The sequence below is a fragment of the Trifolium pratense genome, linkage group LG2 (assembly GCF_020283565.1).
Source record: "Trifolium pratense cultivar HEN17-A07 linkage group LG2, ARS_RC_1.1, whole genome shotgun sequence".
Lineage (NCBI taxonomy): Eukaryota > Viridiplantae > Streptophyta > Magnoliopsida > Fabales > Fabaceae > Trifolium > Trifolium pratense.
In genome coordinates this window covers 36918941-37055158 of record NC_060060.1, presented here as the reverse complement: position 1 = coordinate 37055158, position 136218 = coordinate 36918941, and the positions used below count along the sequence as shown (strand labels likewise).

Genomic DNA, 136218 nt, shown 5'->3' with positions numbered 1-136218 from the left:
CATTTACCTAAAAAAATAAATAATATAAAAGTGAAGTAAAGGCCCAAACCCTTATATGATGCTGGGGCACATTGCATACACCAACTTCGTCCTCCTTTGCCACTTCCTACTCTCTGTCGCCTCCATTCTTTTTTGCCCTGAAAATTCACACACTTCAAGTTCCATTCCAAAACGCTGCGTTTCGTTTCACTAAACAAACCACCAACTATGAGAGGAGGACAAAGCTACGTCTCATGTCCTCCATCATTCTCCAACGACGGCAACCGTCTTCTAGTCGGTTGCGGCACTTCCGTCGCCATTTTCAGCACCGCAACCGCTTTACAGGTTTCGTCTTTAGAAGGTCACACTTCCACCGTCACCTCCGTCGTTGTTGTCCCCGGTTCAAAGATTCTCAACTACTGTTGGACTTCTTCTCTCGATGGAACCATTCGTTATTGGGATTTCTCACTTTTCGAATGTATCAAAAAAATTGACCTTAACCTTCCAATTTTCTCCATGGTACTAACCCTAGCTTTCTCTATTCAACTAGCATATTCGTTATTATAGTTTTAATACTCATTATTGTGTTTTTTTGTTTGAAATATTTTAGGTTATACCTTCATTGTTATCCACACCAGAAGAAAGTAGTGGAAAGAAGAAGAATGTTTATGCTTATGTGTGTATGCAAACTGAAAATGGCAAAGATAATAAGCCTAAACTTTGTACTGCTCAGATCCGGAAGTGTAACTTGACAAATTATAACAAGCTTTCCAAGGTTACCTTGAAAGAGGTATAACTATTTTATAGTGTTTTTCAATTTTTTAGGGTTAATTGTGAATGTGGATGTTGTAAATATATTGATATTTTCTCTAATCAGAAGTAATGTGATTTACTGTTGATCCTATTGATGCCCTATTTGGATATGCAACTTATGACATACACTTTTGTTATGATAAGTGTTTATGCATAAACTAACTATTTCTATATCAAAAGATGAAATAAAGTTAGGTTATAGAGGATCAAAAGATGAAATATAGTGGTTGGTAACATCAGTAGTTGTTGAACTAACTTATAAATATGAAATAACATCAAAATGATATGTATAATTAATATTTAATTTTTTTAAGCTAATTGAATTAGCTTATCAAAATAAGTTGTAAGCTAGTAAAATAAGCTATAAGCTCCTGAGAAAAAAATGTCACCAAGGGTCTTTTTTTGTCATATGAGCTTGTAAGCTATAAATTTGGCCTTGCCAAACAGGGAGCCTTGAATTGTTTTTGTATACGGCAATGCTATATATCGCGAAAAACGATTTCACGAATTATCACGAGCGCCTTTGTATTTCACACTCGGCCATTTTTATGCTGCTAATAACTTCCATTTTATTTCTATGTGATATCACGAAAAACGATTTCACGAATTATCACGAGCGCCTTTGTAATTTGTGACGTGTGTTGTCGTGAGAATAAGCATTTCCCTTTTGTATAAGCTATAAGCTGTTTTCATAAATTATCTTGGAGAGCCTTTGAAAATAAGCTTAAAACAATTTACGAACAATGTCATAAGTTTTCCCAAACAGTCTCACAAAATTTATGCTAAGCTGTCAACATTTATGAGAATATGAATTTTTTTTTTCAATGGCTATGAGAATATGATTTGATTATTATGTATGATTGTTGCATCACTACATGAATGTTTTTTCACTCTATGACAGACTAAACGGCCTCAACGTTTGACCATTAGTCCCTGTGGAAATTTTTTGGGCATAAAGGACAAACGGAAACTTCATATATGGAAAATTCCTAAAGTCGACTCTGATTCTGCTGTTTCAAAGAAGATTACACTGCATCATACAAAGACCTTTTCAGTTCTTACATTCCATCCAACTGAGAGGATTGTAGCTGCAGGTGATGTCACTGGAAGAATTTTAATTTTTAGAGGATTTGGTGCTCAGAACTTTCAGGAAAATGGGGAGTTGTTGAACAGAACATCAATGACTGGTGAAGAATGTAAGCCTGGGGTAAGACAAAACGATGATGCTGAATCATGCTCCACATGGCATTGGCACTCCTCTGGAGTGAATCTTTTATCCTTCTCTTCAGATGGAGTCTATTTGTATTCAGGTAAACCCCATGTCTGGAATTATTTATAAAAAACCATTGAACTGGAGTACTGGACAATGATTATCTGCGAAGCTAGAAGTAGGTTGTTTCAAATATAATTCTTGTGTTCTGTTCAGTTTGAAAACTTCTCCAATTATCTTATGTGGACTTCAACTTGTGTACTGCATGTTAGGCTTGGTGTGTCCTATATTACTTGATGGTGCAGATGCCACAAATTTTTGCTCCAATTAGGATTATTTAATAACTTAGTTAGTAAATGTCTTTGCTCTTTAGGGTTTCAAGTAACCGTTCAAACTGTTTTGAACAATGTATATATCTTAAACACCTAGTGGGAACTGAGTTTTTCAATAAGCAGAAGTTTTGCTAAATGGATTTAAGACGACGTTGTTGATGGTCAAATTATCTTATCCTTTGTTGAGCAGAAAACTATTGACTTTTCGAATTAAATTTTTTATTTGTGTGGCATAATAATTTTATAATAGGTGGGAAGGAAGGGGTTCTTGTGTTTTGGCAGCTAGACACCGGAAAGAAGAAATTTTTACCAAGAATTGGATCTCCGCTTCGGTATTTCATAGATTCTCCGGATCCTTCAGTTTCCTCGGTGAGGCTTAACTTTGTGTAGTCAAACATATGACTGTTAGTCTTATGGGTATCACCCAACAGCAAACTAGCTCTTCATAATGTTTTAACTAATTAAGGGTCTGCAGATATCTTGTGCAGATAATCAAATTCACATTTTTAAGATCTCTTCTATGGAAATAATGAGGTCTATTTCAGGGATCAAGGTTAGTTCCTATATTTGGTCTATTCATATTCTTGTTTCTTGGTTCAGTCGTCACGTCAGTGTGTCGTAGTCCCTAATATATTGAAATGTCTTAAATCTTGATCATCTGACTGTTCACTAATATTTTTTTTTTAAAACTAAACTATTGACCGTCATAATAAATTTTCTGCTAAAGTAGGCACACAAACTTGCATCACATTAGTCACTTAAACGCAATATTTGATTTGACGAGTGACTTTTAATTCACTTCCACAATTAACTGTGCTGAGAATAAATGAAAACTGTTATGCTAAATGAACATTTGCCTTTTGAAAATGATCAGTGAGAAAACTGATTTTTATTTTATCTATACATTACATGTGCATGTTTTGATCACATGCACATAAAATGCATTTGTTGAAGCTTGATACAACCTTTACATTCACTTTTTTTCCAGCCCCCTTTGTCTTCTCAAGATATATGTGAAAGTATTTCTAGCCAAGCTGCCTTTGACTGCACTTCTGGCTTAGTGGCTGTACAAACTGAGAATTATGGCATCCAATTCTACAGCTTGTTTGCTAATCGTGGACTTTATGAGGTAATAGCCTGATGTTTAAGTTTCTTTTTGAAATTATTAAAATGGCCTGATCCCCCGTCCCTAAAATCTACTAAACTAAAAGGGGTTTTTACGTTTTTTTAAAACATTTTGTTTTAGTGAAGTTAACACTAATTTTATACATATACAACTGATTTAAGGTAATATCTAGTATCTGTGTACAAAATACTTCGTGTCTTGTCAATATCTTCACACACACATGGGATGTATCTACTAGAGAGCCTTTCTTATCCTTGAGCGAGAGGGATAAGACTTGGCCAATCAGCCATACATGGATAATTGAGATTAAGCATTATTTAAGGGTCACATGACCACTTAAAAAAGTTACATGACCATATGTTTTAATCTTGACAATTCATTGTTTAATCTAATGAATATGATTCAGGCTGGTTAAGGAGTATTTAGTATGCTCTATCAATGTTTCATTGTACTTGAAACAATCAATAAATGATTGGTTTTTTCAATGTAATAAATGTTTTTCTTTTCATTAATTTGCTTTAATTTCTTTACTCTAAAAACGCTCCTTAGATTTGCCGTTAAACTGTCAAAACAACCTTTAAATTAAACACACGGGTTTTAAAATGTTGAAGTTTATTGCTTTGCAGATTCAAGTATGTGAAAGAAATTATCAACCAGTTGACGATGTCACGGTATGTGAATTCACCCATTGCTTCTTTAATATGATATGTTGACAATCTTGCATATAATTGAGCATTTGATTTTTTGTTACATTTTTTCATCGAATAATGTGGTTGCAGGTGGTAGTGACCATGGTGGAACTGTCTGTTGATGGTTCTATGATGGGTACCGTAGAAGTCAAGCTTCCTGAAGAAGGAATAGGAGGTCTTATTTGTTTGAAATTATGGGATTTGGACTCAGATACCAAACGATTTTCAATGTCCACTCTTATTTATGAACCTCACAGGTATGTCCATGGATTATTTGAACAAGAATTATAAGAATGTTTGTCATTGTTATATTTTAGTTACAGTCTTTCAGATTCCTTACGTAATGTAAGTAGCAGTAAGTTAGTAGAATGGCATGACTCAATCAGGTTCAGTACTGTAATTGATTTTTTCAACTAAGGTGTAACTTGTCAGAATCACAAGCTGTATGTTAGATGTGCTATGTGTGCATTCGGATATATTAGAAAGTGGATTTGACACATTTCTGCTTATTAATAGGGATGCTCATATTTCCGCGATTGCTTTTCATCCGACCCGTCATATGGCTGTCACCTCATCTTATGGTGGAGATTTCAAGGTATTTTCAGATAACTTATTTTAAACTTTTTGTATTGTTTAGAGATTTTTCTGGTGACATTTTTATTCTTTTTTTCAGATATGGGTTTGCAGGGAAGAAACTCAGCAGAAAGGCCAGACCCATCAGAATTTTAGTTGGATGTGCCATGCTGTTGGGTCATACAAGTATAAATCCTACTTTAATTGCTTGACTTGGTATTTTCTTTTGTAGGCTATAGATATTAGATAAATAACAAAAATTTACCAACAAGGTTTGCCTTCAATATTTAAGTTTCACCAACCCCGAGTCATTTCTTTCCTAGTAAAATTGTAGGGTTAGTGTTTGTGTGAATGTTCTCTTTTGAATTTCATGATTCCATGCATTTTATATTCCTCTATCTACGGTCATTTGGCACCTTGGCGTGTCTTCTGTAAAATTACTCCTTTGCATAATTGAATACTAATATTAATCTTCAGCAGGACAAAGCAAAAAGATTATATAGCTTCTGATTGCTTCTGTTTGAAATCATGTTACTTTTATAATATGACTAACTGATGATGCTGTTACTTCACCCCTTCACAGAAATAAAGCAATGAGAGCTGCTGCCTTTTCAGCCGATGGTTCTGTGCTTGCAGTTGCAGCAGACACTGTTATTACATTGTGGGACCCAGACAAGAATGAGCTCATCGCTGTTGTAGGAGAGACTCCATCGGTGAGATTTTTTTGAACTACTGATCATGTCTATTTGTATTTGTGTGTGTTCTCGTGTGTTTCTTCACATGAAGATATTTCAAATGTGGTCCATTTCAACAAATAAGACATGCCAGCTCCTCACTCAGATGCTTGTGAAAGTTTATGCACTATTGCTTGTGTGATTACTGATTAGTGTGTGGAATTTTCATAAAGATTATGGTTACTATTGGAGGCAGCAAAGTCTGCATTTATTGGGTCTTTATCTTGCATCATGCATTAAAGCATCAAATACAGGATTATAAAAATAAATGGAAAGAAAGAAATCACAACACACAGGATAATAATCTCCTGTTATATTTTTAGAATAGATGCCTATAAGTGTTGCTTTGGCTTCAGTATTTTAGGGTTCATTGATTTGTACCTCTTGGTCTAATTTTCTTTCTGTTTCCAGCCAATCGGGAGACTCATCTTTGTTGGAAAGTCGGAGAATCTTCTTTCTGTATCTCATGGTTCTACACCACAACTGTCTGTTTGGAGTATGTCGAAGTTAGCTGCATCTTGGTCATACAGGCTTGAAATAGAAGGTTTGAAGAAATATCCCAATGATTTTTATTTTTCATACTCATCATGCTTTTACTATGTTTCATGTAATTTCAATTCTGGAAGTTGTTATTCAAGTTTTACCCTGTCTATCTTGCAACACTATACTTAGATACTATGTTGATATTTTTCACTTCTGTTTATTATATTGGTAAGCAATTTTCACTTTCGCTATTGGTTATTGATCTGACAGAATTGTTATTCATATTCATGCAGCTGTTTCGTGTGCATTAGATCTATCATATTTTGCTGTTATTGCTCTCCTTCCCAAATCAAATGAACGTATGTTTAAAGGTGATGGAATAATCTTAGTATTCAACGCAACAGATCCTACTCCCATGGCTTCCTGGTCTGTAACAAAGGTATTGTTTGTTTACAAGATTGAGATGGTTTTAATGCACATTTGTTGTTGGTCCTTTTGATAGTTTGTTTTTTTGCAAATCTATTTAACGAAAAAAGAGAAAGGATTTTAACTTTTTTGTTGCATTTTCTTGCATGCCCTTTTATTCAGGCCAAGGGTGGGAGTATCGCTTTTCTTAAAGGAAATCCATCTGAACTAGCAGATGAAAAATCATCAAAAACACTGCTTGCATACTTAAATGGAGATCGCGAATATGTCCTATTTGATCCATATGACAAGGAAGCACGTGAGCTTAATATGACTATGCAGGGTGATCTTGTTGGGCTTGAAGATAATGGTGGGTTGTCTTTGCTTCTTCTACTGTTTTTTAGATCAGGGTTTTGACTGTTTTCTCTACATATCTGGATGAACGGAAGAAGTCACAGCTTCATTCTCTTGCAATATGTTATTTGATTTCATTTTTAATGAATGAAAGAAAGAACTAATTGAAATTAGTCGGTCAAAATGTTACTATTTCCATTTTTTCTCTGGTCTTACAGTACTTGTTTAGAGATTTAGCTTTTCATTTTTCCTACTTCCCATTATTTCAGGACAATTCGGATATACATCAATTTATGGAGAGTTACCGGTATTTGATTTAAAAAGGAACAAGGCTTCATCGGTTTTCTCTGGTGCATCAAATAGGCCTTGGGAAACCATATTTAATGGGTCATCATCACATATGTTGCCACCCCTCACCAAATTGTGTTCTGAATTTTTGGAGTCTCTGCTGGAGAAAAAGACATCGATCATTGAATGACATACTACATGCATGGGCTCTTGTTGTAGGATATTGTTTCTTTGGTACCACTTACACTCAATTCAATAGAGCTGAAGTAGCATAAGGGTTGGGCCTGAAGCTGAGGTACTTGCATGTTCTCTATGAGACAGGTGTAAACACTGCCTACTACTGCAGATGTGCATGCCACTTGATGGGAACTGTTTGTATTGGTTAGCTTATGCAGAAAGAGATTGGACAACTATGTTAGCTCTCAACAACCTAAAGGCTTCAGCTTAAATGGTTGGTTAAAACTGCCCAGTGTACCAGAGAGGTCCCCCACACCCCAAAAATTTTGGTTTGCTAATTATTTTAAGTTATATATATTATTTAGTTATCCCTTATTGGATGAAATTTTTGACGGTAACTATTGTATGGTTGACTTCAGAGCCTTTTTAAAATGTTAAGCTTGCACTGTAACAATCTTGTAGGCTTGTGATACTGTGAATGAGTCATAGATATAGTGTAGTTGGAAATGCTATGGAAGATCCAGCTCATGTAACAGTATTGTGTGAATTGTGATTTATATGCCATTAAGTGTTTTTCTGCATTCTATACAACTGCTATGTTGTCTTACATTGTAATTGGTTCTGTGTGATGCAATTCCAATTCCAAAGCTCTTTGTTTTGAAGGAGTCTGCATCAAGGTAGATGCAATAATGATTAAAATTAAGTGATACCATATTGTTCCTGTAGCGTAACAGCAATGGGTGGATGAGATAAAGATGGAGCTACAGAAAGTTCTAAAGGGAAGAGAGGACCACCTAAATACTATGGTTTTATTTTATGTGACAGCACACAAGTGAAGTGACCCTCTGTTTGATGTTCAAAATATGTAGCCCGTGGCTGTGATCATCTGTTTTTATTTATTATACTTACAAGCTTCAAAATACTATGATTTTTATCCACTGTTAATTGTTTTTAAATTTTTTTTTTACTATTAAACAACCTTCTAGTTAGTAACAGTGAAATGAAAACAGAACTTAGATGCTTTGATATCATTAAGACACTGATATTAATTATCTCACACTTCCAAAACAACTTTTTGAGTAACGTTTCAACTAAATACATAAATGCCTCTTTTATAACTAATCAAATTAATCAACTTTGAAGCAATGCAGTTGCCGACGGAAAATTCTACAACTTCATCAGCTTTTCTCAAATGCTATTTATTTTATTATTTATATATACCAGTTCTTTTGATAAAATTATCCATCTTTTTATAATAAGATAATAACTTTTTATTTCATTTTATATATTTCTCTATATGAAATAAATGATTAAAAACATTCACATTGAAATTCTCTATTTTTAGTGCTCAAGTAGATCATGCACGTACACAACACATTTTAGAGAAATTGAATAAATCCTATCACATTTTTTTAAAAAAAAAACTCAATAAAAAGTATTCAAATTCTTCAATTTAGCATTTTTTTTTTATTTATTAAATGAATCCTATTAATGACCCTGTATCATACATTTCAATAACCTTTATTAATTCAAATACAATTATTAAGTGGAAACCGCATAAAAGTGAAGAGGAAGAATGCTTTCATAGTCATCTTTTTCTATAAGCATAAATTTTGTTCGTTTTACAATGAGGGTGTCTATTTAACTTTACTAAATAGATAAAACACTATTGCAAATACTGTAAGAGTATTGACAAAGCAATGATTGATGTTCTATTAAATTTTGAAAATGACAAAAACATATGATTTTTTTTTCTGCAAATAAAACAATTAAAAAAAGAACTTATAAAGTAGAAGTATTTTGTTATTGAGAAATATTTGTGTGTTTGGAAATGACATTTCACGTTCAAGTTCACACCAAGTTACTACCAAACGTACTATTTATATTATTTTTCCCCAATCACACCAATGTTTCTTCTTTGTGCATAACTTTTTAGTGTATATTTGATATTGCAGTGGATATGCCAGAATCACATTAACTCACATTTTTTAAAAACTATACACTATAATATCAGTAAAATCACGGTGAATCACTGTGATTTTGTTCACCACAATACCAAAAATAGACATAATATGGTGTGCTAAAAATAACACACTCATTACCAAAAATAATATGATCTAGACCAAAATCTATGTTCCTAAGAATGCTTGAACCATCAATGGACCACTTTTTGGACACAAGCATTATAGTAGCCAATCTAGACTAGACCTACCTATTATTGTCACTCAAGTGAGCCCAAAGATATGCAAATTACAATGGTCATGAAGGATCTTGAGGGACAACAAAAAAGAACAAAATTATAATTCTTATTTTGTTGGGTCTATAAAATAGAAAACCAAAACAAGTTAATAAAAAAGTATATAAAATACATACTTAAATATTTTTGTTTTGATTTTTTTTTTGCATGCCCTACAGAAACTGAGAAGCCCTCCATTGTTTGAAATGAATGCTATGACCGTGACTAATAACAAACGTAGTAGCTAGAAAATGAAATAGAGAGAAAAGGGTTCTTTTAATTAGTATATAAAAATTTGTATGTCCACGGATATGGTGCATTGGTGCTTAATTTAGGAGTATGCATTAAAATAGTGCATGTGAACTCTACAATTGATATTTACAGTATTAATTAATGTCATATGCTTATAGAACTATATGACAGCTCTAACGGGCCATGCAATTTCCAAATAAGGAATCATGATTAACATATAGCATATGGCAACTTGCATGACAGCCAACAAATGCATAAAACTTGTTTGATTGCTGCCATTGTTATTTTTATGATCAACTTGAATGCAACAATAGTTGAAGTTAAGGTGACCAAACCATATGGCCTAATAGTTATTTTCCACATTATTATTATAACATGGACGAGTCATTTCAGCTTTGATTTTAGCTAGATTTCCAAAATACTGAAGATATGATTTTTCTTCATCATATGTGATTAACTTAGCGTGTGTTTGGTGGGAGGTTTTTGGAGAGGAGGTGAGAGAATATATTTTTAGCTAAATGTCAAAATCATTCTCTATTTTTTCTCATTTTTTTAGAACAAAGAAGTTGCAAAGTATATAGTAACAAAATGATTTGAAAAAAATAAATATAGAATGTTGCAAACCTAAAAAAAAGGAAAAAAAAAAAAGAGAGGATGATTTTGACATTTAACTAAAAATATTGCCTTCCCCTCCCCCTCGTTGAACCAAATGACCCTTAAGGAAAATGAGAGCTAATTAAATTGATTTATGAAACATAAATTTTTTAATATGTTTAGGTGACATTATTGCAATTAATTTTTTCTGCAAAATTTATTTTAATGTGAAATTAGAATTTATAGTTTTACTTCGTTTTGAGTTGGGCCAATCCGCAAATAGAGTCGATCACTATGGAGTATGCTATGAGCATGTCCTAGAAGTGTTTAATCAAAAGCTGATCAACGAATCACGCTGAGGACAACCTAACAGACTCAATGGATTCTACCTAGAAAACACTAGAGTACATCCTATCCTATAAATAATGACACTTGATCCGGTTTACATATTGTCTAAACCTAAAAAACCACTCACCCTCCGACCTCAGTCACAATTCGACTTGATCTTCAAAGTGTTTGTAAGTACGCCGCCCCCTCCGAGGAGCTACAACCGTCCTCCACGACTACAATCTACAAATATTAACAAAATGAGCTTGAAAAAGGAGACATCATTTGATTATTAAGAACACTATAGAAAACCTCCATGAATTTCATATTAATTTTTGTCAAATGTGCATAAATGTGTGGACCTTTGATCCAATTTCCTCTGCCTTGTTTAGTCACATAAAGAGTTTATTATACCCGTGAGTAATTTGCACACGAAAACAACCAATGCATTGTCATTTTCCTCTTTGTGTTGCCGACATAATCAATTCTGAGTTCAATTAATTATCATCATCATATATAATTATTAAGAAGTCTCACATCGAATGTGATATGGACGGTACTTACAATCCAGTTTTGTATGGTTGAGTTAGACCAAATTCTATATGATATCAAATTCGTTGGGCCACTTGTACTGTTTAAATTCACGCACCAAGTCCAATAATATTAGCACGATGCTAAGAATAATTTCACACCCACACATATTAATACTATACTATACACACAAAAGAACAATAAGAAAACTTTATTATAGAGATTGATTAGATAGGAGGAAAACTGTATCACAACAGAACCCTCAATTTTTATTTTTATGTATATAAAATTAAGACATACATGTATATACATATTTATGTAACTGAAATAAACTACCTACTAAGTACTAATTCTAATTACTTTCAATTGAATCAATTAAAGACATTGAAAAGGAAGTGTCATATTCATATTCTAGATCCTCAAAACCCCAAAATTCTTCCTCTTGTTCTTCTTCTTCCTCTGGCATTTTCCACTTCTCTTTATCTATCTCTCCCTCCTCCATTATTTCCAATATCTGTGATCAGTTATGAAGAAAAACAATTAAGTAATGGTAATGTGATATGATTATTCCTTTGTGTGATTAACACAACAAGAAACATTAGGCCCACAATTTCCTTGCATGAATTAATATTGAAGGTAGCATATATAAATCAGCACCTCAACTCAATGTCACATGAAATCCAATAGAACCTACACATTTAACAATTTAAATTGTCTTGTAGTATATATTAAATTAAATGCAAATTTTGTGTGTGTGTGTGACATGTCATATATATTAGTATCATGTGTCCTACTATAATTGAAAGTCAAAATTAGGTAAGACACAACATCAACTGATTAGTCAATTTGTATGGAGAAAGAATGCCGCCATTAAATGATATTGAGAAAATTCAAATGGGTATGTTAGATATAGTTTGAGGTTCTTAATTATGAATATATTGTTTAAGGTAGCTACAAATTGTGATTAGTTGATTATTTCTTTATCTTATGATTACTATATAAATTTAAGTGATCATACATTTATTATAATGAACTTTATATCATTAATTCTTTGATGCTAAAACTGACCCACAAATTAGAGTAAACAGTCCAGTGAATCGGATATTAGTGGTGAAAACTAAAGAAAAAATCAACATTTCTCAACCAAAAAAAATCTTTGTTGGACTCCATGGCGCTTCTAAAAAAAATCTTTATTCATTGTAAGAAATTTATGAGTAAAGTCATGGATGCAAATCCATCTTAATTTAATAAAATGACATGAAAAATATATGTAGTATTATATTTACAAATTTGATGGTTTGAAGTTTTCTTTTCCAATAAAAATTTGATTGTTTGAGACATTGAAATTGATGTACTATTATAATAGAAATAATTTATGTTGATGTTATATAGATAGAATTGTGTATATTTTATTGGTAACTTGGCAAAGTGTGTGTCTAACTAAAAGGCATGAATTAGACAAGTGAACACGCCACACATGCAAATATAGATAATATGACAAATTGACCAAGTTTACGAAGGTGAACTTCAAATGTGCCACGAACAAAAGAGTTATATATATCACGGATACATAATTTCTGACCCACAAAATCCAATTTATTTTATTTTTACAATGACCCACCATCTATTTAATAAAAATTATCTACAAGAAATCACATAAGCATTGCAAGCTCTAGCACTGAAAGCATTGATCTGTTCCCTTCTGCGTAGATTTATAGGTGTTAATTAATACTAAAACTTTTTATATACAAGCAATGGGATAAATTATAAAATGCCAAGTGGCGAGTCCTACTCTGTTCAATATGTATCAATTGATTGGATACAATTTCTTTACATTGAGAGAGACATCATAATATGTTGGTTAAATTTTATATTCGAGATGATTCTCTACTTATTTATTTATTTGAAAGATAAAATTTTGGTTAGTGGGTTACTTAACTAAAAAAAATATTTTTGGAGGTTTTTTTTGTCTAATAACCTAGTGGCTAGAAATTCCACTTTTAAGATAGATAAGTGGGATGATCGAAGTTCGAACCCCGACCCCCTGCATATATAATGCAATGTTCTACTAATTGAGTTAAACTCACAGGACTTTGGAGGTTTTATTCTAATCTTAAAATTAATATATATATATATATATATGCAGGAATTTAAGTCCTCAAAATGTACCAAAAAAAAGTCCTCAAAATTTTAGACGTCAAAATTTGTATATGCAAGAATTTGGACCGATAAAAATTGGTATAAACAGAAATTTAGGTCCTTCAACACTTTAGAACCCCTCAAAATTTAAAATTTATTGATATAATTAAATTTAGAGTTTCATATTTGATTAAAATTTGAGTACTTAAACATTTCTATTTAATGTTTGTAGATAACTTAGAGCCTCAAGATTTTAAAACCTTGTCCAATAGTCCATCTTACATAGTTGAATTTTATTAATGTGCATTCTTAAAGTTTACTAGTGGCTACTATTCAAGATTTCAATATAGATTTTTAAATGTGCCACCTTTCTAATTTTAAGTTCAAGCAGTTTTTTACCCTTCATGGGGTTTGGAAATTGAAGTATCAATCTTGTTGGAATCTTTCCTTGTTTTTGTGAAAGATTTACATACTTTTTTTGTGGTTTAAAAAAAGTACTAGATTTCTAGTTAATTTGTGAATTTCTTAGAAAAAAAAATACAAAAATTGATAAAGTAATATACAAATTTATTAGGAGAGATCGAGAGAAATACATAGCTTTACTTGTCTTGTGCATTACAGTGGTAGTTGTACCTATCTTTACTATTCGTATGTCCTAAAATGATGACCAAAATGAAGTTGGTGATTTCACTTCCTACTTTAGGAAGAAGGAAATTAATAGATGGGGAAGTAATCGATAGCTATATTTTCATATACAAATTTCTTCTTTTACGTAATAAAAGGTGACTAATGAATCAAATGATTAAGTCTCATAAAAAGGGTTAGATTTTCACAACATAACGAATCAAAATTTAAATTTTAGCTGAGTTATATTTTCAATATATAGAGCGAACCTATATGAGAAATAAATAAAAATATGAATAATGTAAAATTAATTAATTTATATATTTTATTTAATTAACTTATTATTTTGTATTTGGATTAGTTAAAAAGCTGTATTTTAATTTTATTTCTTTTATAATTTTTTAGCATTTCTTCGATTGATTATATTGTACTTTCAATTATTAAGGATAACTTTGATGCCAATAGACTTGACAAACCCTTTTTCAGGGTTGTAAATATTTAGGGAGGTTTTGGCCTAATTCCCTCTTATTTTTTGTTTATCTCCTATTAATACATGTTTTGAGGCGGTGACACTTTGCTACTCTTCTTTTGGGAAATAAATTTAATAATATTTTTTATGAATTATTTGCAATTAATATTAGTATGACATTTATATCTAACTTGTAATTGAGAAAACAAAAACAATATTAGAATAAACCATAGTATTTAAGTTAACTACTTGATTATTGTTCACATTGCTCAAGAAAAAAGCATAGCTCACATGATATAGATATATTTCTGTATAATAATGTGTATAAAAAACTAAATATTTTATTTTATTCAAACCCTACTCAATGTCAAGATGGGCTCCATGAATGACTTGTTGTTTTTTCTATATAGCAAAAGAATAAAACTATGCCAACCACATTAATAAATGGACACATTATTATTCATTTATTTGAAGAAGTAATTAATCTTGATTGCATTTGAAGAAAGCAATAATCTAAGACAAAGAAAACTCTTATACCTCAGTCATGGTAGGTCGCCAAGTGGAAGATGCCCTAATACAAAGTGAGGCAGCAAATGCAAATCTCATTAACTGTGTTACATCATAAGCTCCTTCAAGCCTTGCATCTACCAGCTCTTCTATCTCACCCTTGTTCAAAATTGGTTTAGCCTATTCATTCAAAAGTACTCTATATTAGGGTTGTGTGTAACAATAATCTATGCAGTCAATGATACTGGTCGATATTGACTTACGATTGAACGATTCATATTTTAATGATTTATTTTTTTGTGATCTCTAACTTACTAAACTTAAAATTTTAATCATCTGATCTTTGATCTAAAGATCATCGATATAGCTAATTGTGTTATTGCACGAAATTGTGACCATATTAATCTATCATAGGACAAGAAGAAACCAAAAAAAACAAGACATTTCCAAAGGGAAGAGAACAATTAAAAGTTAAGTGGGGTTAAGTCTCCTCTGCTCCACTTAGGCACTTACCCAGCTATGTAAGCTTTGGTGAGACCCATCAACAGGTTTCCTACCAGAAATGACTTCTAGCAAGAAAACACCAAAGGCAAAAACATCTGTTTTCTCATCCACCACTCCATGCAAGTAGTATTCTGGTGCCAAATGTCTACAAAAGATAAACCATTCCAATTTTCAAACCTTTTTTTCTTTCACAAAGAAATATAAAAAATGAAAATGTTAACACGAATAAAATCATGTCCTCGTGGGCATAGCTTAATTGGTAGGGATATTGCATATAATATACAGGAACCAGAGTTCGAAAACATGAAGGATACTAAGTAAAAGAAAATTACCCAAATGTCCCTTCTATTGGAGCAATTGAATGATGAGTCCATTGAGATGGAAGCCATTTAGCTAGTCCAAAATCAGATATCTACCAAAATAAAAAACACAAACCGTCACTATGACAGAAAAAAAACATAAAAAAAACAACTACATAGTATTTGAAACATTGAAGGTCATAAGAAAAGAATTACCTGTGGTTCAAAATCTTTTGTCAATAAAATGTTTGATGCCTTGATATCTCTATGGATTATTCTCCTCTTACAACCTTTGTGCAAGTAGTGAAGTCCACGCGCTGTCCCAAGAACTATTTTATGTCTTGTTTTCCAATCTAAAGGATCCAACTTTTCATCTACAACAACAAGATTTTCATATACTATTAACAACCCTTTTTCTAAAATCAAGTTAAAATCATTTTTTATGACAAACAAGGTAAAAAAAAAATATAAAGAAAAGGTTTATGTAGTAGTTACCATGAAGAATAGATGAAACAGAACCAGTTGTGGATAGTTCAAAAACAAAGTAAAGTCCATTGTCAATACAACATCCTAGAAGAGACAATACATTGGAATGACGAACATGTCCAATTGTACCAATCTCTGTCAAAAACTCTTTCTCTTTTCTTTCATCTTTTGAAGTTCTTGTTAATCTCTTCACAGCAATTTCTTCACCATTTTTCAACATTCCTTTGTAAACTTCTGCATACCCTCCTTTTCCAACAATATTTTCTATAACAAAAAACAAAAACTTATTCCCAAAAATTTGTATTTAAAAGTTTCATATCGGTTGCAAGATGACTCTGTTTATAAGTGAGTGCAATCTTCACTTTACAAGCCGGTTTTATAGAGTTGAGTTAGGCTCAACTTTCAATTTTAAGATGGAATCTCGCAACTGATGTGGAACTTCTTTAACAATTTGCATAAATATTTGTATGATATAATCTTTTTCAAAAAAACAAGGCTTAATTACCTGAAATAAAGCCATTGGTAGCATCAAACAACTCTTCATATGAGAAACATTTCCAAGTTGGTCTTTCACAAGATTCTTCTTCATATGGAAGAATCTTCAAGCTGTTATCTTTTTCTTCACCTTTAGAATTAAGTTCTTGTTCCCCTAAACCACGTTTTTTGAATGAGAAAAGTCTCTTGAAGCTATTTGTCCGAATATACCTCATCACAAAGAATATAAAACAGAGTACTCTGTTTCATGCAAAACAGAACATAACAGAACAGAGGAGAATGAAGAAGATAACACTGTGTTTGTGTTTGTGTCTAACAAACATAGAGACAAACACACGACTTTGTTGGTTTCAAGGTGTAGTTTGAAGAAGAGCCATGTCTATGTGTATATACTAGGAGTATAGGTGGGAGAGAGAGATTAAATGCTTTGTCTCTTGAAAATGTACAAGATTTTTTAGTTGTTACATATAGCAATGAAACTTAGACATGTGTGAAGAGAAAACAGAAAAATGAATTAAAGTGGCGTGGCTATGGTTAGAATGGGGTGACCCTATAATTAACTCTTTTAAAATGGGTTTGAATTGGCATAGTATGTAGGTAAAAGACTATAATAACATATTTAATATGTTGCCATGCGAGTTCAAACTTCAAACATGTATTATAGACGTATCAAAATATAAGCCGTTTTGATCATATTACATAAATTTCCGTAATTAATGTTGTACAAAAAAGAAAAAATTATGAGTTAATTTACAAAATTGTCCTTCATTAATTGTATAGAAAAAATAAATTGAATAAGGTGAATTCTTCGGTACACATATTATGTGGATGTGTACCGGTACACCGCTGATGTGGTTAACAAGTAATATAGTAATTAATGCAGATTTGCCAACAAAAAAAAATTAATGCAGATTTTATTTCTTTATTAAGTTTTTTATATTAAACACTACTTTTTAATATTGGCAAATATATCCTTTCACAATAAATCAAATCATGCATCATATCTTTCAACATATATATGATTTTCAACAAATTCAAATATTTTAATATTATTCTAATATCTTATAAATAATATTATTTTAATATTTTGTATTTTCTTAAAAATTAAAATATGATTTTAATAACTTTTTTAATTATTCAAACAAAAAAAACTTTTAAAATTATTAATATGATATATCCAACTACGATTTTAATATTTCAATATTATTACCTTTCAATTTTTTTTTAATATTATTAGTTTATAAAGATTAATATACATTTACACCTAACCATTAGTGCATATAATTATTAAAAAATATTTATTGTTAGTAAAAAAAATTTAAATTTTTTAATATGTTTATATATTTATTGTAATATTGTTAATTTTTAGTGATTCATTATATTTTACGGGGTTAAATAAGTTTGTTATCGATACAAAATTACTAAATTTAATTTTTCATCTTCATAAGAAAATGTCATGTTTTGATCCTCACAAAATCTTTATGCATGCAATTTTGGTCATGTTGTAAAGTTGATGTATATTTCTGATGATTTTGCAAATATGTATAGCTCATTATAAAAAGTTTGTCCAAAAGTTAGAAGCACAAAATTTGATTTCCAGGTCAAAATATTCGTTACTTTTATCTTGATATTTTGATTTACAAAATTCATATTTAATTCATCTCATATTAAAAAATACTAAATTTTGTAAATGAACTTTTGATATTGTTCTAGACATGCTTAATTGTCGAAATTTAAATTTATAAGTTATTGTTAGTCCAATTAAGTGATATTGAACGACTTGATTGAGAAAAATTGAATTCCTTAATAAAGTAAGTATAATTAGTTAAGTTTGCATATGAACATGTTTCAAGTTGAAGGGTTTGATCTAAAATTTTTTATTTCTGTTGACACAATTGACATTATTAGTCGAGACTTAATAGTCATTTCATTTGAACTATGTTTTTTTAAGTCATAGTTAATCTACCGGTACATTAGATCAATTAATTAATAATTATTTATTAAATCAAAAAATTAGTTGCCGATTATTGTATTTCAGATATAATAATTTCATAAGAAAAGACACAATTTCAATGTTTTATAAGCAATACACAAACGTTTTTACATTTTTTCATGAAAAAAATCAATATTGACTATTATGAGTGATAAAAATTTTATTTTTTTTATAATTTTGATAAATAGTATTTAGTTATTATAATATTTTAAATGATAAAAAATGATTTATTTTGGAAAAATATTCATTTACCTAATAATTTAATGATCTAATATATCGGAAAAATATTCATTTACCTAATAGAGGTCTGGATATGGTTCAATTTGAAAGCGACTCGTAGGTTTTAACTGAAGCTATTCGAACGAGGAATAGTGATAATTCGGAATTTAGTTTAATTGTTGCTGATATTATCCAAATTATGTTATCGTGTATAAACTTTGAAGTGAAGTTTGTTAGGAGACAAGTGAATATGGTTGCCCATTCTCTTGCTCGGGCGGCCAATTCTTGGGCTAGTTTCCGTAGATTTGAGATTATTCTCTTATGTATTGAACATTTACTCGTTAATGAAAGGCGTTAAGTTTGTTTGATTAAAAAATAAAAAAAATTTGAAGGAATATTTTTAGTAAAGGGTAATTTTGGTAGAAACTCTCAAATATTGTACAAAAAAATATATTTGAGAGTTTCTACAAAATATATATATATATATATATATATATATATATATATATATATATATATATATATATATATATATATATATTTGAGAGTTTTCCAAAAAAAAAAGGTACCGTATATATAATATTTGAGAGAGTTTTTTAAAAAATATATAACATTTGAGATATTTGAGAGTTTCTACCAAAATTACTCTTTATTACAAATATTTCCTCATCTCCCCTTCACTCCATCTACTTCGAAACAAACATACCCTAAAGGAAAATGTTACTCCATCTGATCCTATATATAAGAAAAAATTTATTTTTTAGATTCTTTGTAAAATTGATGTATCTAGATAACATTATAGTCTAGATACATCAACTTTATATTGAATTTAAAAATAAATTTTTTCTTATATATAGGATCAGAGGGGGTATTTAGTAAGAATTTTTTGATGCAAGAAAGAGACGAATGATACCCACAACCTAAAACAAAAAAACCAACCGCCGAAAATTGAAAAACCTTGAAATTGCATATATGAAACAAAAATATGAACTTTACGAGAAATTGAAAGAAATGCTTCAAAACGAGTGGTGCTATAAGTATAAAAAATAATATAAATTGATGAAAAGCAAAAAAACACACATATTAAAACCCTTTTGTCAATTTCACAAAAAAAAAAAAACCCTTTTGTAAAAAAAAAACCATTTTGAAATTTTTGTAAATTAAAAATCTCATCTCATCTAAAACATCTCATCTCTTTTTATTTTATTTTTTTTTACAAAACATCTCTATTTATTTTGACAAAAGGCAATTTAGGAAATTTCTTTAATTTCCATTTTAAAATTTTTGTAAATTAAAAGAGTAATTTAGGAAATTTCTATTTAAAGAAGTCTTGAAATGACATGTTAAATTATTATTACATGTGGACCAATTAAAATTATACACCTTAACAGTGTACCGGTACACGTCCACATAAGATGTGTACCGGAGTACTCACCATTGAATAATTGAAAGAAGAGAGTAATAAATAATTAATTGTATAATAGAAAAAATAACATAAATATTTCATTGATATTGTAAAACGACTTATAATTCGGTATAATTTTTTTTTTTTAAGTGACTTATAATTTGGTACGGAGGGAGTAATTTTATTTTCTATACTTAGGCTCTGTTTGGGAAGGAAAATAAGCTAACTTATAGTTTTTAGCTTATAGCCTATAAACTAAAGTATGAGAGGATTTTACGGATAAGCTCTTTGAAATAAAATAAAAAGGTTTGAATTGAATTTGGTTAATTCATAAATAGAGAATTTTATATTCGGATCTTAATTTTCATATATAATACGATGTTTCTATCAACTGAATTACGAGACGATTAATCGAAAAATTTGACCGGTGACATTATTATAAGTAATTGTAGCAATAGTTGCTAACCATGCCATCTTAATATCTTAGTTACTTGAGAGATGCATGCTCCGTGACTAATTCTTCAATTAGTGATGCAACAAAATATTTTGTTAATAAATTCTTGGGTTTTTATTGTTTCTTTTCATTAATTTCATTTTTCACGTTTTATCATTTTGAAGTCAATGATTAAAAAAACAACAAGCTTATTTTCAGATGACACAAGGAAAAATAGATGGAAGCTTATTATATGTCAGTTTATAAGGGTGATGTCGTTGGTACTTGTAATTTCACTAATTTGTAAATGTTGTAATTAGTGATACCCAAATATGGTAATGGTTCAGGTAAACTGCTTTGTATTTATGATGATACAAAATCAGCTGTAGGTAAAAAGTTGCTTCTATATCTTTCAATACAAAGTAGCTCTACATGGTTAGTCATTGAAGAAGGTTAACTAAAATAAAATACATACTAAGTGAGGTTAGTCCACATGGTTATGTCGGTCACTTTTTTATATTCTTTTTTTTTTAATCTTAATCATGTGGTTTCTAGATGAAGGAAACTTTTATAATTTGAGATATGGCTGAAAATAAGTAAAATTTGATCGAGGATTGATGTAATCAAAATTTAAATTCGAGTTATCTCAAACAATTAATTACTATACATCTAGTAAAATTGCTATTGGATTTCAAGTATAAGTGATTAAGTCTCACATCGAATATGAATGAGAAGAATGTTGAATTTATAAGAGCATTGATCATTAACCCAATATTTTAAAGTTTTGGGTGGAGATGTGGCGTCTTCCTCGCATTTGACCTGATGTTTCTCCCGAGCTCCATGGACTCCCAACAAGTGGTATTACATCCAAGTTGATACATTAACCTAAAGACTTAAAATTTTAAATAGATATATGATATTTTCCTCTCTTGTAGTTCTGAAACATTTGACCTAATATTTTTCCCCGAGCCATCACAACATTATAGAATTGATAAAGAGAACTTTTTTTCAATGAATGTTAAGTGATTTGGAACACTTAATTAGAGCATATGAAGTTGATTAGTCAGGTACATTTTTATCTCTTTTCAATTTTTCCTAATGCAGAATCCGTATCTTTTAGTGGATATTAAACCATATTTATAAAGTAAAGTAGGGAAGTTATTTAAATGGAAAAGACGCTAAAAAGAAACATGCATGAAACAGAAAAATTGTTTACATGAATAGTGGAGGAATAAAGACCTAACCACTTTATATGTGTAGCAGTTAAACCACAAATCTTTTATTTATTACTTTAATCATGTCTTTTTGAGAATAATCAAAATAATTAATGTCACATTACCGAATACATTCCAACACCAGCTAATAACAACACCAAATAGAGTCTGCCAAAAAAAATAAAATCCGATAGAGACCAATTAAACTGTGTGTAAGAATATAATTGTCTAATTGAACTGGTTCAAGCAATAATAAGGGACATTATGTCATAAGGTTAATCATTAACCCAAATAAATAATGGCGGAGGTATGAAAAACAAACAAAAGATGATTTCATTATTTAATCTATCTCTATAATGTATTTTGTTTTATAAACTACTAAGATATTTTGTTTCAGCGCATAATTGCATAGATTGATCTTTCGAAGTAACTGAAATTTACTTATTACAATGTTATGTTATTTTTTCTTCTTGTTAGACTTAACCATGAACCTCCAATTTCTTTAACCCTTAATTCAACTAGTGTAACCAGATACCAATCCCAGCTCATAACCAATTTTTTTTTATCATGGGTCATAGTATTTATTATTTAAAATAAACACACTCACGAGGTTCAACACATCTACTTTTCGTAGCACATCTACCATGGATTAGTGCACGAAGCATAGTAGTATTTTATAGGACCACATTACATATACATGCTGCAGCAGAACCAATGTGGCATATATGTTAATTAGTTATGCATGTCTTCCACCATAATCTGGGAAGTTGGAAGAGACAAAGTCACTTTCTAGTACCTTATGCATGCAAACATGCGAGTGTGGTCACTTTTAGCCATTAAAGTTGCTCTGCTAAGACCACACACAAGAACAGTCTCCAATGAAAATTCTAGCATGATTATATGCAATCCTTTCTTCACGAGCTTCACATAAGGACTTATTGTTATTGTTGTGGTAGGTGTATGCCTTTCATCAGTATTTTAATTAATCACTAAGGAACAAAAAGTTTACACACCCCAAAATCAAAATTTGGAAAATAACTAATCAATCAAACTCCTTAAATAAATACTATAAAATTATCTAGTGGAGTATGTCTTGATGATTCCATCAACGAGGCTATATGTCTAGAGAACAATACAACATATATATATATATATATATATATATATATATATATATATATATATATATATATATATATATATATATATATATATATATATATTAGCGGAGCCATAAAAATTATAGAGTTTGAATTATAAATAGTTCAACAAAAAATGTCAGTTTTGTCATAAATTAATTCCTAAAAATTTCAATTTTAAACAAAAAATCTCAATTTCCTCCTAAACTAACCCTTAAAAATCTCAGTTAATTTTATCCTAAATTAACGCTTAAAAATGGTAAAATTTTGGTCAGAGCCAAGGCAACTGGTCAGACTTGCTGGGCCTATAGCTCTGCCCATATGTATATAAAGTTGCATATTTTTGTATTTCAAATGTATTGTTTGTTGACAGAATATATTTTAAAATTTTATGTTGTTGCTAGATTTCGAGTGTGAGATTGTTGTTAACATTTCTTTTGCGAAGCGAACCAATGCGCAGATGTGTTTGCTAATCATGAATGTTTTTTGGATTGTTATACCTATTTTTATGTGGTGTGTCCATCTCAGTATAGACACATGTTTTCCACTTATGTAATGAGATTATATTTGTCCTTCGTTTAATCTTCGTGTAGTTTTTTACTTTTTTGGGCGTTATTGCGTCCAACGATCTAAAGTTTGACCTCTAATTAGTGAAATATGAAAAATATATATTGTGCGTTAATCCTTTCCGGCTTGAGATCTTTAACTTGAAGTAACTACAATTATTGTTGATGATGGACTAGTGTTAAACGACAACTCCCAAAAGTGGGGGTGTAGCTGCAATTTTGCAAACATTCTGATGATTAGGTAAAAAATAACGTAGTGAATGTGAGGTTTTGGCATTAGACAGTGTGTATCTCTTAGCCTAGATCATGAATGTGAGTTTTCTTTTCTAGGTCCCAAAATTTTAAGAGATAAATAAAAAGCTAAAATAAAAACATAAAAAAAATGGAGAGGATCAAATTTCATCCCCTGCCTGTTCTGTCTTTTTCTTATTCAATTTGTCCATGTAAGTTCGCGAGTTTTTTATTTTCATCCCTCTATTTTTTTTGTTTTAAAATAGTCGTTGAATGTGCAAATTATTTTGATTTTAGTCCATAACGTTAAGTTCCAATTCAAAAATGATGATGTGGCCAATGGAGGCTGACGTGGCAGTATGTGACATGGAAAATGAGGATGATGTGTCAATGATGATGTCTAGTCATCCACTTAGAGAGACCAAATTCAAAAATGAAATTGCAAAGAGGGACTAAAACAAAAAAACAAAATAAACCAAAAATATATTTTTCTTCTTTTTTCTCTAAACCCATAAAGTGACTCATATTTTTCTAAACCCAAAAATCTGTGTTGAACTTGAATGTATTAAAACAATATTTTCTTCTTGTTTTGATATTGAGACAGTTAGTATTCTCTTTTTATCTATAAATCAAAGGTGTTCTTCTCCATCTTCATGATTTCTCTTTCTCACTTTTTGTTTTCTTCTTGAACGGTGCTAGATTCAACATAAGTCATTTTGCTGTTGACAAATTCAGCAATCAGCACAAGCTTATATTGTTTCTTAACTCCCATTCGAATTTCCCAATTTTTTAACATAAGCCGACAACGTTTGGATTTAAATGGAAAAAAGAAGCAATTTGTGTATGAGAGAGAGAGAGAAAGATATATTAAAACGTTGCTATTGCTGTTTATAGGTAAAAAAAGAAAGAAAGAGAAAGATTTTTTTTTATTTTTGGATTCCCAAAAAAATATAATTTCTTTTATTAAATTTTTTTTGATTCTTTTAAAATTTTTCTAATATACAAAAGTTTCCTAATATATAAAGTATTATGAAATCTTGATTGTAAAAATTATTTTGAAAAAAATACCTCAAAGTTCATTCAAATCATGTGTTAAAAATCTTGATTATAAAAAAGTCTTGTAAAAAAGTCTTTAATTGTCTCATAAAATCAATGTAGTCCAACAAAATCTCATAAAATCATCGAAACTTTTTTTTTTGTCAAAATTGTCTCATAAAATCTCAATCCAATACACCATAAAGTGAGAGATAAAGTTTACTCTTACACCTTGCTAGTTACTCCAAAAACCAAAGGGAGCAAAAATGTTTATTATTATTATTATAGGGTTTTGCCAAATTGAACTATGAACTCTAAACCCTATCTTCCACCACCATGAGCGACCGTGACCGCCACCGTGACAGAGAAAGAGACCGTAGACGAGACAAAGACGATCGCGATCGTGACAGAGACCGTGACCGTGACCGCGACCGTGACAGAGATCGTGACCGCGACCGTGACAAGGATCGCGACAGAGCACGCAGCAAGAGATCCCGTACGCGTTCACCTGAGCGTGGACGCTCTCGCCACTCACGCTCCCGATCTCCCGTCGACCGTTCCCACCGTCGACGCCACCACCGAACACCTTCCCCCGACCCTCCCAGAAAGCGTCACCGGCGAGACTCCGTCGATGACGACCACAAAGAAACTAAGAAAGTGGTGTCTGATTTCGTCGACGGAATCGCCAAGGAACAACAAGAGAAGCAGAAAGAGAATGGAGAAGAAGTTGAGATGAATGAAGACGAGATTGAGATGATGAAGATGATGGGGATTCCTACTGGTTTTGACTCCACCAAGGGAAAACCGGTACCTGGTGCTGATGTCAGCGGCATTAGAGCAGTCACTAAACGGCAACCGAGGCAGTATATGAACCGGCGTGGCGGCTTCAATCGTCCATTGCCTGCTGAGAAGAATCGTTAGGTTTTGCATCCTTCATAAGGTCTGTTCAATTTTTCTATTTCTCCCAAATTATGATATATTAGGGTTTATTTCAAATTTCATGATTTTCAATTGTCATTAGGTTAGGGTTTAGCTTAATTAACATATGGTTTAATCATTTAAAGTTGAATTATTTTCCTCTTACAGATTATCAATATGATTAACTGAATGTCTTCAATTGACTCATTTTGTGTTGGAGCTAAAATTTTAGGTATTGCTATTATTTGTTTGTGGAGTGTCTCATTCTTTTTATGTATTATACTATAGTTTAGCATGTATGAATAGCTCGTGATTAGCTCCATCTTGTTACGGTTAATAGTTATCAGTACTCTGGTAATGCTAGACTAGAGTGTTATCAATTTGTTTTATCCTTAATGGCTCAATGGCTATCTTGCGATTGGTTGGGTTAGTGCTTTAATCTTTAAAGGTACTCCGGCTACCGACACTCTTTATTGGTGGTGTTGCAGTTGACTAGAATGCTGAGTATGGGGCTGTCGTTGTTCTTCTTCTAGTTCACCTCGTCTTCTTCTCTAATCACCATGGATTGTGGTTGCTGTTTGGATTTTATTTTATATCCTCTTTTGCCACACCCCTGACAATGGTAAATATTATCCCCAAAATGACGAGTTCTGCAATAAATTACTTGGTCTTCCCTAGGCTAAAACGTAAAACACAACAATCAGTAAATTTTGAACCTTTAGAAATTAAACCTCTGTTACTCTCCAATCAAACTTACCCTTAAAAGTACATTATTCTCAAAAATCAACTCACATACATTTTACTATTATTACACAAGTTCATATTGTCCACTCTATTTTGGAAGCAATTCTTCAAATTTTATACATCTTGGTTGATTTAAATTTCCAACACAGCGGATAGGTCATTGTAATAAGCGAAAAGCATACAATTGGTGAGAGTAGCGATATCTTATATTCTTAGAGTCCTGTCGTAATACGTGTAGTATAATGAATTTCTTTTATAAAAAAACAATTTTGACGTGTTTACAGTATCCCAATGCGAGTAATATCACAGTGGGAGAGGTTTGGATGATTATGAATGAAGTGTTTAGGCCAATTATATATTCCTAGTTTTGTGTTTTATTCAGATTTCGTCTTTTAATTCCCTTTATAAGTTGAGCTGAACTTTAGTTCAGTGTCCATGCCTTCATTCCACATTTGTACAAAGAGAAGATTCAGATGTGAGAGGTGAGGACTGAGGTGTGAAAAATCAAATACCATTCTACTTTGTTCTTGTATTTGTATTTTGTGATAGTTAAGTGCTAGTCGAGTTCGAATGGAAAATCAAATACCATTCTACTTTGTTCTTCTATGTATGATTTATGATTGATAATTGCTACTCAAGTTTGAATGAAAATTTTACCGTGCAACTATTCGATTTACAATGTTGTATGAGACTAAGGTCCTGTTTGGATAAACAACTTTTTTGTAGTTTATAGCATAATAAATGGCAAGTGCTCATGTATAAACTATTTCTATAGCAAAAGTTAAAATAAAGTCAAATTGTTTTTGTATGAGTTATAAGTTGTTTCCATAAGCTATCTTGGAGAACTTATGAATATAAGATGAAAACAACTTATGAACAGTGTCATATACTGTTTTCATAAGTTCTCCCAAACAGTCTCACAAAACTTATGTCAGTAGATAAGTTCAAATAAACCAATCCAAACAGGCCTCAAAATGTTGGCGGTAAGAAGCTAACAACAAGGTAAACTCAATGCTGTAAAGATGAGAATATAAGAATGGATTTGCACAAAGACTGTAATGTCTCAAGTTTGAGTGATTGGGCATGTTTTTAGAAGTCGTGCAAAAGCACTTGTTAGGAAGGTAGACCAAATGGAGAATAGTGCAATAGTTAGAGTAGTTGATGGACTAAACAACCATAGATCAATCATTCGGTGATATTTTCAGAGCTTCTATGTTTCTACTAGAAACAAATACCATAGGATGGGTAAGCAGGTGAAATATTCTTGTCTACCTCATACTTGGACATGCAATGTAGTAGACTATTGATGTGTGTCGGAGGGAATTTGTGTGCTGCGAACATTAGGGTAGGGAATTCAAAGTATTACTGTTTGTTATTTATGACTGTAGAATAAACTTATATTTCCCAGATGCTTTGTTTAAAATTGGAGACTTGAGAGAGATTGCAAACGACGAGAAAAAAAAAAGTAAATTGTGGTAGGGTGTAATGACAATAATAACTATATATCTTGCTGATACGGTTACTCATTCATCGGGCTCACTGCTGGAATGCATTTATTTTATTTCTGGGGTTTTATTTGGGAAAGATGCTATGTTATTTCTGGAGATAACATGACTGACAATAAGGATAGTTGGTATTTATTATATCACTGCTAAGAAATCCTTGTTTAATGTGTGTTTATTACTTTATTATATCCCTTTGAGACGATGTGTTCTGTTATATTCTTCATTTGCATACTCGGTCTTCCTAAATTTTGAAAGATTGTATGCTAATATTCTAGGCTGAATATTTTTACTTGTTTACACCCACGCTAGTCACATGTCTTTTAGGTATAACAAATGAAAAAGTTATACTACAGAATTGTCTGTTTATGCAGCTGCTGGTTTTACTCGAGAGTAGTGCGATTTTGCATGAATTGATTTCTAGGATATTGTTACAAACATTCAAATAACCAACCATGTGATGCTTATGAATGAAATGAGCCTTTTTCCATTTTTATACAAATTGCAGATGCTGTCTTCTTCATTTTACTTGTTTGTGTGTATTTTATAAAATATTTTATGCCCAATAAATCATTTTCTTTGCTTAATCAAGTTTCGGTGCCATTGTTCACTGCATATAGGTAATATATGTTTTGGTGGCGGTTCAATCATAGGGAAGCTTGGAGCCAGAAACAGTTGGTGGGATAAAGAAGAAGGATTGTAAGAGTTTCTCTTGTTTTTTTACACACTAATTGTATTGAATTAATGCCCTATGCTACCTTCAGCTCACTGTCCCGTGTAATTTTTTGGATAGACAAATGTCAGTGTTAGTTTGTAGGGTCTGTAATTTGGATCTTTTGGTTAGTACTTATTTGATGTCTCTTAACTCACCACCTTGAGATCAAATATGTCCAGTGTAAGCAACTCTCAAGGTTCCTTTTTGATTGTCGGTTTTTAACAAAAACATTATTCGTATTTATGCGCCATTTGTCAAACTTACAAGGTTATATTAACTACCTTTTTGTTAATTATACTCTGGCCTTATCAATTGTTCTACACTTACATTAAAAGAGAGTAAATTGGTCAATTAAAGGTTAGAGTATATTTGAAATTTACTTATTAATTAAAGCTATTTCTTGGTTTCTGCAAAATAACCAAGTATTTTGGAACAGAAGGAGTAGTTAAATAGTAGCATTGAAATAATTTGTTAACTCCGATATAAACTAATGGTTTTTATGCAATATACTCGAGCTTATTCACATTTTTATGATACATAGCACAATACTAATTACTCTTGATCTGGATTACCAAAGAATTCGTCACACTAATATTGAAAGCATGTCTTGTACTATGAGAGGTACAGTATGTGAATGAACTGCAATATCATGACCAGTGGATGTGGAGGGTTATCAATTTTGATGTGACGTGCATTACAAATTTGCCATAGTTTGTATTACTATATGAAATAGATTGCGCAACTGTTTCTGGAGAATGAAAGCAAAGTGTTGAACATGATGTAACCTGCTTCCAATTTGCCATATTTGTATTAACTTTTCTCTTGTAAATTTGTAGTGAAAAGACCTGTATCGATTGACCTAGTGACCAGTTTTGGCGACAATAATACAAATAATAAATAAAAGGGATGAAGAAAGGGACATGGTTTTCAAGTGTGTCCTACACAGATATCCAACGTTGACACCTGCACTTGCCATTCTTTTATTTTTTTTAACGACTCAAAGGACCACATTGAAACCTCGGTTCCTAGGAAACCAGGGTCTGGTTTTCTCATAAGACGTAACCAATTAACATAAGTGGTTATTCCAAATAATTGTTTATGATCCTTAATCATGCAGACACACTATTCACATCTCTGCCAAATCAAGGGATGCACGCTAAAATCTAAATCTATGGGCTGCTTTTGTTACACGGAATATTTTTATTAGAGTGGTGCCTTTTTTTTTTTTTTTTAAAGAGATATGAGGTGGATTTGAAAAAACAAAAGAGGTATGAAGTGGTACTTAATTGCTTATTGGACAATTTAAAAAATATTTTAACCATGATCACTAGTATACAAAATAAAAGGACAAGCATAAGATTGATAATGAACCGTTGATTTTTCTCATAGCATTGAGAAGGAACAGTACATTTTATTCATATATTACACAAAACAAGTACTATTTTAGAACAATATGAAGGAAGAGAAACAACAAGATGGGTTGGAAAAGAAAATATTATAACAAGATGGGTTTAAGTACTAGTGGAGGTATTAGGTTTATGAATAATAAAAGCCATGGATTGCATGTGTCTCTTGTTGTCAAATGCTAAGCATCTTATGTATGCATTTGGATATGTTCGTTTGCATTCATGAATCTCATTAAGCACTTGTGAAGAGTCATTACAACCAAACATTGGTAGCTTCCATAGTGTCCAATATCTTCCATCATAGTATCCTGGCATCTGGCTATTTGCTCTATGAATACACCCAAACTTACATTTCCAAACAATACAACTTGCATGTTACTAATAGATAGATATACACAATGCAAATACAATACGTAGAAAACCAAAGCATCAAAAGGTTAAACAAAAATATCCACTGATAGAATAAATTAATGAAGTTATTAAAAAAAGTATTGGATCATGAATTACATGGTTATTGTTTTATAGTATTAAGATCAAGATTTATAATTTTAAGATCTAGATTGATTTATATGAGTTTATCTACTGATATAAGTACTTGTAAGATTATTTGAGAGAATTTATGAAAACAACTTCATATGGGATGTCTATAAGTTGTTTTCAGCTTTTTTTCAGAAGTTCTCTAGTATAACTTATGAAAACATCTAATAGATTATATGAAAACGGTTTGATTTTGTTTTAACTTTTGTTATGAAAATAGCTTTTACATAAGTATTTATATGGTAAATACTTATGCTATAAGTGATTAATTAAATTGCTTATATATCCAGCCTTAATATCATATGAATCAATCAACAAGCTCTAATATGCCTAGATTTATATATGTTAAAACTAACCTCATCAAACTCAAGGCAAGGGGTCCATCCTTTCTTGATCATGTAGTCAATCTCCTTTGCAATGGAGTCATCAGAAAGTGGTGGTAGGTAGGAAAGTGTTTCAAATTTCCTATTATTGATGGGATTCCATGTCTGATTCAAGTTACAAAATTACATCACAAATCAAAGCATATTAGAAAAAGATAAAAAGAAAGACCATGTTATCAAATATGGTTATTGCATAAGATCACTTAACCTTCATGCATTGAATTCTAGAACCATTGGAGACAGTCTTCTTTTTCCATTCAATGGAATAATTATTGGGCCAAAGATTTGACGAGTTGGATTTCAAGCCCACAAAGCCAGGCCCAGCAACTGGTGTTGCAAATGTTCCAGCAGACATTTTATTCAAGTAGGTGTTTGTTGTGACTTAAAAAGTGTAAACAAAGGAAAGGACTATGAAACTTTGAATGGCTCAAATCAATGTTTGATCTTTTAAGGAGGCAGAATAGTTAAGACAAAAGGAAGAAAGGAATGATACTGAGTGATGTGTTAATAGTATAAGAAGGGAGAGTTTAATTAGGAACAATGCATTGATTTAATCAATTGTAAAAAAAAGTACAATAATTACCCTGTTAGATTATTTTAATAATGTGGCCCATGTAACTAATACCATGTACAATACCTCTACCCTCCCTTTTGAATGTGTAATTAAAAACAACCAAAAGAAACTATTAAAAATTGCATAAAGGAGACAAAGAAAGTCATGCATGTAAGGAGGAGAGAATAATTTCATAGAAGAACTAGAAGATCAAAAGGATGTCTTTTTACCCTCTTATAGATATTCACGGTTGAGATATTCCTTCATTCACGTAATCTATACATTGGTGATGTTGGATTCAGATCAAACAACTCACAGAATATGCAGATTTCGATATTTTTAAAATAAAAAATATTGAGCTCAAAAAATATTGAATTCAGATCAAACAACTCACAGAACATGCAGACCGTTCAATCTTAATTCAACGGTAAAAAAACGTATTGACCACACGAGTTTACGGAATAGTGAGATCCATGATATCAAGATACAAAAGTTGCTTTATGCTAACATACCCTTTATATATATTTAACAATTTTTGTAAATCTTTGGAGAGTAGGGTCCCGCCAATTCCTGGTGCTGTGCCACCAAGTCGAAGAAAGCCATAGTTTGAATAAAATATACAAAAGATTCCTCCCAATGTTTTTCTTTTGGTCTTTTTGGTGCACTGAAGACAAGTTTGGTTGGATGTGCCACATACTGTGGGTGTTCTAAGTCCCAATAACCTTTTGCAATTCACTAAAACGCTGTAGCCTGTCCTGAATATCAACAAGCTTTATAATTGTGGACAGGTTGATCCAATTCTAAGAAGCTCCAAACAATATTGTATCTTCCTTCTTCCACTATGTTGGAACTCTAATTCTATCAATGTTAATGGTTTTTAATGTTAAGGATCCTAAATCTAAAACCAAAAAATCTCAACCATGCATTCCAAACACCATGCTTTAATCAGATATTTGTGATTACCTACATGCAGCTAGAACTACATAGAAAAAAGTCATTGCATTTGGTTTGAGTACAACCCTTATCATTCCAACAGAGATTTTAAAGGGCAAACAGATTCTTATCTGGCGCCTAAATCCAAAAGATCGATCGGACCTGAATTGAATTCTCTTTAGATATATCGAGAGAGAAAAATTTATCTCTTTAAATCTAAAAGTCCCTACAACTGTGTGTATAGGATTCAATTTCATATCAGATCAAATTTCCGAAGATCACAGCATTCCATGTATTAGCATATCCGCATTTTGCATAGATTTCAATCAAAGTCGTACCAAAATAGTAAAAAGTTCACGCTACAACTGAAATTCAAGATTTGAAATTGATATTTGACTTATGGAATTATGAATTTATGGACAAATCCATTAACATTAAAAGAACATTATTGTCTATTTTGACCATGTTCAGCATAAAACCCTTCAATGTCATCCACTGATAATTTATCAATTTGAAATAGTAATAATTGTATAATTTAAGTAAATCTAAAATATGAATGACGATGTTGAAATTAATATAATTGATGACAATCTAAATGAAGACTATTATAAACCTAAAGAATTACTTCATCACAACCCAAGAGAGCTTCAAGCTTCAAGGCTAGTAGCCGGACCTACAAAATCTGGTCAATGCCAAAGCTTCATGCAGAACCCTGCAGGAACCGATGATCTCTTGTTTGATACACAATCTGAGAAGGTGTCCACAAGTTGCTCAGCAAGAGAAGCCGGATCTTCATGAAATGTATCTACATATATTTTCACAATCCTTATTTCTTCAGGGGTTGCTCTTAAGCTGTACCAAGTCAGAAATTTCTGTCTGAAGTTCTTTTCTATGTGTCCTTCACACTCTAACCATCTAATCACCTTCACATAATATTCGAAATCCCGATCCGGAAAACCATTTCCCTCACAGCCTTCGCCTTGCCTTTCACCACTTCTCTTCTTGGATGTGCTTCCATCTCGAGGACCACCCCTTTTCCCAGATCCATTTTCTAGATCTTTGCCACTTAATTTAGATCTACCTTTTCTTCCCGGGCCATCTTTAAGTAATTCCAACCTGCCGGGAGTATTAGGCAATCCCCCTTTTGAGGTACCTGCTAACGGAACACATTCCCTTCCTGTTGGAACTGACCCATCATCGGTGCTCATGTCCTCGGTTACTTGTTCCTCTCCCGAATGCTTGTTTTCAAGCTTTAGTGCATCAGAACTAGGTATAGTGCCGGTCATTCCTACAGCAACCTGCTTGTCTGACAAGGAATCTGCATCAGTTGGACGTCCCACTCCGCCCAAATTGGAACAGTTAATAGCATCATTAGATAAATTTTCAGAAGCAAGCTGGTTGCTATCCTTGTGATAAATAGGATAATTATCTGATCGATTGTCGGTCTGGTCGCTATGATTAGTTTCATCTTCCACTGATGATGGATTGGAAAGACTGCTACAGTTGGTTACTGGGCTCTGACTTCTTTCCGTTGCTGAACAATTTGGGACTTCATCCTCACCATGCTCTGTTGAGACTTGAACTTCGCAGATACCTGACTTCCTCAAATCATTGGAAACAACTTTGAAACTGTATTCTGTAGCTGGAAGTAAATCCCTGATGTCGAGTCTTCTATTTGGTAGGAGATTCATGCAAGTTGGGTCCAATGGATAGTTCGCATCATCAGCCTTGCGATGCCACACGGCGTAACCACCATTATTTTCTCCAGAAGGATCTTCCAAACACAAAATAACAGTGAGGGATGTTGCAGTGACATCTTCAAACCTCACCATATTTGGCCCTAGTAAACTTCCATCTGAAACTGTAGACACAGACTGATCAATAATTACCTTATTTGAGAGAGTGAACACAATGGCAAAAAGTCAATCTGCTAACAATTTTTTGCAATATTATAGTTAATAAATTCAAAACAAAATCAAATAGTATAAGTACATATACATAAATATAATCTCAAAGGTCAAAAATTTAAGTTTTCATGTCAATCCCGGATGTCACTGTATGTCCCAAAAGTTAGTTAACACTGTCACATGTGGTTAAAAGTTTTTATTTTTTTACCTCCACCAATTACCAGAAGGTACATGTGAATTACTCAAAATTACTTGTGGGCAAACATTCTTAAATATAAAATCCATTCATACAAAATTAATTTCTCCTTAATACACTAATAAAGCTATACCATTATATCAATTACCATAAATGAAAGTAGTAGAGCAGTTAGTTCCATAGAACACATTTACAATGTCACATGGATCATCGTCTAATTTTAAAAACCAGTGAAAAAGGCATCATATTTTGTAAAAAGAGTGAATGAACACCTTGAATAGTTGGATTGGGCGTCGGAGGCAAGATCCTTTTAGAAAGCATTGAATCAAGTGATTCAAGAGCAACACCACAAAGTTTCTGAACCTCAGGTCCTGAAGAAAGCCTGTTCACAATCCCCCTACCAATCTTCAGTGGTGAGCCAGTCAGTGGACCCACCTCCGGTTCAAGTTTCTTCACTGCTTGATCAACAATTTCATAAAGTTCTCCATACATTTCAGTCCCTTGCAAAAGTTTTTGACTTAAGGAGACACGATAGCATAGTATGTCCACACGTCTAGCATCCTTTGCTACCATCAGTTGTTTTCTCCAGCATCTAATACATTTATGAAACAAGCTTAGATGAGATTGTAGATACCCTACAGATTTTTCAAAAATCATTCTAAAATGATTATAGTGCAACCCACACATAATGAAGTAAATAATTTACAATCTTTTGATTGAATAACAGCAATATCTTCCCCACACTGTGTTGAGTAGAGTTCAGTAATCACTATAGCAAAGCAAAAGAACATTCAACAGTTTATAAGTCTTTCTCTTCCACAATGCCGATCATACGTAATACTAATAATCTTGATATGGAAGTCCTATGAATGTTTAAAGCAAATCATGAATTAAAAAATCATATGATTATATATAAAACCTGAAAGCCCAAGAAAAAGGAGGAAAGGATTACAAACGGAGAGATAGATTTTCAATGGTCCGTTAAGAAACTTTAGCATGAAGAAGGAGAAGACTTTAGCATGAAAAATTTCCAAGACTCTGAACTTATTTCTTTAGTCATTGTTTATTTTGATGCATCTTGCAAACAACAAATTACTAAATATAATCATCTTTAATACTAATAATATCAATGATTTGCATGAACACAAAGCTTCAAGTGTAGAAAAGACTTGAAGACCAAGTCAGAGAAAAATGGGGAAAAAATAAAAGAGAAGCTTATAAATGGATAAACGATTTCATCTAAGAAAATCAATTACATAAGTTTAGAACTTACCCGAGTAAATCATTTACTTTCCCACATGAGACACAGTAGAAGCCTCCATCAAGTTTGGGATGTTCACCGTCTTTGCCAATTCCAGAACCAGCATGTTTTAAAGCACACTCAAGGTGGCATGACAAGCCACAGGAAACACCGGGAAATGGAGCTTCAGAGCTGCATATTAACCACAGACTAGGGTCTTTGTTGTCATCATATTGATGACAAATACAACATGAACATCTTTTGCAAAATGCATCTGCTTGATTTAGGGTAGCCTTGCATGCTGAGTTTTTGCAGTATGTAGTATTATTACTCGCATCGTCACCATTATTGACTAAAACATTGTTTGCCGGAATAGCTAACCGAGATGGATTCTCAGTTTTTCTCTGCCTTTTAGCCGGTTTCTGACTGTTTGCAGGAAAAGAATGTGGTTCAAGGTCGGTGGCAATATCATGTCCACTTGAATTCTTTTCGGAAACAATTTTTAGAAGATTTTCAATAATTTTCACCTTTGTCAGGCCAGTATACTTCCTTTCTTTTCCCATCTCAGCACACAATATTTGCAAAATCTCTTGACGGCTACACGACTGCAGCATCTCAGATGCACCATCACGAGACACTTTAGATATTTCATATACAAGCTCTCTTTTTCTCTCCATACTCATTTTACTAAATTTCGAAGGATCAAGAGCAACACCTAGGATCAAGGAAAAAGAAAACAAATATTAGTACATATATATATATATATATATATATATATATATATATATATATATATATAAGAGGATTCCAACTTAAAAACTTCCAAGTGGTGAAGGAAACAAGACTTTTTCAGCAAAGACTTATTCATGATAGACATGTCAATATCAAGAAATTGAAAAGTTTACACACCTATAAGCATAAATACTGAATTTTATACATGAAACTATAATGCATTTATCTATCTACATGCACATTTGACAAGTTAAGGGCCCAATTTTATTTTATTTTTGTCTAAAATGTTGATTACATAGAATACAACGAAGAAAACAAGAGCAAACAACACAATAAAACGTATAAAATTGTAACTGGTTGACCTTGCATCACAACTCGCATGGACATCCCAACCACTTGAAGCATAATGGAATATAGAAATATTGGAAAGCTGGGTGTAATGGAGACTAATCAAAGTCAACCAATTAGGCAACTGGACTTAACTTCCTTTGACTTTTATAGGCACCTTCATAGACCTCTAATTTAGTTGCTAGCACATCGCATATATAATTATAAGCCTACTTTAATCAAAGACTCTTTTCTTCTTCGAAATGCATCAATAAAATATTAACTGTATAGCTTGGCAATAAAAGGATATATATAGCACAGATTCTAAACCAAAAAAAGATAACACAACAAAAAAAATCAAACCACAGATAAATTTGATAAGTCATAAATCAGAACGCTAAAAAATGATATCGTAGAGATTAATCAACAAGCAGATCATTAAATTAAGTGGTGTGACATTAAATCAGACCAAATTATGTTAGATAAAGATAAGAAATCCAATATTGTGATTCATTTTAATGCAGAAAATTGCAATTAAACACAAGAATTAACGCAATTATGGACGCATAGACATAAAAAAACCTTGACATGCCATGCCATGCCTCAGAAACGAAAGAAAATACATGAATCCACAGAAAAATGAATCAGATACGTTATTCGAAATCACAATGCTAAAACATGATAATATGATAGAGATTAATCAACAGGTGGATCGTTAAATCACGTAAAGCATAACACCGATTAGATTAATCTTTGAGAGAATTGAACATAATCAATCTACTGAAATTAGAAGAAATTGAGATGAACAAAGTAATAAAACAGAAAATACGCAAGTGATGGAGGAGGCGTTACCTTGGGAGGACGAATCGGAAGCCATGACTATGCAACAAGGAGAAGGAATCACTCACTCAGTCATCACATCACATTATCAACAAACATCAGCGGAACCTAAAGAAACGTTAAATCCAATCAACGTCACGATTTGAGTTTTGATTTAAATTTGTAAATAGTTGAATTTGGTTTTATTCCATTTATTAATCTGAATCTCTATTCTCCCATTGTTAATGACGGTGAAACGGAAGAAGAAGAAGATGGAGAAAGATTGAAGTGAGTGACAATTACCGAGAAAAAAGATGCTTTGAATGAATCAATCAATCAATCCAGTAACTGAAAACTGGTGACGCGCGCACACACACTCTCCCTCCTCTCCGTATCTGTCTGTATGTGAAAGTGGGAGATTCGAGGAGGAGAAGGTTGTTGATGACTTGATGGAGTGAGTGAGTACTTTGCTTCTAGAGAGAGAAAGCGTTTTTTTAGTTGGAGCGAGTAAGTAAGAAAAATAAAGCTTTAATAAAGAGTCTAACATGGTTTGTCTCAAGTGGTCGATGAACTTCTCTTAAACATAAGATTATTTAGGAAAACTTGTCGATGTCTTACGTGCATTCCAACCAACAAGTGAATTATTAGTTTGAACACATAGGGTTGGTTTGAGGTGTTCGACACCTCAGCTTGCCTTTGATTCGGAGGATGATAGCATGTGCGTTCTCCTTTGTGCCAAAACACAAACTCAGATGTTGCATATGTCAAGGAATTTAAAATTTGCTCTGAGCGCATCTGCATGTCATCGGAGACGATTTTCGTGCGGGTTGTGTTCTGACACATAATATAGAATGACTCTCGACAATAGATATCTAAGTTTGATTTCTAATTGGAACAATTTTTGTCGGACTTCACTAAGACTCGACTTAAAATAAAGTCAAGTATGGCTAACGTTTGTTAGAATGAAAGTTTTGTATTAAAAAAAAAAACAAAATTTTAACTTTGAAAAAATTGAATACACAACTTGGAAGGAAATAGATTCTCTACGTTTACCAGCATTCACTTACATTATACATGCTAGAAGAGATAATCGAGAGAGATACTTATGACAGATGATAATAATAAATTTGACCTTAAAAATAAACTAAATTTGCTCTTAAAAAATAAACAAATTTTACAATTATATGTGATAAGTACATCAAATGTTTCACGAATCTAAAAAGTAAATTTTTTTATTATAAAAAAGCTTAGAGGAAATAGTTAGATAGAAAAATAGAATAAAATACACTCCATTTATTCTCATAATTTTTTATGTTCAAGTTAGTCCCAACATAAAAATGCATATCAGTATCTTACATTATAACGGAAGAAATAATCTGTTTTTAATGATGATTAATCTTCGCCGAGGAACTTGTGGGTATACAAGGTGAGTTTTTCCTTTTCAATTCAATTTTCTGAATACACATGAATCAAGAATCAAACCACTAATCGTATGTTTAAAGTGACTAAAACTATTATCATTTGAATCAATTCATTGTTGGTAGACCAACATATTTATCTATAAATAAAAAATGAAATAAGAAGTAGGAGCCATATAATAATGGTATTATTGTCAATTTGCTATGGTCACTGACTTTTCAACAACATTTTGTATGGTAGCTTGCATGTATAAATATCAGCTCCTTTTTTGGGTGGAGATTGGAAAAGTATCTTAAATAACTAAAACTAGCTAAAATATCCTTACTTCTTTCATTATCTATAGCCGTCCACATACATCATAATCTATATCATATCATCACGTCCATTCAATAAATCTATAATTTTTTTTTAAGCAACTACTGTAAATCTTTACATAAAAAATAAGTAAATTCCATAAAAAAGAATGCTAATAAATGTGCCAGCGCTTGTATTTTATTTTATTTTTATCAAAAGCTAACGCTAATATATAGATTTTATTATTTTAAACATTGTGCGATTATTATTTACAAATTAAAAAATCTATAATAAAAAAAAAATCTAAATTGGTAGGGTGTGGCAATATCATTGCATGATAAGATTTTCTTTCTTTTTTGATAATTGCATGATAAGATTTTTCATTAAAGTATGTAAAGTCTTTTTCTCATAATTATTAAATGTCCATCTTTTCTATTTTCTTTATAAATTTTGTTTGTTTTATGAGATTTTGTTCATATACATACTTATACAAAGTTTTGCAATAGAATTATGAACTTCTGATGATGTATATATATTTATAAAAATACGAATCTTAGCGCCGCTCGATAACAATGCAAAAACAAGTAATTAAAAGTTCTTAAAAATATTATTTTCATTTTTTTAATTATATATTATATACTATATTATAATGACGGAAGGAGGGTATTAGAATTGAAAGTTGAATTTAACTAAACGCTACAAAATTGACTTGTAAAGTAATGATTAACAATAATACTACTTTATAAACTCATATACATGGTCATTTTAACACACCCCCTCATGTCCAACATTATTGAGTGTGGTGCGCAGGGTCAACTCTGAGCAAGGGCAACACAATCCTTCAGACAGGGCCTCAAAAAATAAGGGTACATGCCTCCAAATTGGTTTGTTAGATACTTCTAAAATATTTTCTAGGTATGTTCCAATATCAATTATTTCGAAGAGACTCTATACCATCTTAAAGCTGACATTTAGACCTAATTCAACCTAATAAAACCGGTTTCTAAAATTAGAATGTAGGATTTCTTAATTCTTAATAGAGGGAGATATATTTGTCCATATATGTATGGCAGCTTACAATTGGATAATAGAGTCTGTTATGGCCCTATGGTAGGAACACATACATGTGAGATCCAAATCAATGGTGGGTACAAACATTATCAATTTAAATAGCTGCCCTACCAATTACTGCAGTATATAAGACACAAAAGAAATTGAGCTTTTTTATTAAAAAAGCAAGAAATTGTGGTTTTCTATTTTTTGACAATAGTAAGAAATTGTGGTTTAATTGATACTTTCCCATCTCATGCCACTCATTTACATATATTTGCATATAATGGTTGGTCTGGCTTAATATTGCACACCCGACATAATATTAATAAGGCTTGATTACTGATGTGAGACTTTAAAATTTTAACGCACCGTACCCCCTCACAGTCAGCACTATTAAACTTGATGCGTAAATATAAATGGTGGCCTAGTAAAAAAACCTGACAGTAGGTGGCTTAACGAATTATGAAAGAGACTCTAATACCATTTTAAAATAGAGAATTAGGTTTAACTTTAACTCTAAGAGCAACTACATTCAAAATTGACAGCAAATAATTCATTTTTATTTAGAGTCTCACATTATTTATGTTCCTGATTATTGGATGTATTAATATTCTTGAACACTTTTGTTATTTAAAATAGTTTTATGCGTGAAATTCAAATCCATTAACATTAACAAATGCATCTGCATAAAAAATAAATAAACCATTTAGTTAGCAATACACATTCTTTTAACTATTGAAATTCATATGGATCAACTAACAATTCCATATGGAACCTACGTGATTCGGTGGAATCCTCAATTAATTGGAATTGGTAAAAGAGTGTTTGTTAAAATGATTGTGTTATAAAATGTATTGCTATCATTATTGTGTTGTTGTTGTGTGTGAACAATGGACTATAATATAATGATCATATGAATATTTTCATCAATACAATAAAAAAAAAATATAAGGCTGGTCTCTAAGGTAACACGTGTTAGATTCCAATTGAATATGAGACTACTATATGACATTAATATTTTATTGGCAAAGAGCTTTGAATGGTCGATAGGAAATGAAAGGAAAAGAAAAGATAAAAAGTGCATTATAGTTGAAATGAAAATGACATTTGCCTAAAATAAAATAAACAATGCTAGAGATAAGGAGAGGTGAAGCAAAAGACGCCGACGAAATGAAAAATATGGATGGAAGAGCTGGAACACTTGTTTGCATGTGGTAGTGGGGCTTTTTCAATTCAATGAGACTTTATAATAAAATCTTAGGCTACGTAACGTTATGTATTTATTTATAGTGATGTTGGTTAACTAATTTTTGTTTCCTGAATTGTGATAGATTCGATATTAATTAGGTGTTTATTAATCACTTTTTATATTAGAGATGAACAAATTACTATTCTGGATTTGTGAACGTGCGGGAAAAATTATGTACTCTTTTTTTTTTTTTGGAAGTAAAAATTATGTACTCTTAATTTTAAAAGGTTTGAATCTCGACTTCTACGTAATAATATAATGTTTTTATCATGATATTATCCAAAGATAACCATATATATATTTATTTATTGTCCTTTTCAATTTATGTGAAATAAGCACATTTTTTTTGTTTATAACCCTCTAGTTCCTAGGGGAAAGGGACCCTAGTAGTCCAGAATTCGGCTGCGAGGTAAGTAACCAAGAAATTGTTCCATCCAAAAATCGAATCCGGGTTCTCCCGAAATCCGTCATTTTTGGTGAACCTCATTAATCACTTGAGCCCAATAACTTTACTAAATAAGCACATATTTTGAAACAGATATCTTTGTTACGTGGTTATCTACTTATCCTTGCATCAATTAATGTACAAGTAGTAAGAAGGATGAACTCGCAAGAAACTAGCTGATAAGAGCATCCACAATGGAGCTACTCATTTTTTAGTACTTAAGTGGGTCCCACATGTACACATCATTCATTTATAATTTTTTTAATAATAGTACATAATAAGTATTCAATCCCTCCAACCCAAAACCTCTTCAAAAGTTCTAAATTGGTCTCACTAGTAACAAATCTATCCAATAACTCAACATCATTTTAAATGGGTCCCACAAAAATTATTTAGGTACTATGTCTTATTGTAGAACTAGTACCTATTAGGTACAATTTTGCTTTTGCTCCAATGAGAGTACCTATTAGGTACTAGTACTTAAAAATATAAGTACCACCATTGGAGATGGTCTAAGCCACCAAAGGTGTCATAAATGATAAATGTGCTCCATGCATGCGCTTACATCCACAAAAAATTTCCCAACATATCATCTCCATGTAATTGTGGAGACTAGTCTCATGATTTAATAATATTCAAGATTTATTTAATTTTTTGGTAGACAAGATTTATTTAATTTAGGCAAAATTACAGTGCAGGTCTTTTATCTTATTTTTTTGTAACACTTTGGTCCTTTATCTTTTTTTGTAACATTTTGGTCTTTTATCTTTTATCTTTTATTTTTTTTTGTAACACTTTGGTCCTTTATCTTTTCTTTTTGTAACATTTTGGTCCTTTATTTTTTTTTCTTGTAACACTTTAGTCCTTTATTTTTTTTAAGACTTGGTATCGGGTCCTAGGACCGACTAATCCAAAGGACTAATCCCACCGTCCACTTTGGTCCTTTATTTTTTATAAATAAATAAGATAAAAGACAAAGTATTAAAAAAAAAAGACTAAAGTGTTACAAATAAAAAAAGATAAAGGATCAAAATGTTATAAAAAAATATAAAAGATCAAGGTGTTACAAAAAAAGATAAAGAACTAAAATATTAAAGAAATAAGATAAACGACATTTAGCGTAATTTTGCCTTGAATTTAATACTAGTTAATTCACGTCTCACAAATAGTTTGTTTTATACACACTCATCACAGCTTGAATTTGAATCACTGATCAAATACATACAAACCTCAAGTATCTATCCAGTTATCAATACTGAATTAAATTTAGATTAAAAACTAATGGATATAACATTATAAAAAATATACTATTTAGTCACCTAGCTAAAAATTACATAGGTTGTGGCTAATAAATTTTACCACCGAAATTTTGAGATGGCGCGTTGTAAAATTTAACCACGACTAAATTTGGTATTTACCACAACAATATAATGCGCTATAACATTTTTATAACCACAGTTATATAACAATTAGACACGAGTTTTTTCTTTACTAAATTATACTTTTAATTTGTATCCCAAAACAAAAACCTTCTTTAACCACCGCCGGCCCTAAAACTCTTTTTGATTTTCTTCTTCTTCTCTCACCCATAGAGGGGTGGTTTTAGGTCAATTTTTGGCCTAAAATCACCCCTTTACATCTTTTTCTTCTTGCTTTTTAATACAAATAAGTGATTTTCACATAGTTTAAGTCTTATAGTTTTGTTTTCATCTTTGCGATTTTATCATTTGTTTTGATTTTCAGTATTGTTGTCCCGTCTTAGTGCGGAGTATTGTTGTCCCGTCTTAGTGCGGAGTATTGTTGTCCCGTCTTTGTGCGGTGTTCATTTGTTTCAGGTTTGAAGATTAAGGTTGATCCAGTGCAGATCCAATCAATGACTTTTGTACCATCAACGCTACAGATCCGGCGACATGAATGTTTCGGAAACTTCAATATAGTCAAATATGTAGGCTTTTGCAATATGCCGTTTGATGCTATTAACACGGATGCTGTGAGTTTGTTCGCAGATTCATCCTTTTTGTTTTTAGCGATTTTGATTTGTATTGCATCGATGTACTCTTATCAATTTGAATGAATGAATATCTTTTATTTAGTCAAAAAAAAAAAAACAATTAGACACGGTTTAGCTGTGGCAAATGGTGGCTAATTAAAGAGAATAAAAAAAATGATTTGGCTACAGTTGTAACCGACTAACCGTGACTATATAATTAAAAATAAAGTGATATAATATATGATGAATAATTTTTAAATTGAAATATAGTAAATGATAAATTCACTAAACCTATAGTTTATACTTATAGTGATATATAAGTTAAGCGAAATGTTAAATAGTACACCGGAACAATGATTAAGGAAATAAAATTAATAATATAATTTTTAAAATAGTATATTTTTGAACCAAACCTAAAATTTTTGTTTTTGCTTCTGTTCTTAACGGAACTCGAAATTATCCAAAGAGGATAATACTCACAGGGGTTGAGTTGTTTTTAATTTGTTTTTAAATAAAGAGTTGGACACTTTTAATACACTTGATCTTGATCAGATGGATGAAGTTGACCCAAAGGCAGAGTGCCTTTCTAAGTTCAAAGTCATCTAATTCTCATCTGTATATCTAGGGCAGAAATCGAATCCAGGTTCATTAATTATATTGACTATTTTTTATATTGTTTTGACCATAACTCAGATTTTTTCGAATAATTCGTTCTAAAGGAAATTTATTAATCACTTGAGTTCAATATCTTAATTAGGATATTTGACTACGTTGTTTATTGTTTATACTATTTGTACATTCGGAAATCATTAGTAGTGATATTGTAATTAATTATCACTATTATTGGGTCTGCTTTTCCATAAAGAATTTTCTATTAGTGGCCATCTTTCACCAACCACTATTATAACTTGGTGGTCCTTGTTTAAGTCGTATATTTGGGTGGTCCTTAACCATTATGAATAATATATCACTGCATTCCTTTGTTTTAAGTTTTCCATCCAAAAAAAAAAAATTCAAGATGTAAGTGTTTGTAAATTATAAAGGAAATTACTTTGTGAAGGTGTTTGTAAATTATAAATAATTATTGTGATTTAATAAGATATGGTATAATACTATATGTATGATGTAGCTAGTTTTTAGACTTCTTAGTTTGAAGATGCCTCTAAGTTTCTAACTATTACTTTAACAATGGAATAGAGTCAAGAATCCCTTGCGAAAAATCTTTGTAAAGGGCAGTTCCTAAATCCTAATATGATTTGATTAATTGAACAAAAGACTAATACAGCTAGTTTATAGATTTTTTGGTACAACAGCTAGTTTATAGATGTTAACATATAATTAAAGATCCCTAATATATATAATATAACTAGCTAAGTATAGTTACAAACCAATATTATTTCCTTAATTTATGTAGGCTCTAGGAGCTAGATTTTCAATATATACTGTGGCAATATTAACTAAGTGTCGTGTACCAACATATTTTTGAGGTTCAAAGAGGAAAAATAAAGAGCCAAAAGCTAACTAATAATGTAATATGAGTAGGCAAAAATTATTTATTCAATGTTTGTTTGTTTAAGGCTATGCCTTTGCAGTTGGCACCTACTATATAAAAAACAATTACTACCACACGAGTAATCTCTTTTGTTGGTGCATTTGTGGTTTAATATTGCAGTTGATTAAATGTGTTGTGATTAGAAAGTCCAATTACAAAAAAAAATTAGGTAAATTCCAGCTACCCTATTTGTCTCCACATGCTTTTTTTCAAATATGTGCCATAGATCGACAAAACTTCATGTGCTGAATAGAGTCATTTGTATGCAATCCGGCCGAATATATTCAATTGTTGAGTGTGAGTGCATCAATGAATGATAATAATTAATGGGTTTGCTTCACCACATATGCTTGTGACTCAATTTATCTTTGCGTGCAATTAAAGACCAACATCAAAGTTTTTGCTCATTAATGTGATTTGTGTAATTTATCTTTGCGTGCAACAAACTCTTTAATAAACACACTCCAACACACTCTCTTTTATTGGTTGAAATTCACATGGGTCCCATAAAAAAAATGTGGACTCATATAACTTTTATGAGACCTATATAAATTTTAACCAATAGAAGAAAGTGTGTTAGAATGTGTTTGTTAAAGAGTGTGTTGCTAGCACTCCTCTTTATTGTTTTGAAAGTTGATAGCTGATACAACAAATGGTTAGTTAGTTTAATGATGATTAACGCTTGATTTGGTAGATAGGATTACGGTTCGATTCTCCAACCTGTGATTGAGAAGGGGTTGAAATCACTTGATGTCAGACTTTCAAACCAAATTAAGCAGTCAAGTGAACCGAATACTAGTGGTAAAAGAAAAAAAAATGACAGCCGATACAATATAACATTACAATAAACAAGGAAAATGCTAAACAATGCCCCCGGGGCACTGTTTAAGGAACCAAATATAGTAATATCATATTGAAGTTTGTGCGGTCAACGCCTCGAAAGTCTAAAAAGTGTTATTTTCAATTTTAAAATTTCCTTTTTTGGTTTCCTTAACCAATGCCCCGAGGGCACCGGTTAGCGTGACCCAATAAACAATAGTGAACAAATTACTTTTACTAACAACTTTTTAATCAACTGCAATATTAAACCACAAATGCACCAACACCATACTTACTTTGGATCAGTCACCAAACGTGATTTTTACGTACAAATTTATTATTCAACATCACTCACTTTTTATATCAATGCAACCAAGCATAAACTGGTTTAAGTTTAATTAACTTTTGACTAAAAGTGAATCTATGTTTAGTTCCACTTTTGTACCTCCCAAAATCATGTTTGTTTTAAGTCGAGTAATGCAACTACTCCTTATTATAACTAGATATGTATTACGTCTCAAAAAACATTACCACTCAAAGAAAGAAAAAAAACTACAATTACAAAATGAGTTTGAAAAACTTGAACTAAGTTTTTTGGTTAGTCAAAATTGTAAATCGGAATACTAAACTAAAGATTTTCAAAAACTTTGAGCCAAAGTTTTGCTACTGAAAATCAGCTCAAGTTTTCTAATTTATTTTCAACTCCTGAAACTTTTACATACCAAATATATTTTTTATAATAATAAAAATGATATAATTGGAAATCTTTTTATTTATAAGGATGAAGATATCAATGTAGAAATTTATGTAGTAAAGTTTTCTCTCGACCATAGCAATTTGAGAAGAAGAAAATGACAGACCTTATATTCTTTTTTGATGTTTTCTCTCCCCACCCCCCATGAATCTTTTATCCCCCTGAATTTCCAATTTTGCCCTTGAAAAAACTTCGGTTCGTAGAAACCGAAGATTTTTTTTGCCTTGAAAACAAATTTCGGTTTCTAAAAACTGAAATTTACTCTGAATTTGTACTAGAAAAAATTCGGTTTATGCGAATCGAATTTTTCTGCAAGGACAAAATTGGAATATTGGGGGGTATAAAAGATTCATGGGAGGGGGAAGAGAAAACATCTTCTTTTTTTCTTAGAATAGCACAGGTTAACAGGCCCACAGTCCAAAGTATACAAGAAGGCTTCGCTTAAATATTTTGGGCTTTAAAGAGACCGGGCCTAAAGCCTAAAAACTGGGCCTTTACATTTTGTTATAACATATTAAGTTTGGTACCTCTTGATTTACTGATATACAACTTTGTAATTTTTTTTAGCCCCTCATTTATTGGAGGTCCACTGTCACAGTACATGTTTGCGCATATAGCTGGGTCGAGCATGCATGCCAACCAGATCATGAGACAAGTGATTAACAACCACAGTCGGGTCATGAGGGGAGAGCACGAAACCATCATAGGTTAAGAGTATTCACAACTGCATTTTTATTCAAAATCTTAAAACATTAAATTTATAGATTATATCTTTAGTTCTCAACGTCCACTTTTCTATTCAATTTAGGATGTTTATCTCACACTTGCTATACCTACATGCACAAATAAGATAGTGTTCTACACCACGCACAATAAAAAAATTCCATCATAATAGAAAATTAAACTTGTGCATAATAGTTTTTTTTTTTTTTTGCATGAACATAATGGAAAATTTTGTTTCATTCGTGTGTACCATAAAATTAGCTTTTATGAGAGGTAGAAGGAAAATGAAGATAATTGGTTAGTTTGACCTAGCTTTTTTTTAGCTTATGCAAATAGCTTATGCAATATAAATTAAGTTTTATGTTATTTTATAAGCTATTTTATCATAAACTACATTGACAAACTTATAATAATATATAAAAATTGCATAAGTTATTTGCATAAGCTCTAAATAAGAGGAAAAAAAGCCAGCCAAACGATACCTTAGCAATTAATTAAAATTAATAAATCAATAAAGTTAAGGTGGGTTTTTTTTTCCTTTTTTCACCACTAGTTTAATCTGGTTCGGAGGTCAGTTCTAACATCAAGTGGTTCCAACCTCCTTCCGATCATAGTTGTCAGGATCAAACCGCGGTTCTTCCTACTAAATTCAGCGTCAATCACCATTGGGACAACTAACGATTGGTAAGGAGGGTGTTTCTATTATATAACTATGGCCGACATAACTTGTTTGTAGGCAAAACATATGGGGAACATAGATTGTGACTTAACTCACCCAAAAAATAAAAGTATTGCAAAGAATGAAATAAAATAAAAAAGAGGTCCCCCTTACACAAAATATTTAACAACCCCAATAAGGAAAAGGGGAAACTTGCTTTTAAGTTCAGCATTTGACCATAATGTAATTTCTTTCCAATTTCACATAGCCTTGTATGTGCCTGTCAACTTGGCTTGAACGCATAACTTTCATTAGATATGTTGACACAGACATACGGTGGTACTAGGAATACTTTCGTGCTAATTGGTATCGAACAATTTGGTATCTATAACATGGCTCTTTTAGATTTTACCACCAGTTTAATCTGGTTTGGGGGGTCAGTTATGACATCAAGTGGTTTCAGCTCCTTCCCGATCGCGGGGATTGAACCGTGGTCCTCCCTACCAAGTTTAGCGTCAATCATTACTGAACCAACTAACGATTGATATATATAACCTGACTCTAATTATATATGATATATGATGTTAAATTTCTTATAATTTGTGGTGTGTTGATTTTTCGTTGACTGAAACCTTCAATAGACAAAGACTGCATTAGGTAAACATGTAATACCTTTACTATTCCCGGCAAAACATGACATTCACAATCCTATAAGTCCTAACCACTATACCTAATTAAGTTCCAATAATTCTGTCTTTGAGAGTATACTTTTTCAATTTTCATAAGGAACACGTAAAACAATGGCAACTCGATGTACTAATATAACACACACAAAGTGAGAGCATGTGCCATTATAATGTATTTTTTTGGTTACAATGTGCCATTATAATGTATAAACCATCACAAATACCAACATTTGCATAATATACCATGGATTTATAATAATGAATAATTTTATTAGAAATTGTTCTGTGATCTTATAATGTGAGAGTATAGAAGGGTAAAAATGAGTAGTCATAGTAGGTCACCTTGTTGCACTCTAGAGGTTATGATTATATGTCAATCTTTGAGGTACAATCTCGTTGTCTAACCATAAAAACCCTAATTAATTTTTTTTTTATTTTAAATTTTTGGCTTTCACCACAAATTTAATTTGGTTCGGGAGTCATTTCTGAGATTCCAGTTTTCTCGCTATCGCAGTTACGGAAATCGAACCGTGGTTCTCCCTACCAATTTTAGCGTGAATCACCAATAAACTAATTAAAGATTGATATTTAACATAAAGAGAATATACAATAGTCAAACAATGGTCAAAGATGAGGGCATCCATGTTGGGAGGGAAGGATAATAAGCACCGAAAGGTACAAAGTACAGTCATCAATCATCATCCTTCATCCTAAGAGGGTTTGATAGACAAGAAAAGACACATATTTTGGCTTGTATCCCTTCTATTCCCACACCTTTTTTTCATTCCATTCCATTTATTCTTTGAAATTTTGAACAAGACTATAGTTAAACTAATTAAAGTCCAGTTGTAACTAGTCTAATAGAAAGGGACCCATCCCAAAAAGTTCAGTACAGTAACAATATTTGGTTTTTTCAGTCCTCAGTGTATCATGATCATTTATATTCTAGTTATACCTTTTCTTTTTCACTTTTGAATTTTGATCATCCAACTTTGGTCAAAATTTACTCCCTCATAATTACTGGCCCCATGACTTACCTTTCTCATGTAAAATAGTACTTGGGGTATATAGGACCAATTATTGCATTCTCGTTCGTGAGTTTGAGTTGCTAGTTAAAGTGATTAGACTCAGGTGTGATTTTTTAATGAAGAATGTTATTTGAACAATTTATTTATAAGATTTTTTAATTTTTGTGTGTATTTTTTAAATGTGTACAAGTTATAGAAGATAATTTTGAATATAGCGTCTTATAGAATATAATTTTGGCTAATGCAAATTATATATATCCCTTAAGTAATTGTGATAGTTATGCAATGGGGCAAAATGAACCAAATCCGTGGTTTTGGATTTTTTTTGTGTTAACCTTCTCATTTTTATAAGGACTATATTATTCCAGAGTAGGGGAGAGAAACTCACACACACAGCTCATACTCTACTGAAATTTTCGCCTGGGGAAAAAAAAACAGAGCAAATTCCAACGGATATTAATGTACTTCTGGTATGCATTCTTATGTTTAAAGGAATATATCTAATAAACATGGGCTTTTATTATTATTATTTTTGTTTTCACCGTGGTATTCGGTTCATTAAACCGCTTAATCTAATTTGAAGGTCAATTATACCATCAAGTGATTCTAAACCTCTCCCAATCATAGATGGTCCTCCCTACACATGAATCGAACCATGATCTTCCCTACTAGCGTCAATCACCACTGGACCAACTATTTGTTGAACTTTTATTATTCCTTATTCGTTACTACAGTATATATTATCGGAAGCAGATTTCATGCTGTAACTGCGTTGACGCAGTTACAGCAGCAGCCGTTGAATGTCAATCAATGGTCAGGATTATTTTAATGTATATGTAATATAAACCGTCCGATGATAAATCAATGACCTAGATCGATTACAGCGTGTAACTGCGTGCATTTATTACTGCAGCATATCCATATTATCCTAGTATGATAAAAAAGCAGTGTAGTAAAAGGCAATGAATGAGTCTGAAAGTACAGAGACGTGTGCGGTTGCATGTGAAACAAAGTCCAGCTATAATCAAATTAAAGTGAAAGAGATTCCTACTTACTCACACACACAATAAACGCCAGATTTCAAATTCTCCCGAGGCTGCTTCCACCATCACCAACACTCAACCAATATAATCTCTACATTTTCTAACTCCAATATTGGACACATTAATGACAGATTAATTTACTGCTCTTTTATTTTATGTTACATAAGGGAAAATGTTAAAAAAAAACTTACTACCAATAAGTGAATACAGAGCATTGAATGGCTTAAATTTCACGTATATGGCAATTTGATACCAACAAAATGAAATAGATTACAAAAGGATTTATTTCCCATTATACTCATAAATCATGTCAGTATATAAACATGAACAAAAAGCAAAAATTCAAAAAAGTAAAAACATAAAAATTCATAACTTAAAAACAAACAAAGGAACTTTGAGTTAGTACAGTGTCAGCAATAGCTAAGACTAGTCTTTCTCCTCTTTTCTACTCCATTGCATGCTTACACAAACACCATCACTACACCATTGTCCTTTCCTTCAACACTTTCATCATCCATCATCATCATTATTATTATTATTATATGCACAGATTCTCATCACCTAATGCTGCATGAGCTCATTCCATTCCAAATATTGGTGTTTGAAATAGACTTGGTTGTTTTGCATGTGTTTGGAATATTGTGTGTCCAATCCAGTTATTTCCATTCTGATCATAACTACTGTTACTGTTACTATTACTATTTAAAGAAAATATTGGTGTAGCATATGGAATTGAATTACTTGTTGAAGAAGATGCAGATGAAGAACTATTATTTCCATTTCCATTTTGTTGATGAACATTTAAGATACCTGATCCACCGAAAAACGTTGCGTCGTGATTATCAGATGCATGAGTAGAAAAATCCATGTTGAAGGGTGTGGTAGTAACAACACTAGAATTATTATTATTACTAGTATTATGGAATCCGAGAATGTTGGACCAGTAATCTGAAGAAGGATCTTGTTTGATAGGAATCGCGAAGCTTAAGGTTGTTGTGGATGAAACTGAAGATGGATGATCTCTTTCATCGGATTGAATTGGTTCGAGGCGTTTGATTTCTGATACTGATGAATCTGTTGAATTTTTGTTGTTCTTGTTAGATAAACCACCTATGGGAAGAGAACTATTTGCAATGCTTTTTACGTCGTAGCGACTCATGTCAAAGTTTGTCACTGCATTTAGTCCTCTGAATTTGATTGCTGCTATATCATATGCTTCTGCAGCTTCTTCTTGTGTGCCTAATTTTTTTAATCAAGTTATGAATGAATAGTCATTATATCAAAATATTACTATAAAACTTCTCGGCTCGTGTATAAAAAAAATATTTCTCTTTCAAATTTATTGAATAATTGATGTATCTGATCCATATTATCAGATACATCAGTTATTCAATGAACCTGAGATCTATAGATTTTATTTGTTTTTTGTATATGAAAATGAGTCAATAAAAGCTGTATAATAAGATTAGATTAAAAGTGATGTGAATAGTATATAATTGAAGAAGATATGGATGAGTACATACTGAAAGTGCCAAGGTAAAGGTCTTTGTTTCCGGCAACTCTGCCTATTCTAGCCTGCCATCTACCATGCTGATGGTGTCTGCAGAAACAAATTAAAGTTTCAATATCCCAAATATTATATATATAACTTATTTTATTCATTGTTGAGAATCAAATCAGAAGATATACACTAGGGGCCAAAAAAGATGAAAATCATGCCACTAAAAGTTAAAACTCTAAGGTAGACATATATACCTTGTTACTCCTCTGTAAATTGATGCTCCTCTTGAAAAACCACTGCTCTTCCTATAACATGCAGGAAAATAAAAATGTCCATAAAATTATTCATATGATTATTTAATTATATCAAAATGTCCATAAGATCTAAATATATTAACCTTCGGAGTGAAGCAACAAACTCTTGTCTAGTCATGTTCTTCATGTCATCAAGTTCCTTCTCATAGTTGGAAATCTGAGAAAAGCAAAAAAATAAAAAAAATTATAATTATATTTATTTATGAATAGTTGCATATACTACAAAAGTAAGAAGAGAAATGTTATTTCAACACAATATTCTAACAAAAATACAACAAAGTTTCACTTTATGTTTTTTTTAATATTTTTTGCACTGTGTCGTATTTTTGTCCGATCTTTTTGTGTTCATATAACACTACTCAAGTAAGAAATAAGGGAAGGGATCTTTGTTACTGGAAAGTTGGTGGTGGTGGTTGGACCCCAGTACTTGAGAGCAGCAAGATCATAAGCTCTAGCTGCTTTCTCTTCCTTGTCATAGCCACCTAAATAAACAAACAAGAAGAAACAAAAATTCAATTTTATGATCAGTAAAATGATTAATTAATTAATTAAACTTGAGTAGAATCTGAATCTAAAGAAACAAGAATTCAAATTCATGATCATTAAAATGTAGTACATGAAGTAAGAATATGCTAAACAAAATGATGATGATCTGGTCAAAGAGACTAATAAAAAGTAGCTAGTAGTAATAGTTAAAGTACTCACCCAAATAAACTGAAGTAAAAGATCCAATCCCACGAGTAAGCAATCATTCGCCAAGTACAAAACAAATTAAAATCATGGTCAGAATCTTCAACAACAACACACCAACACCACATCCATTATATTACTAAGCAATAAACAACACATAATAAAATAGTGAAAAATAAAAATGAAATGCATAGATTGCCTTAGGGTATGTTTGGCAAGACATTTTTGAGCTTATACCTTATAAATTTATATGATTAAAATGATTTTTTTGGCAACTTATATTTTTTCACCAACTTATAACTTATTTTGATAAACTAATTCAATTAGCTTCTAACAAAAACCCAACAAGAGGCCCGAAGAAATCTACGGACCTCGGATTTGTTGCAGTTAAAAAAGTGCATAGCTTAACGAATTAATTAATCTCAGCCACTCATTTCACATCAAACCGTTTAGAATATATGTTTAGTAAAATAATCTCAACCATACATTCAAATCGCACGGTTCATACCGTAACTTTGTCAACATAGTTACAAAGCAAACTTATTTCCAAAATCTACAGCCATGATCCAATGTTGTTGGGGTGCATGGCATTGGATTAATTTGAACCCTTGGCTAATAGTAAGGGTTTGCATTGAGATTTGAACATTTGAATATCTCGACACATTCTTTAACTCCCATTTATTCCGGTCAGTGGTCACATTCACTGGACCCTTTACCATCACACACTAGATCTCGTGGACCCACTTTCCCCTTCTACCATCCCAAGCGCACGTTAGTATCAACCCTTATTCAAATTCTAAAACCCTAATCACTTGAGATAAATTAATGATGTTTCATAACTTAAATAGCATATATTGTACCTTGTCTTCCTTTTCTACTTTGTCCTTCCCTTCTGCAACTATTGTCCCATAGATGTGCTTCATATCTCCCGGTCCATCTATGCCTAAAAATTAATCAAAAAATAAATATAAACAATAATACTAAATATCAACAAATAATTTTATTTTTATTTCCTTTATAAAAAAAATACTCTCTTGTTCTATATATCCGACAAAGTTTAGTCGACAATAGAAAGTTGATATATCTGATTGATTCAATTGTTGACTCGACTTTTTCATCAGATATATCAACTATCTATTGTCGACTAGATAGAAGTGTGTCTATTGATTTATGTTAAACTCGCTGTGAATCCAAACATGCACAAAATATATACCGGGTGACGCCGCGATAGATAGAAGTACGTTGGCCGAAGTTATCAACGGTTTTCTTGGGAGACAGTTTCCGAGGTTCGGAGTTTGGTTCGGCGGGGTAACCACCTTGGAGACAAGCTGATATTGTTTTCTTCAGCTCCGAATCATATAAGTCGGTGGAAAACTGATGAAGCTGTGTTGGTGCACACGTGGTGGCGGTTGTTGTTGTGACGGTGCTTCCTAAGAAATCCTCAAACTTATGTCCGCCGGTGAATATGGAGAGGTTGGTAGTTCCACCGTCTGTTGCATCCGGTGATGTGTTCACTGCGTTGCTTCCTAGAAATGGATAAAAATATATATAATAAACAATAATTTTTTAAGATATTTTTGAGAGAGGAAATAATAATAAGAGTGAAAAAAGAGAAATAAATATACCTGTGAGAGTGAGAGGTTGTGGTGTTGAGGATGGAAAAGTGGTGAAGGAGTGGAAAAAAGAGGAAGAAGAAGAAGAGTGTGAAGGAATAATAGTATTGGAAAGAGAGAAAGCGAGGGAGGTGTTGTTAGTATTTGTGGGGGGTGAAGAAGAGGATGAGTCCATATTAGTGAGTTTTTTGGATGTTTTATATGAACGTGAAAGATCGATGGCGTTTATCAAGTTACCTTAGTTTAGTTGGTTTCGTTGGAAACTGCAATCTTTTATAGAATCTATAATCTATATTTTGTGAGAAGAGAGAGAGATTGGTTTGATTTGATGAAGAAGAAGTTTGTGAGATTATGACACAGATATAGAGGTGGTCAAGTGAGAGAAAATGACTCACCTCACCTCAGCTTCTGCTTGCTTAGGTTGCTAGCTCGAAAAACGAGGTTTTCTTTAGGATTTTTTGGTGTAAATATCCAACACCACAATCGTAAAATATTCTTCCTCTAGTCTTTGTTTCATGAGAAAAAAATTACATTTTAGGTTCAAAAAATAATTTATATATTGTTCTCTTGATTTTGTTGATGAAAACATCACATTATATATGAGTGTATTTTATTTTTTGTTGTTGAGTAAATTAGGTATCTTCTGAGCGCAACTTTAGCGGCTGATTGATAAACTGGAGACGGAAGTTTTGTGTTGTCTCTTCTCTTATTTTCCCCTCTCATGGAGCATAGTGGTAAGTATGCCGATTTATATAAAAAAAATAAATATCGAATCCACAGAAACTTGACACTAGCTGATCCTTTCAGTAGTTTCTTATTATTTTTAAGTTGAGATTATAAAGTTTGTTTAGAGCATTCACAATGGAGCTCCCCAAATTTGAGTACTTAACTGGATCTCACGTATACACATTACTCATTTATTATTTTTTAATAATAGTACCTAATAAGTACTCAATCCCTCCAACTCAACACCTCTTCAAAAATTCTAAACTTGTCCTGCTAATAACTCTATATCTCATCAATAATACTACATCTTTATAAGTAAGTCCCACAAAAACATATTATAATGAGGAGAGAAAGGGTACCTATTTGAGAGACAGTGCCTATTAGGTACTCAATGAGTTTTGCTCCAATGGTAGTACCTAATAAATACCTATATAAGTACTTAATAGGTAGTACCATTGGAGATGGTCTTATATATAATTGAAACAAGGGTCTTGCCAACGAGTGCCCTCGGACACTCTTTAAGTATTATATTTAAAGAAACTTTTTAATTCAAAAGTTAAATACTACGATTTCCGATGTATTGACTTTACAAATTTTTATAAAATTTTTATAAAAATTTATTATTTAAGGCCTTAAAGACTGCCTCGGGAGTACTCGTTAGCATTTGCCTTGAAAACCAATATGTAAGAAGATTAGAAATAACAATGAGGTAAATTGTGTTGGGATTAGATATCATTATTTAATCATTTAACATTACTTTTGTGATCGATTATAAACTCCATGTGCCTCGAGTATGTTTACACCTACCACTCTTCGGACGTCTCCATTTCTAGAAAACGACGCGAGTTCATTTATAATTGTAACTTCATATGTATCGCTTAATTAATCAATTATAAAAGCATTAAGTTCCAATAGTCTATATATGTGATTATGAAACTAGCCCTATGTCTAGCTACATAGATTTCATGAGTGAACTTATTCCATGTCCCTTATATAAGAAATCTATCTCTAACACTTTCTAAATTAAAAGGTCAGTTTTGGAGTTTCAAGTCGAAAAAACACTTAACACCGGAATAAAACATAAAATACCAAAACATACTTCATTTATAACGAGTCAGATCACATGTTTACGTTAAGATCATAAATAACTAACCTGATTCAAACATAAAGAGAAAGTTTAGTTACTCATATTTATGAAAAAGAACTTGCAAAACATGAAGTAAGAACGAGATTCCATCCAAAACTTGGAAACTCACTTCTTTAGCCTATCCCTAATGTATTTAGGCTCTGTTTGGATTAACTTCTTTTTGAGCTTATTCAAACAACTTATGCAATTTTTATGTATTATTATAAGTTTGTTAATGTAGTTTATGATAAAATAGCTTATAAAAATATAATTTTTACTAGTGTGAACTTATAAAATAACAGTTTCTTTTATTTTACAAATGCATTGATCTCTTATTTATATTACAAATGCAGTTTCTTTTTTTTTGTCGGAACATCTGCATCTTATATTTATGATTTTTATACATAATAAAATTGAGTAGTATTATTTTTTATACGATAAAATAAATAGAGAGTATTATTGTACGCACAAAAATTGAGTTCATAAAAAAAGTGTACATTTTTATTATCACACACAAACCAAAAAAAAAAAGAGAGAAGTGTGGTGCACATACCATTATCGTATGGATGGCTGGTATGAGTGGCAGAGCCAGGCTGCCCCGCTATTGTTATGGTATGGCCATAAGTATTCATTCATACATTCATATTTAGTACATTTCAACCATGGACCTAGGACAATAAATTAACCCTTTATAACACAAACAGATAAACGGCTATATATTAAAAATGACATATATATTTATAGAAAAACTAACATATTTAATTGATTCACTACTAACTAATAATGTCACTTGGTTTGGCCTTCGATGCGATGACTATGGCGATGCTTGACTCCTACTTATATATTGATGGGATATTGAGACATAGTTAATTTGTTGCATGCATATAGTTAATTTGTATTCATGTATGAACAATCGAGTTGCATTATGGCAGGGGTGCAGGGCATGGATATATACGATATTAGAATATTTTCTAATATTTTTTTTGTGAGCCGTAATCAATTGTGTATTTTGATTTTAATAAAGATGGGTTGATGTTGTTTTGATCCATTGATGATGCTTAAGTCTAATAATTGTTATCAGTAATAATGGGCTTGAACACTAATTCTGATTTTTATAGAAACAAAGTGTAGGCCCAACTTCTAGTGTACATGATGGGTAGTATGGTCAGGGTGGTTATCTTATAAATAGATAGGCTAAGTCTCATTTGCCATCACGACGTTATCACGCGAGCAATACGCCGTAATAAGCTTGTCTGAGGTTTTGCCCCGTTGAGAACCTCATAAACTGTAGCATGTGATCCGGTAAAGGAAGACTTTGTCTAACATATCGGAGGTTTCGATATCGGCTATTCCGGTAAACGATTGATTATGATTCTTATATTATCAAGTAAGTGTGTTCTAATCTCATATAATATATTGATCTCCAATTGTTAATTCTTACATACGATTCACGTCTAAGTGTTGAATATATGAAATGCCAAATGTTTTATTGAGATCAAGTGTGACTAAAAAAATCTCACATTTTGTTTGGACGGGTTGAGGTTAAACACTTTGTTCCATAAATTTAATGTCTTAAGATCTTGGGTGAAAGTGTGGTGTCAAAGCCACTTATATGAGGTTAAACACTTTATAAGCGAGATGTTCCATAAATTTAATGTTTTAATATCTTGGGTGAAAATGTGGTGTCTTATATGATTGCTCAAGGTTTAATGTTTTGATCCAATCCGGTGAGACTCCTCCCTCACAACCCAACATGCTTGAACACCACATCTCTAATTTTAAATGTGGACATATTCACACAAAGACACTCCGATGTCGTTGAACTCAAATATGCTTTAGTAAATTGCTATATATATTTATTGAGTTGATCACTAGGATCATATCATGGTAAGTGTGACACAATAGTGTAATTGAATTTCGAGAGAGACGGTGACACCTTTTTTATATGTATAAAAAAATTGTTGGACGGATTTTAAATTTTATAGTTCATCCCCAATTATTATTCCCAGCTCCCTGCCTGCAGCTCATAAAAAATGTTAATAAATACTATACTTAACTAAAATGTAATTGCATTGCACGTGTTGAGCCACACTGGTTAAGTGCTTATACCATTATTGGATAAATTGAAGTGTGACTTCTATTATTGGAGATGTGAATTATCATATTCAATGACATCATTGTTAATTAAATCAAAATTATATGAAAATCTTATCTATGTATAGAGATTCCTCTATTGTGTAAACAACAAGAAACACGCAAATGAACTACAACAAATTATTAAGCCATCAAATTAGTGAAGAGAACGCAAAACTCTAATTCTTTTCGACAATATTATTCATGTTGGTGACATGCATAAGTGCGTTATAAAAAACGAGTTCTTATGCAAATTTGCTCACGTAATTACTAATTATGATTGTTGAGTAAATTATCCATAATTTCTTTGAAGAGATAACATAGGTGTTATCTTAAATAAATTAAACATGGATTAATCACATTTATAGCTAGAATGAGTGAAGCAAGATTAGGAAAGAAGTGCGGTGGCTTGATCTAGAACAGCCACTTTGACCAAAGACCATGGGGACACTTGTCACAATATTAACAGAAAAATGAAATCATTTTAGTGACTCAGCCAAAACAGCACCAATCATCAATCCAAATTATAATCCAAGCAAAGCTCACAATCACATTGCACATGTGAGAGTGGGTGAGAGACAAAAGAGATAGATTGCAAAATTTGGTGTAGAGATTAGGTAGGTGCAAAACAACTTATAATTTATTAAACATAGAACCATAGCAGCAGAGAGCAGACAGTCAAATCCTCAAAATCCGGTTTTTATTATAGTTAAAAATGCTTTTACACTAAGCAATCAGAATGCAGAAAGAAAATTCAATAAAAATACAAACGCAAAATGTTGCACATTGACGAAGTTATTTTTATTTTTAATTCATCGTCTAGTTCTTAGGAGAAGGAAGTCCGAATAGCAAGATAAATAAAATTTAGTTAAAAATTGTTTTCACTGAGAATTGAACTCGTATTTTGCGGAAGCTCGTTGACTACTTAAATTTAATGTCCTAGCTAATTTTAATGAAGTTATTAATTTCTAATTCCGCAACTACAATTCAAATGACAAACAATTACAAAAATATTTTATATGTTGAAGTTCGGATATAAATCTTTAATTCTCTACATTGCTACTTTATATTGTGTATATAAATTAAATTTATGGAAAAAGAACTTGAGCAACCAAAAAAGGAAAGAAAAAAAAAAATCGCATTGGCAGAATTAGGCGGGAATGTGTTTGCATTTGAGGGTTGATTCCCTTCAAATCTGCGGTGAAAAGAAAAAGGACTGGTTATAAAATAAATAACAATTGAGATTTTTAGAAAAATTCCACTAACATACAAAATTTGTAACATAAAGTAAACAATGGGGGCAGATTATCACTAAAAGCATTTTTCTTTTATTGAAAGCCATATACTTTTGCCAAAATGGTCAAACTTTGTTTCACAAAGCCATTGCATAGTGTAGTTTGTGGTCAGAGAAACGAATCATTCCCCACGTTCACTGCCCATATCTTAATTTGTTTTTTAATTATTGTTACTACTTCATCATTATCTTTGATAGTACTCATCTCTTTAATTTTTAGTTGTGTTGTTTAAACTTTAAATTATTAATTGTTACATTCTACATGATTTGAGACATGTATAATTAATTGCGGGTCCAACTATGGATTCACAATACGTGCGGTTGATTGATTACGATTCTATTATAAAAGAAGAGTCCTCATAAGTGAATCAAAGGGTTGTTAGATCCCCAATTTTTTTTAAGTTAAACAAATGTTTTCATCTGGCATTTTCCTATAAAACTACAAATTCTAATAGACTAACAATAATGGACTACGTAAACTCGGATTCAGTGTGTTAACTTAAGACATCACAGTATTTCGTATACACTATTATAGATATTTTATGCTATTAATCAATTATAATTGTGTAAAATATTCAATTTTATTTGTAGTAATTTTACAATATAGTGTATTATAAATTAAACTAAGAAAATTGGAACTTTCTTTTTGGAAAAAAAAATGCAAGTTAATAACTGAAGGTAGAGTGTAAACGGTGCAATCGCATAAGAGCTAAACTTTTTAAAATCATATTGTGGCATCTTGGTAGATCTACCGGCTGAAAAATGATGCACCACCATTGCAGTTTCAACTTTCAAGTTTGCATGATTTTATGATGATATATTTTTTAGCTTACTAGTAGTAATTGCAAGTATTCTCAGATTTCTAACATATGCTTCACAGCAGTTGGCCAAAACTAAATTAAAGATTAATCGTCTCATTCGTAAGACTTAGCACAACTGTCAATGTTAATATTGCTAGACTCGGCACTTTCACTCAAATTCAAACTAGAACCTTGCAAATGTGTGTGTGCGTGTGTGAATTATATAGGTGGAGTTTCTCACATGGTATTTACAAACCATTAGACTTAAAACTTAAGAAACAACAAACCATTGTCATATGCCGTTAGTTTGGAATTAAACACAGTGTAGATAAATTCAAACAAGTTCTTCATTAACAATAAGCCCTTAAAAGTGAGTAATCTTTCGCAATGTAAGAAAACTCCCATTACGCAATAGAAGCACTTCATTAACAATCTAGGAAAACGAGTTTTTAATAATCTATCAGATCTACTGCTTTTCCTTATGTCCACATATAGAGAATCACTGGTGTGCATCTGCTGTTGAGATGTCAACCGTTCACAGTTGACTTATAGTGATTAGTTAGACCTTCATAAATCATACCTTCTTGGGTAAGATTATGAATAGCCAGCCTACAAAAACAGATAAGGAGTCAAAAAATTAACTTGGCCAACATGAAAAGTGAAGGAGAGCGACAGAAAGAGAGAGAGAGAGAGAGAATAGAGACATGATTTTATCCGAAGGAAGTCCAAGATGCTGTGCAATAGATTCAAGAGGGCACCCCTCAGTCCTTGTCCTGAAACATCAGTAACAAAATTTCAGGTTGTGAATACTGTACAAAATCTTTTAAGCAGTCCCAATTCTAACAAAGCAATACACAGATAAATAATAGAATGGTTAAGTAATTGAAAGTAAAAGCATACTAAAAGCAATATTCTACACATGCATCTCTAAGAACCTGCATAACTAAACCCTATGTATGTGTGTGTGTGGTTGGCTAAATTACAAGCACTTATTTTTTTAGTGGGTGTAAATCTGGAAGTCCCTGAATTAGTTAACTTCCACACACTTTGTAGTTAAAACTTGCTAATTAACACCACTAAAAAAATGAGTGGGTGTGGGTGCAAATTAGCAAATCTTTGTATAATATATACAACTTTTCAAGTTTGCATTATATCTAAATTTGTTACGAGTGCTATAATAATCATCGACGGAATACGTTGATCGACCCTATATAATAAGTAGGAATTGTGATAAGCCTTAATCACAAAGGTAAAAACATTGCAGAGCTTTGAGTGCCAGCAAGCCTCCTTGCCCAAACGCCCCACTCTCTCAAATGACTAGATAGTCACACTCTCGTTCTTTCATAATATTTATATATAATGTGGCCTACTACCATACTGTCTAGGTCTCAAATCCCAGGTCAGAACTAACATAACACCAAAATTCAGGAAATATCAAAGGCTCCAACAAATAACAGAGTTAGTTTTATGTTATAGGAGCCAGTACAATAAAACAAAACAAAACTACTTTTAAAAAAAACACCTGTTTGCGGGAAGATGCAAAACATCTAACACCATATCTTCAACAGTCTTCTGACCATTATTATGCTGACCAGAGAACTACATTGAAAAAGTATTAAACTAGTGAGGATATAATAAAAATGAAGCAGAAACTAAAAGCAATGATCTACTTACTTGATTTGCTGCTACGGCTTGAGCTTGATAACCTTTTGTGGGGGTGATTTGTGTCAAACTGGGAACATGTTGCTGATTGGGGATGCTAGCTTGGATACGCTGCCACGTGAAATATGAGAAAACAGTCACACATATGGTATAGATTTGTCAAAATTCATTCATAATCTTATATATACATCTTATCATGTCAAACTCTAACATAGAACTTGGCAATTTTATAACTTATACCTGTAACCTCGAATTATATAGATGAACATATATGCAATTAATGAAATGGTTGGCAATCTCATCGAAGTCAGTCACGGGCCTGAAAATGACACAAATTAAGTAAATTTTTTATCTGTTAGCAAAATAACAGGTCTGTCCTGTAATCCACTTATACAACTACAAACAGCATTCCTAACAATGAACTGTTAAAATATGAGTTATTTGAGCCTAGGTGAAATGTGAACTTTGTATCATCATACCTTAAAGAATAAACATTTATGCATTTTTTACCCTGCAAACCTTTAAATTGTCCATATAGTCGCACATACATTCCATTCCTAACAATGAAAATGGAATTTTAGTTCGTATTATATGAATATAAATTGTATGATGAATGAAGAAACTCAGAGGAGGCAAGAACAATTCTGCAGACCACCTCAATGCAAAATAATCAGTTGTGTGTACATTAACAGAAAGATAACCAAAAGAAACCTGACAATATAAATATTTTTCTTTGCCTTTTGTTGTATGAGAAAAAAGTTATATCTCAGCATTTCTAAAGTTATATCTCAGCTTTTATGAAAAAAAAAGTTATATCACAGCATTTAACATGTAATTTTTAGTCAAGAAAAGAAACAAACATGTAATTTAAAACATTTCATTTAACATGTTATTTAAAACGTGTAAGGTAAAAACTTAGTAGTGATAAGATAAAGAAGTTGATAAGAAAGCATCGAAAAGTGATTATAAAATACTCCCTCCGTCCCAAAATATAAGCAAAAAGTGGTCAACTAAAGTGGATGTATTTGGTTAAAAATTAAGTCCAAATACATCCACTTTGGTTGACCACTTTTGCTTATATTTTGGGACGGAGTAGTATGTAACTTTTCTTGTTAGAGTTCAACGTTGTCGGTCTATCAGTAGACTAATAATAGTCCATACTAAGCTTTCAAAGAGGTCAAACTCAGACCTAAAAATAGTTTGACTATGACAGGCTACAAGTCAAGCTTAGGCCTTGGATTGTTTGACCAAACCATGTTTGGGGATTGTAACTCTTAGAATTGGGAGTTGGGTCTAATTTAATCCTACAAAACCGGCTTGTAAGATGAGGATTGCTTCAACTTTATAAACCCGTGTTTAGGCTAACTCACATCCTATATGAGACTTCTTAACATACCCTCTCACGTCCAGCACAATTGGGCTTGGCGCGTGGATATAAATGGTGGGTGGCCCAATAGCGGGTGGCCCAACGGATCTTGGAGAGTCTCTGATACCATATTAGAATTGAGAGTTGGGCCTAATTCAACCCTACCGGCTTGTATGATGAGGATTGCCTCTATTTTATAAACTCATGTTTAGAATAACTGACATCCGATGTTGGACTTCTTAACAGTAACATCTATCCCGATTCATACTATTCCTACTCTTACTTACATACGAAAATATAAAACCTGATTAGACATTAGCTAAGTATAGTCCTAAATGTAATACAATAAGGCAACATACAGTCCAGTAAAAAATAGGTAACATACAAGATACCATCCACTTCATTTGAATCTACAGGATCATCAATCCTGCAAATAAACAAAAAGACAAAAACTCATCATTCACAAAGGAAAAAAAAAATGTAAAACTCAAATCAATTTAAACATTGACAAATTGAAAAAGTTTAACAAAATTCACCATTTAATGCACTCAATCGTTCCTGTACCATCATCAAGTACAAATTTAGAATCAGTAATTTGATCAACTTTGTTGCACACCCTACCTACAAAAGTAACCTGAACAAAAAAATTATGAGAACAAGAAAAGGCACCACATATCATAATTCATACTAATGAGTAATGAATTCACAACAGAAAAATCAAGGAACGCACAGTGTTAACATCGACACCATCAATAGTAAGATTGGAACCATCGCTTGACTGAAAAGCATCATTGGCCTGCTTTATCGTCAAAGGAAGCAATGTCTGACTATCACGAATCTGCAAAAGGAAATAAAAAACCCTAAACCCTATAAATTAACCAGAAAAGAAAATCAAAACCCTAAACATATAAATTACGAGGAAAGAAAATAAAACCCTAAATGCTAGCATCTAATTGGCGTTGCGAGTTATGTGATGTGATTATTAAGAAGAAAATGGAAAGATAAGAACCTTGGAGGGAGTGAAGGGAGAGTTAGCTCCCTGAGTGGTCTGAGAAGGCATGAATCCGCCGCCGGCGAATGCTGCGTTACCGTCGAACTGGCTCGTGTTCATGGTGTGATGATTCTTCGAGATTGAAATGAGGTGCGATTGAAGAGAAATTTCAAATTTCACGATTCGGTTTAGGGTTTATAATATAGGGTTTGTGTTTTGATTATCCCGCCATTTTGCTTTCCCTTTCTAATTTCTAATTGTTTCCTCGTCGTAAGAAATAGAAAATTTAGAGATTGTTTTTACTTGGATGAAAACATTTTAACATTTTCATTTTTTTTATGGATCATATTTAATTATTTAGTAGCTAGAATTTCATCTTTCGTGAATAAGTGAAATTAACCAAAATTCGAATTTCAATCTTATATATTACTCTTACTAGTCCCACACCCGTGCGATGCACAGGTGTTATGTTGTATTTTATATTATAATGTTGAAAAATTATTCGTATAAATTGTAACAATAAGTATTATAAAATGAAAATTATAATAATAATAATAATAATATAAAAGTGATGTACTTATCACTTCCTCCAACCAATATATATATACCTATATGTATAGAGAATGAGTACGGACCATCAAAATTGAATGAAATATGATAATGATAATGGTTATATATTTCAATCCCATAACCCAACTTTTTGCATAACCTTCACTCTTCTCTACAATTATAATGTAATTAAGTCAATAATGTATACACTCTTCGTATTTTTTTGTGTGACTAAATTATAAACTCTTTGTTGTTTTTATGAAAACGGTTGACATTTAAATGAGATAAATGTTGAAAGAGAATCCAACTATGCTCGTCTTCATTGTCACTAAGGAATGTTATAATAATGTAGAAAAGTGTAACATCTTGTGACATCAATTTTTGGATAATTGGAGAGGTATAATTCAATAATAATGTAGAAAACTGTAACATTTTGTGACATCAATTTTTGGATAATTGGAGAAGCATAATTATTTATTATTTATTATGAGATTGATATAATATAAAAACAAAAAAAATAGAGATGAGAATGATATAATATAAGGAAGTGATGTGGAAACAAAAAAAATAGAGATGAGAATGATATAATATAAGGAAGTGATGTGGCATTATTGTGTGATTTAATTGAATGTAAGTGGGTGATGTGGATTAGAGTTAAGATGGATAGTAGGAGAATTATCTAAAGAATTATCTAGACCCTTACCCGTGCGATGCACGGGTGTGATGCAATTATTTTTATTTTACAATTGCATAAAACTGAAACATTACATATTATCAAAATAATAATAATAATAATAAAATAGAGAATCCGAAATTCAAAAGATTTATTTTCTAAGGAGAAGTGGTGTGGCATTGTAAGTGAGTGGTTAAATGAAGAAATATTATTGGTTTAAGGATTATGGTTTACTTTACATGAGTAACAGAATGACTATCTAAAATGTATATATGCAGGAGTAATATGATATATCTTCGCACAACATATAAATCTATTTCAAAACACACGAAGGATTGGATGAAAAGATATGTGACAAAATCTAAGTCACACAATTGGCATATAAATAGTGACAGAATTAGAAAAACTCAAATAAAACAAATAAAATTAAAGGGTACATACCTTTTAAAAATATTCCAAAGGGACATATGTGAAGAGCATCAACCTCACAGTTCAGTTCGTTTGAGTAAGAGATGATGACCCAAAGCCTAAAATCAAAAATTATAAAAATAAGTATATCAATAAAAAAAATGAATAAATAAAAAAGTAAAGGAAAAGAAAGTAAAACAACTATTACATAATTCAATTAAAAATAAAGTATATATTATTTAATTTGTATCATAATAGAATATAAATACACATATACAGTAACAATTAACTAAACCTATAAATGATGTGCAACACAAAAGTTGAATGTATGATCTGCAAGAAACAAAAAATGTCAAATTCTCTTAATTTTATTTGTTATGCAAAAAGTTAATTTTTGCAAAAAATAAAATAACTACAACAAATCATGGTTTTAGAAAATAACATAAGTATTTATACCTGATGAACAAAAGATGAAGAGGCAAGATAATGGAAAGAGAAATTGCACATTATAAGATATGAAAAAATCTATTCTCACATTCAACCGGAAAAACAAATGGTAATCTTATTAAGCACATGATTGAGCACCAGGGGATGAAAATATTTGTTTCTAACATTCGTAATGGTTAGTTAGGAAAATATGAATAGGATACAAATTAAAACAGTTGTAAGCTATATATTAAAATATTGGTAGAAGAGTCCAAGGGATGAAAATTGAATTGTGACTTAAGAGATGAAAAATATATTACCGAGAGTTACAAAGTTAATTAGTGTGTATTTTTGTATTCTTCTTATTATAATATAGTAAGCAAAAATTATTATATTCACCAAAAAAAGTAAAGGCTAAGTAAAAGCTTGAGTGAGTGTATATTAAAAAGGCATAAGTATATAAATGTAGAATATGAAAAGTATAGAGATGACAATAATAATTATAATAATAATAATAATAATAATAATAATAATAATAATAATAATAATAATAATATAGATGATGTGGCTAAATGAAACAATTTGATTGGTCTAAGTGGATTAGGGTTAGGAGAACTATTTAGGAATTATATATATAGATATATTACACGTAATATTTCTACTAACTAAATTATGCTCTTGCGTCAAAAAGAAAAACTAAATTATGGTCACGAGAATCTCAATAAAGAGGCTCAAATTTAATACCAATTTTGTAAAAGATATTGAACACTATATTTTAGAGCCTCTTTATTGAGGTCCTTAGTTGAAGGTAATATTTACACAGGATGGAAGCGACCACGAGAGAGTTGGATTAAACTCAATAGCTATGTTGCCCGGGTGCGGGTACGGTACCGGTATCCGATACCGGTACCGGTACGGGGTACGTCATTTTTATAAAAACTAAGGTACGGGTACGTCCCTATAATTTTTTTAAAAAATATAATTATATATATCAAATAATATAGTTATATTGTTAAAACAAATAATTAAACATAAAAAATATCACAACACACTTTAAATGTAATTTAAATTGTTCGAAACATCAAAATATGAAATTAAAACCAATTAGCTCAAAAAGAGTCAATTATTTCCCTCTTCATCATCACTAAAAAGAGTGACCTCTAGTTAGGTTCACCGCGAGAAAGACTAGCAATTTCAAGAATATCAACTATATATTAAATAAATCTCATTCATCTCTACGAATATCCCACATTTTTGTTGCACTTTCATTATAAGTATTAATATTTCTCTTTCTTGAGAGAAGACGAAAATTGGTATGAATAAAAACTAGATCTTCATCTCTCTTTGAATTTAGTCTATTCCTTTTCAACGAATGAGTGAATAATTCCGGCGGCTACTTTGTTATTGTTTTTTAGCAATAATTGCTACTTTATATTATAAACAAATAAAAAACGTAAATCTTCCTATAAAAAAACTAATAATAAAAGAAAAAGGAGAAAAAAATCATGTTTTTTTGAATTGGTGTACCACGCGAGTACCACAGGTGTACCACGCGTGTGCCCGTTGCAAAAAACAAAAACAAAAACAAAAAAATTAGGTACGGCGTCGGTGCGTACCGGGGGAGTACCATACGCGTACCGGTACCCGGTACGTATCCGGTACCGGTACTCGGTCTAAAATGGAGTACCCATGCAACATAGCTCAATAGTGATGGTGTATGTAAGGACATGAGAGAGATTGTTCGTTGTTTTAATCTTTTTCGTATAATTCATACTTTATATTGATTAAAGGCTACACTAAGGAGATTGGAACTTGTGATGTCTTACATGCTTGGATGCGGGGTTGTATTTGGGCTAGAACATTGCTTGAAGGGACTGTTTTTCTCATCTTATAGTGGAAATTCATTCAAAAATTATGATTTACACAATTTCTGACAATTAAAAATATAATAGGAGTATTTCTATTTTAGTTCATCATATTCGGAAGCTGCTAAAAGTGAGATGACATGTGCAAATAAACTATAATTAGTGCGAAGGAAAAAAATGTGTTGATTGACTTGCAAACTTCAATATTTTTATGGATCATTTGAGAATCACTCTGGTGAACTTTAAAAACTTCAATTAGATGATATTTTCATGGCTTGTATGTTTAGAAATTACTTACGATTAATTTTAGTTGTTTGTTTTCTTTTTTGGGGTTTTCCTCTTTTTACAAGAAAAACTAAAAAAAATAAAATAAAAATCATGGAAATTAATGTAAGAGTTTGCAATACATTTTCATTGTCTATATTTATAAATCATACTGCCTATGGACTAATTTCTTTTATTGGTCCATTTCATACAGACCCTAACAACCATTTTTTTTTTTACCCTAACAACCATCTATAATAAGGGCGGATTCTAGGGTGGGTGAGTGGATTAGGTCTCTCACTGTGGGCAAGCTGTCTGAACCGTTGGATGAAAAATAATACCATGCACCATCGGTACCATATATTTTTTTCTCTCTCTCTCCCCATCATCTACTGGCTTTGTAACTCTATTTTCTTTCATCTCTTCATTCAATTGTTTTTGTTCACAGATTAATTAAACACAAAATTCACAACTACTTCTATAATTTGCTATTTCTTATGAAAACTTCAATCTTCAGCACAGGTAAAGCTAGCACAGGTAAAGCTAACATATACAAGACCAATTTTTATCAAATAAAAAATACAAGACCAAAGTCAAATACAAAGCTTCACAAAACAAATACAGGAAATAAATAAAAATGGCACCCCAAAAGAAACTAAAACACCCAACATCATGAAAAGCACCAAGACAAAGATGATTCCAAAGCTAATAGGAAGGCCAGCACCAGAAAATCAAAAAGCACAAACCAAAAACAAAACACAAAACATTAGTCTTTAAAGCAACACACCACCCATAAACAAGATAGGTTCTTTAGTTGATTTTGTGTTGGAATCAATAGGCCTTAAATTGATTTTGTTCTTCGATTGTTTAACTGGATTTTTCTATATTCACTTATGAGTATTTTATATGGATGTATAGATATAGTGATTGGTTTTATATATATATATAATATATCCTTGGTTTGAAATTTGAATAAAATTAATAAGAGATTAAATTGGGAGGTTTGTGTATTATTATTGATTTATAGAAAATAAAGAGAGTGTGGATGTGAGTAGAAGAAAGGAAGCAATACAAGAACAAGAAATGCAGACGGATGAGAGAAATGATGGGAAGAGAAAGAGAGAAAAGCATAAGGTACAGATGGTGCATGGTATTATTCTTCATCCAACGGTTCAGGCAGCTTGCCCACAGTGGGAGACCTAATCCACTCACCCACCCTAGCATTTGGTTCATATAGGTTAATTGAGTCATACTCATAAATAAGTTTTTTTATTTTATTTTATAACATAAACATAAATAAGCTATATACTAATTAAAACTGCTTGATATATGATTTACGGAGTTAAAAACATACACTATTGTCCAAAGTCCACTCCATTTCATTCATGTAAGCAATTGCATTCATTCGGATTCAATGAACGAAACACTAGTTAATTAATATTTTTTTAAAGTTTTGGATTTTGCTTCCATATCAATTGTGAAATGTTATCAAGCTTACAGTCAAAAGAAAAACATATTAGACGGGTTTTAGGTCACATACATAAAGAAAATGAGACTAAGTTACATCTTAGTGAAAAATAAACATAAAAAATTCTCAAGTACTTAATTCATATAATAACACATCGTTAGTTGGTTCAGTGGCGTCAGACTTGGTAGGGAGGAAAACGGTTTGATTCTCCGCAACTATAATTGGGAGGGAACTGAAATCACTTGATGTCAGAACTGACCTCCGAACCAGATTAGACAGTCCAGTTGGTCGGATACTCGTGGTGAAAACCAAAAATATAATAAAAAAAATAATATGTAGCAATGTACACGTTGTGTGAGAAGCTAGCTAAAATAGAGGCCAATTCTTCCGGGTTTAGTAATTGCACATGTAATAGAGGCCGGCAAGTATTACAATATAAAAGGTTTATCATGCCAAACCTTAGAAATAAAGACACATTTTCACTTTGCGTTAAAATTTGTTTCCTTGTCAATACAAAAAAGACTTCAAGTCACTCAAATTACAAGTAACATATTAATATTATGACCAATCAACCCAACAAGAAACGTAATAGTTTTTAATTTATGACAACTCTAATGGTCAAAGGTTTAATCCTATATAAACACAATCAACTTTAATGCTATATTCCAAAATTCTAAGTAGCTAAGAAAAAGTGAAATGGATTTATTTGAGATTGAAAGCAATAAGATTCTATCAAGGAGATCTTCTGTAGGATGTTCCTCTCGTATATCTTATTATAGGACTGGAGAAGGTGTTCCATTCAAATGGGAAATGCAACCAGGGATAGCAAAAGAATCATCACCAATAGAAGTGCTTCCACCACTCACTCCGCCGCCAAAATTTCTTAGCTTGGGGCTACCCAAACCAAGCATTTTGGAAGCTAAAAAACCAGCTTCTACCATGTCAAAGCTGAGGTTTTGGAAGAAAAGGGCACTCAAAATTAAAAGCAAGAAGCCACAAGAAGATAGTTTTCATGAAGATTTTGATGTACTATCAGGATTGGATTGTAGCTCTGATTCTGAATCTATGGCGTCGCCTCGTGGTTCAAGTTTTTCTTCTTCCTCTTCGTCTCTGTCATTGATGAAGAGTTCTCGTTCTTCATTGAACTCGGCATGGTCATGCTCGGAGAGTACTACCAAACGAGTATATGGAGGTTGTTTCCCAATGCACATTAGCAGAGTTCTTGTTTCAAGTACCAGGCGCTGATTGAAAACAATAATAGTAATATGTAGTAGTATCAATTATTTATGCTTATACAAACACATTAGAAGAAATGACATACATAACTCAAACCCACTTTCATTCTTTTTTTGATAAGAACTCAAACCCACTTTCATTCCTTATTTTTTACAATTTGTGGAAAATTTATCATCTATTATAATCATAACTGGTTTTTAATCAGAACTTCTTTTGCACCTGCATGCACTCCAATACTGCTTCTTCAACCCATGTGAATTTATGTTAATATACTATATGCACTCTAATTAATTGTGTGGTGTTGTTCTCATGTGTAGGAATTCATATCCTACGAGGAACGATTATTTTAATTAACATAAAAAAGTGTGACACTAAATAAGATTGGGAGTTTGATGCTAAATTTAAATGACAGATACAAAAGGAGGGACATTTCGGTTCATCTATGATTGGGTGGTCGAAATTGTAATTTTGGTTCTCGAATTATTCAAACTTTAACAAATATATCACTCACAATTCAGAACAAATATATCGCTCAAATTGAAACACATCAGATAAGACCATCATAAAATTCTTTGTTCTGATTGGATGAGTTGTACAAACTTGTCAGCATTTCAATCATTTTAGTCCTTAAAAATGGTGAATTTAGTAGTTGTGAGCTGTGATATGGGAGCGGGGCACGAAAGATTTAACCTGACCGCCACATTCCAATTTCAATGATAGATTTTCTAATTCTTAAAATCTATAGATCAAAATTCATTACATTTACAATTTTGAGAATCAATTTGGCCATTTATCATTTTAGAACAGAAGAGAGAAATGCAGTCAGGTACGAAGTGAAGATGAAGTATGAGAATTTGCGAAGGGAAACGGCATGCAGATGCTGTGAGTGAGAGATGTAAAACTGTACCGAATCATACTTTATAATTACTAACTCAAAAAAAATCCTCCTAGCTATCAGTCTTAAATGCTATGCAAGTTTGATTGATTCCCAAGACATAATAACTATTTTCTTCTACAAGCAGTTCCAAGAATACAATACCACTAATTACAATATCATACTAATAACAATGACATTCGACCATACGAGGGCCTGTTACATGAACTAGGGGGAAGGGAGGGGAGCAGTGCAGAATGAACAAGCAAGATTAGTTACATGGGCTAAACGCATGCTGTCCATGCATGCTCCACTACCGAGCCAAGACAAGCATTAAACTTGAGTACCCTCGGCTATGTTAGTTACACACTCCCTGTAAATCACACAAGAACAATATCACAACATAGACACCATCAGGCGAGAAGCAATTAACAATAAATCTACTGCTAAATGTGAAATGATAACAATTTTACCACATTTGACATTACAGTTGCCAGTTACAAGCCATGATAATACAATCATGCATGATAAAGATTTTAACTTTATGATCGAATCCCATATATGTTGTTGTTAATGGCGGCCATGGCTTGTTAAAAAAAAATGACGGCCATGGCGTGGAAGATTTTTTTTACAACCGCCATAGGCCATTTGTAAAGGGATTCCCGCCATGGCAGCGCCTTAGGCCGCAATGGCATGTTTATATGGCGGACTTTTGGCCTTCCACCATCGACAATGCTGATCCCATGACCATATTTCAACAAACATTTCAAATGAGGTGAATAAAATGAAAGTATTGTGCAAACAAGAATCGACAACAAAGACCTCACAAAAGGTTGATGCTAAATGCCATCATCATCACCACCACCATTTCTACACCAATATGTGCTCCCAGTCTAGCACTACCCCTATCAACACCACAGAGACACAGACCATGCCAACATTAATATTTGATCCCTTCCACTGCCAGCAGAGGAATAAGTGTGATAAAAACTCATTTCTATTGTTCTTTAAAGCTCTAATTAAATCATATCACTTGTGAGTTATTGACAAATAATCTTTTGAAAGTTGTACTCTTACAAAAAAAACTGGTAATTCTTATAACCTCAATAAACATACCTAATTGGAAATTTATTCAGGAGTAAGACCCACAAAACAATTCCTAACAACCCATTTGCATAAGCATAATTATATTAGATGCTTTATCTGATGTGGAAACAAAATAAACTTCTCACTTAGAAATTTAAGAAACCCAGAGCCAGATAGGATAGCCATGCAAACAATCGAGCCCTAGTCATTACCAAATAAAATATACCTAGCTGAAAGTAAATCTCTAAAGATACTTTCCCAGCAACCACCACAAAATTCAGACTATAAAACCCTTCAGACACTCAGTTGTGTAAAATTAGGTTCATTATAAATCGACATAACAGAATCCCAACCCAAAACATGAAACAGGCAAACATATACATAAAAACGTACCTCAGCCGGTGCCGATTCCCTATAAATTTAAAAAAATAAAAATTAATAATTAAATTAGTTTACTGAAGGTGTGCATATTAGACAGTTCTTAACAAATTGAGAACACCAAGAGTACCTTGGCCTGTCAGACTTTGCAAGATGTTTAGACATTATAGATGCCTGCAATGCAACATATTATAACATTACTATCATAATTTGAAATTCATTGCCAAATTAAAACATCCAGCACAAAGTAAACTACTATCAGGCGATTCAATTGCAAAATAAAAAAGCCCATGGATTTGTTAGATATGGCTCTTTGAAAAATAGAACAATAGATACATGTTTAGGACTGGACCCGCCAAAAGACATGGACTTGCAAGTTGTAAGCATATATCAATCCGACAAGAAACACCAATTATTTCCTTTAACAGTAGTTTTATTTTTCTGTTGTTATCGCAAAGAACAATTTTGTCTTGGCCAAACAGCGTAAAACATCGAAAGAAGAGCATTTATAGAAAAAAGCATTAGCTTTTGTTATTCTGCATAGTAAAAGTAAAACATGCTTCTAAATGCCATCGACCTAACCTGTGATTGCAATTGCATAAAATATTACCTGCTCCTGTATTATGCTCCTTGCTTCAACAAGTTGAGCTTCAAGCTCAAGTTCCCTCTCAGTAGCTTCAGAAGTGACTTCTGCCTCTTTCTGAGCATCTTGCAATTGGCCCATGCGCTCCTTCATATTTCAACTTTCAAACAATTAATATCCAAAAACAAACAATTCATAAATGCAAGTACTTAAGATGGAAACCAAAAAGTGATACTGATAAGTAATAACCTTTATAGAAGTCATCTTGGCTCTAAGACTCTCTTCAATTTGATCTCGGGCCATGTGAAAAGGAAGATCAAATACATCCTGCAAGTAACAAACTCATAATTTCACGGGGCAGTTTGACAGTGCAAACAAAATACGAAAGAATAGTAAGTTTCCACACCGTTCTCCCAACCAGCGGAGATTGTGAAGGATTACTTTCTGCTCTTTCACTGGGAGTGGGAGATTGATTTGGTAGTCCATTAGGAGCATTTAAGAAATCACGCATATCCACCTGTAAACAGTATTCAATACACTCACAAATCTCATAATCTATGTCGGGCAGGAAAAAAAAATATGCTGAAAGCCACCAGACCAAAGTTATTACTACAGAATTAATGTTCTCCCTTTCCCCCGGTTCTAATTAGTTAATACTTCCCTGCATCCATTTGTAGTTTGCATTACTAAAATAATTAGTTCCCTGAACATATAAAGAAATTTATCTTGTTATCTTTTTGTCTAAAAACTAATCAGCAACAATCACCAAAACCTAAACAGTGTCTTAATATCCTTTCATAAATCATGTCTAACAACTGCCATTCAATTTCACATAGTTATAATGGTCTGGTCTGCAGTTATTCTTAATCTCCTACCTCTACTGTTTGACTGCCCTTCATTAGTTACCAACCCTACAGATGCCTCAACAGGTTTCTCCTCATGTGCCCAAACAACCTACAATAAAGCTACCATTGTTTTACACTAGGTGTCACTGCAAGTTTCTCTCTAATGCTTTCATATCTAAAATGAGTCCCAAAGCATAAAACTTTTAAGAATGAAAAAGGTAATGTAATGAAAGTGGCGAACTCATTTGTGTGTCTGTCTGTACCCATTCGGATGCAAACACAAATACACAGAGACCTCTTAAAAAATGAACCCATTAAGAAAGCAAAATACATTGACCGAATGTTAACAAAACAAAAGTTGCTGGAAGATCCAAAATCAGATCAGGGAGAAATAATGAAATGTGGGCAAAAGAAACACACAGGTTGCATTCATATACATCTGCAAGTAGAAACTGAAGCAAATAAAATAATAACTTACTAATCAGGAACCCACCTGCATTGATCTCAATAATGCCCTTAAATCAGCATTTTCTGCTATCAGCTCTTGATTTTTCACCTCATAAGCGTCCACCTTTCATTATTATAAATAAATTATGAAAGATGAAAATGTGTCCAGTAATAAAGTTTATAATGGTAGGGTGAAAGCTTGCATACAATCTTTTTATAAAAATCATTGTCAGTTTTCTTCCCATTCCATGTTCCACGTGGCCTCCCTTCCTTCTGTTGCACACATCATAAATACCAAATTATCATGAAAGTCACAATCTTAAAAGTTACAAGCAACGATCAAACTACATGGATGGTTGAAACCTGAAGCAAATTCATTATCTCCATGCCCGACCTAGATTCTTTCTTCTTCTCCATCAAGACTTGGTTTAGTCTCTCCTGCAAGTAACCCAATGGTAAAATCCCTACCATATAGAAGAACCAAAATAGAAAATACCATTCTCATTTGAATAAGAAAAATCAAAGATATCTACCTGCAACTTTATGTATTCCTTTTCCTTCTTCTTCATCTCATGTATTTGTTGAGTCCTAACTTGCTTTGGCACCGATCACATAGACAGATTGATAAATAGTCAGAGCTTATCCATTTTGAAGCACGGGTTGCAGAAACAAGACACGAAAAAATTATCAAAGTAAATACAGCTTCTAACCTGATTACCAATAACCATCTTCTGAAATTCATCCCTCTCCAGTTGCAGCTTCTCAATTTGAGCCTTAAGAGCTGCTTTGTTTTTAGCTTCCTAGACAAAAACAACAAAAAACCGACCAATAATAAACATAAACTAACAAATCTAGTAGCATTATTTTGTAAATATGGAAATAATCCAATTCTCACATTACAGATATACTTTCAAATTCAATCATTCAATTCAATGGTTGACATTTGCCAAAACAAATTTTAAAATCATCTCCTCACCGTTCTGGTTATTGTCGCTATCTCTCTATCTTTGGCTTGTATTTGTCCGTCAAGCCTCTCAACTTTGGCCTCCAGTCTCGATATATCGGATAACAGTCTATAATATCAAAATCAAAACACTTGCGGTTAGACAGATTAATAGCACACACAAACATTAACCTAATGTCTGAATTGAACCGAACCAATTACCGTTGTCTTTGTTCATTAGCAGACTCTCTAAATTCGACATCACGCTGTCTCTGCTGAAGCAAAAAGTATATACAATTGCAAGTCCTCGCTATAGAAACCTACCACATTTCCAAAAACAACACCATTTTCAAAAACAGAAACAAAAAAAAGTAATAAAAAAAAAAATCAAAGATCAATTCTTACAGGATCGTTTGCAAATAGATCAAGTGAAGCCGGAAAACCAAATGTAACAAGCGATTGATTCAAATACTTGGCGCAATGCTCCAAATTACCTACATCGGCAAATGTGTGTTCTCTGAAACAAAACAACAATGTCATTACAGAACGAAAACAAAAACCCTAAAAAGTACAGAGAGAATTGAATTATGAATTATGATAGGGTTTAACTAACCCGGTTGTGAAAGCAGAATGAGAAGATGGCTGCAAAAAAAAAAAAAAAAGTGAAGAAAAATGAGAAAGTTAAGAAATAAATAACAAAAAATAGGGATTAATTTAATTTAATTTTACCCTAAGATCTAAGTCTCCTTCAGTGGGAGGCATTGTTGTCTTTGAGAAAGAGCTTCTTCTTTTTTTTAGATCTATGTGTTTTGGGATTAAGCGGTGTCTGAATTTGAAAGATGAAATGAAAATAAATGAAAACGGTGTTGATTTGTTTTGTTGGGTTGGGCGGGTGGATAATAATACGGTACATTTTGGATCTGGATATTTGTTTTGTAGTGACCAATTAGGAAGTTACAGATGGTGTGGGTTTAATCATTTGCCGCGTGGCAATTTGTGAGTCCAGGATGAGAATTGTGGGGTTTTGTTTTGTTGGGATTTATGGCGCCATTAAGGTCCCATGCGTTTTACACGCGTGACTAGAAAAACTCGCTTTTTTACTGAGTTTTTGAATTTTTGAATCACTCTCTGTTTTGGGTTTTGGGCTTTTGTTTAGGAGTTGGGTTGGGTTGGACTGTAGGCTTCTTTTCAAACCCCCATAGTTATCGTTCACAACCGCCTCCCAAATTTTACTCTATTTGGATTTTAAAATTCGGATAATGAAAAATTAATTTTTATACAAACAAGTATCGTATATGGTTCAAATTTCTCTTGTAATAAAATAAAAAATGAGAATTTTTTATATTTTGATTTTAAAATTCAAACGTGTAAATATCAAAATTAATATAATGCTTTTTTTTTGACAAAAATAAATATATTCTTATGAATAATCAAATTGTGTTTTTACTTATGAAATGATTTTTTAAAAATACAATAATCGATAAATAATTTTTTGATTCATAGATAATGATCATTGATTTATTAAATTAGAAGTTAAATGTATCAATACACTTCAATTTATTAGTGTACCATATAAGCTCCCTTATAATATGTAAAATATAATGACTCGAGAATGATAAATTTAGTATCTTTCTTGTCTCTAAATGAAATTACGAGTATCACCTAAAACTCACACACACACAACTGTGAGATAGTATTTTATTTGAATTCGAGTAAAAATGTTTAACCTAAGAGTATTGACATTGTTAGTTGAGCTATATGATATTACAAACATGATACACATAATATTAATCATGTGATATAATTTAAAAATTAATTGTTCACACCTTAAAATAATTTAAGTCGTTCGAGTGAAACGGCCAATAACTGAATTAAGGTTTAGTCGAATGAAGGGTCTGTGAATTAGAGTGAGAGTCAAATCTTTCTGAAGTCTAGAAGTCTCGCAAAAATCGTGAAATTGATATAATTCAAACTCAAAGACTCGTGTTCCATATTTTCAACTTCATGAAACATAAATGGCTATTCTTCGGGAAGAGTGATTAAAGAGGAAAAGACGAACATACCAATCACCTAAAAATGATGCAAAACAAGGAAAAATAAGGTCAAATGTGGGACACTGCATACTCTCAAAAACAATCACGAAAACTACATGCAATTTTAGTCGAAAAATAATAGCCATGACTAGATTTTTAAGATATGATGTTTGACCGATTATGTTTTCTATTGTGTCGATAAATAACATTGTAGAACTATTTCATATATAAAATCATCAAATTGTCATTTTCATTAGTGTAATATTTTTCAAAAATTCAATCATTCGTGCTTATATATAGCTCTCATTGAAGAGTCAAAGAATTCACGGTGAGGGTCATAGCTAATTGTTCAGAATATCACTCGAAAAATGAGGACGAGGATCACTATTGAAAACTATATGTTGAATTATCAGTTAAGTTTTAAGTTGAACAACAAATATTATAAGTGTAACACTTATTGTAAAATCGTATGTATTTTATATGCCTTGAAAAATTCTGGGTACTAGTACTAAGCAAGCTTCGTCAAGGAACATCAATTCAACGGGAAAAAGTCTGTATAATTGACCTTTTCGATAATTGAATAGAGGATTAATAATGCTTAAAAATGCAACCAAACAAAGAAAACAAGGCACAAGCATTTTCAATATGATTTGGGTCCATATGCATACGTATAATAACTATAATCAATCAAATATAATTTACTGAAGGAATCTGTGTCTCGTATCTGTGTGCTTCACTAGTTAATTATGACGATAACAAATCATCATTATAGTAAACTGAAGAAAATAAAACTTTAAAACTAAAGAAAAAATAGCAGCCAAGATATTTTATGGTTTAAGCTAGCTTGCAAAATTATATGATGTTGGTTCCCCCTCAACGTCTGGACTTTTCAATTGAGTGTTGACATAGTCCAAGAAAATGTGAGGAGGGGACTTTTCACTTAATATTTTTACAATATCTAGCTGAGCTTTAGTAAAAAAAAAATATATATATATATCTAGCTGAGCTCAATCAAAATATATAAAATAAAATATTCTTACTTTGACCGGTTGATTTTCAAGATCTCAATATATTGTATTGTACTAGTATTTTCTTGTCCTCTTTCAATTCAATGTTCACGTAATTTGCATACTGCGACTTTTAAATGTTTGAAAATATATATAAACCCTAATTTTTCGAGGTCAATTTTCAATTCTAGAAGGGAAGTTTGAGATTAAGGGGCCTAAATATGAGTTATACTAGCAAGTCTATATTAGGATTTTTTTTACAGAACCTATAGTTATATGTTTACTTAAGTTTAAGTTCAAAATTAAATAAAAAAGGCTTAACTACACATTTGGTCCCTTACGTTTATTTTAGGTTTCAATTTGGTCCCTTACGTTTAAAAAGTATCAATTTGGTCCCTTACGTTTATTTTAGGTTTCAAGTTGGTCCTTTCCGTCAATTTTGTCACTAACACCGTTTGAACAGTACACGTGTCAGCATGTCAAAGTGCCACGTGTCAGTCCACGTATGCAATTGACTGCCACATGTGACAAAATTGACGGAAAGGACTAACTTGAAACCTAAAATAAACGTAAGGGACCAAATTGATACTTTTTAAACGTAAGGGACCAAATTGAAACCTAAAATAAACGTAAGGGACCAAATATATAGTTAAGCCAATAAAAAATAGGTCTCATTTTGTTTTCTCATAAGAATGACACTAATCTTACTGTCCACTTGCGGAATTGTCCATTTAAAGTCAAATTATTTTTTTTACTCTGTATAAACTGATCCAATAGAAAAAATTGCATCGAAAGGATTGAAACTAGAGACTTTGAGATGATCAAACTCCGGAGACCCGAGTCTTCACCATAGATCAATCCATGTGGACTGTTTTTTTTTTTGACGTAATGTGGACTGTTATATCACTTAATTATATATTTGTTCATTATATATTTATTCAATTTCAACTCTTCTAACAATTTATCTCACATTTATTATATCTCAACAAAAACTTTTTAAGTAATATATAATAAAATGAATTGGTAGGGTGGGAACATCAAAACAGGGTATTTTTATGAGAATGGGAAACATTGTACTCCCATTATGAGAGTTAGTACAAGTTAAAACTGTGTAGGTTACCAAAGGAGACTGAAATTTCTTCACCGATATTATTCAGAAACAAATTCAATTGTTTAAAGCTTTGAAATATTTTTTTCGTTAAAAAAAAGCTTTGAAATATTTCCAACACTATAATTTGAGGGATGTGACCATGATTTGTTAAAGTTTGTGATTGTAAAAAGTTTGTGATTGTAAAGAGATGCATCCATCCATGGTTTGATCCCCGTAACTGTGATTGAGAGGGGATTGAAATCACTTGATGCTAGAATTGATCTCTCTGAACTGTTGAGAATAATTCAATGTTAGTTAAAATTGAGTTAGTTTGGTTGTTGCAAAAGCTGTTACTTGCTTTACAAGTAAAACAGAATTAGTTAGTGTGTAGGTTAGTTAGTTGAGTTAACTGCTATGTTAATAAGTAACCATAGTTGGTTAATGCTAACTCATTGGTTTTGTGTATAAAAACCATACTACACCATTGTAAAGTGATATCGATTGATCATTAATGAATTTACCTCTTTTCTCTCATTCTTTCTCACAATTTGTTCATTCACATTCATCCATTCATTGTTCATAAGTTCTAACAAACTGGTATCTAGAGCCTCAAGGTTCGTGGCATTAAAGAATTGATCAAGATTCACTGCAATTTGATCAATTAACTCAGGAAGAAGATGACAAGCCAACTAGAAACACTCAGCAACAGTTTTGGTGGGAAATTGCCAATTCTTGATGCAAGCAATTGAGATCGATGGAATAAGCAAATGAAAGTGATATTTGGGTTCCAAGAAGTACAAGATGTGGTTGAAACTGCTATCACTGAATTAGCAGCAGATGCAACAGACAATCAGAGGAATGCACATCGTGCATTGAAGAAGAAAGATTTCAAAGCAATGTTCTTCATTCATCAATGTGTTGATTTGGTGAATTTCCAGGAGATTGAGAATGCAACATCAGCTAAGGAATGTTGGGACATTCTTGAGAAAGCACACTCAGGGAATGAGAAGCTGAAGCAGGTTAGATTACAAACTTGGAAAAGGAAATTTGAACTGCTGCAGATGGAAAACAATGAAAGCATTGCAGATTACTTTAACAAGATCACAAACATCACCAATCAGATGAGGAGTTGTGGTGATACTTGTGACAATCAAACCATTGTTGGTAAGGTTATGAGAACTTTATCTCCTAAGTTTGATTATATCACTATTGCAATAATGGAAACCAAAGATTTGTCAACATTGACATTGGATGAATTACAATGTACACTGGAGTCTCATGAACAAAGAATCATGGAAAGAACAAAAGATAGGGCCACTGATCAAGCATTGCAAGCTCATGCAGAAAAGAAAGGCAATGGCAAATGGAAGGGGAAAGATAAGTCCAAGAAGAATAATAATTCCCAAGATAACTCAAAGAAAAACAATGATCAAGCTGAATCTTCATCTCAAGGCACTGCATCAAATCAAGATAAGAAAGGGAAGTTCAATTTGAAGAACATACAGTGCTATAATTGCCAGAAGTTTGGTCACTTTGCAAAAGATTGCAGAGGCAAGAAGGTTCCAAGGTATGGAGGAAAGAATAAGGCTGAAGCACACATTGCTCAGGAAGATAGTGACTCAGAGGTTGATCCAACACTGTACATGGCAACCATTACAGATATTGAAGATGATCAAGAACATTGGTATCTTGACACAGGTTGCAGCAATCACATGACAAGCCATAGAGATTGGCTAATCAACTTCAACAGTTCATCAAAAACTAAAATAAGGTTTGCAGACAATAGAACAATTCCAGCTGAAGGAGTAGGTGATGTGTTGATCAAAGGCAAGAAAGGAAATCAAGCCATCATCACTGGTGTTCTATATGTACCAGACATGAAAACAAATTTACTAAGTTTGGGACAGTTACTAGAGAAGGGATTCATTATGCATATGGAGAATAACATCATGGAAGTGTATGATTCTCAGAACAACACTATTCTGAGAGCTCCTCTATCTCAGAATAGAACATTCCAAGTCACCTTGACTGCAAATCAATCCCAATGTCTGGCTACAATAAAGATCAATGACCAAGCTTGGTTATGGCATCTGAGGTATGGTCATCTCAACTTTAAAAGCTTGAGTTATCTGCAAAACAATGAACTGGTCAATGGATTACCTGCAATTAAGATCCCTAGAGATATATGTCAACATTGCTTGATAGGCAAGCAAATAAGAAAGTCTTTTGTCAAGGATATTGCAATGAGAGCTAAGCAGGTACTCAATGTAGTATATACAGATGTATGTGGTCCATTTGACACACTATCTTTAGGAGGAAACAAGTACTTTGTATCATTCATTGATGAATTCAGCAGAATGATGTGGATTCACTTAATGAAGAGCAAAGATGAAGTGCTTCAGAATTTTAAGGCATTCAAAATGTTAGTTGAAAAGCAATCAGAAAAGAAGATTAAAACTCTAAGAAGTGATGGTGGTGGTGAATACACCTCAAATGAATTCAAGACATTTTGTTCAGAAAATGGAATTCAGCATGAAATAATAGCTCCATACACTCCTCAACACAATGGAATGGCTGAAAGGAGGAATAGAACTATCATGAACATGACCAGATGTATGTTAAGAGAAAAGAATCTACCTCACAGCTTTTGGGGTGAAGCTGTAGTTACAGCCTGCTATGTTTTGAACAGATGTCCTACAAAGCAAATGGATAAGGTACCAGAAGCAATTTGGTCAGGTCACACACCATCAGTGAAGCATCTTAGGGTATTTGGATGTCTTTGTCACAGACACATACCAGATCAAAAGCGGAAGAAACTTGATGATAAAAGTGAAATGATGATCATGATAGGATATCACACTGCAGGTGCCTATAAACTCTACAATCCAATCACAAAGAAGGTAACCAGCAGTAGAGATGTCACTTTTGAAGAAGATAAGAGCTGGGATTGGAATGGAAATACAGCACAAGATAAAAAGTATGTTCCATTTCAGTTACTTGATGAAGAAGCAACTGAAGAAAACACTATGCTAACACCTCCAACAACGGCAAATGAGCCAATTGTACTAAGAAGATCAGAAAGAGGAGGTATTCCAAATAGAAATCTGCAAGGGTATGAAACAATCCCAGATGACATGATCACACCAGATGGTGATATAGTGCATTTTGCATTATATGTAGACACTGAGCCCTTGACATATCAACAAGCAGCAAAATATGAAGAATGGAGGGGAGCAATGGAGGAAGAAATAGCCTTAATTGAAAAGAACAACACATGGAACTTGGTCCATCTGCCTGCAAACAAGAGGCCTATAGCAGTCAAATGGATATACAAATTGAAATACCTACCTGATGGCACTATAGCAAAGTACAAAGCACGATTGGTTGCCAAAGGATTCCTACAGAAACAAGGTATTGACTTTACTGAAATCTTTGCACCTGTGGCAAGGATTGAAACTGTGAGACTAGTTGTTGCTATTGCAAATCATTTTGACTGGGATTTTGTTCAATTGGATGTCAAGTCTGCATTTCTAAATGGCAAACTTGAGGAGGAAGTATATATTGAACAACCTCAGGGTTTCATAGTTAAAGGAAAGGAAGATCATGTGTTGAAGTTGAACAAAGCATTGTATGGCCTAAAACAAGCACCAAGAGCTTGGAACATGAGAATAGATGAGTTTCTCAGCAAAAATGGATACTCAAAATGCACTGTTGAACATGGAATCTATGTCAAAGGTACATCACAGAATAGACTTTGCATAGTGTGCCTATATGTTGATGACTTACTAATAACTGGCAGCAGTAAAGATGAAGTTAAGAAGCTGACAAGTCTGCTAAGCTCAGAATTTGACATGACCAATTTAGGAGGTTTGAAATATTTTCTTGGGCTGGAATTCACTAAGACAAGTAGTGGTATGCTGATACATCAGAGGAAGTATGCTTCAGATATACTAAAGAGATTCAACATGATGGATTGTAATCCAAGTAACACTCCAATGGAAACTGCATCAAATTTGAATGCTGATGATGAAGGCAAATCTGTGAATAGTACTCACTATAAACAGATGGTAGGAAGCCTTAGATATGCTTGCAATTCAAGGCCAGATATATGTCATAGTGTAGGGATTGTCAGCAGATTTATGCAATCACCTAAACTGTCACATATGCAAGCAGTGAAGAGAATCCTAAGATACCTACAGGGCACAATTGACTATGGTGTTTTGTACACCAAAACAGATGAGAACCAAAAGAGGCTTGTTGGTTATTGTGACTTTGACTGGTCAGGTGATAAAGTTGAAAGAAGAAGCACAATGGGATACATCTTCACATTGTTCAATTGTCCAATCTCATGGAGTTCAAAAAAGCAAAGTGTAGTTGCCTTATCCACATGTGAAGCAGAATACATTTCTGCCTGCAATGCTGCTTGCCAAGGAATTTGGTTGCTAGCATTACTGCAGGAAATGAAGATTGATATTGAACAGGAAGTAGAGCTAATGGTTGACAACAAATCAGCCATTAATCTGGCCAAAAACCCTATAGCTCATGGAAGAAGCAAACATATAGAAACAAAGTTTCATTTTTTGAGAGATCAAGTTACAAAGGGGAAGATCAAAATGACTTACTGCAACACAGAAAAGCAAATGGCAGATGTGCTCACTAAGCCATTGAAGATTGATAGATTCAAGGATTTAAGAAGAATGATGAATGTTCAAAGCCTTGAGACTTTGAATTAAAGGGGTGTGTTGAGAATAATTCAAAGTTAGTTAAAATTGAGTTAGTTTGGTTGTTGCAAAAGTTGTTACTTGCTTTACAAGTAAAACAGAATTAGTTAGTGTGTAGGTTAGTTAGTTGAGTTAACTGCTATGTTAATAAGTAACCATAGTTGGTTAATGCTAACTCATTGGTTTTGTGTATAAAAACCATACTACACCATTGTAAAGTGATATCGATTGATCATTAATGAATTTACCCCTTTTCTCTCGTTCTTTCTCACAATTTGTTCATTCACATTCATCCATTCATTGTTCATAAGTTCTAACAGAACCAGATTCAACTGGTGGTGAAAGAGAAAAAAACATGCATGCATGGATTTAAATTGAAATTTTATATATGGTAAATATAATTTTTCATTAATATGCTAGATAATTAAACACCGTACATTTTTTTCTCTCTCTTCTATTTGTTTAGTGAAGAAAAAAGTAAAGTTTAGGCTAACAAGTAACAACGGCCAACAAACAACAAGGAGAAATCTATAGCTCAAAGCAAACAAACCATCAAACCAAAAAACACAGCCTACTAAGAAAAAACACAACTAAAGAAAAAACAGACCAAAAAGATGAGAGAGGAAATACAAGGGAGGTGATTGAAGGAGATGATCCAAGCACAAAAAAGGACCTAACCAAATCTGTAACAGCAAACAAACAAGGGTGCGTTTGGTAGCTTAATTATTGAACTAGCTTATAAGTTTGTTCGATAAAAATTGATGTGTTTGATAACTTATAAGTTATAACTTATAGTTTCTTTATTTTTTTTTAAATATAACTTATAGCATTTAAAAATAGAAATTTTGTCTCGAAATGCGTACAAGTGCTCCCGGGACACTGTTTAACATTACTCATATAATAATTATCCACTAACCATGTATTTTTATGTACTTACAATAACTAAATTTGACAAACACATTAATTGCATAATTTCATTATACTAGTTTTTCAGCTATAAGCTATCAGTCGTCAACTATAAATTAACTTTTCAACTATCGGCTAACTTATAACTCGTTTTTATCAAAGAGAACCTAAATTTAATATTTGACGTACATGCTGCCTAAAACCTAAGGGAAATTATAAAAATACTAGTTAACGTGTGTAGCGTATAATTAAGAGGCCAGATATATTTTTCCTTTGATTGATTAACTAACTAAATTATTAAATATTGTCTTGTTATTAAAATACTCCCTCCTGTGTCCCCATGAGCTTAGCTCAATTGGTTGGGACATCAGCATTTTATATGCAGGAGCCAGGGTTCGAACCCTGGACACTCCACTTATCCATCTTTAAAGGTGGAATTTCAAGCCACTAGGCTACCTGACCAAAAAAAAAAAAAAAAAATACTCCCTCCTGTCATTAATATAACAGAAAAATTATTAACTGTTAATTCCACGTCATCAAGCATCCTAGTCAGTATTTACCAAATCATCATTAATTAAAAAGTAATTTTAGTCAGAATCTAAAAACTAAAATTGATTTGGCTTAAATATAAAAACGGTCCTTGCAATTACGACTTGTTTTGATTTTAGTCCCTGCAAAAAAAAGTTTGATTTTAGTCCCTGCAAAATATCAAAACTTTTAAAAAGGTCCTTGAGGTGAATTTTTTACTGACATATCAAGTAGTTGATGATTTGATAAATGCTGACTAGGATGTTTGATGACGTGGAATTAACAGTTAATTTTTATTTAAAATTAAAAAAATGGAAAATAACATGTTAGATTTTTTTAAAAAAAAGTGAAAAATAAAAATAGAAAATCACAATACACTTACAAATAAAAAGTTAATATATTATTAGATTTTAAAATATATTAGATTTTAATATCAAAATAAAAGAAAGAAATCACGCAAAGAAGAAAATCACGGTTTCTGTTCATCTTCTTTAAACTGATAGGGGCTAATTTTATTTTGAGGATGAGGTTAATTGAAATTGGAAGTTACAATAAGAAAGAATTTTTGTACATCCCCTTAAAATTGTAGAGTTCTTCTTCGCGAGTTCTTCTACTGTTTGTTGTTGTTCATCTTCCTCAATCATGTTTTTGTAATTTTATTTTCTACTATTGGCTTTGTACATCACCATGGGTAATTGACATCCACACACAGGAAGTTTTTCTACTGAAGAAGACGAACCACATTTGCTACTCCACATCTTTTTTCTTATTTGCGTGATTTATCCTTCAATAGCAACTTTGATTCATGAACCCTAATTTTTGCCCCTTCTTTGCGTGATTTCTTTCTTCTATTTTGATAATTTATTTACTGTAAAAAAAAATTGATATTTTTTTTTAAATATAATATATTTTTTAATCTAATATATTAACTTTTTTTTTGTAAGTATATTAATTTTTTATTTTTCAATGTATTTTGTTTTTATTTTTTCAAATCTGACATGTTATTTTCCATTTTTAAATTTTTAAATAAAAATGACATGTTAATTCCAGGTCATCAAAAATTCCAGTCAGCATCTGCCAAATCATCAACTACTTGACATGTCAGCTAAAAATTCACCTCAAGGACCTTTTTAAAAGTTTTGGTATTTTGCAGGACTAAAATCAAACTTTTTTTTTTACAGGGACTAAAATCAAAACCGACCGTAATTGCAAAGACCATTTTCATATTTAAGCCAATTTCTTTTATATTAAACAATAAAGACCGAATTGAGTCACGTATCAATGTGTCATGTGGTTCTTGTGAGTTGCGGGTTGTGGCCTCTAATTGTCATCAAGGGTCGAGTTTAATAGTGTCAAATCTTTTAACTGCAACTTGAGAAATACTCCCTCTAATTCTTATTATAAGAAAAAATTTACTTTTTAGATTCATAGAATGTTGGATGTATCTAGTCAATAATATGGACTAAATACATCTAACATTATATGTAATTTATGATAAAATACTTTATAAAATTACAACGCCGAGGGTGCATTTGATTTGTTAAAAAATAAGGGACTGGACTGGACAACTTTTGTTGTACCCTGTTTGATTTGAAATTGGTTATGGGACTGGACAAATTAATAGCAAGCGACAGGACAAGAATAAGATTTTTTGTCCCTCACTGAATCACAAGACAACTTTTTGTCCACAGTTCAACTATAAAAAATACGAAAATACCCATTTTATTTTCGAATATAAAAATATTATCGCATTATATCTCCTCGATACAGTTTTGTTCTGTCCTATATTATCTTATTCTGTTCAGTACTGTTCTGTTCAATTCTTTCTGTTTACGAATCAAACGCACCCCGAGTTTCTAGAAAAAACACTTCAACATCCATAAATGCATTTGACCCTAAAACAAACTTAAGTCGGTTGAGCCGTTGGTTACAGTGTTACACACGCGTCCGCACTTTCTACCGGTATTTTGAAATTGAATGAATAGTTCGGTGTTCATTGAAGGCTGCTGTACACAACATACAATAGACAGCAGGGAAGGAAGCGCAAGCCACGTGGGCAAATAATTAAGTCCTATATATTAAACGAATCAATGAAAAGTTGCAAGAAAATTGCACGTTTCATTTTCCATAGTGGATTTGGAGAATGTTAACTTGTGCCCTTAAGGCACATGTTAAGGAAGCAAAAATAGAAATTATTAAATGCTAATTTGTGCATTTTGACTTTTGAAGCATTAAATTTTTTATATCATTAAATATTGAATTTCTATTTTGGTATATCTTAACATGTGCCCTTAGGGCACATGTTAACAAGACCCTTTTTTTATATATAGTAAATTATTGATTATTGATGGATGGATTGCTAATAATTCTGTGTTGCTCCATATAAGTTAGAAAAATGTTAAGTTGCTAACATCATTATACAAAAAAAGAAAAAAATGCTAAGACCATCTTCAGAAATAGCATCTTGACCAATGATACTTTTTAGGTTTTTTTTTTTACAATGATTTTTTTAGGTATTATTAATGAGAGAGAGAAAAAATAGGTATTTCCACCGATTCAAATTATAAACAAAAATAATAATTTTACATTAATTAAGAAAAATAAAACATATAATATGAAGTATAGTTTTTTGTGTTTTTTTTTATAAAAAAAATAAGTTTATTTAAAAGATGTAAAAATAATTTTTATTAATTATTATATCATGTTTTTTTATACATTTCTCATAAAAATATAATAAAATATAGTAATTATATTTAAATGATAAAATTACTCTTATAAAACAATTATTTTTTTCTAAATTATTTTGTAATACTTTAAATTTATAAAAAAATAATTGAAATAAGTATTAAAATAATTTTATATAATTTAAGCTAATAAGTTTGGTCTAACGGTAAAGAGTTTGTGTTGTATTGTATGCATGAGAAATATTTTTTTTATATAATTTTAAATAAAAATTATGAGAAAATAAACAAGTTAATTTTTTTATAAGAAATTAAGAATCATGATTAAATAACTCAACTATATATCTTAGATAAGCTAAATAAATACTAGTATATGATATATTTTTTATGTAAATAATAAAACTACGATCGCAAAAAAATTATATTTATTTTTCATAAAATTTAAATTAATATCCTTATTTTGTTTTTTTTAATAACTATTTTACTTTTAAATACTAAAATACTAAAATGTCAGAGACTATTATTTTATTTTTTTAGTCAAAAATTAATACAATAACAATGTGCACATTTATGGTCCGTTTGGTTGAGCGTAAAGAAAGAGGAAGGAAAGAAAATTACGAATTTTAATGGATGAATGTGGACAATTTTTGTCCAAATTCATCCATTAAAATTCATAATTTTCTTTCCTTTCTTTTTTTTTTCGCTCAACTAAAAGGAGCCATCAAAATGACGGTTTTTCAAATAAAAATTTCTCAAGCGGGTTAATGATCTAAAAAAAGAGGTAAGCGTGTTAACCATGGTTAAGGGGTGCAGTGTGGAGTAGTAGGTGAATTTGACCGGTCTGGGTTGGTGGGCGTTGGTTTAGTTTATTCATTCAGCGAAGAAAAAAAAGAAAGAAACGAGTAACAGTATAGCTTAGCATTTGTTGTTTTCGTTTCCCTCGCAACAATAATATAACCCCGTCATTCCCTCTACCCCATTTCATTTCATTTCGTTTCATTTCATTCATTTCATTTCCTTCTTCACCACACACAACACTTTCTCTCTCTGCTCCCAACTACTTCACACCTACCAGCATAGAAAACATACTCTTCCAATTCAATTCAATTCATTGTTTCTTCTTTCATCATCATCATCATCATCATCATGCAAGATTCAAGTTCTATGAAATTTTCACCACTGGATCTGATGTCAGCTATAATCAAAGGCAAATTTGATCCATCTAATGGAACAACACCTGCATCAATCATACTTGAGAATCGTGAATTCGTTATGCTATTAACAACTTCAATCGCCGTTCTCGTCGGTTGCGTCGTCGTTTTAATATGGCGCAGATCCAACGCTCAAAAATCTAAACCAATTGAAGTTCCTAAACGCATAATCGAGAAGCTTCCTGAACTTGATATCGATGACGGTAAAAAAAAGGTTACCGTCTTCTTCGGTACTCAAACCGGTACCGCCGAAGGTTTTGCTAAGGTAAACTATCATAATTAATTAACTACTAATAACTAATTAATTAAGTAATTAATTGTTCTTGTTTTAATTTGATCAGTTTTGAATTTAATTTCATTTTGCGTTTTCTCAACTTAACAGGCGATAGCGGAAGAAGCAAAAGCGCGTTATGAAAAAGCCACGTTTAGAGTAGTTGATATGGTACTGTTACTGTAACTTACTTTCTCTAATTTAGATTTTAATCATTTCTTGCTCTGTTTTTTTTTACGTCGTTTTTATCTATGTTTGGATTTGGATAATAGGATGATTATGCTGCTGATGACGATGAGTACGATGAAAAATTCAAAAAGGAATCAATGGCTCTTTTCTTTTTAGCTACGTAAGTGTTTATTTTGTTTGTACCTTATTTAAAAAAATATTATTATGTTCATCTTTGTGTGTGTGTTGTTCTTGTTGATAATTGTAATCTGTGGTGGTATGGATGTAGATATGGTGATGGTGAGCCAACTGATAATGCCGCGAGATTTTATAAATGGTTTACGGAGGTAAGTTTGATATAGATAGTTGCTTTGATATTGAGATTGTAATTATTAGTATTGCTATATATTGCTATTGTATCTTAACCGCGTGCATGACTGTGATTTCAGGAACATGAAGGAGGAGAAGATTCGTTTAAGAATCTTCAGTACGGTGTGTTTGGACTTGGGAATAGACAGTATGAGCATTTTAACAAGGTTTGCATTCAATTCCTTATACATTCTTGTGGTTTTCTAAGCTTTGACTATAATAATGGTGTTGCTGGTTGCTGTGCTTTATCTGAGTAGTATTTCATATCCATGTAATTCAATGCAGGTCGCAAAGGTAGTAGATGATATGCTTCTTGAGAGAGGTATATTCACCTTTATCACATTTGGTCCTTTTTATATGAATTTGATGCGAATTGTGGACTTCAATTTATAGTTTGGGAACATAGTTTAATATTTGGCTTGCAGGAAATCAGCTGTTCTAGGAATAAAATTTATCTTCAATTACGCAATTTTTTTTTTACCAACTTGTGTTTTTGACTTGCATGTATTCCATTTGTATGTTTTTTGTCACTTTTTTATGTATAATGCTGGGCACTGTTTGAAACTTCCAAGCATGTTCCATTGATTGAAAATCTTTCAAGTCAATACAATAAATGCATAGGAATCTCCCCCCCTTGCATTAACATTGGATCTGGATCTCACATGACATGTTATATTTTTAATGACCGCCCCACACACACATCTCTCTCTCTCCCATGACCCACGCATGAGAATCAATGATTGTTGTCCCAAAATTACTATAGGTCTTGCAAAAATGGTTAAGATGTGTTAGTTTTTACTTGCTAGTAATTCTCTTGATTCTCCATTTATAGTATAAATAGTAACTAGAAAACATTCTGAATGAAATGGCATATTATATGGATCATTTTCCCGTACAAATTTAGTTTTGCTGTCATTTAACATGGTTCTCATAAATCCTGGTGGCAAAAAAGTTCGTTTATTACAAAGCTGTAGAATAACTGTTGTCAACTTTTAATTGTTTTTTGATCTTATACAAGTTGATATATATTTGTATTATCAATCTAATTTGACCAATATTCTGCTATTTCAGGTGGGAAGCGTCTTGTCCCTGTGGGTCTAGGAGATGATGATCAATGCATAGAAGATGATTTTACTGCATGGTATGAAATCATTTAAGTGGATTTGAATATAGTGGATCAGAGATCTATTTCAATGCTGATGTTTCAAGCTCTTTCTCCTTCCATATGACTTGTATTCCAGGAAAGAAGAACTGTGGCCAGCATTGGATAATTTGCTAAGAGATGAGGATGATGCAACTGTGGCTACACCTTATACGGCTTCTGTTTTGGAGTACCGGGTTGTTATTCGTGATCCATTAGATGCCAATGTCGACGAAAAGAAGCTGCAAAATGGAAATGGCAATGCTGTTGTGGACGCTCAACATCCAGTCAGGTGCAGTATAGCAGTATATTATTTGGCAACTGGTTATGCCAAACTGTAATCTGACATGTATACTTACTACCCATGCAGGGCTAATGTGGCTGTGCGAAGGGAGCTTCATACTCCCGCATCAGATCGTTCTTGCACTCATTTAGAATTTGACATTTCAGGCACTGGAATTGCGTAAGTATTTGCATGTGGGAATATAAATGTTGTAACACAATTGTTTGTATAATAATGTAGCAACATTTTTTAAAATTCTTATGCATGTCATTTTTTTCTTTCTTTCTCACAGATATGAAACAGGGGACCATGTTGGTGTTTACTGTGAGAATTTATCTGACACTGTGGAAGAGGCAGAAAGGATACTAGGTTTGTCACCAGACACCTATTTCTCTGTCCATACCGACGACGAAGATGGGAAACCTCTCAGTGGAAGCTCCTTGCCTCCTCCTTTCCCACCCTGTACTTTAAGAACAGCACTTACTAAATATGCAGATGTTTTGAGTTCACCTAAAAAGGTGCTTCTTTTGAGTTTTGCTGTAACCATAATTTCAACCTTTATCAATTTATCTTGCTAACTTGTTGAGAGATTCACTTTGTTATCAATAATAATTTTTTTAATCTATTTTCTAGAGTGCCTTGCTTGCCTTAGCTGCTCATGCATCTGATCCATCTGAAGCCGATCGACTAAGGCATCTCGCCTCACCTGCTGGAAAGGTTGACATATTTTTTATTAGTTTATACCTTGAGGATTTAAATTAAATTTTTGTGCTCATGTTTCTCATTTGTATGTTAATTTGGTCTGCCTTCACAGGATGAGTATGCAGAGTGGGTAATTGCCTCTCAAAGAAGTCTTCTTGAGGTTATGGGTGAATTTCCATCAGCCAAACCTCCAATTGGTGTCTTTTTTGCATCAGTTGCTCCTCGTCTGCAGCCAAGATATTATTCAATCTCATCATCTCCAAGGTTAGTTCTGTTTTCTACTCTTGCATTTTTATTGGTGCATATGGGATTGTGGTGGCATGTAGAAGTAGGGAGAGGCTTGTGCCTGAATTTTTACTTGGAGAAGCTTTATAGCTCTTTGTTACTCACCCGTCTTATACCATGCAGTAAGAAAAAGAATTTGTGCATATATCTGTCAAATTGTTTGTTTTAGCAGTTTCATTACAAAACATTTTTGGTCAAACCATTTAACCCTGAATTTCCCTCAAGTTTTAAGTCTGGGCATATCTTCATTGGCATCAAAAGAGGAAATGTGGTTTTGTACTTACTGTCTGGATGTTTTCTAAATTTGCTCACAGGATGTCGCCATCCAGAATTCATGTCACCTGTGCATTAGTGCACGATAAAATGCCCACTGGACGGATTCATAAAGGGGTGTGCTCAACTTGGATGAAGGTATTTTATATTAGTGGTGATATAAATTTAGCCGGCAGGGTGTAGTTGATTTAAAAACTTCAAATCAGTTACACCCTGCCAGTTTTACATAGTTTAAGTGATCACAACTTAGGTTGTTTATTCTGTAATTTTGATGGCAATACTTTGTAATTTTATAGATCTTCCTATGTAGTTTTTTCAGTAAATATACTTTGATTGTGTATTCCTTCAGTTCAAAGCATTAATTTAACTTTTGTTTTGATGTTCAGAATTCTACTCCATTGGAGAAAAGTCAGGACTGTAGTTGGGCTCCTGTCTTTGTTAGGCAATCCAATTTCAGACTCCCAGCTGATAATAAAGTGCCTATAATTATGATAGGTCCTGGCACTGGGTTGGCTCCTTTCAGAGGTTTCTTGCAGGTTTGCATCAACATCTTTGATGTTCGATTTATTAGTTCTCTTTTCCACCCAACTATATGCCAATTATTCACGTGTGTTTTTTTTTTTTTTTTAATACTTCAGGAAAGATTAGCTCTGAAAGAAGAAGGAGCTGAACTGGGCCCCTCTGTTCTTTTCTTTGGATGTAGGAACCGTCAAGTGGTAAGTTATCTGTCCTCCATGTAGATTTATGACTTTAAGGGACCAAGTAATGTGTTTTTGTCTGTGTGAGAAGGGTAACATATTTTATATTGGATTACTAATTTTTTTAAAATATTTTTTATTGAAGGACTATATCTACGAAGATGAATTGAACCATTTTGTTAATGGTGGCGCACTTTCCGAGCTCATTGTTGCCTTCTCACGAGAGGGGCCTACAAAGGAATATGTGCAACATAAAATGATGGAGAAGGTGCCTACTTTTTCTCTTAACACTTATAATTGCCAATTTACAATTTAGGCCTTCTCTTAAATCTTAATTAACACTTTCCTCTCTGCAGGCTTCCGATATTTGGAACATGATATCTCAGGGAGCTTACGTTTATGTGTGTGGTGATGCCAAGGGTATGGCTAGGGATGTACACCGCACTCTGCACACAATTTTGCAAGAGCAGGTAAATATCTTGTTTATAATAAACGATCTTGAGTTACCTTGTGCTGTGTCTATTTGTAATCTCTGATTACTTTTCATGTTGTGTTTGCCTTCCTAATCTCCACCATACATTAATTTTCTTTTAAGTTCTATTGCTTATTGTTATGTTGAATTCAGTAGCCAACTAATTAAGTTCTTATACTTGTAAATCTTTAGGGCTCTTTGGACAATTCCAAGACTGAGAGCATGGTTAAGAACCTACAAATGACTGGCAGATATCTGCGTGATGTATGGTGATGATGAACTGGGGTTTATTTACGATAAAACGCCCGTAAAGACTAGTAGTGGGTAGAAGACAAGATATATTGGAAGGACCTTATTTGTTCCCTTCAATTGAATGCCCTCAAAAGAGGGAGAAGGGGTTACTTCTGCATGTTACATCACACACACGTCGTCAACAATTCCTATGATTCTTTTTCACTATTTTCAAATGGATTCTTTTTTGTTCGTGTAACTTTGTTTATACATAGATTATGTATTTTAGCTTTCTTGTATGTATTGTATGAACCTAAAAGGAGGGTTCCGAGACGCAGACATTCCTTGTATTGTATAACTTATAATAAATTTGTTAGCAGAAAAATATATTATTTCTGCTAGTACGATTATTAAATTTTGATATCCCAATGTGCAACATTCTTCCTCAATGAATGATAACTGGATTGGATTATAACCATAATTAAATTTAGAGTGAAGATTCGTTTTGATCCTTCACAAACTAGTCAAGACACGTAAGGGCTTTAACCATATTTTGGCTCGTGATCAATCCATGAATACCAATAGAAATAAATAGGCACTCAAAATAAATACATGTTCGAGCATAATGACCAATTCTTAATTTTGATTCATTTAATAGGAACAATTCAAAAAAATCATACTAGTCCCTATTTTATAATTATTACTCGGTGACAATTTGTTCTCAATATAAAAAAATGCCAGAGAATAAATTGACCCGTAAAAATTTTGTTAAGAGATCAAAACGGATGATCACTCTTAATTATAGTGTTAGCCGTAGGGGTGTACACGTGGGTCGGATTGGGTTGGGTTTGACCAAAACCAAAATCCGAACCACATAGGATACTTCGGATTGGGTCGAGGAAAATAACCACCCGTTATAACATTGGGCCGGGTTGGGTAAATCCACTAATTTCCGGGTTGGATTGGATTGGGTAGTGGATTACCAAAATTATTTTTCTATTTTTTTATATTAAATATTTAAATGTCGAATCATCATGTTTTTTAATAAAAATAGCTCAACCATTGTATTTTATTGAAAAATAGTGTAATCTTTTTCACTATAAAAAATAATCACCTATTTTTCGTGTAAACCCACTAATTCACGGGTTAGATAGTTTGCTACCCAAATAATTTTTTTTGCTTTTTTTAATATCAAATGACTAAATGATGAATTATAATATACGTTTATGAAAATTATTCAAGCTTCTCATTTTATTTTTTAAATAGTGCAATAAATTATCATATTTGTTTATGAAAATTATTCAATCTTTCTATTTTCTTAAAAAATAGTATAACTTATTTTTAATATAAAAATATTTAATGATCAAATGAAAAAATCTTTAGTATCTTCATAAAAAATATTTTAAAAAATATAGCACTAGTGGGTAAGTGGGTTTTTTGGGTTGGGTCTGGTTTTACCCGGAACCTGACTTTTTTTATGAGTTTTTCATTTTTGCAATCCGTATCCACCCACTTGCCCAACCCAACCCATTTTTTTAGGTTGGATTGGGTGGGTTTGACCGGGTCAACCGGATTTGCCCAATCCATGTACACCCCTAGTTAGCCGCAGTTGTAATGATGACAATAATTAATTACTATAGGTGATGCCGCAATGAGCGATGGACATGCATTCTTATTCAAGCTTAGTTCAGCAAACTCATCAATTTCTTTAACCTTCTTTGTCATGAATTTATCATGATACAAACAAAGTCAATTCATTTTTATACAAAAATCTTACTTGCTGTTTGTGACAATGACCCATACCGCTTCCGCTCTGTAAGCTCGGACCCGGTCATATTAAAGGCTACTCTAATAATTTGTCTTTGTTGTGTCTGCTGTCTGGGATAGACTTCAAAGCATCGTCTGAACCGACCTAAATTAAAAGTAAATTAATTGAAAAAACTTAAAAATTGTACGAAATTGAATGTCTTTTATACTTTTGGATGTCCTTTGTAAAAACTGTTAGATCGGATACAATTTAAACTGAACCAACATTGTAAAAACTGTTAGATCAGATACAATCTTAACATAAATACTGTATTTTTAAAACAACATTTGTAATGATGCTGTGAGAGTATAACATTTACTGTTATAGTGGTGATCATGCTGTTATCACATTGAAAGCTAAGCTGCATAAAGTGCTAGAGGATTCTTGAAGTATGAAGACACTAAACTTCAACACCAAAATTATTGAAATCGATATATCGTGTCCCACATGAGTGGAGTACACAAGCACACGTGCAAAAAGTTTCAGCCGCAGAAAAGACAAAGGTGAGAGTATTTCTGGTATGATTTCTTTTTCTTGTCTTTCTGGTTGATTTCCTATTACGTGACATTCATGTGTTTTTAGGTAGTTTATTTTCTGTCCTGTATATTTACTTGATACAAATTTAAAAAACTAGAGAAAAACAAACCCATCAAACTAAAATTGGCTAGCACAAATATTCACCTCACAATAAGTATGCATAGTAAAAAACAAATCATATTACAGATTTAAGTTAAGACAGTTCTTTCAATTATTATTAGTTAAAGCAGACATGACAAGATGACATCCACACTCAAGGCATAAGTTGTTTCACCCTTTTAAAGAGGCATATTCAATAGACATCATATCACCAATTAATTGTGCGTGTAATGCGCAGGCAACTCCCACATGACCTGCAAAATGCCTTATGCGGTTTGCTTAAGAGTCACTGAAAATACCACCACACACTACTATACCTGGTGCACCTTTAGCCGCTCTGGTTGAGTTGCATTTTATCCAGTTTTACAACAGATGTTTCCAATCCACCTTCCTTATAGAGGGAGTTCGCCTCCGGTGATTCACAACAACTAAAGCTTTCAAAATCATAAACTTTGAAAGTGCGGATGACATTAACCCTTTACTCGGGTTGCCAGATAAAACTATATTAGCCTGTACTATGGTAATTGCATTTGCAACGCATATGCTCTTATTGTCTAAGCAAGCCTTGTTTCTACATTACCAAAATACCTATGACAAAAATGTCAATCAAACTCAAGACCACTCTTATCACTTCACTCATTATAACTCCACACTAAACTCTTCAATATTTCAAACTGAATCAACATATGGTAATAAGCAATCAACAATCATTTCACATGCAAGGATAGATGGGAGGTTTGAATTGAGGCAATTTTCTAGAAGGGAATTTTGGTGGGCATGCTTTGATTATATGATGGGGGAACCAATTGTGAGGATCAGTTAGTACACAGTTGTACTGGTGGATGGTCCCGCTGATATGCCTAATTTTATTTATTGCTGATTGAATGAGAATTCATTAGCCTTCGCCAGGCTACATTTGTTTTTTCTACACCTATTTGTAACAACCACAAACTCCATGTACATGCTATTTAGAGTTTAAACATCAGATTTCCAGTGAATTGCGTCATTTAATTTGAACAGTTTTAACATCTACACCCCATTGTTGAGGGTATCATTGATTCAAATCTCTACACATAACTACACAAGAAAAACACATGCATTTAATTGAAGATACAAAAACAGTAAATAAATTGACAGTTATCAGTTTTTTTTTTCATTCTAGTCTTCAGCAGCATCTTCAATTTCTTCATCCTCTGGTACTCCGCGAAGATAGAGAACATTGTTGCATCTACAAATATAAACAATGAAATAAGATTTGACTATCATATATGACAAATGCAAGAACACTATTTTATTTTATTAAAAGGAAAAAATATGCAAACAATAGACTCAAAAAGTAATCCACATATTGCCTTCTAATGTAATGTAATAGGCAATAGCCATACGTTTTGACCATGTCCAGAAATATAACACTATTGTCATACCCTTTTAGCCAAAAAGGTTATTTACATCACAAGACATACAAGACAACTATACATTCTGAATTTATGACATGAATTTCAACATAACATAACTAGATCACAACATAACTATATCAAACTCTTGGTCACAGGCGGAGTCTCAAATTCAATATTGGGGGGATCAAGTCCACAAAGTACAGAATTAGAAAAATAAATTCCTTATATAATTCACTAACATGCTAGCCATATAAAATTTAAGCCTAAAAAACTAGAAGTGTAGAATTAGAAAATAATAATGTGGCATGTAAATGCGACACACATGACACAGACCTACTTATTACAACTTAGAATAGTGTACATGAACAAATTACTCTTTTACGGGTCTTCCAGTTGGACAATTTCTTTTCAGGTATGACAGTTCCCACATGTTTTTTATATGTTATCGATTGCCATACTATAGTTTTTATTCATATCAATATCAACGTATGTATATTAATGTTGAGTAACTAAAATGGTTGGCCATGGTTCCATTGAGCCACCCCCTATTTTTTGGAAAAAAACTACTGGTAGAAAAAACTACTCCAGGCTATAGTTATAACATTAGACAGACACCAGCCCCACCACCATCGATGTTAACAAACGACGTGTTTTCACCGCTGCAATTAAAACACCTAAAAGCCACATTCAGCCCCTAGACTTATAACATTGACCTAATTAACATGACAGAAAGCAGCATGTTCAACCATTATGTATAGCTGTGTACTCTCTACCTGCAAGCTCCTTCAGACCGCATTCGGCATTCTGCCACCCTTACAAGTCACAAAACCCACTTACATTCACTCTCACAAAAATCATAACTCCAAACTTCACTTTTCATAAGTAACTTACTTGCTAGTAACTGTATATTTGTGAGTACATAGTGACTGTCATCTCCAAACACAAATTCACCTAACTTCTTTTTCTTTCTTTTTACTTATCTGGCTAAGCTTTTTATTTTACCTACATATGTACATAGTGGACAGTGATAAAAGGCACAACAGATTTTTTACACATGTATATATTCAGATATCATATCTTAATAATATCTCCTTTGCTATAGTAGTTTTGAAAATATTCCATCAATATAAATTTGGTGAGATGTAATTGATTGTACAGTTATAACATTTTAAAAATTCACCAAGTAAACTCTAAAGAAATACCATATTTAAGGACACTTTTTAAAAATAGAACCCATTTAACACATGACATGATGAGAATCGCGGAGTGGTAAGAACAAAACAAGAGTTAGAATGGTGGAGGTGGTGGAAAGACGCCACAATCGGGGTGGAAAACTGATTGATAAGCCAAATGAAAACCGTGGCATGACCTTTAATATGGAAATCTTGTGCTTTTCTCAAACTATTGAAGTGTGATCTTATTGTTCCAATTAATTTCATAACCATAACATTTCAATTGGCCTTTCAAATAATGATATTTAGATGACCAATTACTCAAGAAAAATCTTAATAATCCTTCCATGCACGAAATTAATTCTTCTTGTAAAGAGAGGTCATATTAGGATCACATCATGACAGCTACATGGTAAAAAACCAATCAAATCTCCCTCCATTATGCATGCAATTCACCCTTTAGAAACTCACTAATTATATGTATTATCTCAAGTTTTCACATTCATTGTGGCTTAACTTTTGCCCCTCAGAAAACTAAGTACCATTCATCTCTATAAAGTATAAACCCACAAATACATATATACAAACACACTCTTGTGTTTCACTTATACTGTATACTGTTTAACTAAAAACACAGTCAATATTTCCATATCTTGTTACTAAAACAAAACTAATATTCATGGCATAAAAAGCATGAATAGGTAAAAAGAAAAAACCATATTGAGAATTCATGTGTGTATTTCCTGGCTAAACACAAAAAACACTAGCAAATACAATAGTTAAGATGCAAGTTACCTGATTAAAATCTCTCCCAAGTTTCCAGTGAAATTTCCCTCAATGTACTCTTCAGTGTTGGCCAACTACACGAAAGTTCACAAATATTAAAAAAAACAGTTATACTAGTTCTTATAGCAGCAAAGCCAAAGAAGCACAAGAAAAAAAAAATTGTCATAACAGACACCAATGAATGACTGTATCTAAAATTGTACCTGCAAGTTCATATAGGAATCAACTGAAACAAGATAACCTACAAAATAAAAACAAAAAACACAATGAGTAACACATTAGTTAACAAATACTTCAACAAATAAACATTGAAATGAAACATGTAATTGTTAAAGGAGCTACCTTTGTACTCCATTCCCCATTTTAGTTTGACAATAACATGCTTCCCAGTCAAATTGTTCAAAAAAGGCTTGGGATTAACAGGTATAGTCTGCAAAACATGAATTACCAAAATAATGAACAATAAATCAGATTGTAAGAAATTTCCATACAATAATAATTCATAAATTTAGTTCGATTCCTCCATTATTTTTCGTAGAGAAATTGCCGAATAAAGGATTATAGGTTAATCGATTTCATAGAAGATAATGATGATGATGATGATGATGATGGAAGGAGAAAGATACTTACGGCCATTGTAGAACGGTACGAAAATGGAGACGCTGGAACGGTGATTCTTCTTCTCTCTGTTTGAGCTTGGTGGAAATTAGGGTTGTTTTGTTAACAAATTTGAAATTAGGGTTTTGTCACTCAAGAAACTTGGGATTGGATCTCATTGTTTTTGGGTAATCCAGTCCAATGGCCCACTAAGGGAAATCTGGCCCATTGTTTGTTAATTGAGTTTGATGATTGCTATTCCCGCCCCACTAAGCTCAGAACGGACAAACTACACTACCAACCGGGCAATCGGATGTGAGTACTAGTACTTACCACCAGAAGCTAGATTTATTTATTGTTTACAACATAATAAATATTAAAGCTAAGGAAAAAAAAACACTTAGGTGAGTCTCTTTTAGCTTAATAAAGATTCCGAGTTCAATCATTTGCTTGAGCATACAACAATATTTTTTTTGAAGAAGCACATACAACAATATTAAAACTGTTAGAGAGAATTTGTCACGAATTTCACAAGGCTCGATGAATTAACCTCTAAAAATTGCACGTGAAGGATATCTAGTTTGCAAAAAAAAAAAAAAAACTATACATATTAGGAGATTTAAGAATTTTTTTTAACAGTATATAATTAAGGTTAATAACTTAATACTAACAAAGTCATTAATATATTAATATTTATCTATAAAAAGTTGAACTGAAGCTTGAATTTGTTAATAGATCATTAGATTGTTGAATGCTATGTGACAATTTGTATCCGCAAAAAGTAACTCAATCAACAAAAATAATTTCTCATTAAAGATGCTCTTATGTGCCATTTTAGACGCTCAATATTTCTTCAAACTATGACATTTGCTCTTGGGAGAGGTTGTAGTAGTATTAGTATATGAACGCTTGCCTTTCACACAACCCTAATAATGTAGTGTCTTTGGAGAGACAAATGACACAAACTCCATACAATATCGAATCCCAAAGTGAGGAAATTTATGATTCCAAGTTGTTGCACAAATGTCACTTGAGTTGTTGATAAAGCCAATTGCCACCTGCGGTAGTTTTCACCACATTACGTCTCTTCATGGGTTTGGATTACACGCAGTAATTGCGTCATACAATTACAACTCCTGACTGTCCAATTTGCAAATAACATTTGAGATTGTTTACAGTTAATTTTATTATGTGAAATCTGAGTTGTCCAATGTTAGATCAATGATCTAGATTTGACATTTTGTGAATCTGCGTACTATTTCTACAACAACAGATCCCGGTCCTCTCTTCATCTCATTCATAAAAAATATAAAACAATTAGAATTTTCACTTTATTTTGCATACTTGCTATCATTTCATTATTTCGATTCATTCTACTTTATTTTATTTTAAGTATACATATGATATGCGCAATTTAAAGATATTTTACAATGTACTAGACTACTAAGTGATTTAGATAATATACATATAAAAAAGAGAGGAAGGAGTATCTTTTAAGAAACTTATGACATTTTTCCTCAACAAGAAAAAAAAAAAAAAAACTTATGACAGTGGATACATTTCTTGATTCATGCACAAAAACCTTAAACTACTTTTTATTCTAAGCTTTGCCTTATCCTTCATAAGGACATTAGTGTTGTATTGCCTTTTCAAGGGATAACATGTGCAGCCAGTGAGTTAATTATAATTAGCAGCTTAAACACAAAATTTCATTGAATTAATTGCATTTGTTTACCAAATGGTTTCGATAAACGGTGTCACTTTTTTAGCTATACATGCGTTGTGGTGAAGTTTAAAGGCAATTCCAGCTTGTTTTGCTAAAAGCTAGCTTGAGGTGATTTAAAATATATTAAATGAAATCGTACTTTTTCTTGTTTAACTGCAATTAAGGTCAACATAATCCAACTTATCCTTGAAACTAGGCCCTGCCCACTTTGAGTTGAAATAGTTACCCTTGAAGACAACACTATGTGAACCAGTTAAGCTAAAACCGGCCGTCATAAATAAATACCCTAGATTGTTATAGTCACAATTGTTTTCAAAACAATATATGACATGATTGTTAAAAATAAGTTATTAAACTATTCCTAAAACGAATTGTTCAGGAGAACCCGAGTTTGATCCCTAATGCGAACAATTCCTTATAGTAACTATTTCAGGTCGAACTATAGATTACCGGAACACCTTCCCCTAAGAACCACTTGATCAATTTATGGTTGTAATTTTTTTTTTAAAACTCTGGTTATTAGAAAAAGGATCCCGATATTTTAGAGTTTGACCGCAAGATAAATAAAATTTGTCTAAGAATTGTTTTCATGAGCAATCCAATTCGGGTTTTCCCATACAATTCATTTTAGAAAAATTCATTAATCATTTTAGCTCAATATCTCGGCCAAGAATTCATGGCTGTAATGTAATTTTAGTGATGGAGCAAACAAAATAGACACATCACACTCATACTGCACTTGGGTTTCTAAATGCTGCAAACCTTTCGGCGACTGCAGCGCGGTCTTCTCCGTTGCTCATGCAAACTGCAATTTTCAAGATTGTTTTAAGCTTTCTTTAGTGTAATCTCGTGTGTGCATACCTAACCTTGCTTTCTTTACAAGCATTAGACAATTCAATTTCGTGTCCATCCCCATGAAAATTATATTGTACTAATTCATCTCGACAATAGGACCTATCATAAATTTAAATGCAACTCTTTGATGACGTTTAAAGTAATCACTGCTACTATTTTTTTTTTTAAGATAATCACTTTCACATAGGCATAGCTAAAGAAAAACAATAAATAATATGTATAGCAATTTTATAAATTGTCTCTAACAATTCTGATAAATACATGATGCAATACTATGTCAATATGAAATACTAAAGAAATTTAATTATAAAAATACATACTAAAGAAACTCAAAGGTACACAACATTTAGTAAATGAAATTTTCGTGAATGATGAATTTGAAAAATATTTTACAGAATCGGCAACTAAATTGAAGTGTTCATATTCTCCGATTTTAAGTTTTAAAATGAGAGTGTGTTACAAACAAAGACCATTTTAATCGGTTGTCAACAATATCTTTAATGGTCACCATGTCAAAATATATATATATTAATGGACATGTCATTATCATTAACATAATAATTGTTCTGATGCACCAAAATAGTCTCACATCGTTTGGTAATCGAGGCTAAGAGTAGTTTATATACATGCAACACTCAAACACGATTAACTTCAAAGCGGATAATCTTTCGAAAATGTGGACTTGAGATCGGATCGAAATAGTAACGACACTCACAAAATGGTGACTTTGATTAGTGTTTTGCAAAATTGAAAACCAAATTAAAATATGGGTCATACTAACTAGTGCCGCTCAGATATCCACCAAACATTTTCCCATTAAATATGTTGAAAAAGGAAAACTAAGCCACGAAAGTGGAGTGGGTTCTATCTGACCACTCCCGACATTTGTGCTTACTACATGTACATTTTCATTTCTCAACATCAAATAAACACACACACACACACACATAGTTATATACTTATATATGCACCATCAAAGATAGTGCCCCAGGAACCCCACAAACAAACCTTTTATAGTTTTGATCGATTTTTCTACCTATAATTAGATTCAAAATAAAAAAAAACTATAGCCTTAATTAGTTACACCCAATTACCATTTGCACTAGTACTCTTGTCTTGTGTACACACATACTTCCTCTTTCATTAGAGCTTAATTTGCACAACTATATATACATGATGAATAGCTTTGACCCCCAAAGATGGCAACAAGATCATAGAAGACACAAAAATATCATAGGTGCATCATCATCATCTTCAAATAATTCTTCTAATATGGGAAAGTACAATAAACTTATGTTTGAGGATGATGATCTTGTGTCCACTGTAGTTCCTGCTGTTACAGTTGTGTTGGAGGGTCGTTCGATCGGCCAACGCATCAGCCTTCATAACCATGGTAGTTACCAAAGTTTCGCCAAGGCTCTCCGCCATATGTTTGTCGACTGCACGGACGATGACCGCGCCAATGATCATCTTGATCTCTCTAATGCCATTCCTGGTCATCTTATTGCCTATGAAGACATGGAGAATGATCTTCTTCTTGCTGGTGATCTTACCTGGAAGTAAGGATCTTGCTCAACTCTCAATTTTATATAAGCATTTCCTTTTTCTAAGCATATAAACATTTCCCTAATTTTATATAAAATTATTTATCTTTTTCATATAATTAATATTTTTAATTATTTATTATCTTTTTCCTCTTATTTATCTTTCTGATAAATAATTAAAGATATTAAATGATGCATTCGGCAAAAATAAACATTTTATTCTTCTGTAAAAGTGACAGTTAATAAAGAACTAAACGAGTCTTCAAAAAAAAAAATAAAGAACTAAATGAATAACTATCCTATTACTAATCATATTATGAGATTTTTATTTGTTTGTATAGAAATGCTGAGAATTGAACATATTAAAATTGAAACAGTATACAACATAAAATTGGAAATTTTGAATTCTCTAATTTTTACGTTTCTAATATAAAACAAGTACATTTGAGATGGATTTTCTATTTTTCTGTCTCTAAATTTTTTGTTTATTCAATTTTTCCAATAATTAATTAGTCTATAATTAAGTTTTTTTCCTTCTTATATTCTGATGTGTTATGCACTATTTGCATTTTATATTAATAGAGATTTTGTACGTGTGGCAAAGAGAATAAGGATACTTCCGGCAAAGGGGAACTCAAGGAAAGGTACAACAAGTACAAGAGAGGCATAAGCTATGCTAACACATCAAAACCTGAAAGCTAGATGCACGGTTAATCATAATAATTTTTGGGATGTTAATTTATTTTTTACTTTATGAAATAGTACCGGATGAAGTTAAATCAAAATAAATTGGTTTTATTATATGAGAATGCTAGCAAGAAATGCTGGTTAATTAATCCAATTGAAAGTACATGTAAATCTATGTTTTGCTTTGTATGAATAAAAGAACGCATTATCCACCAATGTATTAGTTCTAAGTGGAAAGAAACTCGGATTTTTTTAGTAAATGGGTTAGAAATTTGATCTCTAATTTTTGTGTATGAAATATTGTATCCGTAATATCATAACCAAAAAGGACCCATTTTCCCAACATGCGTTTTCTTTGATTATGTTTCCCTAATCTTTCAATCTCATAATGAGTGATTCATTTGTAACAAGAATTTGTCCTAAAATAAATGATATATTTCAATTTTAAATATCTTTTTTATTATATTTTTCTAATCCTACCGTCTAATTAATGATATTTTATGTATATACAATAAAGAAACATGAATAAATTGATAGATAAGCAAGAAAGCGAGTGAAACTAAATAATTAACGAGAAAAAATCATGCAATACTCTTTAAAATATATCCACAGCCTTTTCAAGTTTATGTACTTATTATGACCACTCTTTTTTAAGTTTATGGTCCAATATTGATTATCAGAAGGGAAAAAAAGATAATGGTCCAATATGCATGTCATTAAAATAACAACATGCACTAAACTTTCATAGACGTGCTCCCTTTCTAGTTGCGGTGCACATAATTAAGGAATGATTAGGTCTTAGGATTTGACATTTTTACATTTCACTGAAGTCCTCCACCTATATATTGACAAAACAATAGTTAATTCTGCTTTGAACTTTGAAGTTTTAACATGACAAATAAAAAGGAACAAATAACTTTTTAAAAAATGAAACTTAAAAACCAACTTTTTAAAGCAATTAAAAGTAGTAGCTTTTTATTAAAAAGTTATACGATTAATATAAAATACATAAGTTTCAATACAAATTTATTATTTTAAACTTCTGTGCAAGTTAGAAAAACTCTTTAATTATTGATGGCAAAAGATGGGTAGCTTTTTCTTCTACCAATAGAATAAAGTTGAAGAACAGTCTTGGAAACCACGTTCAACTTCCATTGTCTTCAATGGAGGTAAACTCCACTCACTAGGATTGAAATCCAACAATGAGTTCAAAACTTGGTCTGCTGCATCATGAAAAGATTTGTCCAGCCTTGGATCAGGAACCATAACAACAGACCTACAAGACATGTAACAAACAAAATTCAACAAATTTATACTACTCATAATTGCACGAGTGTTTAATCAAAATGTAATGAAATGAAATTGATCAAGGCAAGAAATGGGTGGTAAGAAATCGGAACGCGCAAACATCGTCATAACCAAGTGTTCTGAGGGACCACACTGGATGCCATCCTAGCTTGACATCAAGATCAAATAAATCATAGTATAGAACGCGATAGGTCAGCAAAGCGTGAGCGGACGCGGAGAAGGATACACCAAAGACTTTGGTCTAACCCTAACGGGAATAAGCAACAACGAAATGACAAGATGGGGTGTGCCGGGCACCCCCATTTAAAAAAAAGGGTCAAAGGTTTTGGGCCTGTAGCTTTCCCCGTCCCCCCTTGGTCGGGTGGTGCTTGTGTGGGGGGTGTGCCACCTGAACCTGAAATCGGGCTTGAAGCTCTCGCCTTACCAACGAGCCGACAGTACGATTCTTACTGGAATCAGCTCCAGTCCTACAGCTGGTGAAATTGATCAAAAGCATGTCTTTGTCTTTCTCGGGTTTTAACCGTTCACCACGACATATACATACATTAACCCATTAACAGAAGCCTTCTTCTCATGAAGTGTTTATTGAGAGGAAAAAGATATTGCTTAAAAATTAAAATAAAAAAAGAATGTGAAGGTTAAGAAAGAATTCACAGACTGCATTTCACTAACTGCATTTGGCTGGTTAATATTATCAACTGTCACATGAAATCGGTTGACAAATTCAAACATAGTCATTGCAATAAAATAAAGACAATGGAATCAAATTCACAGTCCAGCTTCTGACATTCATATTTCAGGGTTCTTTACGCCTCATAGAAGCAGGTAACAAACATTATTATGAGCCTGTTTGGATAAATAAGTTAATTAAGCCCTTATAGATAAGCACTTATCATATAGTAAATGCTTATGCCTAAGCTATTACGATAACAAATTATAAAATAAAGTCAAATTGTTTTTATACAAGCTATAAATTGTTTTCATAAGCTATCCTAGTATATATGAAAGATGGAAAGAACCCAATGAACATATAAATGTTTTATAGATGAAATCAGTGAGTATAGAAGAATTTGTTCTGAGTACGGGAAGCAAAATTTTTAACAATTCCAAATCACCAGTCACCAATATATTGCTTATAGAAATAAGCAGCTTATGGAAATGTCATAAGTTGTTTTCATTAGCTTCCAATCAGTCTCAGATGTGCTTACGCCAATAGATAAACTTAAATCAGTCCTATATCAACATTTGTTTATAGTGTATATGAAAGAGGGAAAGAGAAACGAAAAAGCCCAGTGAACATATAAATGTTTCATAGATGAAATCAGTGAGTATAGGAAGATTTTGTTCCGAGTACAGAACGTAGAAATTTCGTCAATTCCAAATCACCAATATAAACAGATGATGTGCATACACTTTTATACTATCTGAAACTGATAGATGTAGCACTATATTACGTGCTCATTCTACTAAACGTTGACATGCTTTGTATACCACAGTATGTTATGAACATATATTGAGCAGCTAGTAGGTGCCGTAGTGGCGGGGTTACCAGTAGTTAGGTGCACTGCAGCTAGTATATAAACAGGTGATGTGCAATCATGAACTCGGATGATTAGTTAACTCATCTTTTTTCATCTTGTTTTGTCATATATGTTAATTAAACAACGAAACAGAAAATAAAAATATTATTAATATTGAGTGCTTCAAACCACTTACATCCCAGCATTTTTAGCTGAAAGAACTCCAGAGGGTGCATCTTCAAAAACAAGTATGTTACTTGGATCTACTGGTCCACTCTGTTGAACATCAATGTATCATTAACTAAAACATCACAACGTATGATAACAAACTCAACAAAGAAAAGGCATAATTGATCCTTGCAGACAAATTTAATTTAAGTTTACAAAATTCATTAATTGCTATACCTCAAATCTCTTGGCTGCAGCAAGAAATACATCCGGTGATGGCTTGCCTTGTTTAACTTCAGGGTCATCACCAAGAACAACATGATGCATCAGAGAAAACAGTTCACCGTGTCTTTGCATTTTCAATTCAAAATATCGCCTGTGGGAACTGTGGGGAAAATTGAAAAATCAACTTTCTATAGAAAGTCCTTCCAAATACATTACAAGGAAATAATCTTTTTTTCCTTAACCCAAAGGAAAAGGTAAAAGACCAAAATTAACACGAGATGGTTGAAATGTACCCAGTTGCCACAGCAATCGGAACTCCTTTTGCATGTAGATGCTTGAGTAAACGACTAGCACCTTTGATAAATGAAAAGCAGACAGAAGAACATCAGCATATAAAAAAAGTGGTAGTCTGTGTCATACGCAGTGCATATGACACATATTAAATTACTTTGCATAACAAATTAGTAATCCAGTCTTTTCAATTTGACAAGCTACCTATATGCCCAATAAAAAGATACTTAAAAGAGCCTATACATAGCAAGAAGATTTAATGTTGGATGATTTTTATATGAGCAAAATATGTACAAACTCGCATGTGGAAAATTTCTTTCAATGCAAAACATTTTGAGGTGCAGAAATATAATGTTGCAAAAATTTCGTGCAGAGAGGAACTCTACACCCATGTCTTAAATAATCAGTTGCTCCAAAGCATACTAAGAAAACCAACATTTACATTTCAAAAAATGTCTACATGAAGCCATTAAGAGTAAGAAAATTATAATTTCATATCAAACACGTTTATCCAAATATGCCAAATATATACAGCAGTAGGTAGCAACAAAGTCATAGTTGAAACATGCTATATAAGGTTTTATGAATTCAAAGATCCAAGGTTACAAGTTCTGAGGTTCCACAAATATTATGATGATGAACATGTGACAACATAATAATTTCACAATCCAAGTAGGTCCATATTGAGATAAATCTTTTCGGATTTCACCATGTGTGTCGAAAGAAGAAAGAAATTGAAGTTAAAAGACTGCAAAAGTTGAGCAAAGAGTTATCACAAGTTAAAGTGTTCAACTCTACAAGGCGAAGATCAATTACATATCTTTATCCAATAGCGTAATTGAGGGGAGAATCACTGACTGAACACAGAGAAGTAAGGAATGAAAGAGTTCTGCTATTTGTTACGAAGGTTTTCCAGAAGAAATGTATGACTAGATACAAATTCTGTTTAATAAAGAACTAAGTGGGAATCTTTACAAATTATCTTACTGAAACTAATAAGGAAAAAAATGAACTAAATGGTAATATTTACAAAATTGCTCCCAAAAAAAACCAATAAAATGGGTGCTAGGATGATGTTTCAGTCTTTCAGAAAAGTAGATAAATCCTTATAAGTTAGGAAAATAATATAAACATGTAAGAGTGTTACAGATCAGAAGTGGAGAAAAAGATGAGATTATACAGCTATTAGCAGAATCTGCAGATTTGAACGAGTCGTTATTATCAAATCAGCAATAGATATTAGATAATAAAGCACAGATGACTTATTCTGAAGGGTCTTAAAAGACATTGAAATCACATTTACTTAAGCACAGGCACACAGCAAATAGAAGATGTGGCATGATGTTTTTCTGTACTTTCAAACATTTGATTATCAATACATGCCAATCTATACAAATCAACAAAAACATAATGAAATATCAGCAACCATTTTACAGTAAAAAAGACTATAAAAACAAATCAATTTATGATTCATTTTCTAATCATGTACTATTATTAAAGCTTTCAATTTATCAGTGTCACCAACACTTCTGGTCATCTGACACAACACCCGTACATGTTCCTGCATTCAATTTATTCCTTTTCTTAAATTATTACTAGTCTCAACATGTAAATGTATTGTCAAGTTTGGTGTACATGTCTGTGTTAGTACCAAGGTTGTCAGAATTGCGAGTTTGTTCAGATCGAAAAAGGATAAAAAGATCGCAAAACCTAGAATCGTAACCAAAATCAAAGGATACTACTCAATTAATTTTGTAGAATCCAAAGGGGATAACAAGATCGCAAAATTGAAGATCGCAGTCAAAATTGAAGGATTCTACTCATAATATTAAATATATTATAAAGTGAAACTACTCAAAGTTTGAAATCTTAAAACAAACATAAAATAACCAAGTCTCAAATCTTAAATATAAAACAACCAATTCAGAAAGCTTAAACATAAACAACCAAGTCCACAAAATAATTAAAGCCTAGATGCTAAATCAGATCATGAATGCACCAAATTTTGCAGTTGTTTTATATACGTGTTGAAACCTCAGACCGGGTCAACTATTACTCCGATAAAAAATCATCCAAATAAAAAAAAATCGGTAGAAACCTACTGAAATTGTAGGATTTTACTAGGATTTTGCATAATTTTCCAAATTTAAAAGCAAACAATATTGATTAATCTTTATGTTGATTCAATCACTGTTAATCGATCCATAATTCCATATACCTGGCATAAGCTCACTTGTTGGAAACAAACTCTGCAACATTGATTCTCTTTCTACAAGAAATTGCTCAGGAGTTAGAAAATCACTGATTCCATAAGCTTCAACAAATACCTTTGCAGCTTCATTTGCTTTCATTCCCATCATCTTTGCCCTGACGGACCAATTAAAGGTTTTATTGTATCTAGCAAGAAAAATTTGCTGAACTTCAGTATAGAAATTCTCTGTGTCTGCAATAACATCATCATCAAGTTGGCAAATTAACAAACACCTTCTCTTCATGATCCGTGTAATGTAAAAACACAAACTACGTGATTTCATTAAAAATTGAGTGTACATTGTAAATTACTACATACCGAGCAAGAGACCGTCCATGCCAAAAACGATATGTGTGATTGGCTTTCTGATACCGGAGGGATTGTCCATTTGCACTATGATCCGACGACACAGGAAAGTGGAAATGGAGATTGAACCTACACTTGTGCCTCTCCCACCGCTGAGTGCTTTCGATCAGAATCATTTTAAAGGCCTAGTTTATTACTCCAACTTCCATTAATTATTATAATACTACTAACTTTGAATCCGATTCAGAAATTTTTTTAAAAAAGTACACAGCATGCTTTCTTATTTTAATTGAGAGAGATGCTCGTGTATGAAATGTGAAACATGCGTTCTTCTCATCCTTCATTCTTTAATCATTATCACGTGGGGCGGGCGCGGGACTGTTAAATTTCACAAAACAGAATTTCCCTCTCACGTGTTCAAAAATTTGTGTTTTCTCATAGACACAGTTCCCACCAAAAACCATTTACTACTCTCAAACTCCAAAATTTAAACCCATCAATCCGCGCTACACTTTCTCCACCAATCAAAATCAAGCATTTTAAATCCAACGCTCCATCTTTCAACTTCTTCACTCGCACGGATCGCTACTAATCCAACGGTCACAAATACTTACTCTAACCCTATATAATCTCCCAATTCTCTCATCACAAACACAAATCATTTTCTGTTCAATCGCAAAGAGAGAAGAAGAAAGCGAAAGAGAGAAAATCAGAGCTATGTCAGGAAGAGGTAAAGGAGGAAAAGGTCTTGGAAAGGGAGGAGCAAAGCGACATCGTAAGGTTCTTAGAGATAACATTCAAGGAATAACAAAGCCTGCAATTCGTCGTCTTGCTAGACGTGGTGGTGTGAAGCGTATCAGTGGTTTAATTTATGAAGAAACTCGTGGCGTTCTCAAGATCTTTCTTGAGAATGTGATTCGTGATGCTGTTACCTATACTGAGCATGCTCGCCGTAAGACTGTTACTGCCATGGATGTTGTTTATGCTCTCAAGAGACAAGGAAGGACTCTTTATGGTTTCGGCGGTTAGAAAATTGGGGGTTTCTTGATTTCTTAGGTAAAATTAGGGTTTCTTTGTAGTTTGAAATTTCAATGTTGTAATTGTACTTGAGCTTTTAGCATTAGCGATTGTTTTTGCTTGCTCTGAGTTGTTAGTTGTTGATTTGGAATTTCAATATACTAATTAATTACATGAATTTTAGTTCTATTCAATGATTTGTTGCGATAATTGGAATTCTTTAGCAATATTTGAATACTAGCGATACTGGTTGTGTCAAAATAAGAGAGTGAAATCTGGGTTTCTTACTAATGCACAGGCTTAATTTTGAGGTAGTTGTGAAATCTTTGAAACTTTGCAACAATCGTTCTTGACTTTGAAATTTAATTTAAATTCTGATTAAATGTTTTAAATGTAATTTCACAATCTCTAAAATGGTTGTGACTTTGCGTTAGATTGTTGGTATTGCTACCGAGAGTACCGATTCGGGTAGAGTTGGTTGGAATTAATTAAAATCTAACTAGGAATCTTTTTTATAAATTGAATGAAGTTAAATCAAAATAAATTGGATAGAAAATACGTTTTATTATATGAGAATGTGCAATGCACTAATGCTAGCAAAGAAATGCTGCTTGATTAATCCAATTGAAAGTACATGTAAATCTGTGTTTTGCTTCGTATGAATATAAGAACACGTATATGATATATCCATCAGCAATGTATTAGCTCAGATCCTTTAAATAAATGGGTAGAAGTTTGATCTCTGATTTTTGTGTACGAAGTAACATTATAACAAAAGAGGGCGCATTTTTCCAACATGTGTTTTCTTGGATTATGTCTCTAATCATTAATAGTTATACTGCTTTGAACATGACAAGTAAAAAGGAACAAACAACTTTCAAAAAAATGAAACTTAAAAACCAACATTGTAATTCATTCATCCCAATGATCCCATTATGAGCACTAAAAAAACCCGTCATAAACTGTCCAAAAAAAGCTCATTATAAAATCAGTGTCATTTTAGTTTCAATGTAATCAGCTTACCTACAAAACCGATATTGAATGTAAAATATTTTCACAACCCAATATTGATTGTGGTAATCATATTACAAAACACAAGAATGTAATAATGTAGTTAGCACAATACTGCATGAAAATGGATTAATTGTTCATTTTGTTGGACAAAAGATGGGCAGCTTTTTCTGCTACCACTAATTGAAGGACAGTCTTGGAAACTCACGTTCAACTTCCATTGTCTTCAAATGGAGGTAAAGCCCACTCACTAGGGTTAAAATCCAACAATGAGTTCAAAACTTGGTCTGCTGCATCATGAAAAGATTTGTCCAGCCTTGGATCAGGAACCATAACAACAGACCTACAAGACATGCAACAAACAAAATTCAACAAATTTATACTAATCATAATTGCACGAGTGTTTAATCCAAATGCAATGAAATGAAATTGATCAAAGCAAGAAATGAGTGGTAAGAAATTGGAACGCGTAAACGTCATCATAACCGAGTGTTCTGAGGGACCACACTGGATGCCATCCTAGCTTGACATCAAGATCAGATAAATCATAGTATACAAATATATAATTCAGTTTATTGTTTATTGAGAGGAAAAAGATATTGCTTAAAAATTAAAATTAAAAATAAAAAATAAAAAAAAAAGAATGTGAAGGTTAAGAAAGAATTCACAGACTGCATTTCACTAACTGCATTTGGCTGGTTAATAATATCAACTGTCACATGAAATTGGTTGACAAATTCAAACATAATCATTGCAATAACATAAAGACAGTGGAATCGAATTCACAGTCCAGCTTCCGACATTCATATTTCAGAGTTCTTTACGCCTCATAGAGGCAGGTAACAAACATTATTATGAGCCTGTTTGGAGAAATAAGTTAATTAAGCCCTTATAGATAAGCACTTATTACATAGTAAATGCTTATGCCTAAGCTATCACGATAATAAAATATAAAATAAAGTCAAATTGTTTTTATATAAGCTATAAATTGTTTTCATAAGCGATCCTGGAGAGCTTATAGAAATAAGTACTTATGAAAATGTCATAAGTTGTTAACATTAGCTTCCAAACGTCTCACATATGCTTATATCCATAGATAAAAATTAAGTAAGTCCTATATTAACATTTGTTTATACTCCTAGTATATATGAAAGATGGAAAGAGCCCAGTGAACATATAAATGTTTTATAGATGAAATCAGTGAGTATAGGAAGAATTTGTTCCGAGTACAGGAAGTAAAAATTTCAACAATTTCAAATCACCAGTCACCAATATATTGCTGGTGCAGATGCTTTTATACTATTATACTATATATACCAAACACAGTAATACAGGATCTGATAGATGTACCACTACATTAGGTGCTCATTCCACTGAATGTTGGCATGCTTTGTATACCACAGCATGCTATGAACATATATTGAGCAGCTAGTAGGTGACGGTTATATAGTTTTCTGATTCTATTAGTGCCTTAGTGGCGGTTACCAGTAGTTACACGCACTGAAGCTAGTATATAAACAGACGGCGTGCAATCATGAATTCGGTTGATTAGTTAAACTCAGTCTATCTGTCTGTTATCACTTTTATCTTTTTTATCCTTGCTTTGTCATATATATTTAGCTTAAAAACAAAACAGAAAATATGATTGAGTGCTTCAAACCACTTACATCCCAGCATTCTTAGCTGCAAGAACTCCAGAGGGTGCATCTTCAAAAACAAGTATGTTACTTGGATCTACTGGTCCACCCTGTCGATCATATCAATGTATCATTAACTAAAACATCACTATGTATGATCACAAACTCAACAAAGTTGGAAATACAAGGAAATACAATCATTAATAAAATGAACCCAACCTCAAATTCAAATTAGGTAAAGAAAAGGCATAATTAATCCTTGCAGACAAATTTATATCAAGTTTACAAAATTCATTAATTGGTATACCTCAAATCTCTTGGCTGCAGCAAGAAATACATCTGGTGATGGTTTGCCTTGTTTAACTTCAGGGTCATCACCAAGAACAACATGATGCATCAGAGAAAACATTTCACCGTGTCTTTGCGTTTTTAGTTCAAAATGTCGCTTGTGAGAACTGTAGGGCAAATTGACAAAACAACTTTCTATGAAAGTCCTTCAAGATACATTACCATGAAATAATTCTCTTTTCCTTAACCCAAAGAAACAAGTAAAAGACAGAAAAAAATTAACACGAGATGGATGAAACTGACCCAGTTGCCACGGCAATTGGAACTCCTTTTGCATGTAGATGCTTGAGTAAACGACTAACACCTATGATAAATGAAAAGCAGGCAGAAGAAAATCAGCATATAAAAAAAGTGGTCGCCTGTGTAATACACACTTTAGTAGTGCATATGACACGTCCTAAAGTACTTGCATAGTAAATTAGCAATCCACTCTTTTCAATTTGAGAAGCTAACTATATGCCCTATAAACTAACTAGCTTGGATAACAGAAATTGACGTTGTTCCTAAGTCTAAGTCTGCAATACCTGAGTACAGTTCAATATATATATATATGAGCAACATGTATAGTGAAAAAAAGATACCAAAACAAACCTACATAGCAAGAAGATTTAATCTTGCATAGTTGAAAGATTTTTATATGAGAAAATATGTACAAACCCCGTTGAAAATAGCACATCACTGAATGTGGAAAATTTCTTTCGATTCAAAACATTTTGAGGTGCAGAAATACGTTGCAAAAATTTCGTGCAGAAAGGAACTCTACAGTCTACACCCATATCTTAAAAAGCAATTGCTCCAAAGCATACTGAGAAAACCAACATGTGCATTTCAGAAAATGTCTTTTTGAAGCCATTAAGAGTAAGAAAACTATAATTTCATATTAAACACATGTATCCAAATATGCCAGTAATATACAGAGAAGTAGGTAACAACAAAGTCATAGTTGAAACATGCTCAATAAGGTTTTATGAATTCAAAGCTCTAAGGTTACAAGTTCTGAGGTTCCACAAATATTATGATGCTGAACATGTGACAACATAATATTTTCACAATCCAAGTAGGTCCGTATTGAGATGAATCTTTCCGGTTTTCACCATGTGTGACAAAAGAAGAATTTGAGATGCCTAATGTATTGTTTCAGACTTGCTTAAATTTTAGCAAAAGAAAAAAATGAAGTTAAAAAAAGACTGGAAAAGTTGAGCAAGGAATTATCACAAGTCAAAGTGTTCAACTCTACAAGGTGAATATCAATTACAAGGTGCCTAATGTATTGTTGCGTATTCTTGCAATTCGTTTCGTAATAGTGGACATCTATCTTAACAAAACTAATAAGGAAGTAAAACGAGAAAGAACTAAATGGGTGTGTTTACAAAATTACTCCAAAAAAATCCAATAAAATGGGTACTAGGATGAAGTTTCAGTCTTTCAGAGAAGTAGAAAAATCCTTATAGGTTAGGAGAAGAATATAAACTGTGTAAGAGTGTTACAGATTAGAAGTGGAGAAAAAGATGAGATTGTACAGCTATTAGCAGAATCGGCAGATTTGAACAAGTCGTTATTATGAATCGGGAATAGATAATAAAGCACCGATGACTCGCATTCTGCAGGGTCCTAAAAGACATTGAAATCAGATTTACACACAGGCATGCATTCAGTGTCCATGTCTGTGTTAGTACCAAGGTTGTCAGAATCGCGAGTTTGTTCAGATCGAAAAAGGATAGCAAGATCGCAAAACCTATAATCGCAACCAGAATTGAAGGATTCTACTCAATTAATTTTGTAGAATCGAAAGGGGAGATAGCAAGATCGCAAAATCAAAGCTCGCAATCAAAATTGAAGGCTTCTACTCATATAATATTAAATATATTATAAAGTGAAACTACTCAAAGTTTGAAATCTTAAAACAAACAAAACAACCAAGTCTCAAATCTTAAATATAAAACAACCAATTTGGAAAGCTTGAACATAAACAACCAAGTCCACAAAATACTTAAAGCCTAGATGCTAAATCAGATCACGAATGCGCCAATTATTGCGGTCATTTTATATACAACCGGTCGAAACCTCAAACCGGGTCAACAATTACTCAATCAAAAATTACCCCCAAAAAAATAGAATCGGTAGAAACCTACTGGAATTGCATGATTTTAGTGGGATGTTGCATAATTTAGAATTCTACTCAAGATTCAGATCGGTAAGGCAGAGCAAAATCGCAAAATCCTAGGATTTCACAGTTGTGCTCAAGATTCTAACAACAATGGTTAGTACTTTCTAGTTCAATTTCTAGTAGTACCCAATCAAATATTCTCCATTCTCAAATATCAGTTCTAGTTTCCACATTTAAAAGCAAACAAAATTCCTCAACCTTTTATGTTGATTCAATCTCCATTAATCAATCCATAATTCCATATACCTGGCATGAGCTCACTTGTTGGAAACAAACTCTGCAACATTGCTTCTCTTTCTACAAGAAATTGCTCAGGAGTTAAAGAATCACTGATTCCAGTCGCTTCAACAAATACCTTAGCAGCCTCAATTGCTTTCATTCCCATCATCTTTGCCTTGAGAGACCAATCAAAAGTTTTATTATATCTAGCAAGTATAATTTCTTGAACTTCAGTATAGAACTTCTCTGTGTCTGCAATAACATCATAATCAAGTTGGCAAATTAACAAACACCTTATCTTCATGATCAATGTAATGTAAAAACACAAACTATGTGATTTCATTAAAAATTGATTGTACATTACTTAATACTTACCGAGCAAGAGACCGTCCATGTCGAAAACGACGTGTGTGATTGGTTTTCTGACACCGGAGGGATTGCCCATTTGCGCTATGATCCGATGACACTGGAAAGTGGAAATGGAACGTACACTTGTGACTCTACTACTGCTCGATGCTTTCGATCTGAACTGTTTAAAAAACCTTGTTTATTACAACTTGAATGAATCCGATACAGAAATCAAAAAGGAAAGTTCTGTGATAAAAATAAAAGTAAAAAAGAACATGTGCCTGTGAGAGAGAAGGGACGAAATGGAGTATACACCGACGTTCTTAGCGAGAGAGATGCGTGTGTGTGAACAGTTAAACATGCCTTTTTAATTCAGTAGTTTGATCTGCATAGTTTCTTCTAAATCTAACGGTTAAAATACTATATTCTCTCATCTCTAGCATTAAGGGGTGTGTTCAGTAAGTACAAATAAGTAGCTTATAACTTATAAGCTTGTTTGATAAAAATAATATGTTTTGTAACAAGTTTATCCAAGTAGCTTATAAGGTTTTCTGAGATGTTATTTTAAGTAGCGTATGAATTTCTAGCTTTTTATATTTTATTCCATATTTATCCTTATTATTATTATTATTATTATTATTTTAAATTATAATAACTACCCACTAACTATATATTTTTATGTAATTTTGTTCTTACAATAGCTAAATTTGTCAAACACTTTAATTCTATTCTAGCAGTTTTTGAGCACTTCTCAAATAGGTTATCATATATCGGTTGGCTTGTAACATACTTTTACCAAATAGAGTTTAAATCTATAAACCTACATCTCTCTTCTTTCCCTTTTTTTTTTTTTTTTAAGTTTGAAAAAGACCTGATTGGCTAATTCTCCCAATTGAAAATAAATTAATAAGCTAAGCTAATGTATGTATCTTTAAATACTGGTTCTCACTTCTGAAGTGTAATTTTTAGCACTAGAAATGTTCTGGAATGGGCCTAATGCCCAAATGTTGGGGAAACTTTTCTCTTGTACGGTCGAGTAAGGTCCAATTGCATAACAGTCACAATATCCAACCATATTGTAACGGCTGACCATCATAATGATGAGCATTAACTGTTCATCATGGTTCTCCAGCCATTTTTCGATAGCCATTGATGGCGCTAAACACTAGTCCTATTTGCCAATATGATGTGACATACAAAATTTAACTTTACTCGACTATTTACGTGGGTAGTGTAGGATTTTTGTAGATTCTGAGAGTATGTGGGGTCTTACGTTTGGCTTGTATTTTCATCATTCGCGACATTGTTTGTTTTTCTATATCCATGCATGCACCTCTTGCTTAGAAGTTTGTCTTTGTGAAAAGATGTGCCTTAGTTATTGACACTATGAATATGGAACACGAGTAAAATGTCAAATTGTCAAAATTCCAGTTAGCTTTTAACATGTTTTAGCACTCTCAGTCTCTCACGACCGTTGTGAACATCTATGGACGTCAAAGACACTTGACTATCTCGTATTCGACAAATTTTTGTTGGACTTGTTAGAATTAACTTAATAATTTAATCATATACATGCTCTTAATAACAAAGATTAAATCTATAATCTTACTTTAGTGCGGAAGCCAAATAAACACAAGCATGTATATAAAACAGGATCTACGACATGTTGATTTATCAAAGATCATAGTAATAGGAATACCTGGATGACGAATCCATTAGATGAACTAACCGTTATAATCCTGAAACACAAAGAGAGACGGACGACGAGCATCCGTTGGCTTGTGGTTCTTCCTCAACCAAGACTCCTTATGCCTTTAGGACTCTTCTGATGGGGAGAAGAGTCAATATGCAGTGTGTCCGGTATATTGGGGACCATAGCCTATATATAGTGTGATGGCCAATTAGGGTTCCCATTATTCCGAAATTGGTCATCCTGACATCCACTCATATTGAGCCCATATCCAATTAATTAATTAATTCTAAATAGAAATCTAATTAGCCTTTTACTTTATTTGATCACTTAATCAATTAAGGCTCCTAATTGATAAATAGCTAATATAATTATATATAAAGATATTTGCCCACATAATATTATTGAAATATTATAAAATATTCCAACAATCTCCCACTTGGGCTACATATCGTTATAATTATATCATTGTTCCTTAGGCGCGCATCCGAATGCTATTCATCTTTAGATTTCAACCTTACAATCTGGTCCATCTCATACACCAATAATGGGACCACCGCGGCTGTCGTCACTGACGTATAACGTGACGGAACCCCGACGACCACCACATCAATGTACTTGACGACATAGATCTGATATGGATGAGTGGCATGGAAATTTCATGCAATGTGATCTCTAAATCATGCCTATTTCCAACTGATCCAACTGAAAACTTTAGTGAGATCAAACTGAAGTTTGCAAATTCAATATTTGCACCAAAGATACATAACCGGTTATAACAATAATAACCTCAAACTTTATTTCTGCAGAAAACCTTAACAAAACATGTATCTTTATCAATACCAAAGTTAGAACATAACAAATTAGAGACTCCCACTAATCCAAGACATCCTTAGTGACAAAAATAATATGAAAGACCTTAGGGCTTTGTTTGGATTGGTGGTATGAGATGGAATGGAGTGGTATGTGGTGGTATGAAGTGAAGTTCCATTGTTTGGATTCTTTAAAAATGAATGGAATGGAGTGGTATGTGATGGTATGGATTCCATCCCATTCCATCATTTTCTCTTATTTTTCTTCCCCTCCAATTTGGGGTGTATGAGATGGAATACAAAATGTCCAAACAATGGAATATATTTTATGCTCCATTCCATCCCGCTCCGCTCCATTCCATCTTATTCCATTCCGCTCCATTCCGTTATGTACCATCAATCCAAACATAGCCTAGGTGTCACGTCTTTGATTAGTGAGTCAGCTAGCATAAATTTTATCTTTATATGTTCTATCATTCAACAACAACATTGTCCGACTAATTTATGTCACAATATAACTTAATTTGTCTTTCAAAACCTTTTACTTTATGCAACCAAGTGACATAAATACCAATAGTCATTTCTTGAGTTAGAATGTCCATTAAATATAGACATTCTAAAAGGATCGGAGTCGAACATCCTAATGATCTCCAAATTATTCAATCTCCGATATGTGAGCACAAATTATTGTTCTCTATAACAATCCTTATGGTTGCCACATTTCAACAATTCAAATTTAGAATTGCTCAAGTATCTGCCAAATGATCTTATTATATACACTATTTCTGAATGCGTATAAGTAAAATCGTACATAAGTTTCTCAAAGCTGAAGCATATATGAAAATACTTTATTTTCTAAATTTCCAGATTTTTCTTTTGAACAATGATTGAGACTAGATAGTCTCCCTTTATAATTAAGGCAATTCCTTAGTTTATTGACTTTCATGTCGAATTTACTTTCAACTTTATTGATACAACTCTTTTGTGATAACCGAATGATACATTGAGAAATCTAAGTATCAAAATGCCTAATACAAAAGAGATGTGCCCAAGATCTTTTGTCACTAAACTTTTGTTAGTGATTTCTTGGTTTCACACAATATATCAATGTTGACTAAATAAAATAAATTCGACACATTAAATTTAGAATATAAACATACTCCCACTGAACCTGTATAATCCACAACTCTCCATAATATATATCTCAAAACCAAATGAGACAATCACCTTATGAGACTTTTGTGGTATCAATAATGAGACAACTTTCTTAACAAATAAATGGATTTATTTTGTTTGCACATTATCTACTTTGTGTCTATTGACATAAAGTTTCATCTGATTGCACTTTATTGTGTTTCTTAATGTTGTCATTAAGAAACACTATCTTGATATCCATCTTATTTAGCTCCAAAAACTATAATAAGTAACAAGTGTCGTGACTGTCCTAATGGAGTTTTCAAAACAAAACGAACATGAATTCTCTTTTCAGTCAATACTTTATGACACTTCATACTTTAATTCTTGAATGGTATTGAGTTTGATCTTCATGAATTAATCTCTTAACCTAATTGAGAGAAAGAACACTAATGTCCTTATGAGAATCCAAATTTACTATATAAATAGTAACCGTATGAATTGATTTAGAAACAATTCTTCCTCACTCAATTTTGTTCTTTTACCATATCTCTCCCCCAAACTCAATATCTTCAAGAGACTTTGCAATTTTCGTCTCATAATGTTCATTAGCATGAGACCGAAGTTTATATTTCTCAAAATTTTCAACAATTCTAGATTGTCACAAGTCATAACTGAATTGACTATAATAATATTTGTATTTAAAAGATAAATTGAATCTCTCGATTTAAAATAATAATCAAGAATTTATAACAATAAAACAAAACTTAATTCAATTAATGATTCACCAAATTGTCTTTTAAATACAAATATAAGTTAGTAACAACAATCTAACAAATAATTGAAAAACCATCAATCTTCACCGACTTATTTCCTCGCCAGATTGATGTGTCTTTCAACATCATTTGAAATTTGTCAGTTTAGATCAAATTTATTATTCTTTATTTGCCTTTATCCTTTGAGGTATTTACATAATGAACACTATTTTATTTTCTCTTGCTTCAACTGTTTCTTTATTGCACACTTTATGAAATGATTCTATTAAAAAATCATTTCTAACTTTAATAGTTATAAGACTAATTGTGCAAATAGAACACTATATGCTAAATTTTCGACAAGATAACTTGATTGTCAAAATTATATCGCTTTATCAAGATTAAATAGTTACCTAATGTGCTCTTGAGATTTTCTTTGCTTAATAATCCGAATGAAATATTATCTCTCCGACGAGAGCTTATTTTTCGCTTTATTGCTTTATAAGCACTTTAATTTAAGCAAAGAAAACATGACAAAAAATTATGTCATCTTAAATAATACCTCAAATGTCTCTGAAATTCAAAACTTTATGATCATGACCTATGTCATTCGGAATATACTCACCTTTTATACTTGAGTCTCACTTTAAAGTTACCAAATAGTGATAGAATTTGAATTTTTCCATGTTGACATAAGTTTAGATCCAAGAACACAAATGTTCTTCCTTTATTTCTAAGCACTAGAATTTTAAGAATTTAAAATTCTAACATGATTTTGCAGATACATAAACTATATTAGTTTATAGAGAACTAAAAATTACTCACCAAAATACATAATGCACCATTGATGTCAAGCCCTTAAAAAATAACATCAATTGCTAATGGTATTTCATGACAATGATCAAACATTGACGATCAATATTAAAAAATAATAAATCCTTATAATCGTCACATGTTTACCGTTATAAGTGTGAATGCAATCCACTAAATACTTATATGGATTTACACTAACACGTCTTTATTAGGCGCATCAATAAATTATGATAGAGACATGCTCAACTTTATTTGTAAATTATAAGACAAACAAGATACCAAACGCACCATCAATCCCCAATCTTTGATTGTAAGAATTAACTGCAAGCGGTACTCTCAACGTAATGATCAAATGTTGGTAATAAGTCCTGTCAAATAATAGTCACCTTTTGGCATCCTATTATCCACATGGTAAATAACTTTATAATCACCACACATTTACCATCACAGGTATGTAATTATTCGGCCAAACTGCACGTCTTCCTTTTGGCCGACCGTAACAGCTCGCATAAATAATCTCATACTACACCCTTTATAATTTCAATTGAATCTAGTCTACGCACCGGAGGTTGCTTTATGCAACTTTTTGCTTCGACAAACTCAATCAAAATTACTAGACAATTTAATAAATTGAATATATATGTATGTAATTATTCGACCGAACTGTGTCTACCTTTTGGTAGACCAAAATAGTTTGCATGAATAATTTTATACATCCTTATGTGATTCTAACTGAATCAAATCTACGCAACAGAGGTTACTTTTACAACTTGTTGTTTCAACCAACTCAGTCAAAGTCACCTGACAATTTATTAAATCAAATGGGAAAAGTCTTAAATTTACAAGGTACTACCCACAAAATGTAGACCGTATTCCTTTACGATGCCACCTGATAATCATAAGATTAATTGACATCCCTTAATGTGAGAACAAACTCACAAGCAAATTAAATTAACATGAGATATATCCGAAGAGCATGATAAAAGGAAATTATTGTAGAAGCTTAATAACAATAAACTTAAACATCATAATCATGCTACAAACCAAATATTTAATTTAAAATAAAATTAAATCTTTATATATACCAAAGAATATTCATGCTATAACTGATTCACATATACTCAATGATTCTTTAAATAAATAAATGAAATTCTATACTTGTATTTTCCAAAACAGAAGGAAACCAAAACTTTATATTCTATAAATAAACAAATAATTATAGAATCTATATTTTTCCAAAATTTAAAGAATCAACCTTTAATTTCTACACATACCAAATTGTATCAAAATATTTTGAGAATCCTTATAATTGCTATTTAATGGCAATTAATCTTTTACAAAAAATATATACAATAACCAAATATATATATTTATCAAATCTTCATATACCTTATTTCTCAAAATAATCTTTTAAGTACAAAATTCATGAGAATCAAAACTTTAAACCAATTTATCTCGTAACCTCATATCTGAATCAATGAACAATTTCAGACCGTATGAAAGAGTAACTCTAACAATCCGAAGAGATGAAAACATTGTCCACAAAAAGAAAAAAAAAAAATCTTTAAATACGATAGACAATCAAAAATCCATCTTTTAATTTTCAATTTTAAACTCAATGTTACTCTGGCCTTAATTTTCTTAATTTTCTTAATGGTCTTAATTATGTGACTCTCACAATTCAAGTTCACATACCAAGCAAAATGTCTTTGTTGGGTTTTGTGTTTGGCTACATTTTGTAAAAGCCAACTTTGCCAGATGCTGGACAAAGATGCTGCAGCATCCTCGTACAGCATCCTGATGCTCTGTTTTAAGTGCAGAATTTTTTCTGTCAATCTCGTTCAAGATTTGCTTCAAATATTAATTCCAGCACGTGTGTATATGCAAGACGAGACTTACTGCACAAGAATTGTCCAAGTCGGCCTAAGGAAAGTTATTAAAAACAAAAATATAATTATATTATATTTTTGTTCGATTTTTTTTGTTTGGTACAACACAAAACATATTTTCAATTTTAATCTAGGTTTGGCCGCAATTCTCACAGCTGTACAAGTCTGAAGACCTAACTTGGACATCAAGACAATTGAAGACTATAAATATGTGAAGCCTCAAGCCTTTACAACTCGTGTATTCAAAACCTTGTCTTTCATAAAGCGTGCGTTTTTTTTAAGGTTTTGGTTGTGTGTTTTTTTGTCAGCCTTTCTTGTGTCAATCTGATGCAAGTTTAGGACTGTGTTTGTGTTGTTTATTGTAAGCTGCTCCTAAGCTTTTAAGCACGGAGTTAGTGTGTGTGATTCACTCATAAGCTTTTAAGCAAGAGTGTGGTCTAGTTTCTAGGAGAGTGTCTCCATCCTGATTATTATTATTGACAGCAACATGGTATGTGTTGTTAGAGGGAATTTGGGACGGGGTCTCATTATCTAAGAGGTTCTTAGGTAGGATTGCACGGGTAGTGTCTAGGTGATAAGTCAAGTACCGGGTGTTGGTCGAGGGCTTTGAACTAGAGCTATTATAGTGGATTCATTCCTGGATTGGTATCCCCCAGAGTAGGTGACGTTGCACTGAACTGGGTTAACAATTTCATGTCTTATTTATTGTTCTGCAATTTATTTATTTATTTACTGTGTTCTGCGACTGTCTTGCTGCAACGTGTGCTATAGCATCTTGTGCAGCATTGTGTTCACTGCGTGCCAGATTTCAATTGGCATCAGAGCAGGCACCCTTTCTGGTTATAGGGTGAGCTCCAGGGAAAATGTCTGGCAACATTGAAAAGGAAGGAGGGCTTGTAAGCAGACCACCACTTCTAGTTGGTGTCTCCAACTATGATTATTGGAAATCGCGCATGATTGCTTTCCTAAAATCTATGGATAGCAAAACTTGGAAGGCTGTTCTGAAAGGATGGGACCCCCCCGTGGTCATTGACAAGGATGGAAAGCCAACACTTAAACTAAAAGCTGAGGAGGACTGGTCTAAAGAAGAGGATGAGCTTGCTTTGGGAAACTCAAAAGCATTATATGCATTATACAATGGGGTAGATAAACACATCTTCAAACTAATCAAAAAATGTGTCTCAGCAAAGGAAGCTTGGAAGATTCTTGAAACTGTTCATGAAGGTACTCCTCAGGTAAAAATGTCTAAATTACAGATTCTTACTACTCAGTTTGAAAATTTACGTATGAAGGAGGAGGAAACAATTCAAGATTTTCATATGACTATTCTAGACTATGATAATCAATTTGATGCTTTGGGGGAGAAAATTCCCGAAGAAAAGTTAGTAAGAAAAATGCTTAGATCACTTCCAAAGAAATTTGATATGAAAGTCACAGCTATGGAAGAAGCCAAAAACATATCTGAGATGAAGCTGGATGAACTGGTTGGATCACTCCAAACTTATGAAAGTGTTGCAAATGGAAGAAGTGAAAAGAAAAATAAGAGCATTGCCTTCTCATCTAAAAATAATGAAGAAGAACTGGAGGATGAAGAAGAATCTAATGAGAGTATCTCTGAGGCCATGGTGTTATTGGGAAAACAATTCAACAAAGTTCTGAAACGAATGGATAAGAGACCCAGATCAAATTTCAAAAACAATGCTCCAAGCACTATGCGCAGCAATGAGAGTCAAGGAAAACCTAAAGGAGAAAATGAGAAGAAAAGTGATACAACTCAACCTGAAGAAAAGATTACTGCTCTGATTGCTCACACATCACTTAGAGCTTCATCAAAGGAAGACTGGTATTTCGATAGTGGCTGTTCAAGACACATGACCGGAATAAGTAAATTTCTTGTTGGAATAAAGTCTTATTCAGCTAGCTTTGTTACCTTTGGTGATGGTGCAAAAGGAGAAATTGTTGGGATAGGGGAGCTCAGAAGTAATAGCTTGCCTAAACTAAACAATGTACTGTTAGTAAGAGGATTGACTGCAAATTTGATAAGTATTAGTCAACTATGCGACCAAGGAATGAAAGTAAACTTCACCAAATCTGAATGTCTGGTTACAAATAACAAAGGTGAGATTTTGATGAAAGGTGTCAGATCAAAAGACAACTGCTATCTATGGGTTCCCCAAGAAGAAGCAAATATGTCAACATGCTTAATCACTAAAGAAGATGAAGTAAAACTATGGCACCAAAAGCTTGGTCATCTTAATCTAAGAAGCATGAAGAAAGCAATATCTAAAGAAGCCATCAGAGGACTGCCAAATCTCAAAATTGAAGAAGGTAGCATATGTGGAGATTGTCAGATTGGAAAGCAAACCAAGATGCCACATCCAAAGCTGCAGCATCTTACCACTACCAGAGTTCTTGAACTTCTACACATGGACTTGATGGGTCCTATGCAAACTGAAAGCTTGGGAGGAAAAAGGTACGCATATGTTGTTGTTGATGACTTTTCTAGATACACCTGGATAAATTTTATTAGAAAGAAATCAGAAACCTTTGATGTGTTCAAAGATCTATGTATTCAACTTCAAAGGGAGAAAAACAATGTGGTGTTAAGGATCAGAAGTGATCATGGTAAGGAGTTTGAGAACTCCAGTTTCTCTGACTTCTGTGCCTCTGAAGGCATCATACATGAATTCTCATCTCCCATTACACCACAACAAAATGGTGTAGTAGAAAGGAAAAATAGAACTATACAAGAGTCTGCAAGGGTAATGTTACATGCAAAGAAGCTTTCACATGGTTTTTGGGCAGAAGCTATGAATACTGCCTGCTATATTCATAATCGTGTCACCCTGAGATCTGGAACAACAACTACTCTATACGAATTATGGAAGGAGAGGAAACCTACTGTTAAGCACTTCCATGTGTTTGGTAGTAAATGCTACATCTTGTCTGATAGAGAACCAAGAACCAAAATGGATCCTAAAAGTGATGAGGGCATATTCTTGGGATACTCAACAAATAGTAGAGCCTACAGAGTATATAATAATAGAACCAAAACCATGATGGAGTCTATAAATGTGGTAATAGATGACACCTCAAGTGAAACTGCTGAAGATGATGCAGAAGATGCTACAGCATCTATACCAGGTGATGTAGATTGTGAAACTACTAATGAATCAAAGAATGATACAGAGGTTACTGCATCTGACCAAATCTCTGCTACTCCAAAGAAAGGACCTTCTACTCGTACTCAAAAGAATCATCCTACAGACCTGATTATTGGTAATCCCAATCAAGGAATTACTACTAGAAGGACACTTGACATAGTTTCTAATGCTTGTTTTGTGTCTAAATTTGAGCCAAAAAATGTGAAGGAAGCTCTGACTGATGAGTTCTGGATAAATGCTATGCAAGAAGAGCTAAATCAGTTCAAGAGGAATGAAGTTTGGGACTTGGTTCCTAGACCTGAAAATGCAAATGTAATTGGTACCAAATGGGTCTACAAGAACAAGTCTGATGAAAGTGGAACTGTGACCAGAAACAAGGCAAGGCTGGTTGCACAAGGATATTCACAGATTGAAGGGATAGATTTTGATGAGACTTTTGCTCCGGTTGCTCGTCTTGAATCCATTAGATTACTTCTAGGAGTGGCATGCATTCTAAAATTCAAGTTATTCCAAATGGATGTGAAAAGTGCCTTCCTCAATGGGTACTTAAATGAAGAAGTATATGTGGAACAACCAAAGGGGTTTGTTGATCCAAGCTTTCCAAATCATGTTTACAAATTAAAGAAAGCTCTTTATGGATTAAAACAAGCACCTCGAGCATGGTATGAAAGATTGACTGAGTTCCTTACTAGTCAAGGCTACAGGAAAGGAGGAAATGACAAGACTCTATTTGTGAAAGAAGATCAAGGCAAATTTCTAATAGCACAAATCTATGTTGATGACATTGTCTTTGGAGGAATGTCTAGTGAGATGGTACAGCATTTCGTGCAGCAAATGCAGTCTGAGTTTGAGATGAGTCTTGTAGGTGAACTAACCTACTTTCTTGGGCTCCAAGTAAAGCAGATGGAAGATACTATTTTTATCTCCCAAAGCAAGTATGCAAGAAATATAGTGAAAAAGTTTGGTATGGAAAGTGCTGCTCATAAAAGAACACCTGCAGCAACCCATTTAAAGCTTACCAAAGATGAAAAGGGAGTTGATGTAGATCAAAGTCTTTATAGAAGCATGATAGGAAGCTTATTATACCTTACAGCCAGCAGGCCTGATATTACTTTTGCTGTAGGAGTATGTGCTAGGTACCAAGCTGAGCCAAAGATGAGTCATCTTGCTCAAGTGAAAAGAATTTTGAAGTATGTGAATGGTACATGTGATTATGGGATCTTGTATACTCATGGTGAGAACTCTATGCTAGTAGGATATTGTGATGCTGATTGGGCAGGTTGTGCAGATGATAGAAAAAGCACCTCAGGAGCTTGTTTCTTTTTGGGCAACAACCTTATATCTTGGTTCAGCAAGAAACAGAATTGTGTATCCTTATCTACAGCTGAAGCAGAGTACATAGCTGCTGGTAGCAGCTGCTCCCAGCTATTATGGATGAAACAAATGTTGCTGGAGTACAATGTGGTACAAGATGCTATGGCATTGTACTGTGACAATCTTAGTGCCATCAATATTTCAAAGAATCCTATCCAACATAGCAGGACGAAGCATATTGATATTAGACACCACTTTATTAGAGACCTAGTTGAAGAAGGTATTGTGACTCTTGAGCATATTGCCACTGAAGAACAACTGGCTGATATTTTTACTAAGGCTCTAGATGCGGTCCAATTTGAAAAATTGCGAGGCAAACTTGGGATTTGCCTATCTGAAGAGTTATAGCAATTATTGCAAGTGTGGCGTGCAGTTTTCTCTTCAACTTATTTAGTAATGCACGCTGTTATGGGTAATGTTGAAACATCTGAAGATTTGGTAAGAATTGTGTGTTTGTTGATGATAAGGATGTTTCTTGTGGTGAGAAAGTATTTGTCAGAGAAAGTTATGTGGTGTTCTCCCCTACTGTGTTTAACATTTGTTGGTAATGATATTAGCGCTCCAATTGAGGTCAAAGATGACTCTGTGTTGGAACATGTCAAGAAGAGTGTTCCTGAGAAAGATGCTGCACATGATGCTACAACATCTGCAGCACGGGAAAATTTGGATAACATCTTGATACCCGAGTCTCCAGATGATGTTATTGTTCCTGACAAAGAAAAGGGTTCTGAAGCAACTACTACTGATAATGTTTTTGTTCATGATATCTATGTGATCCCTTATGTTGATGATAGTGGTAAAACTATGTCTGTTCCTTTGAATATTGATGAATCTGCTGAGAAAGATTCAAATGTTATTTATGTGGACAATCTCAACCTTACTGAGAGGACTCCTGCTCCTAGTACTAGGAGGTTAAGATGCAATGCTGGTAAGAGTGTGCCTGTTTATAGTGTTCCTGTCAAGACTACCAAGGAAAAGAAAATATATGGTCTTAAAAGACAGTGGAGTAAGGTTACCGGGTCCTCTGAGCCAAAGAAGAAGCTTTTTAAGAGGAAGACTATTTCCCCTAGTGATTCAGAGTTTGAGGAAGACCAACATGCTACAACATCTCCTGCATCATCCTCAAAGAAGTCTGTGATGAAAAGAAGGCTTGCTGTGGAGAGGAATTTAAGTGAAGATTTTTTACAATGCCAATAGCTTGTTGATTTGATTAATGCAGCCGGATTAATGAAGACTGCAACTGGGCTCTAACTACTCATTCCAATACTCTGGCCACAGGTTTGGCTCGGTTTATATATGTTGTAGGGACCAGATCACCTTTTGACTTTGGTTCTTATATTTTTGACGAAACTGTTCTAGATATTAAGTCATGTGCTGTAAAGATGCCTATAGCCTTCCCTACACTGATGGGTGATATTGTTCTGGCACAACATCCTGGCATCTGTACTGAGGCTGATAAGAGAGGTTGTGATTTGTCTTTTGTTTTAGACTGTTTGAGTAACACATGCTGCAGACTGTGCTGCATCATCTGTCAATCAGTCAACTGATGTTTTGCCTAGGAAGCAAATGATTGTTGACCTCAAGGTGTTTTCCAATGTCAATCCTGGTGTTCTTGATGATAATGCAAGTGGTGATACTAAGGTAGAGGAGGAGGACTCTGACGCAAGTCCTTCTATGTGACCTGCTTATGCTTTATTTGCATGTCCTTTTGGATTTTAATTTTGTGGGCTACGCCCTGATGCTCTCTGGATTGTAACATGCATAAATCCATGTCTTTGGGTTCGATACTCCAGGTTTTCTATGCCCTGATGGTTTGTATATGCACTTTATGAGTTCTTATGCTCTGATTCTCTCTGCACTCTATGTTTCTCTATGATCTGATAACTCTGTGGAAGTTCTGCTCCTACTGTGTGATACTGACTTTATTTGTCAGAATTTATGGCTAAAAAGGGGGAGTAATATCTGTTGTGCATGATGTGATGAAAAATGCTATAGCATCTAGTATAGCATGTTTTATGTGATATGCATGTTTTGAGGGGGAGTGAATGTTTATGCATAAATTGAGGGGGAGTAGGTAGAATTTATTTTTCTACTACTTTTAATATGCATGCTTATATAGGAATTTATTTTTCCTATTCTCTGTGGCGTTGCTAAAATTTTAAGGAGTTTATTTCTCCGATCTTGAATCCACTATGTGAGAGTTTATTTCTCTCTATCTGTACTTTGAGGCTAAGATGTGTTATGTTCCGCTGTTGCATGCCTCTGATGCTTACATGCTAGCTACCTTTTCATCTGATGAAATTTTACTTTCTTTCCTAGTTGTGTGCTCATGTTGACTTGAAGGAAAGTTTAAATAGCCTAGCATTGTTCTACTTTCTTTCCTAGTTGTGTGTTTATGTTGACTCGAAGGAAAGTCTAGACAGTATCTCTCCATGCACTGGGCCAAAGTTGTTTTAGCCAAAATTTGCCAAAGGGGGAGATTGTTGGGTTTTGTGTTTGGCTACATTTTGTAAAAGCCAACTTTGCCAGATGCTGGACAAAGATGCTGCAGCATCCTCGTACAGCATCCTGATGCTCTGTTTTAAGTGCAGAATTTTTTCTGTCAATCTCGTTCAAGATTTGCTTCAAATATTAATTCCAGCACGTGTGTATATGCAAGACGAGACTTACTGCACAAGAATTGTCCAAGTCGGCCTAAGGAAAGTTATTAAAAACAAAAATATAATTATATTATATTTTTGTTCGATTTTTTTTGTTTGGTACAACACAAAACATATTTTCAATTTTAATCTAGGTTTGGCCGCAATTCTCACAGCTGTACAAGTCTGAAGACCTAACTTGGACATCAAGACAATTGAAGACTATAAATATGTGAAGCCTCAAGCCTTTACAACTCGTGTATTCAAAACCTTGTCTTTCATAAAGCGTGCGTTTTTTTTAAGGTTTTGGTTGTGTGTTTTTTTGTCAGCCTTTCTTGTGTCAATCTGATGCAAGTTTAGGACTGTGTTTGTGTTGTTTATTGTAAGCTGCTCCTAAGCTTTTAAGCACGGAGTTAGTGTGTGTGATTCACTCATAAGCTTTTAAGCAAGAGTGTGGTCTAGTTTCTAGGAGAGTGTCTCCATCCTGATTATTATTATTGACAGCAACATGGTATGTGTTGTTAGAGGGAATTTGGGACGGGGTCTCATTATCTAAGAGGTTCTTAGGTAGGATTGCACGGGTAGTGTCTAGGTGATAAGTCAAGTACCGGGTGTTGGTCGAGGGCTTTGAACTAGAGCTATTATAGTGGATTCATTCCTGGATTGGTATCCCCCAGAGTAGGTGACGTTGCACTGAACTGGGTTAACAATTTCCTGTCTTATTTATTGTTCTGCAATTTATTTATTTATTTACTGTGTTCTGCGACTGTCTTGCTGCAACGTGTGCTATAGCATCTTGTGCAGCATTGTGTTCACTGCGTGCCAGATTTCAGTCTTTTACCGGTTCAAATTCCATATTACCTCTGTAACTTATATACCGAATCAAATTCTTGATACATTCTTATCTTTGAAAGAACAATAATTTGAAATTAGACTAAATTAAAACTGAAGCTTTATTTGTTACCGACCTTATTCAATCTAATCATAAATTGACAGTAACACACAATAGTGCAAAATTTGAATTTGAATCGGAATCGCAAAGTTAACACAAATTATGAATAAAGCAAAGAACTTTAGCCAAATAATCTCGGTTGACCATCAATTTAAA

General features: G+C 32.6%; 14 protein-coding genes and 1 pseudogene across 20 annotated transcripts; 6 read left to right on the top strand and 9 right to left on the bottom strand.

Annotated features, from left to right (window-relative positions):
- Nucleotides 1-55: 55 nt before the first annotated feature.
- Nucleotides 56-7749, top strand: LOC123905976 (WD repeat-containing protein 75). Its single transcript, XM_045955794.1, has 15 exons — nucleotides 56-498; nucleotides 590-769; nucleotides 1694-2102; nucleotides 2585-2703; nucleotides 2810-2887; nucleotides 3323-3463; nucleotides 4087-4131; nucleotides 4240-4406; nucleotides 4666-4744; nucleotides 4823-4908; nucleotides 5306-5435; nucleotides 5868-6000; nucleotides 6233-6378; nucleotides 6528-6714; nucleotides 6968-7749. The coding sequence occupies exons 1-15, from the start codon at nucleotides 208-210 to the stop codon at nucleotides 7174-7176; spliced, it is 2400 nt and encodes a 799-aa protein (XP_045811750.1). The 5' UTR covers nucleotides 56-207; the 3' UTR covers nucleotides 7177-7749.
- Nucleotides 7750-11299: 3550 nt separating this feature from the next.
- LOC123909733 (probable receptor-like serine/threonine-protein kinase At5g57670) lies at nucleotides 11300-17258 on the bottom strand. The gene is made up of 7 exons (XM_045960612.1): nucleotides 16637-17258; nucleotides 16141-16395; nucleotides 15862-16019; nucleotides 15679-15758; nucleotides 15356-15491; nucleotides 14873-15022; nucleotides 11300-11617 (listed from the first exon to the last, which is right to left on the bottom strand). The coding sequence occupies exons 1-7, from the start codon at nucleotides 16839-16841 to the stop codon at nucleotides 11456-11458; spliced, it is 1146 nt and encodes a 381-aa protein (XP_045816568.1). The 5' UTR covers nucleotides 16842-17258; the 3' UTR covers nucleotides 11300-11455.
- Nucleotides 17259-25112: 7854 nt separating this feature from the next.
- On the top strand, nucleotides 25113-29035 carry LOC123909834 (U4/U6.U5 small nuclear ribonucleoprotein 27 kDa protein). 2 transcript variants are annotated; one of them, XR_006810017.1, is made up of 3 exons: nucleotides 25113-25801; nucleotides 25948-26011; nucleotides 28646-29035. XR_006810017.1 is itself a non-coding variant. In XM_045960752.1 (2 exons), the coding sequence occupies exon 1, from the start codon at nucleotides 25198-25200 to the stop codon at nucleotides 25780-25782; it is 585 nt and encodes a 194-aa protein (XP_045816708.1). In that variant the 5' UTR covers nucleotides 25113-25197; the 3' UTR covers nucleotides 25783-25801; nucleotides 28646-29035. The 2 variants fall into 2 exon arrangements, 1 of the variants encoding a protein (XP_045816708.1); XM_045960752.1 differs by lacking the exon at nucleotides 25948-26011.
- A 1064-nt stretch (nucleotides 29036-30099) lies between these two features.
- On the bottom strand, nucleotides 30100-31650 carry LOC123907074 (ribulose bisphosphate carboxylase small subunit, chloroplastic 3-like). Its single transcript, XM_045957164.1, has 3 exons — nucleotides 31275-31650; nucleotides 31040-31171; nucleotides 30100-30491 (listed from the first exon to the last, which is right to left on the bottom strand). The coding sequence occupies exons 1-3, from the start codon at nucleotides 31419-31421 to the stop codon at nucleotides 30252-30254; spliced, it is 519 nt and encodes a 172-aa protein (XP_045813120.1). The 5' UTR covers nucleotides 31422-31650; the 3' UTR covers nucleotides 30100-30251.
- A 1314-nt stretch (nucleotides 31651-32964) lies between these two features.
- LOC123907073 (VIN3-like protein 2) lies at nucleotides 32965-38443 on the bottom strand. 2 transcript variants are annotated; one of them, XM_045957162.1, is made up of 5 exons: nucleotides 38077-38443; nucleotides 37807-37902; nucleotides 35929-36610; nucleotides 34928-35247; nucleotides 32965-34413 (listed from the first exon to the last, which is right to left on the bottom strand). In XM_045957162.1, the coding sequence occupies exons 2-5, from the start codon at nucleotides 37829-37831 to the stop codon at nucleotides 33239-33241; spliced, it is 2202 nt and encodes a 733-aa protein (XP_045813118.1). In that variant the 5' UTR covers nucleotides 37832-37902; nucleotides 38077-38443; the 3' UTR covers nucleotides 32965-33238. The 2 variants fall into 2 exon arrangements, with proteins under 2 accessions (XP_045813118.1, XP_045813119.1); XM_045957163.1 differs by having other exon boundaries at nucleotides 32965-34407; nucleotides 38077-38282.
- Nucleotides 38444-51692: 13249 nt separating this feature from the next.
- LOC123909493 (AP2-like ethylene-responsive transcription factor AIL5) lies at nucleotides 51693-55977 on the bottom strand. Its single transcript, XM_045960335.1, has 9 exons — nucleotides 55617-55977; nucleotides 55205-55517; nucleotides 54852-54934; nucleotides 54007-54015; nucleotides 53695-53783; nucleotides 53385-53458; nucleotides 53242-53292; nucleotides 53010-53086; nucleotides 51693-52725 (listed from the first exon to the last, which is right to left on the bottom strand). Exons 1-9 carry the CDS (start codon nucleotides 55777-55779, stop codon nucleotides 52064-52066), a joined length of 1521 nt encoding a protein of 506 aa, XP_045816291.1. The 5' UTR covers nucleotides 55780-55977; the 3' UTR covers nucleotides 51693-52063.
- A 6035-nt stretch (nucleotides 55978-62012) lies between these two features.
- Nucleotides 62013-65960, bottom strand: LOC123909494 (replication protein A 32 kDa subunit B). Its single transcript, XM_045960336.1, has 10 exons — nucleotides 65721-65960; nucleotides 65442-65549; nucleotides 65248-65345; nucleotides 65097-65138; nucleotides 63825-63902; nucleotides 63586-63664; nucleotides 63358-63456; nucleotides 63206-63282; nucleotides 62388-62456; nucleotides 62013-62292 (listed from the first exon to the last, which is right to left on the bottom strand). The coding sequence occupies exons 1-10, from the start codon at nucleotides 65820-65822 to the stop codon at nucleotides 62211-62213; spliced, it is 834 nt and encodes a 277-aa protein (XP_045816292.1). The 5' UTR covers nucleotides 65823-65960; the 3' UTR covers nucleotides 62013-62210.
- Nucleotides 65961-72011: 6051 nt separating this feature from the next.
- LOC123910121 lies at nucleotides 72012-72719 on the top strand. The gene has a single exon (XM_045961173.1). It carries the CDS (start codon nucleotides 72052-72054, stop codon nucleotides 72598-72600), a length of 549 nt encoding a protein of 182 aa, XP_045817129.1. The 5' UTR covers nucleotides 72012-72051; the 3' UTR covers nucleotides 72601-72719.
- A 774-nt stretch (nucleotides 72720-73493) lies between these two features.
- LOC123909024 (afadin- and alpha-actinin-binding protein-like) lies at nucleotides 73494-78632 on the bottom strand. Of its 2 annotated transcripts, XR_006809801.1 has the most exons (17): nucleotides 78477-78632; nucleotides 78361-78389; nucleotides 78153-78264; nucleotides 77970-78067; nucleotides 77781-77877; nucleotides 77515-77604; nucleotides 77338-77400; nucleotides 77168-77242; nucleotides 77012-77077; nucleotides 76851-76928; nucleotides 75919-76029; nucleotides 75762-75839; nucleotides 75540-75659; nucleotides 75060-75103; nucleotides 74945-74963; nucleotides 74288-74370; nucleotides 73494-73838 (listed from the first exon to the last, which is right to left on the bottom strand). XR_006809801.1 is itself a non-coding variant. In XM_045959795.1 (16 exons), the coding sequence occupies exons 1-16, from the start codon at nucleotides 78507-78509 to the stop codon at nucleotides 73824-73826; spliced, it is 1128 nt and encodes a 375-aa protein (XP_045815751.1). In that variant the 5' UTR covers nucleotides 78510-78632; the 3' UTR covers nucleotides 73494-73823. The 2 variants fall into 2 exon arrangements, 1 of the variants encoding a protein (XP_045815751.1); XM_045959795.1 differs by lacking the exon at nucleotides 74288-74370.
- Nucleotides 78633-91696: 13064 nt separating this feature from the next.
- On the top strand, nucleotides 91697-97232 carry LOC123908301 (NADPH--cytochrome P450 reductase). 2 transcript variants are annotated; one of them, XM_045958906.1, is made up of 18 exons: nucleotides 91697-92189; nucleotides 92307-92366; nucleotides 92468-92544; nucleotides 92653-92710; nucleotides 92813-92899; nucleotides 93018-93054; nucleotides 93804-93873; nucleotides 93974-94165; nucleotides 94244-94336; nucleotides 94449-94674; nucleotides 94790-94873; nucleotides 94971-95122; nucleotides 95458-95554; nucleotides 95803-95952; nucleotides 96055-96132; nucleotides 96260-96382; nucleotides 96471-96584; nucleotides 96779-97232. In XM_045958906.1, exons 1-18 carry the CDS (start codon nucleotides 91860-91862, stop codon nucleotides 96857-96859), a joined length of 2109 nt encoding a protein of 702 aa, XP_045814862.1. In that variant the 5' UTR covers nucleotides 91697-91859; the 3' UTR covers nucleotides 96860-97232. The 2 variants fall into 2 exon arrangements, with proteins under 2 accessions (XP_045814862.1, XP_045814861.1); XM_045958905.1 differs by having other exon boundaries at nucleotides 91824-92189; nucleotides 95803-96132.
- Nucleotides 97233-100247: 3015 nt separating this feature from the next.
- Nucleotides 100248-103402, bottom strand: LOC123911312 (probable small nuclear ribonucleoprotein F). Its single transcript, XM_045962715.1, has 5 exons — nucleotides 103246-103402; nucleotides 102958-103045; nucleotides 102819-102856; nucleotides 102625-102689; nucleotides 100248-100488 (listed from the first exon to the last, which is right to left on the bottom strand). The coding sequence occupies exons 1-5, from the start codon at nucleotides 103249-103251 to the stop codon at nucleotides 100419-100421; spliced, it is 267 nt and encodes an 88-aa protein (XP_045818671.1). The 5' UTR covers nucleotides 103252-103402; the 3' UTR covers nucleotides 100248-100418.
- Nucleotides 103403-106694: 3292 nt separating this feature from the next.
- LOC123909102 (auxin-responsive protein IAA33) lies at nucleotides 106695-108240 on the top strand. The gene is made up of 2 exons (XM_045959878.1): nucleotides 106695-107352; nucleotides 107920-108240. Exons 1-2 carry the CDS (start codon nucleotides 106967-106969, stop codon nucleotides 108005-108007), a joined length of 474 nt encoding a protein of 157 aa, XP_045815834.1. The 5' UTR covers nucleotides 106695-106966; the 3' UTR covers nucleotides 108008-108240.
- Nucleotides 108241-109029: 789 nt separating this feature from the next.
- On the bottom strand, nucleotides 109030-114722 carry LOC123907112 (annotated as a pseudogene).
- A 17-nt stretch (nucleotides 114723-114739) lies between these two features.
- On the top strand, nucleotides 114740-115304 carry LOC123907115 (histone H4). Its single transcript, XM_045957223.1, has one exon. It carries the CDS (start codon nucleotides 114811-114813, stop codon nucleotides 115120-115122), a length of 312 nt encoding a protein of 103 aa, XP_045813179.1. The 5' UTR covers nucleotides 114740-114810; the 3' UTR covers nucleotides 115123-115304.
- Nucleotides 115305-116002: 698 nt separating this feature from the next.
- LOC123907111 ((DL)-glycerol-3-phosphatase 2-like) lies at nucleotides 116003-121286 on the bottom strand. 3 transcript variants are annotated; one of them, XM_045957219.1, is made up of 7 exons: nucleotides 121122-121286; nucleotides 120868-121016; nucleotides 120520-120744; nucleotides 118350-118410; nucleotides 118066-118213; nucleotides 117789-117868; nucleotides 116003-116464 (listed from the first exon to the last, which is right to left on the bottom strand). In XM_045957219.1, the coding sequence occupies exons 1-7, from the start codon at nucleotides 121199-121201 to the stop codon at nucleotides 116332-116334; spliced, it is 876 nt and encodes a 291-aa protein (XP_045813175.1). In that variant the 5' UTR covers nucleotides 121202-121286; the 3' UTR covers nucleotides 116003-116331. The 3 variants fall into 3 exon arrangements, with proteins under 3 accessions (XP_045813175.1, XP_045813177.1, XP_045813176.1); XM_045957221.1 differs by having other exon boundaries at nucleotides 120868-121021; nucleotides 121122-121242; XM_045957220.1 differs by having other exon boundaries at nucleotides 120868-121232.
- Between the last annotated feature and the right edge of the window lie 14932 nt (nucleotides 121287-136218).

What these genes read in the sequence shown, in the direction of transcription:
- LOC123905976 (XM_045955794.1), top strand. Translation starts at nt 208, where the DNA reads ATGAGAGGAGGACAAAGCTACGTCTCATGTCCTCCATCATTCTCCAAC. An exon ending in ACCTTCCAATTTTCTCCATG is followed by an intron (nt 499 to 589) that starts GTACTAACCCTA and finishes GAAATATTTTAG; the next exon opens with GTTATACCTTCATTGTTATC. An exon ending in TTGTAGGAGAGACTCCATCG is followed by an intron (nt 5,436 to 5,867) that starts GTGAGATTTTTT and finishes TTCTGTTTCCAG; the next exon opens with CCAATCGGGAGACTCATCTT.
- LOC123909733 (XM_045960612.1), bottom strand. Translation starts at nt 16,841, where the DNA reads ATGAGGTATATTCGGACAAATAGCTTCAAGAGACTTTTCTCATTCAAA. An exon ending in TGTTTCATCTATTCTTCATG is followed by an intron (nt 16,020 to 16,140) that starts GTAACTACTACA and finishes TTGTTGTTGTAG; the next exon opens with ATGAAAAGTTGGATCCTTTA. An exon ending in CAAAAGATTTTGAACCACAG is followed by an intron (nt 15,759 to 15,861) that starts GTAATTCTTTTC and finishes TTATTTTGGTAG; the next exon opens with ATATCTGATTTTGGACTAGC.
- LOC123909834 (XM_045960752.1), top strand. Translation starts at nt 25,198, where the DNA reads ATGAGCGACCGTGACCGCCACCGTGACAGAGAAAGAGACCGTAGACGA.
- LOC123907074 (XM_045957164.1), bottom strand. Translation starts at nt 31,421, where the DNA reads ATGTCTGCTGGAACATTTGCAACACCAGTTGCTGGGCCTGGCTTTGTG. An exon ending in CTAGAATTCAATGCATGAAG is followed by an intron (nt 31,172 to 31,274) that starts GTTAAGTGATCT and finishes AACTTGAATCAG; the next exon opens with ACATGGAATCCCATCAATAA. An exon ending in CTTGCCTTGAGTTTGATGAG is followed by an intron (nt 30,492 to 31,039) that starts GTTAGTTTTAAC and finishes TGGAAATGTAAG; the next exon opens with TTTGGGTGTATTCATAGAGC.
- LOC123907073 (XM_045957162.1), bottom strand. Translation starts at nt 37,831, where the DNA reads ATGGCTTCCGATTCGTCCTCCCAAG. An exon ending in TTCCGATTCGTCCTCCCAAG is followed by an intron (nt 36,611 to 37,806) that starts GTAACGCCTCCT and finishes CCTTGATCCTAG; the next exon opens with GTGTTGCTCTTGATCCTTCG. An exon ending in GCCCAATCCAACTATTCAAG is followed by an intron (nt 34,414 to 34,927) that starts GTGTTCATTCAC and finishes CTGTGTCTACAG; the next exon opens with TTTCAGATGGAAGTTTACTA.
- LOC123909493 (XM_045960335.1), bottom strand. Translation starts at nt 55,779, where the DNA reads ATGGACTCATCCTCTTCTTCACCCCCCACAAATACTAACAACACCTCC. An exon ending in ATCTATCGCGGCGTCACCCG is followed by an intron (nt 54,935 to 55,204) that starts GTATATATTTTG and finishes ATTAATTTTTAG; the next exon opens with GCATAGATGGACCGGGAGAT. An exon ending in TTTGTTGCTTCACTCCGAAG is followed by an intron (nt 53,293 to 53,384) that starts GTTAATATATTT and finishes TGCATGTTATAG; the next exon opens with GAAGAGCAGTGGTTTTTCAA.
- LOC123909494 (XM_045960336.1), bottom strand. Translation starts at nt 65,822, where the DNA reads ATGAACACGAGCCAGTTCGACGGTAACGCAGCATTCGCCGGCGGCGGA. An exon ending in ATAAATGTTTATTCTTTAAG is followed by an intron (nt 63,665 to 63,824) that starts GTATGATGATAC and finishes TGTCATTTTCAG; the next exon opens with GCCCGTGACTGACTTCGATG. An exon ending in AAGCCGTAGCAGCAAATCAA is followed by an intron (nt 63,283 to 63,357) that starts GTAAGTAGATCA and finishes TTTTCAATGTAG; the next exon opens with TTCTCTGGTCAGCATAATAA.
- LOC123910121 (XM_045961173.1), top strand. Translation starts at nt 72,052, where the DNA reads ATGGATTTATTTGAGATTGAAAGCAATAAGATTCTATCAAGGAGATCT.
- LOC123909024 (XM_045959795.1), bottom strand. Translation starts at nt 78,509, where the DNA reads ATGCCTCCCACTGAAGGAGACTTAGATCTTAGG. An exon ending in GCTAATGAACAAAGACAACG is followed by an intron (nt 77,878 to 77,969) that starts GTAATTGGTTCG and finishes TTGATATTATAG; the next exon opens with ACTGTTATCCGATATATCGA. An exon ending in GGAGCATAATACAGGAGCAG is followed by an intron (nt 75,104 to 75,539) that starts GTAATATTTTAT and finishes GTTGCATTGCAG; the next exon opens with GCATCTATAATGTCTAAACA.
- LOC123908301 (XM_045958905.1), top strand. Translation starts at nt 91,860, where the DNA reads ATGCAAGATTCAAGTTCTATGAAATTTTCACCACTGGATCTGATGTCA. An exon ending in AGTATGAGCATTTTAACAAG is followed by an intron (nt 92,900 to 93,017) that starts GTTTGCATTCAA and finishes AATTCAATGCAG; the next exon opens with GTCGCAAAGGTAGTAGATGA. An exon ending in TCGCCTCACCTGCTGGAAAG is followed by an intron (nt 94,874 to 94,970) that starts GTTGACATATTT and finishes CTGCCTTCACAG; the next exon opens with GATGAGTATGCAGAGTGGGT.
- LOC123911312 (XM_045962715.1), bottom strand. An exon ending in ATGGGGAATGGAGTACAAAG is followed by an intron (nt 102,857 to 102,957) that starts GTAGCTCCTTTA and finishes TTTATTTTGTAG; the next exon opens with GTTATCTTGTTTCAGTTGAT. An exon ending in TTGGGAGAGATTTTAATCAG is followed by an intron (nt 100,489 to 102,624) that starts GTAACTTGCATC and finishes TTATATTTGTAG; the next exon opens with ATGCAACAATGTTCTCTATC.
- LOC123909102 (XM_045959878.1), top strand. Translation starts at nt 106,967, where the DNA reads ATGATGAATAGCTTTGACCCCCAAAGATGGCAACAAGATCATAGAAGA. An exon ending in GCTGGTGATCTTACCTGGAA is followed by an intron (nt 107,353 to 107,919) that starts GTAAGGATCTTG and finishes TTATATTAATAG; the next exon opens with AGATTTTGTACGTGTGGCAA.
- LOC123907115 (XM_045957223.1), top strand. Translation starts at nt 114,811, where the DNA reads ATGTCAGGAAGAGGTAAAGGAGGAAAAGGTCTTGGAAAGGGAGGAGCA.
- LOC123907111 (XM_045957219.1), bottom strand. Translation starts at nt 121,201, where the DNA reads ATGTTTAACTGTTCACACACACGCATCTCTCTCGCTAAGAACGTCGGT. An exon ending in AACAAGTGAGCTCATGCCAG is followed by an intron (nt 118,411 to 120,519) that starts GTATATGGAATT and finishes CATTTATCATAG; the next exon opens with GTGTTAGTCGTTTACTCAAG. An exon ending in GCAGCTAAGAATGCTGGGAT is followed by an intron (nt 116,465 to 117,788) that starts GTAAGTGGTTTG and finishes CATGTCTTGTAG; the next exon opens with GTCTGTTGTTATGGTTCCTG.